Source organism: Thermobia domestica, chromosome 1 (assembly GCF_964235325.1).
Source record: "Thermobia domestica chromosome 1, izTheDome1.hap1.1, whole genome shotgun sequence".
In the NCBI taxonomy this organism is placed as follows: Eukaryota; Metazoa; Arthropoda; class Insecta; order Zygentoma; family Lepismatidae; genus Thermobia; species Thermobia domestica.
Genome location: NC_137454.1, coordinates 313,340,912 through 313,478,050, shown reverse-complemented (window position 1 = coordinate 313,478,050; position 137,139 = coordinate 313,340,912). Strand labels below are relative to the sequence as shown.

At 35.6% G+C, this 137,139-nt stretch overlaps 2 protein-coding genes across 3 annotated transcripts; one reads left to right on the top strand and one right to left on the bottom strand.

Annotated features, from left to right (window-relative positions):
- Positions 1-30,558: 30,558 nt before the first annotated feature.
- LOC145680679 (ionotropic receptor 21a-like) lies at positions 30,559-31,977 on the bottom strand. The gene has a single exon (XM_081751565.1). It carries the CDS (start codon positions 31,975-31,977, stop codon positions 30,559-30,561), a length of 1,419 nt encoding a protein of 472 aa, XP_081607691.1.
- A 29,209-nt stretch (positions 31,978-61,186) lies between these two features.
- LOC145667850 (uncharacterized) lies at positions 61,187-136,896 on the top strand. Of its 2 annotated transcripts, XM_081735284.1 has the most exons (8): positions 61,187-61,234; positions 67,848-67,949; positions 85,520-85,720; positions 88,056-88,199; positions 94,193-94,324; positions 97,948-98,094; positions 133,490-133,636; positions 136,549-136,896. In XM_081735284.1, the coding sequence occupies exons 2-8, from the start codon at positions 67,901-67,903 to the stop codon at positions 136,833-136,835; spliced, it is 1,107 nt and encodes a 368-aa protein (XP_081591410.1). In that variant the 5' UTR covers positions 61,187-61,234; positions 67,848-67,900; the 3' UTR covers positions 136,836-136,896. The 2 variants fall into 2 exon arrangements, with proteins under 2 accessions (XP_081591410.1, XP_081591416.1); XM_081735290.1 differs by lacking the exons at positions 61,187-61,234; positions 67,848-67,949 and adding an exon at positions 76,340-76,631 and having other exon boundaries at positions 136,549-136,893.
- Positions 136,897-137,139: the final 243 nt, after the last annotated feature.

Genomic DNA, 137,139 nt, shown 5'->3' with positions numbered 1-137,139 from the left:
GTTTTCCTATATTTTTAGTTAGTGACTTATTGCTCAAAAACCATTCATTCGATTGATATGGTTAAGGCCTTGTGTTTAGAAAACAGATGTGGCTATTTTTTGGTGTAAGTTGTATTGCAGTGTTGCTAACGGGTGGGAAATTATTGAGGGAAATGTAGGGGGAAAATTTACAAAAAAAATCCCTAACCGAATTTCAAAATTTTTTGTATCTAGTACCACTGATGCTATATGGTTCAAGTCACCTAAAAAAATTTCTGGTGTGTTGACAAGGTACAGTGAAATCCTGGAGTCGCTGGCTTCCATTTAAAGAGGGAAAGAAAAAATTCTCTGTCATCATACACATGAAATGTTGATACTTTTTTCGCCTCAGGAGCAAAAATCAACATATATGCCGGGGCTACAGCTTCTCTAATTATCCTATTGAAACTTTTTATAGTGCGCTGTGTAGGCCAAAGGGAAAGCTTTCAGGTAGCAGTACGTTTGTTTCAAAGTAGCCAGTAAGAGGCTAATTATGGAGGGGGAAACGAAATTTTTCGAATTTTTCACCTAAAATCGGAAATTAATTGTTTTGGCTGGAAACACTGCCATCAGACAGACAAAAACTGTCCGAAAGTAAACCTTAGTACTCCAAGAATATATCCTACAAGTATCATGGCGATATCTAACAAAGTAAGCATAGTATTAAAAAAAATATCTCAATCTACCTCAGAAATTCACCATTTTCTTACCATTTCTAGAACATGGTTTATTGTAAACCTCAACTGTACTTCCCCTAATTACTTTAGTGAAACTTTTTATAGTGCGCTGTGTAGGCTAAGGACGAGGCTTTTAGACACTGGTAGTTTGTTCGAGTGTAGCCAACAAGAGGGAAAAAATAGAAACAAAAAAGGATTTTTTTTTTCAAAATTTGCCCCTACAATCTGGAATTAAAATTTTCTGTACCTCGTAACACTGCTATGAGACACATACAAACTATCTTAAAATAAGCTTCGGTAACCCTCAAATATATCCTACAAGTATTGTGACGATATCTAATAAAGTAAGCATGCCAATAAAAAAAATCTCCTTCTACCTTTACAAAATCACAGTTATCTTTCAAATTAGAGAACAAGGTCTACTGTAAACCTCAACTGTACTTCCCCAAATTATCCTATTGAATCTTTCTATAGTGCGTTGTGTAGGGCAAAGACGATACTTCCAGATACTGGTACGTTTGTTCCGATATAGCCAACAAGAAGGAAATAATAGAGACAAAACATAATTTTCCCAAAATTTTCCCCTAAAACCTGGAATTAAAATTTTGTGTAGCAGGCAACACTGCTACCAGACAGACGCAAACTATCTTAAATTAAACACTAGTACACCACTAATATATCCTACAAGTTTTATGGCAATATTTAAGGAACAAAGCTTCTAATTATCAAAAATATATTACGGTAAATATAAAAGTAGGGAAAACCTAGAAAAATCAAGGGTTAGAGCCTAAATACGAATTTTTCGTGCGCCCCCTAATTACCCCATTGTAATGATCTGTACCTGCGTTTGTTAAGTACGGACAAATGTTCGATTGGTGTAAGTAGACTTGCACTCGGACGTATAGGTACGGATTTATAAACAAAAATTTCGAATTTTTTGCCCAAATTTAGGGAAATTTTAATTTCCCTAATTGGTAACAGTGCATGCAGGCCCGTCCAATTGATGTCAAGAATTATGTATCCATCCGAGATATCTACCAGGCAAGTCTTAAGGAGGTCTTTCTACAACGAAGGAAGCTACAGGGAAAAAAGTAAAGGAAGTTCGAAATTCGAAAAACACTCGAATTTTTGACTGAGGTGAAATTTGAGAAGGAAATTCGACACCAGAAGTAAAAGAAATTAATATGATAAACTATGGACCAACCATATTTGGCAAGAATAATATCCCGATATCTTAAATTAGTGTCCACACAGGAGCGGATTAAAAAAGTGACAGGGCTACGGAGTGTGCATTTGATTACATTTTTTTGACTAGTAACTCGTGTTGTTGTTGTAGTTATGGTCTCGACTAATAATAATATCGTTGTTGTAAACAATAACTTTATAAGGAAAATTTTCTCTCCTTTTTACATCTTAGTTCCAACACTGTTGGTGAGAAATGCAGGGTGTTTCAAAATGAATATCGGGGTTTAAAGTCTTTGTAGTACTTATTACATTTTACGTACAATTATAAGCAATGCATTAAGTAAAAGAGTACTTCAAACAGCATTTGCTACAAGTGTTCGATGTGAGATTCATTCGTCACACGGCACACATCTAGTCGATAGACGAGAAAGGCCCATAAACTTTCCGCCATATGGCACAAAGCACATTTAATTTAGGAGAGTCTCGTTTCAACTGTACCATCTCCTGAGGATTTGCTGACGGCCAGATGCAAACATTATGAGTGTTCACATTAACTCGTAGGTGAAATGTTAATAATCACTGAAGACGACACGATCCAGAAGATCTTCATTGTTATACAGCAATATTTCACTAGCGAAATTGGCACGTAAACCGTAGTTTGTATGCTTTAGACCTGTAGCAACTGCAAACAATAAGGACGTAGTTGCAAGCGTCTCCTTACTATTCTTCACACAGATGGTTGCACTGTACAGATTCAGTTTTTATTAAAACACAAAAAGCTTTCTGCTCTCTAGTCTCCATCTTTGCTACTTGCTCTTTCTAACAGAGACAGAAGAAACAATGCATGCACATGCGTGCATACAAAACTGTTTGCATACTAACTCCTTTAGATGATTCTATGTTTCTTTCATACTTCCCAGGAATCTCAAATCAGTCATGACTTGTTTTTCGACTTATTTTTATTCATTTATTTCAATTTACTTCAACTTATTTCCGCTTACTTCAACTCATTTCAACTTATTTTAAATCATCCCAATATTTAATTTTCACCCAAATAAGATGTGGGTAGTTATATTCAAATTCCATCAAGCGATATATCTTAATTTCGTAATCTTTGAAAGGTCATAGTCAGGACATATCAGCTGATCAACGTAAACTATATGCTTAGCATACGATGTCAAATGAATAGGTATTTTCAAATGCAACATTGTAATTCAACCAGTTTGGTATGATATATATGTAAATTATGAAAGCACTAGAATGTATGAAAGATAAACAATGCAAAATTGCATCTAGCACTGGTTATAAACATCAATTCCATATTTTATGTGTCAGGTTAATGATAACAATTCATTCACTACCTAGGTCAAGAAGGAAAACCAAGATGTAATTTACTTGATTTCTTTTTGTATTAAGGCCTTATGCCTTATTCTTAATATTTGTTGTCATAAAACCCAAAATTCAATGTTAATTTTCGGCCTGCTTATTTTTTTAAGAAAAACATTTTCTTGTTGTTTTTGTTTGCTCATTAAAACTTTTATTACATTGTTAACCCCAAATTCGTAAGCTTTTTCTTTCATAAACAAGTTGTATCCCTAACCTTAAGCATAACATTGGTTTCCAAAGGATCTGTTAGGGAAATTAGGCAATATAAGCATTTCTCGATTCTAGTGGGGATTAGACTGAATTTCAGAATTTTCAACTAAAATTTTAAATTCTAGATATTCGTTTATTTTCTGGTATTATTATTACTACTATTATCATTCAGTCCACTTGGAAAGTGAAAGTCAGTCTAGTTCGTCCACACAAACCAAACATTAGAGCAAAATTCTCTTTCAGCGTTGCAGCATGTGAATACAGGATACGTATGCGAATAATATCAAGTTTCATTTGCTTACACGGTTTTAGGGGGATCTTGTTTCCCTAAAGCCTTTGGACACCGCGGGGAGATAGGATTTCCAAACCGTGAAACTAGTCCTTATCGAGTCACAAACCATTTTAGTTCGGGGAACGAATACTTTAACGGTGGTGCACAGGGGATAAAGAGTAACAGACGGAATATGAACCCAAAACCCGCCATCTCATTATTTTTATTTTTATTATTACAAAATCTGGCGCTACAAACGATCACCACCGGGATCTCTCTCTTTCATTTTTCAAATTTTACAAGTTGAAGACCTCAGTGCGGATCAACATTTCCTGGAACATATTCGCTCAATTCAGGAGGCCATGGGAAATCGAACACCTTGAACCGTCCACCCACGGTCTTTTACGACCTCCATTTTAGGGGTGTGTCTGTTCCATTTTATGAGCACTTTTTAGGGGGTGTACACGTTCTCTTTTATGAGTACATTTTAAGGGGTGGACTCGTTTCCTTTTATGATCACTTTTTCCACCCCTTATTTTACCATAGCAGAGAATACATAGAGACTACGAACTAGAGATGCAAAAAAGCCGGCTTTTTTTGAATCCGTGTTTTTTTCACATAAAAAGCCGTCTTCTTTGGGAAAAAAACGAGAATTTTGGAAATTTTGACTTTTTTCATTTTCATGAATTTTCTATCTTCATGAACCTTTCTTCTAGAACCTTCATTGTTACTGCTAGACATCTGTCTAGACCCATCATTTTCTTCCACTCCTCGATCGTTATTATGATTATTGTTGTTATTGTATCGATTTCCATGGTTTCGATATCGATTTCCTCTTCCTCTAAATCGTCGGTTTCGATTATTTCCTCGCAACGAGTTCTGATTGTAATTATTATAATTATTATTGAAGCTCTGAGAATACTCCGAGTTTCTCTTTTCAGTCTGACAACTGCTATCAACCGTTTTATTTTGATCGAAATTTTGATTCGATTTAATAACCTTCGCCTGTTTAATAAATGATCTCTTCCAAGAAGGAGGTTCAAACTCCGTACGAAGACAAGTTCCCAATCTGAATCATCAGATCAACTAAGTTCTGACTTGGATTGACAGATAATATCTTACATCATCGTAAGGTAAACTTCCCAAAATTAAACCTGAAAGTTCCTGAAAATTAGGATTTTCGGTAATATTATAATACATCTCGACTAAGAACCAAGAAAATTCCAGTAACGAGGAATATTTATTTTTATCATACTTTAAAGATTGGAGATATCTTTTCTGCATCAACTCGGTTTTCTCATTTCAATACTGACTTTTGAATAACCTGATACAATAATCAAATGAACGGATTTCATGTAGGACATACTGAATCTAAACTTCAGCTCCATCCCGCAAACAACTTTGAAAAGCCCTAAACTTTTCAAAATCCGAAACCGAATATTTATCTATACAACGTTAAAATTTCTAAGGAAAGCTCTGGATGCACCAGAACGAATTTCTCCACCAAAAGTAGGGAAATAGCTAAGATCTTTTAATGAAATCTGTTTAGATTCATAATTGTATTGCTGACTAGGAATCCTAGACCATATAGAACCATTGTCAAAAGGACTTAAGTTAGATACATTATAAAAAGGTGTGGAACACTGACTCAAAAGGTTAATCGGATTGCTAATGGAACTACTCCAACTGGGTTGACTGAACGACGAGTATTTCGGAGTCGAATGATGTGAATTCCAATTGGACATAGTATAGACCGTACTATTACCAAAGATGGGCACGGTATTTCTACCAGTACTTGGAAAAGTATCTAAATTAAACGGGGCTTCATCGACGGAACACTAGGAATACTTTTAGAAAACCAAGAAGTATTAGTTGCTGTAGTAGCGCCATTGAATAACATTCCATTCGAATGTGAAGTCGGCTGACCATCATCACCAAACTTAATCTTTTCAGCAGACGTCCTATCTTTTCTGACATCTTTGAAACAAACTCTCTTAGGAGCAACACTATCATCTCCCCCTTCGGTCTCAACATTTATTTCTTTCGAAACCGGAAACTTCGCTCTAGCTTCCTTAATTTCTTTCTGAAGCTGCTCATAACGAAGCTCGAGTTTTTGTTGCAAGACAGAGACTCTTTTAGTTAAGCTTCTCTGTTCATCACAAACCGATTCGAGAATAGTAGCAGTAGTTTCATAGTCTTCTTTAATTGAAGTTGTCTCCTTGCTATTAGTATCAACTAATTCGGGTAAATTTCGCAATTCACTTTGCAATTCTTCCGCTTTTCGATTTACCTTCAAGAGGTCAGTTTCGACAATTTGCAGTCGAGTCTCTTGTTCTAACTGACATGCAGTTATCACATTTATTTGTTCGCGTAGTTTGTTCGATTCCTCAACTATTTCTTTGTGTACCTCTAATTTGACTTTGTTAATTTTCTCAGCTAAAATCAAAATTACATCATGCTGTTGTTAATTTTCTCAGCTAAAATCAAAATTTCATCATGCTGCCTATCAAGCTTTTCGTTTTGTTTGTCCAGTTTCTAATTCTGCATATCAAACCTTTCTTGCAAAAATGCAAACAAACGCGTTTCCATTGAACTCTCTGATCCACCAATAGGGGACGAAGTAACTACAGGGGATTTTAGAACATTTTGTTCATTTTGGTTTGACTTAACCAAGCCACCATTTTCGAAAGATTTTTCGATTTTCCCATTTCCATTTCCAGTTGGCAACCCTGACAAATCCATTGGTACGAATCTCGACTTATTAATTCAAACATGCTATCGGATTCTTTTATCCCGACACAGCGGAAGTGATACCATCGGGTACACTTTTCACACATTACTGAATCTTCCTGTTCAGCAGTTTCTGAAATTACAGATTTAAAACTTTGATTATAGCACGCGTATTCTCTATCAGAGTCGGAGCTAGCAACACTGCTCCCAACTGAAACTCGTTCAGACGTCGACATATTAATAGTTACACAATAACACTATTACAAAATATATTACACTATATATGCATATATATATTCTATATATCAGTAGAATACAGTACTTCCATTGGGAGAAACCAATACCAGCAACCCCACCAGTACACGTCACCGAACAGTTCGTCTAACTCTCATTTTCCTCCTCTCCTCTCTCTCTATTCCTTTTTTTACTCTTCCTCCAGCCATAATTCTATCGTCGGAAAAAATCCTTGGCTGGTTCACCAAAAATTGTAACCACCACTACATTCTATGACCTAGTCCAAGGGAAGGCTCGGCTATTTTGCCAATACGTAACGACCGCTTCCCTTGGACTCACCTTCTTGATCCCTGATCCGACGTCCTGGCAACCTCGAAAGGAACCAAGAAGGGAATTCTTTGCGCAACGGAAAAAGAAAATAAAGAACCAAAAACTTACCTCCGGCGGATGCAGCTTAGGGAAAGGAGTAATAGCTCCAGTTATTTAACCCTTTTTAATAACGCTTTACTTTAAATGTATATATATTCTTAATTTGAATCATCTTAAGCATTTCGAAAAGAAAGAACCATTTTCTAGATATAATTTATTAACAATACTTCAATTCCTTTACTACTCCATCGCTGTAGTTAAACCCAAATACTACAACAAAAGATAAGGTGCCTTGACATATCAGATCACATATGGAAAGAAGAAAAAAATCAAATGAACACAACTAAGATTTTGTCTGTTAGTTTCACATCAATTGCGTTTTACAATACGGACCATTATCAGATTTCCGTCGTCCATTTTTCATAACAGGACTGTCCTCAAACCAATAGTTTGGAGTAGATTGTACTTTAAATGTTTAAAACAGTTACTTGACACTTCGTCACGTCACTTAAGAGGAATACTTGTAATTTAGTCACAGATGGTTGAGTAAACACTAAGAACTTCACATCATAATATTATATGTACAATTCAATAACCAGAACAGAGTAGTTCTCGCCTGAGTGAGCGCCAGCTGAAAGAAGTGCTACCGCTTCCTAGCTCAGTTCAGGTGCCGGAATCAATAACAAACGAAGGAACGGAGGAAATATTTACTAAACATCTCCGCTCGGCAGCTCCAACCATGGGCGCACTTTACTATTAACTTTAATATCATAACTATAACGAAATCAAATATTATACACCTGAAATCTCAATCACCACTTCAGCATGATCGAACTCCTGTTCACACACTTTACACAGTTCGCTACGCCGTAAAAGCTTAGATGATAACGTCTACAGCCGAATATTCAACCGGGCTGACACAGCAACTAGTGACTTGAATATTTGATAATAATATAACCTTCCGGGTGGACAAGTTGGATGGACAGTATAAGCAGTAGATAGTAGATGGACAATCTGAACCTGGTATATAGTGGACAAGACAATATTTAGTACACTTAGTAGACGACGATTGGATGAGATATATGAGTAATAACTGGATAGACGCTGGACGGATGGACGAGAATGTATATATATATATATATATATATATATATATATATATATATATATATATATATATATATATATATATATATATATATATATATATATATATATATATATATATATATATATATATATATATATATACAGTTAACTGACAGAGAATGAGTGGAATTAATTTAGTTTAGAATGTCTTTAAACTCAATAAGAGAAACCACGTTAACCTTATTTACTCTTAACGCAGACTACCCAAAGACGGACAAAACTTCTGGGAAACGTGTATACTCTATTAAAAAGCAACATCTATAACTTGGCACCCTTACTAATCTAACCATATGAATGTTACCAACAGCGATGAGCACTGCTAAATACCATTAATCTGTGAAATACGAAAGTTACTTAACTGGAACTTTCAACAGCACGTAATTAAACTAATAAACTGATAACTTGGTTCAACACAAGGCTTAATATACGCCGCAGTAGAGAGAGAGAAAGAGAGAGATTAACTCGACGTGTGACTTACATAATGAGAGGACTAACTAGGACTGTTTGGGGCCGTGCACAGGCCAGGCACCCCTGGGAGAAGGTTCCTCCCATAGAAACTCTTTACTCGGACATCGTGCAGTGTATAAAATACGGTTGTAAATTATATATTTTAGAACTCAAAAATATTATTATATACATACGGAGAACAACAATACTATATGTCTATTTATCTCAACTCTGATCAACCACTATACTTATCACGACGGAATAAATTGTTTCATTCAACACAATCTTGTTCTTTAATAATTTGGCTGAACTAAATACAACGATTAAGTTCCCACGAGTTCTGGCTTCAAGATTCGGTATTTCCAATAAAGAAATTTAAATTCACTTCACGTTGATGTTTTCCGGTGCAGATCAGTCACCGTAGATAAACTTAAAGTTAATCACATTACCTGGGATAAAGCTTCAAGAGAGAATATTGCCATTACCGCTGCATAAGTCCGAAGTACAAAGAGATTACCACGTGGCCCGCTGGTTCCACTTAGTTAATGTTCGTATTATCTACTTCCCACCAGTAACAATGGGCTATTCACGTTAATTTCAAGAACATGGTTCTTTCAAGAATCAACTTCAATATAATAGAATGGCAGAATAAGTCTTGATACTTCAAAACTACTAATTTCTTCTCCTTGGAAAAGAAAAGCACAAGCAACATGTTCAATCCGGCGTCGGTGAAATACACAGTATACATGAAAACAGTCATCTCACGGCGTCGCTTTTCTCTCATTCTCTCTCTGAAGGAAAATTCGGTGAAGTCTTTACTAGCGCTTGGTTGAGTGAAATAAAGATAGTTTACACGGAATACAGGACATTAATGAATAAAATATAGAAAAGTAAATAATACTACAACATTGATTTGAAATCTAAATCAACGTTATAGTCTGGCCTCATTCCGTACTTCCCTTATGCCTGTATATTCTTCTGCTCTGTCCCAACTCAAAGAGAAGAAGAAGAAGAAAAACGACATTGGCAAAACCGACTCAGGAGCAGTTTACCACGAAGAGCCACCGTCCAAACACAACAAAATCTTGGAAATTATAAAGGTTTGTATTTCCTTTATAATTGCAAATTGTTGTTATCGCTAAGGCGATATTCTGTCTTTATCTCTTGATGACATAATTAAAATCAACGGGAACGCAAAATATGTGATGTACCCGATATATAACAACGCAATGGTTGCAAAAGAATAGTAGCCATATGAAACCTTTGAATTGAACTGTCAGAATACAATAATAATAATAAACAATATGAAGAATATAAATCAAAATTTACATTGAGCCTATTATAACTTATCTGTAACAAACAAGGTATGTTACACCGCCCAGCCATGGTCTTTTAAGACCTCCAGTTTAGGGGGTGTACTCGTTTCCTTTTATGAGCATTTTTTAGGGATGTGTTCGTTCTCTATTTTAACATAACAGAAATAGCAGACAATGAGCACATTATAGCAAATAGTAATGGGTGTACCCAACCGTTTAATTAACATAGCAGAAATTACATAGGACTATGTAACATAGCAGGGGTGTACTCGTTCCAACCCCTATTTTAACATAACAGACATAGCAGACAATGAGCACATTATAGCAAAGATTACAATCGAACACCCTGAACCGTCTACCCACGGTCTTTTACGACCTCTATTTTAGGGGTGAACTTGTTCTTTTTTATTTTTCGACAGGTATTTGAACATAACAGAGATTATTTTCTTTTACTGGGAGACAATATTCATTAGCTTTTTATCAACTGTTTAAAGATTGCAAAGAAATGCAGACTTCCGTGGTTTGTTGTCAGTTACATAATAACTTCAGCCTTATGTGCATAATTCTCATTACGTCATTCATCCGGATTTTAAAACATTGTGCTAGTGAGTACAGCCTAGAGAGACAATCGTGTATTTTTTAATTTTTATTTTCGATGAAAAAGTGCTGACATAATTTCACAATCGTAGTATAGTTATTAGACTCAAAATTATGACGTTTTTTCCTCTTTTTTTCTTCAACAGACAATACTGATTTAATAGTATGTGGTGATCGCTCGCGGTGATTCCCCGTTGATTCCCCGTATGTGGTGATTCCTTGTTGAAATAGCAAACATAAACAAATTTTAAAATATGTATAATTCCGTATTTACTAAGGAACAAATTTCTATTAATATATATGGTATTAATTATGATAATGAAACAATTTTTCCGTTACGTATAAGCGAAAACACATCTGTAGGTAAACATAAAGATTTATTGTATTTAAACTCTCATTATTGTTTAAATACAAATTTAAATGGATTAGTTAGACATCAATTAGGTACTCATCAAGCATTTATTTGTAGACGATGTTTAGTATCTTTTTTATAACATATCAAAATTAGATGAACATGAGAAATTATGCAAAGAACACACTCCAACCAAAATTAACATGCCGAAACAAGGAGATGTTTTAAAATTTCGTAAACTAAAATTATTATTACAAAATGATGTCATAATTGTTGCAGATTTCGAAAGTTTACTGAAACCGACAAATAAACAAATTGGATCCAATACGAAACAAATTCAGGAACATATACCGTGCAGCTTTAGTTATATTGTGTGTTGGAGTAACCAACATATAAAGTCAGACCTAGTTATTTATCGTGGTGAAAATGTATAGATTAATTTTATGTCTGCTATGGAGAAAGAATTAAAAAAATAATAAATATATTAGATCAACAAAACCCAATAATACCATTAACAAACTCTCAGCTACAGGAGTATAATCTATCTAGTAAATGCTCTGTTTGCGATAATAATTATATGAGTGAAAATAGAAAAGTGAAACACCATAATCATTTAACTGGAAAATATATTGCCATGTTGTGTAATAACTGTAATTTGCAAATTAAACGACAGAGTAATTTTATTCCTGTATTCTTTCATGACTTATCTGTATATTATACACATTTATTCGTAAAAGAACTAGGTTGCACACCTGGCAATATATCTGTAATTGCTGAAAGCACTGAGAAGTACATCACATTCTCCAAACATTTTAATTTTAATGATAGACCTATTGAGTTACGTTTTGTGGACTTATATAAATTTCTTCCGTACAGTCTCGAAAATTTGTTGTCAAAATTAAAACCTGAGCAATTCGTATACACAAAACAAAATTTTTCACACGATAAGTTTCCTTTAATTCTTTGTAAGGGAATTTATCCTTATGAACACATAACAAATTTAGATGAATTTAAAGAAACTGAATTACCTATAAAAGAGGCGTTTAATAGCAAATTGAACGGAACAAAAATTTCCGAGACCGACTAAAATGTGCACAAGAGATTTGGCATACGTTTAATTGTCAAAATTTAGGGGACTAATATGATCTGTACTTAAAATGTGATGTATTTCTCACAGCAGATGTATTGGAAAATTTTGGAAGGACGTGTTTAAATGCTTTTAGTATTGACCCAATTAATTGTTTTACTGCGCCTGGTTTGGCATGGCAAGCCATGTTATATAAAACAAAAGTTGAACTTGAACTCTTATCAGATATTAATATGTATATGTTTGTAGAAAAATCGATTCGTGGAGGCATCACACAAGCTGTATTAAGGTATGCCAAAGCTAATAATCCCTACGTACATGATTTTGATGCGGAAAAAGAAAAATCCTATTTACTGTATATTGACATGAACAATCTATACGGACTATCAATGATTGATTATTTACCATATGATGGTTTTCGGTAGGAAGACAAAATTGACGATTGGCAAGACAAGAATAAAATTATTAATTGGTCCACTGATTGTGAATGTTTTTTTCTAGAAGTGGACTTAGAGTATCCAGATTATTTACACGAATACCATTCTGATTTTCAGTGTGCTACCACGAACGAAATTCCACCGAATGGTAAATACTCAAAATTACTATTAGCACTTAAATCGAAGGCGAATTATATCTTGCATTATAGAGTATTACAATTTTATCTAAAGCAAGGTTTAATATTGGTAAAAGTACATAAAATATTATGGTTTCGTCAATCTAAATGGCTTGCATCTTATATAGAAGAAAATACTAAGCGTCGTGCAAATTCTACAATTGAATTTGAAAAAGATTTTTATAAATTACTAAATAATTCTGTATACGGAAAGACAATGGAGAATGTACGAAAACGCATTGTTATAAAATTAATTAATAATGAAAAAAGTGTAAAAAATTAGCAGCGCAAGATCAGTTTCAAAATTGGGTAAAATTAGGAGACAATCTTGCATTATTCCATATGCTAAAAAAATCTGTAACTCAAAATAAACCGACCTACGTAGGAGCCACAGTTTTAGAATTATCAAAATTAGCAATGTATGAATTCCATTATAATTTAATGAAACCTCGATATGGAGATAAGATTAGTATTACTTACATGGATACTGACTCTTTCATTTACTACATTAAAATCGACGATATTTATAAAGATATAAAAGACATGATTGAGTATTTTGATACCTCAAATTTTTCTCAACCTAATCCGTATGATATTCCATGGAAAAATAAAAAAGATTTAGGTAAAATAAAAGATGAATTAGGTGGACTTCGCATTATTGAATATGTTGGTTTACGAGCAAAAAAGTATGCAATAAAAACTGTTGAAAATAAAGAATTGAAAAATGTAAAGGGATCAAGAAAAATGTAGTTAAAGAACAAATTACGTTTGACGATTATAAATTATTATGTCTATTATTATATATGTCTATTTCAAAACGAAAAGATTCATAAAACTCAATTTGAATTTAAAAGTAAACATCACAATTTAACAACAAATAAGGTAACAAAATTAACCTTAGATCCGCATGATGATAAAAGAAAAATTTTAAATTGTAACATACACAGTACACACTGTTCCTTGGGGTATCATTATAAAGATTTAACATGTGGGATTTGTATATTGTAAATATGATATTTTAGTTTTTTGTATATATAGTATTGGTAAACAAAAATAGGTCACAATCAGTTCAAGAGAAAATAGTTGCAGAATTACATAAAGGTGCAAGACCAAACTATCCTCGAATACCCGTTATAACGAAAGGAATTCATGATTTATGGCAAGCTGATTTAGTTGAAATGAATAGTGGAAAATTGAAAGGTCTAGCAAACATTAATCGAAATTTCAAATATTTATTAACTGTGATAGACACATTCTCTAAATATGCTTGGGCTATTCCTGTGAAAAATAAAACTCGGAAAGAAATTACACAAGCATTTATAAGAGTACTGAGAAAAGCAAACAAAAGCCCAAAATTTTTAGAAACTGACAGGGGTCGAGAATTTTATAATTCAGAGTTTCAGAAGGCGATGAACCAAAATATCATTAAACATTATTCCACGTACAGTGATGTGAAAGCAAGTATTATTGAAAGATTTAATAGAACATTACGTAATTTAATGTGGAGACAATTTACACTGCAGGGAAATTATAAATGGATTGGCATTCTGCCGGAATTACTAAATAAATATAATAATACTATTCATTCCACTATTAAAATGAAACCTATAGACGCTATTAAAAAAGAAAATGAAAAACATATATTGACAAACATCTATTGCAAAAAAGTTTTCTGTGATTAAAAGAAAAAGTAAATTTAAGGTAGGTGAGTATGTAAGAATTAGTAAACTTAAGCGTCCTGGTTTTGATAGAGGTTTTACACGCAATTGAAGTACAGAAATTTTTCGAATTGCTAAGGTTTTTTTAACTAATCCTCCAACATATCACTTAGTAGACCCAAATAATAAACCTATTGAAGGAAGAATTTACGGACACGAATTACAATTAACGAAATTTCCAAAAACATATTTAATTGAAAAAGTTTTGCGAAAGAAAAATAATAAGGCCTATGTAAAACGGTTAGGTCTGCCAAAAAGTGAAAATTCTTGGATTGATTTAAAACATATTCTATTGTAAAAAAGAGTATTTTTTTTGTAGATTTTATAATTTCAAAAGGTGAATTTTATATCTTAAATTCTAGCAACACTGTAAATTTTCGTTGCTTAGTTAAATTGTCATCATCATCACGGGGTCTATCAGTATCACAAGTAAAAGGTATATTAAATCAAATTTGTTTTTCAAACGCTGTGTTTTTATGTAAAGGAGAAAATAAAGCAAAATCGTTAAAAACGTTATTTAAAATAAATGTGATATATCTGTAATAGAGAGAAAAAAATATGGAGTGGAAAATTCCTTTTACTTGTATGGTAGCAGGTCCTACAGGCTGTGGAAAATCATATTTTGTTAAAACATTTCTTGACCATTATAGTAAGTTATTTAAAAATATTGTATGGTGTTATGTTGAATAGCAGGCGTTGTATGATACTCTTTCAGGCTACACGTTTAAAGAAGGTTTACCTCAAAATAATGAATTTTAAGCACACGAGGGTCTCCATCTTGTAATTATTTATGGTTTAATGCGTGAGTGTGACCATCGGATTGTATATATTTTTACTAAGGGTAGCCATCATAGAAATATAAGTGTGATATTTATAACACAGAATATTTTTCATCAACAAAAGGGAATAAAAAGGGATGGATATTTCGTTAAATTGTCATTATATTGTTTGTTTTAAAAATCCTAGAGACCAAGTTCAAATTAATTATCTGGCACGACAATTGTATCCAGGTAATACAAAATTTATTCAAGAAGCATATCAAGATGCAACTCGAATTGCACATGGTTATTTACTTTTTGATTTAAAACAAAATACTCCTGATGAGCAGCGAGTTCGAACAAATTCTTTTAAGATTCTTTTAATTATGTTTATGTGCCTGTAAAAAATAATTGCAATATGGTTTATATTCTAGCAACTATTTGTGCTATAATAGCCGTAAAAATGATTAGTAAGGAAAATGCACATTTGTTAAAACTTTTATCATAGTCAAAACCGAAAGCACGTAAGGCAATTTTACAAAATGCAGATCCTGATTTAATTCGCTCTATTTGCGAATATTTCTATAACGTATTACAGGGAAATGTTCCATTAAATAGAACAGAGATAAATAAATTTAAAAAATATAAAAAGAAACTGAGATATTTGGTGAAAAAAGGTCCGTCATTAAAACAAAAGAAATAACGAATAATTATACAAAAAGGTGGTTTTCTTACTGCATTGCTTGCACCTATTTTAGGAAGTATATTATCAAGTTTAATTAAGTAATTATGCAAAACACACAAAAACTTATTTTAATCTCACCGGAAAAATTACATCATTATCAAACAATATCTAATCTTGATGATGAAATGAAAGAAATTTTTAATAATAAAAGTTCAAATGCAGAAGAAAAATGGGTACGATATAGAGAGGTCTTACAAAAATATTTAAATATAATTCAAAAACCGGCAGCAGTTACAAAAGCAACAACAACAACTACTACTATTGATAAAGAGGGGGAGGAAAAAGAAGAAGACGACGAGGAGGAGGATGAAATAATACTTACTCTCCCCGAAATTTGTAAACGTAAAGCAAGACCTTTATTACGTAAATTGAAACAAAATCCTAATATTCAATGGGATGATAATGGAAATGTGAATATTAATAATAAATTAATTCCAGGTGCAAATATAGTGGATTTGGTATCCGATTTTGTTAGATGTCGTAAGAAAAATATTTCAGTTGCCGGTTGGAAACCTTTTGCTACATTATTAGCAAAATCCAATATACCCTTAGAGTACATCGGTAATCCTCAACGAATAGAATATATTAGAAAACTCACACAAGTAGAAGGTGAGGAAGAGGACGATGATGATGATGAGAACGAAGAGGATGGTCCTCCACCACGTAAACGTAAAGTTATCAACAAATGGCTTACTTATGAGCAATAATACTAATATTCTATTGTAATCTATTGATATATTTGAGTATATAGAAATAAATATATGAATGACCCCTATTTTCGTTATTACAGCAATCAAGCAGGAGGTGGTTACAATGTATATAAAGGTAGAGCATATCAAGAAGATTATGGCATTGGTAGTTTTCTAGGAGGTTTATTCCGCTCTGTATTTCCTTTATTAAAACAAGGTGCAAAAACTGTTGGTAAAGAGTTGATACGTACAGGAATTAATGTAGCAGGAGATGTACTAGATAATAATAGACCTATTGAAGAGTCTTTACAAAATCGGTGGCAAAAACCTAAAACAAATTTTAAAAAACAAAGCTCAAAATAAATTAAATCAGGTGTTGGTTGGATCTGGGAGAGAAAGAAAGAAAGTTCATTTTACATCAACAGGTTGTGGTGTGAAGCGAATAAAAAGATTCAAAGATATTTTTGATTTATTGATTATGGAGCAAAGTGATAGTTTTTATCTCACACTTCCTAGCAATAGTTCTATGGAATATTTTTCTCAAAATACTCTTGCTTGTTATACTACTAAATTATATCATCCTATTGTACTGGAGAAGGGAGTGTGGGAAACAGCTGTTGTTGAAGTACATTATACAAGTTCATTTCAGAATGTTCCCAAATATACTAATAATATTTATTACCGTATCATGAATACTAAAATCTGGAACATATCTAAAATCTTACCAGGACACTATTTTCATGTTGATGATATTCTATCTCAAATTAATCATAAAAGCGATATATTAAATTTACAATTAAAAGTTAAAGCATCAGTAAAATGAATTGAGGTTAATATAGTAAGAAAAGATCAAGAGAAGCATATAGAAGTACGCCTATCTCCTGAACTAGCCAGAATACTAGAGTTTGATCATATACAAGAAGATATTGCAGTTGTGCATCATGCTCGTTTTCCACCTGATTTACAAAAAGCGCTACCTACACTTATATATATTTACAGTGATATTGTAGAACCGCAAATGGTAGGTGATACTATAGCTCCATTGTTACGTATTATAAATACAAATATTACAGAGTATGGTATTAATAATGTACATATTTTTGAAAATCCTCATTATGTCACCGTGCAACGTAAACAATTTGATCGAATTATTATTGGTTTAAGTGATAGTACAGGTAATTCACTTCTTTTCCAATATGGCAGTGTATGTGTAAAATTACATTTTTGTAGACGTAATGCGGTATTGTAAATCTTAACTTGTGTGAATATTGATAGTAAAAAAAGACAAAAATGCAGTGTGAGTGTATGAAATCAGAATTAGATTTATTTGCTGGTTTACCCACTCAAATTAGTATTATGGGTAATAAAATAGTTCTATATAAGGCTGTGGCTTCAATATCTGATAATGCACCAATAGAATTTGTTGTCCCCGGTCATGGGGATGACTATGTTGATCTAAATCATACAATGTTATATATTAAAGGTAAAATTATTAAATCAGATGGTTCTAATTTAACTTCTGCCGATAAGAAAATTGGTCCTGTAAATGATTTTCTCAATGCAATGTTCAGTGAAGTGCAATTATATTTGAATAATCAACTTATTTCCTACTCTTCACATACATATTCATATCGATCATATATTAGAAACTACTAAATTATAATGCTAATGCTAAAACAACGCATCTTCGAACATCAATGTGGCTTAAAGATTCTGCAGGTCATATGAACAGTGTGGCCGATGGTAATTTAGGATTTAAACAACGTTTTCTTCTCACTACTTTAAGTCAGTCATTTGGATTATTGGGTTATATTTATGCTGATACATTTAATCAGGAGAAATTTTTACTGAATGGTGTACAACTGCGTATTAAACTAATTCCAGCTAAACCTACATTTTGTCTAATGGGTGACGCAGATACTGATGGAAAGGTTGTAATTACAGATGCAACAATGCTTGTGAAAAAGGTTGATGTATCACCAGCAGTTAAAATAGCACAAAATAAAGTATTACAAAATCCTAAATTTAGAATAAAATATCCTCTAACAAAAGTGCAGGTGAAGACAGAAACTTTACCACAAGGAATTATGGATAGTACACTTCCTGATCTGTTTTCAGGCATAGAGCCTAAACGTATTATTATTGGTATTGTTACTAATGTTGCTTTCAATGGTACTTATCAAACAAATCCATTCCATTTTCAACATTTTAGTATGTCGTTTTTTACACTGTATGTTGATGGAACGCCTGTACCATTCAAATCACTACTACCTGGTTTTGATAATACTCTATATATACAAAGATATTCTACGTTATTTACAGGTTCAGGTATTTATTATTCTAATCAAGGTAATGAAATTTCACTTGCCGAATATCCTAATGGTTATACTCTACTGGTGTTTGATTTAACTCCCGATTCTAGCGCTAGTGCTGCATTTCATACTATCCACAACGGCAAGGAAGTGTACGTTTAGAGGTTCAGTTTAAAGAAACACTGCCATCTCTTGTAACAGCAATTATTTATGGTGAATTCTCTTCAGAATTAGAAATTGATTTCCAGAGAAAAATATATATTAATTAATTTAAAAAATGTTAAATGCAATTGAACTTTATGAGGCACTACAACAAAATTTGCCTAAAGATCATTTTATTGGTGTGTATGCTGCAGATGAGCTACCGCTGTTTATTCATACATTTCCAGCCGCCATAATTATAAACACTGATTCTAGTGATAAGCCTGGTGAACATTGGATTGCTGTTTATATATCTAATATGTGTGTGGGAGAGTATTTCAATAGCTATGGTATACCTCCCTATATACAACATCATATAAAGTTTTTAAAACGAAACTCTGTATTATACATGGAATAATAGAAGTATTCAAGGTGATTTATCTCAATTTTGTGGACATTACTGTTTTTTTATATCTAGCATGTCGTGCATCTGGTTATTCACTACGCGATTTCTTAAACAAATTCTCACTCACCACTATTGATGCTAATGATATTATGCTTTATTCATTTATGAGAGTATGATGATGATGGTCACTGGCCTGAGATTAAGTTCTGCGTAAACCAGACTTGTTAAATGGTGTTGTTATTTTTTTAAACACTGGTTGTAAAAAAACCTTTTAACTCCGCCATTGCCGGTCCCAAGCCCTGGATGAGAAAGAAGGAGGGTTGGGGTTGCTACCCCCGTAAAAGAAAATAATCTCTGTTATGTTCAAATAGGGGTTATAAAATAAAAGAGAACAAGCTAACCTCTAAAATGGAGGTCGTAAAATACCGTGAGTGGACGGTTCGGTGTGTTCGATTGTAATCTTTGCTATAATGTGCTCATTGTCTGCTATTTCTGTTATGTTAAAATAGAGAAAGAATACATCCCTAAAAAATGCTCATAAAAGGAAACGAGTACACCCCCTAAATTGGAGGTCGTAAAAGACCATGGCTGGACGGTACAGGGTATTCGTAGTCTTATGTAATTTCTGCTATGTTAAAATAAGGGTTGGAACGAATACATCCCTGCTATGTTACGTAGTCTTATGTATTATCTGCTATGTTCAAATAGGGGTTGAAAAAGTAAACGAATACATCCCTGCTATGCTACGTAGTCTTATGTATTATCTGCTATGGTAAAATAAGGGTTGGAAAAAATGATCATAAAAGGGAACGAGTCCACCCCTTACATAAAAGATTATCTGCTCTACTATATGTTGTAGTCTCCATGTATTCTCTGCTATGGTAAAATAAGGGGTGGAAAAAGTGATCATAAAAGGGAACGAGTCCACCCCTTAAAATATACTCATAAAAGAGAACGAGTACACCCCTAAAAGTGCTCATAAAAGGGAACAAATACACCCCTAAACTGGAGGTCGTAAAAGACCGTGGGTGGAAGGTTCAAGGTGTTCGATTTCCCATGGGCTCCTGAATTGAGCGAATATGTTCCAGATCGATCATTTTTCTACTACTGTGCAGAAAAATTCTTTTAGGACGCTGTTTTTAAAACTTGGCGAACAAGAAACCCAGTCCAGTGGTCCAGTCACGTTGGATCAACACGACATATCGCTTTCTGCATTAGCACAGCGAGACCTTTGCGAGGCATTGGTGTGTCTTGTACAATACATCGTCAAGGTGTACATTCAGGTCTGATTTGCCATCAAGAAAAAGTCATTGTGAGTTATACGGACAAAATCTCGCGGCCGAAACATCGCCGCCCAGAATCTCGCCGGCCAAAACCTCGCGGGCCAAAACCTCGCGTGGCCAAAACCTCGCCGCCCAAAACCTCGCGGGACAAAATCTCGCCGGGCCAAAGCCTCGCCGCCCAAAACCTCGCGGGACAAAATCTCGCCAGGCCAAAACCTCGCCGCGAATGAAACTTTTCTTTAAAATTAACCCAATGTGTTTCCTAATATTCAATTCCACATTACAAATAATAATAATAATAATAATAATAATAATAATAATAATAATAATAATAATAATAATAATAATAATAATAATAATAATAATAATATACAAAACATCGGGCTTTCTCGGGTTATTCCCGTTTCCTCCCACTTTCTTTATTCGATCATTTCCTTCATCCTTGTCATCTACGTCTCCTTTAACCTATAGGACATAATCAAGGGACGTCGTAAAAACTCATATATTGTTTCATATTTTCATAAATATTATTAGATTTTTGTTAAAATTTTAAGTTTTTGGTTGTTCCAAAGTTCACGAAACTAACCTCGTTAGTTGTCATTACTTTCCTTATGCAGACTTTCTTTCCCTATAACCAGTTTAAAAACATCCTGTCGCCCTACCTTCACATTGTAATCCTCTAATACAGAAATAGAATTTTCATATGGTATCGCGGGACTTGGTCAAATACCCGTGATACTTCTTCTGAAACAGCGTCTTTTATACCGTCATCCTTATCATCTGTTGGAACATTTACAGTTTGGTCAGGCGAGATTTTGGGTATGGCGATATTTTAGGGCGCGAGGTTTTGGCCCGGCGAGATTTTGGCCCGCGAGGTTTTGGGTGGCGAGGTTTTGGCCAGGCGAGGTTTTGGCCCCGCGAGATTTTGTCCCGCGAGGTTTTGGGCGGCGAGGTTTTGGCCAGGCGAGATTTTGGGCCGCGAGGTTTTGGGAGGCGAGGTTTTGGTCCGCGAGGTTCTGGCCGCGAGGTTTTGTACCCAAACCCATTGTACTGTGTAGGACCGCGGCGATTGTGGAATTTTGGACGACTAGCCAAATTTCTTCCCACGGAACCTAAGCAGATAGTATTCTCTATATTGCATACGAATGGTTTCTTCGTTCACCCGGGAAACTTGCTTCTTGGAATTACCACGGACGGTAGTCCAAAAATTAGTACACTTGGCTGGAGGAGGATTAAGAAAAATCAATGCCAGAATTCACAGTTCCAAAAATAGGTTTTTACGCGGACGATTACTACAACATGGTAGAGTGGATGAATTTGTCCACAGCAGAACCTCCACTCACAAAGATGCTCACCGATAACGAGATTCAAGAAAATATGAATTCAGCTGCAATGCCCATAGAAGAAATAACTACGTTTCCATGTCATATCCAACCAGTAGAGCGAATGGTGCGTTTGGTGACGCAAGCTTCTCAATCCGTGTGTGAACCGGCAAGTCGCGGCGGATTCATACGTTGTGTGTTGCTTTCTCGCAAGGAAATGCCAACATTTGAGTCGAAGAAAGACTATGCCATTTAGAAAAGTAAAGCAAGTAAGTGAGGACACAACAAGGCCTTAGCAAAAAATTAAACACAGTGGGAGGGCGGAACTCGAAGTGCAGTCACCTCCTCGTGATGAGTTCTGGGTTATTTTGGCTTAAGAATAAATGATCGAGAATGTTGATAATGAATTGTATTACAGCAAAGAAGAAGCTCTACTCTTAGGTTAAAAAATAAATCCATTTTTTTATACTAAATAAAAAACGGCCATTCTTGCCTTAAGCGTTGACATTTAACCAATTTAAGCTAAGAACTGTACATAAGTGGGCTTTGGGAAGTTTAATACGGCTCCGCGGAACTGATTTTCGAAAAAAAGTTCGAAATTCGACCCACCCTATTACACAATATTCCGTATTTTATGCGAAGGGTTCTGAAACCATGAAACCACCCTCAACTTTTATAATTATATAAACATAGTCCACCTTTGCGCACTATAATGGGCAAAGACTAACTTCATCTGCGCTGCACCGCTTTCATTTTTCAGAAAACTCAGACAGTACTTTTCTCGCTGGTATCTAAAAAATATCGAGAACTGTTTGAATAAATATTTTAAATGACATTTTATATTAATGTTTTAAAGTATTTTTAAATTTAAATCTTAAATTTGTATTTTGTTGGAGATCTTCATTGTTGTTTGTCGCTGGTAGATTATTTGGGAATTAAATAGCAAGTTGTTTCAGAAATGAAGGACTGATGCAAACTGCATGTGGCTACATTTTTCAATAATAAAATATCTGAACTGTTTATAGATGTTGACTAATGTTATTCATTTTGCGAACGAAATTGATTCTTTTAAATACCACAGCCCGCAGAAGTAGACAGTTTCAGCACATTTGACTTAAGTGCGGGATAACTTTGAGTACTGAAGGTGTGACGTATGCTATACATAAACTTAATATCAACTTGTAAGGTTCCGAAATTAGGCACCATACGAATCTCTCTCTTTAAATATAGAACTTTCACGTACTTAGTCCATTGCAGAAAATTAGTGTAATAAATAATAAGATCATCTTTCTCGTACATTCAAAAAACAAAAACTCCATCACTCAATATATTAGGATGGATTCTTACCTTGTATTTATACGACTAGCGATGCAAATTATATCTACTTTATTACTAAATTTGTTTAAATTATGCTAGGTTATAGTTAAGGAGCCGTACGTCCCGTTTAGGGAAGGACGAGAAACGCCATACTTTCAGGAATTATTCATTGACTATCTAGGATGTTAAAAAGTAGGTAATAGACTGAGTTCTTGCCCTTGTACTGAGGGTGTTTTTCTAGGAATATCTGTTTTTTTATATCGTATGGGAAGAATAATAATGTGCCCTTGTACTTAGTGTATGACTATGTGTGTGGGGGTATGCCTGTGGGGGGATTTGAAAACACATATCGAATGTACCGTGCACGTGAATACTTCTTACTGTTGCATTACCTAAAAAAATGATTCTATTTTATGTAGAAGTGGTAATACAACACATAAACGCAGATCACGCTGTATTCTCACTCCGTGTTGGAGTCTGAATACAACATGATCTGGGTTTATTGTGTGTTCTATTACCACTTGTACATGATATAGAATTATTTCTGTAGGTAGTGGAACAGTAAGAAGTATCCTCGTGCATGGGAGATGAGAAGTAGCTGTTCTTAACTATTACCTTATGCTACACTGCACCAAACTTCTTAAATGTATGTTATGCGTATCACGACATCCCACTACCAAAATCGTGTTTTATGGCACATTACTAACAACTTTAAAACATTTATTTAAAACAGGTTACAGCCATCATCAGTTTCACGAATTTATTCAAGCAATTTCATCGGTACACTACTTAGTGTTTGCGTATCATATGTCTGGCACATTAACATTCTCTTTTATATCAATAGACTATTTGATTAGTTTAAAATTTCAAGTCCTTTTTCAGAATTGAGGCTATATACTCGTAAGAGTGGATAACCACATGGCTTACCACCGGGAATCGAACCCAGGTCCCCTGCACGCAGAACGAGTGTGTTTACCATATAGTTACGAGATAGCTATTCATTGCACAATGCTAGTACCACTGCAATCATTATTTCACGGCAAATTTATACTCGTGTTAGCAAGAATGTGGGATTGAGTATAGCCCGCTCCCCCTAGTGATTTTAAATGACTCATAGTGATTCTGACGATTCATATTAGTTCATAATGAATCGGAATCGCTTGTTATAAAGATTTAGGATGTAAATCTTGTGGTAAGGAAGTTTTAATATAAGTAGTAGTAGTAGTAGTAGTAGTAGCGGTAGTATTAGTAGTAGTAGTAGTAGTAGCGGTAGCAGTAGTAGTAGTAGTACTTAGTAGCAACTATTGCTACTAATAGTAGCCTAATAGTAGTACTAGTAGTAGGAACGGGTTAGAAGCCCCGTAGGGGTAGGTTGGGTTCTGTTCTCGATATAAGTAGTAGTAGTAGTAGTAGTAGTAGTAGCAGTAGTAGTAGTAGTAGTAGTAGTACCGGTAGTAGTAGTAGTAGTAGCAGCAGTAGTAGTAGTAGTAGTAGTAGTAGTAGTAGTAGTAGTAGTAGTAGTAGTAGTAGTAGTAGTAGCAGTAGTATCTAGTAGTGACTTCCAGTTCCGGTGACAAAGAACTGGGAGGAGCGGGCTATACACAAGCCAGAATGTGTTTATAGAAACCTGTATCAATGGCAGAAAGATGAACGGAAAGTATAACCACACAATGCCTCAGTTCGTACATATATTCACATATATTTTATATGGTACTCATATTTAAGATAACTTAGAGAAACATATACAAGTTTCGAATTCATAGAACTATATTTTATGATAATAGCTTATTTTACTTCACAATTCAAAATTACACGTTTAATTATAAGACGTTTTACACAATTATATGTTATAAACATGTCCTAGACAAGGAGTATATGCTATAAATATAGCCTTAACAACGAGTATTTATCATCATAGCAACGTATTTATCATCATAGCAAAATATGTTCCTTAATCTCAAGGGTCTATTTTATAAGATCTATTACTTACACTTTTTCTTACGACCCGCTCGGGAGAGTAATACTCCCGGAAGTACGTTTTTCCGCGCGCTACTCTAGCCAGCTCTTTTACGCACTATCCTAGCCAGTTGTTTTAAGTTGGTCTCAAAATTTATATCATGAAGTACAAGCGGAACAAAACGAACCCTATATCATGGAGTACAAGGGCATAAGTACTACAACTACTTATCTGCACAATAGTAAATAAATCCCTTTAATAAGTATTATTTTCATATTATTTTAGGCATTTATTCCGAAGTTGGGCGTCCGCTTTCGCCACGTTTTTTCGCTGTTATCTCCTTTCCACATTTTCTGCAATTTGTTATTAGGTTCATTAATCCGTGCTCTTTACAAACTTTTAAAAGATTTTGCTTGTTATCAACGTATTGCTTCATAAATGTTAAAACTGTTAGTTCATTGCCCTTGTACATTCGCCATGTTGATAACATAAATGTTCGTTACTTTCCCACAATGCAACTGTTTGGTTACCTTGCGCCAAGTAGTTCCCTCCTCTCGCCGTATAGTCCCATGTTTATAACCGCTTATATATAACAAATAAACAGATTTTCCGAGACCCTTATATATTATCAAGCACACAAATGATCAAATTATCCATATCTTTCCTGTAAATTTTAAAAATTTTGCTGGAAACGGACGCCCAACTTTGGTACTTAACCCCTTTAGGCATTTAATAAGTTTTATAAAAATGTAAAAAAAAAAATTCTCGGCTTGGGTTTGGACTCACGCCAAAAGAGACTTTTATTACTAGCATATAGCGCTAGCCCACTCGGCCACCAACGCCGACAACAGCAAGCGTTCGATTTCTGCTATTTTATTGCAACTTGGCAAGAAGTGGATAACGCCAACCAAGCAGAACTGTGTTTCTCGTTTCTACTTCCGGGAAGCATATCCCAAACGTTTCAGTATATCCTCTGATCTGATTGGTCGATACAGATGCGATATCACAAGACATGATCTACATATAGCACAAAGTAAACGACAATCGTTGTTTCTCACAGAGAAGAATTCTACGCTGAAGATGCTGTTTGTTGTATTAGAAGACGCCGTGACACACCGGGAAACCTTGCGGTGTTAACGAAGGTGTGGTCAGCAGCAAGACACCAAAGAAACAGAATAGTCTTTTGAGATAATTCTGTGTTTAAAGAGAAGAGTTCGTGAAATAATAAAATTGATCTCACAACACTTAACACTCACCGCTTCCTGAGGAAATAGGCATTGTTTTCCGTCGGCTTGACCCCCTATTGTGGACCAAGATTCGCACTGGCCATATAGGTTGTACAGCCCTTGGCGACAGTCGGCTGACGGGAACGCAATACTATCTCTTTGGGATAGCATTAGCGAAGCATACACACGAAGTTAAAGTTACCTATCCTTTGTACATCTGGCCCTTGTCAGGACCATTCCCAGCTACCACATTTGCAAGCTCAATTTCCGGCCCTGTTTAGAGCCATGCCACGGGCACAGAAGACGCCTGCCAGGAAGGTTGCAGATGAGGTGGGAGCAGCTAACAAACACAACCAGAGAAAGCAACACGAAACAAGAAGGCAAACCTATGCCGATGAAGAAGACAACAGAGGGGAAGCGAAGGAGTTGCAGGAACAGATCGTGAGCTCAATGCTAGACGCCGATGCACTGCTGGCGCTGTCAGTGCCACCGGTGCTCATCCAAAATGTAAACAGCAGATATTCCGAACAAGACGTGAGTGCCATTATAGAAGACAGGATGGATCCCAGGGAATTCAGCGCAGTTGACGAGAAGGACTACTTTGGAGTATACTTCAAGTCAGCAGCAGCGAGAGAAATCTTTCTCAAGATCTTCAGCGCAGCTGAATTTGGTTCCCGTGCAACTTTCTATGAGAGAGGAAGAAGATGCCAAGAGGACAGGGTGTCGCCGACGCCTTTAACCCCAAACCAGCACCGCAGCAAACAGGGTTCCGGGCCTTATGAGGACCATCATCCCACAGCTCCGGAGCTATCGCAAGATGGACTGAACGCAGACAACCAAGCACCTTCCCAACCAGAAATCTCATGTGAGATAACCAATAAAGAAGACCACTTCCAGGTAGTTCAACGCAGAGGAAGAAAGAAGAAAAACCCAGAAGAGAAGACAACAGAAGCCACGGCAAAAAATCTCACACAGGAAGGAACCAAAGTCTCAGAAGAGAAAACCAAACACACACAGGTGGAAACCAGTAACATACAGGTGAAAACCAAACCAACTAAGGTGGGAAACGTGACACAAGGACAAACCAAAATATCAGCCCCTTCTCAGGACCAGAACAAAATTACCAATCAGCAGCCCAAAACTACCAGTCAGCATCCCAAAACTAGCAGCCTACCAGAAGCCAGCCAAGATAGAGGGAAGAACCAAATACCAAAATCTAACCAGAGGAAGAAGAAAATACACATGTTCACGTGTGTAATTAAAGGCTTTCCCACAACCAAGGATCTGAAAAGCCTGCAAGAAGAACTTCAGAAGCAAAACATACAGTTTAACAGCCTAAACAGGATTCAATCAAAATATGGCCCAACTCCACTAGTGAGAATGTTCACAACAAACCCAGAAGACGTCAACAAGCTCATTACACAAGGCCTACAGACAGAATCAAAGACTTACAGAGTAGAACAATCAAGAAGCCAACCTCGACCATCACCCTGTTGGAATTGTTATGCATAAGGGCACCGGAAGTTTCAATGCACCAGCGACAGAGTGTGCCACAGGTGTGGCCAAACGCACAAAGACCCATGCAACATGGCAGTAAACAGGAACTTCTGTGCCACATGCAAAATAACTGGCCACAGAACAGGAAGTAGCGAATGTCCCATGAGACCGAAGGCTTCAACTCAAATCACGAAGCCAAAACTCATTACAGAAGAAAACTTTACGAAAACAGGCCCTTATCAGGGACAGACGAAAACCACCAATCAAATAGAGAAGGATGTCCTGCAAAAACAAGACGAAACCCACAACTACATAATATCTGAAACAGTAGACGAAGCTATTAATAGAGCAACGCAACAAATAGTAACGTGGGTTACCTCAATATTAACGATGACGACGCCACCAGCAAACAGACCCAGAATCACCGATGCAATAGCTACAGCAACAAAAAAGATCTTCCACTTGACAATAAAAACCATTTCAACAACAACCGGCGAACTGTATGTTACCAAACCTCAGATAGCCACTAGAAGCAGACAGAACGGGGGAAGGAGCGCCAAGTCCAAACCGACAGAGGGAAGAGAGGGACATTGATAAGTTGCAACCACCGAAAACCGATGACGACCAGGCGAGGCCAAGGACCAAGTTGCATGCTTAAAAATAACACAAAGACCCACTAACCAAACTTGACCACCAAACTACAGACAATTAACAAATTAGATTAAATCACACCCAGCTTTTAAGTTAGATTAAATACAGACAGTAAAATAATAATTTTACATGGGTTTTTCCACCCCTTCTTAGTGTGGTTTATCATGTAAATAACTTGAGCATGTGCATGACCGATAAAGGGGGTTTTCCTGGACTCCATGTGTTTCCGGGTTTTTCCTCCTACTACCTAAGCCAATGGTGAGGTGAAAAATTCTTCACGCGCTTTCCTATCTTCTATTTTACTCTTCTTTCTTTCTCTAACACACACCGTCCGGTAAATGTCTAAGGATAAAAACCGCGGCGCGACACCACAGACGACATGCTGCTTTAGATCTCTAACTGCATGTAGGAGGTGCACGTAGATATAGGTTGGTGCATCACTCAAGGGGGCGAGCTTTCTTGCTAAGGGGCCCTCTTTATCTCTAATTTATTTCCGTATTTCCGTAATCGTTGTCGGCTCTGGTAGCCGAGTGGTCTAGCGTAACATGCTAGTAATGAAAATGTTTTTGGCGAGAGTTCGAATCCTGCCTACGGATAGTTTTTTTTACTACTTTTAAAAATGTTTATAACACTTCTTTCGTTAAAATAAGATTAAAAATAATATTCAAAAAGTGATTTAACGATCATTTCTTTAAAAAATTTCATTAAAATAAGTTTGCCCTTGTACTATATAGATCCACAGCAAATGTAGTAGTAGTAGTAGTACGTTTGCCCTTGTACTATATAGATCCACAGCTAATGTAGTAGTAGTAGTAGTAGTAGTAGTAGGAACGGGTTAGAAGCCCCGCAGGGGTTGTTTGGATTATGTTCTCGACATCAAATTGGCAAGAATGCTGAAACGTTTGGGATCGGCAAAAATGCTTCCGGGAGCATTACTCTCCCGAGCTAGTCCTTTTTTCTTATGCTTTCTTCTTCTTCTATTTTGTGGCTGTGCTTGTCAGAATAGCACTTCTGCCCTAATTACTATATTAGATATAAATGAAATATACAACGTACACTTGTTATCGTTGTAAAATTAATTACACATACATTACACTCGACTAGCGTACTAAGTGCATCATGGATTTCGAATACATGCAACAAATTTGTAATGTTTACTATTCTTCACAACCACCTTTAATATTCTTACACAAAACACGATAGCAAGACTATACATATAATTTAAAACACAGTGGGTTTGAACCTTTGGTCAGTGTTTCTTTTGTTAAAACAAAACACGAGAATTCATTATTATTTTGTTGTTCAAACAACATTTATAAAATGTGTAATTGACATCTTTGTTTCTTCATTGTTTTTTCTATTTCTCCTTTCCAAGTGGTGGTTATGAGGACAGGAGACAGAATCTTTTGTGATCTTTAATTTCGACAAAATTTATGGCCAAACCATTTTATTCATCGAAGATTCTACCACACTTCCCCTTGATACTGATCACAACCTGTCTTTCTATGGTAAAATTTAGAACTTACAATTAGAAGGATGAAGAATAATATACGTTTACACTACTGTGTTGACTTGTCCAAATACTTTCAAACTATTTTTTCTTTTACCATGACAATACAAAATAAACTGTGATCCTCATTCTTTGTAGGTCTGCCAATGACTACGAAAAGAATGTTCAGCGTCAGAAGAATGGAGGTAAAGAGTAGACTGGCTATTTGCGGAGCCTCAAAATTGACTTCTTGTTTATGACCTGCCAACACTAGATCTCTCCCATCAGTATTGAGATTCCATAACCTAAAAGTCCTGGTGAAAATCAATTCGAACATTGTCTTTTATCAATCTAATTTAGGAACTGTCAAATTTTAAATTACTTTTATCAGTAATTAAAATCCTACTTAATCTTTCTTCCAAAATAATTCTGCGATGAAACATAAGATGCCCAGGCAAACACCAAAGAACAAAACATAAAATACTGGTGCCACATGAATAACAGAAATTACTACAAGTGAATCTTTAAATGTTAACTTCCAAGCTAGTTCGAGCTGAAACATAATATCATTTTTCCATTTATTTCTCAAACCTGCTTCAAAAATTTTGCCAGTAAGATGGTTAAACTTCGCTAAATATGGCGATTCTTTCCGTAATACATAACCACCTAGATAGATTATTACTGGTTCCCTGATTGTGAAGACTAAAAACTCGCCAGTGGATGAAACATCCATTTTGGAAAAATATTCAATTACTAGAATATCACCAAGAGCAGCAGCTGTAGATTGATGAGCAACTGATATCCATGTTTCTCCGACAGACTTGGTCTCGTGTAATTGTACTATCATTTTTTGCATTACTTTACTGACTGAACCACTGACTAGTTCACATTGTGAGGGAAAGCACATTATTGGTAAATGAGAATCAGCAAGTTTCTCAAATGTATCAATTTGCGAATAATAACTAGGATTTATTAGGAAACCGAACAGTGCACCCTGATAAATAGAAATTATTATCAACGTAAAGCAAATATATAATATGAACAACATGCCTGAAGTGCGTGTTGAATGTTGGCGGGAAACAGATATTTGCAAATACAAAGATAGAACATACATAATTGTATCACAAACCGAATTTTTTGTTGTTGGCTTTTTTGTAAAGTGTGTCTGCATCTTATGCCAAACAGTACCAAACAACAGAGTGGCAGCTATTGTCAATAACCAAGTATCCAATTTGAAAGGTAAAATTAAAGCCATCCATTGTGGTACAGGTTTGGCAACCGGTACAATAAAGTTCATAGTTCCCACGGAGGACGGTTCTGTAAATCCTAATGTATGAATCCTCTCTGGTGACAATCGAACTTCAACTAACGCTAAATCGACGTTGCGGTTAGAAATATATTCAGCACATTTAGTAGCAGAACTCAAGTCAGGGTATATTTCTTGAACTTCCAAAGAGAAATTCATGTATGACGCAATTGTTTTATGATATTCCCAATCTACACCCACAAGTTCATTTGTGTATTTGTTATGGTATAAGTTAGGAGGTATCTGGTATCCAACTGCAGTTATAGGATATTGGTAGAGATTTTTTAATTTATCGGGAAACAATTGAGAATCATTTAGAACTTTGTTCCATACAGACGTTACTTCTATTTCTTCGGAACTAATGTAACTAGTGAAGGGATTGTAAGTGTTTGCTTTTAATAACGCTTCTCCTTCTCTGGTCAAGATTATCACATTTAGTATATCGCTTTCCCAAAGTATCTTAAATATCCTTTCCTTGTTACTATCTGAAATTGAATTTACTTGAAGGATTACTACCATCTTTGCTTTATTATTCCAATAATATGAATTGCGTGCAGCAGACAAGGATCTGTTAATTACCTTTTCATTTTGATCTAGCATAAATATCACTGAAGGACGATTGATATTTCTAATTTGTTCACTTTTGTGATGAAATGAAGAACTTGTTTCTCGAACTAAAGTTAAAGGATACAGACACTTTGTTTCTAATACCTGTAGGAGCATTGATACATGATTCCAGATTTTGTCAATAACTATGAGAATGTTATTAATACCAACTGTGTGCTGTGTGCAACAAATATGTGAAGATAAAGCAAACAGAACTGATTCTTTATAATCATAGTTGGATGAAACAGTTTGATGTAAAGAGGCTGTTACGCAGGTGGATGTCTTTAGAATAATAAGAAGTATTGATGTAATCCAATACAATTTTCCACTTATTCCTTCCATAATGGAGAGCTGTAAAATTAAGAAAATAATACGTATAATAAATGTAAGAAGAAACAAATATATCATTAATATTGTCTAAATGACTAACGATTATCACATCAAATTGTCAGGTGTATTTAAGCAGACTTGATTGCTTAACTATTTTGACTCTCATCTATACTGTACGTATTTCAATCTATGTGAAATGGTGTGGGCACGGAGAAAAGTAAAGGAAATTAACTAAAATAGTACAAAAATACCATTGAGAAGTGCGGAATAAAATAATAATGTTAAGAGATAAGTTTTTAAAAAATGAGAAGGCGTTATCATAATTGGTATTCTGCCACTATTGGGAAGTCATTTGCCGCAACTGAGAAGCTTTCATGTACCACGGTCTTCACCTACTTTTCCTGACTTCATACACAATTTTTCTGTTTTACTATCATCCATCGTAGCCTCCCTTGCCTTCTCTCTCTCTCTGTACAACCACTATACCCTCTAGCACGTCTCTCATGACACAGTTTCTTCTACAGCCAATTTCCTAACCAATTTCTCTTCCTCTTTTCAATGATATATAAAATTGTCCTTTTCTCCCCCACTATTTCTAACACATTTCCCGTTCGATCCTGCTAATTCCCTTCATTCTTCTAAACACTCATACTTCGAAGGCTTTTGATCTTTTCAAATCCTTTTTCTTTGCGTAATGTTCGTGTTTCTGCCCAACATAATGCAGTACTGCACACAAAACATTTTATGCGTCTTTTTCTTAACTCTTTATTCAAGGATACACAAAAGAGGCATTTCATCTTCCTAAATGTTCCCCTCCATTCTTATTTTTGGTTTTGTTTCACTTTCGCATTTCATGTCAACACTAATAATACCATCCAGTTATCGGAAATTATTCACCTGTTCTTTGTTCTCCCTTTCTACTTCTATATTTAGTATCGACCGCTTCGTTTCAATCACCATGGCTTTCGTCTTTCTAACATAAGAAATTACGTGGAATAGTAAAAATAAGCTGTATCTTAGGAACAAGGTAGAACATATATGAAACCAAAACGAGGAAAGGAGGGAACAATACAAATGAAGAACAGTATTATTTTATAAGTGATTACTTATGTCAAAGATTTTCCTTGTACAGAAAGTCCAACGCCTTATATAAGGAGGATCATTCATCTTGGAATATTCTTGTAACTTTTAAAGTAATAAATTAAACATGCTGAAATTGTGCATAATGCAAATATTGAGGACACCATTTGACATTCTCAGCGACACCAGCAGATTAATAGTGTAACAGAAAGTTGTATTTTTTCGAGTGACCTATGTAAGATAATTACATATTTTCAGAGTGTTTCAGGGGAAAAGGGCAATAATTTGGGAGTTGATTACACATGTCGAGCACAACAAAGAGTTCACATAAACATATATGTTTAAACCTTTGTTTCAGAGATAAGCGTCATGTAGATACTCCTCCCTTTGCATTACTTCTGCCTCCGAAGGACGTTAGTTGTAATATGTTTAATATGTTACTAATAATATGATACTAATTACGTTACTGAATGTAGCAACAATAAACTGTCACGTTAAGTAGTCAGAATTTTAATAAAATGACAAGTGTCATATATTTGTGGTATTTATTAAAACCGTCACCATAAATGTAAACGATATAGATACAAACAATATTTACAATATCATGATGTGAAATATAAGTAGTACGATGGTAGGGTTTATCAAGGAGAAATTCCTGATACTCTCGTGTGTTTATAATGTTTTGTAGTCCTCCCCTCACGACATTTATGTCATGTAAAAGTTCATCAACGCAAAGCTCATACTCACAAACACAGGCCTTCCATCACCGCTGTCAGTCCTGGGTGGTTCCTCTGGACGCAGAATAATTGTACCATACCACAGGCTAGGGAGAGAAGGCAAACTGGAAGAATTATTCTGGTGATGAACCGTAAGTAGTGAGTCACATAGGTCGTACAGCGATAGTTAGTATTACTGTAAGTAGAGAAAAAACCGCACCTGATCACTCATGAAGAATTCGCAGACATGATCTTTGTGTATGGTGCATGTAATGGAAGACACATTGCAGCTGTACAAGAATACCGAAGACACTTTCCCGATAGGCTTATGTTTGCCACGGGCATTTCATTCAATGCGAACAACAAGTACTCTCTCCAGTGCTAGAGTCTTAAATCACCCCGGCGAAGACAGGCGCATATTGTCCGTTGTGAACAGAAGCCCAAACACAAACACCTGAAGGTGCTCACGACGTCTGAATTTGGCTTCACGTCTCGATGTGGCGCACATTAAACGACAAGGGTTTTCATTCAAACCACGTTCAACCAGTACAGGCATTCCGTGCTCATGATAATCTTCCACGATGCACGTTTTGTGAATTTATAAGCAATCATTCAGATCCTATGCCTGTCATACTGTTCAGTGATGAGGCAACGTTCACAAGAGATGGCATTAACAAAACGAACCATTTGTCCGTGCCGAACTCACATGCTTCACGTGAACACAGTTACCAAATGCGATTTTTCCTTAATTTATTGTGTGGTGTTTGAATGATCAATTAATTGGGCTGCGTTTTTGGATGATCGTGTTGACGGTGCATCGTATCTTGATTTTTCTTTTCTTTCTTTCTTTTCTTTTCTTTTCTTTTTTTTCTTTTTTTTTTGCAAAATATTACTCGACTTGAACTGACATCCAGTACTTTAACACGCACAGTACCATGGCTGTTGGATTGGAAATTTCGGGCCAGTCCAATGGCCACATAGGTCAGCTGACCTAACGTTCTTGTAACTACTGTGCCTAGTGTTGGTTGAAAGAAAAGTGTAAGCAGTTCTGGTGAATACATCAGATGAACTAAGGGAACGTATCATCAATGCAGCGGGCTACGCATCCGGAAATAGGGAAGCGTTACTAACGCAGACTCGAAGGTGTATAAATATTAAAGGCAGCATTTTAGAGCATTTGCTGCAACAATAACACAGTGCTCTACTCAATCTTTTTGACATTTAGAACCATTTTAATGTCATGTAGTCCCATGGTACGCATTTCAACACAATCACAATGCATGTTTGTCCACATGCACTAAACTTCATGCAGTGATATCTCTGAAACAAAGATTTAAAATTGTACCGTATGTTTATATGCACTTTCTTGTTGTACTCAACATGATCAACTCCCAAAGTATTGCCCTTACCCCCTGAAGTACTCTGTACATGCTAAGAGGTAACTTACAATATAACATTTATTATCCAGTACTACAAACTAAGTGCTCCAGTATTACAATACTACCAACATCAAATTTAGAATTCCTATATAGCAGTTGTGACGAAAATGAGGCAAATAGAGCAATATAGATACAAAGTACCTTAGTGTGATCATGACATGTATTTCGAATGAATAGGAACAGTTAAAGTGAATTGAAAATTTGAAATGAAATGAAATCTTTTAAGTTTTACGTCTCACGTTATGCCGGTTTGGTTCAAGGAGACGGCGATGATGAGAAATGAATGAAATGGTGGAATGGAGAAAGTGGGAGAAAACGGGAGAACCACCATTAAAGCCCACGAGCACGGTGTCTGTCCATAAGAAAATCCACACGGCGGGAGCTGGGATCGAATCGGGGATCCCAAGCACAAACGGTGAACGCTCTACCACTGAGCCACCGCGTCCCCAATTGGAAATTTGATTTGTTTCAAGTTCATTTGTTTGCCAAAATTTGACTTGACCGAAAAATACTAAGACAAATATCACATTCAATTACGTAGATTCTTTTTAATAGGCATAACTATCATCATGCTGTTTACAATAATTTGATATCTCATACCGTTCCTGAGATATGGCATAAATATAGGTAGAGATTCGATAATACTTAAAATGATTTTTTTTTCTGTATGGGAAAAACTTAAAATACTATTGCTTTCCTTTACTTACAGCAACAATTTTTGTAATTGTAGTTACAAGTTCTTGTAATTACACATTGTTAAGGTGGATCACTATGTGTTTTCGGTGCTATGCTAAACGCTGCTTGAATAGTGCGCAATTGTCGAGTGTTTACTGGTACCAAATAATAAAGGAAGTAATAATGGAATTCTGCTTGGATCCGTACTGGAGAAATTAGTTTTCGACCCTTATCGCAATTCACAGCTAAGTTCCGCTTCTTGAACTGCATAGCAAGAATCCAGGAATTAAACATACAAATTTGGCAACAACGCATTATGGCGTTCTTCGCAAGTTTCTTCTCAAAATCTATTTCCTTAAATTAAATTAATATTTAAATAAAATGTAAAACACAACACGAAAAACGGTCAAACAATATATCTATTTCGTAATAAGATCGTTACTTTAAAGTACTCGTGTTACTTTAAAGTTTACACATTCAAATAAACATTTTATAAAACTGAACACTTCTAGTAAGATCTAAGAGCAAGTGCCATCTTGTGCGCTCATTGTATAACGAATCAAACATTTTCTTTTATTTGTTACCTTTTTCGATATCAGAAGACACAACCAAATGAATCAGTGTCTTGTGTTGTAGCTGAAACATACGAGGGCTATCCAGAAAGTAGATTACGTTTTGGAATAAAAAATCAACAAAGTATAGGAAACAAATTTTATTATATACAGATGAAAGCCACACACAAATACTACTTTTCGACATAGTCACCATTCAAATTAAGGCATTTATCGTAGCGATGTACGAGCTTGGAAATTCCTTCGTCGAAAAATTCGGCCGCCTGCGACTTCAACCACTTCGTTACCTCTTCTTGCAGCTGTTCGTCGTCATCAAAACGCTGCATAGCCAGCCACTTCTTCATTGCTGGGAATAGGTGGAAGTCGCTCGGTGCCAGGTCGGGACTGTACGGCGGATGAGGAAACAACTCCCACTGAAAAGATTCAAGAACTTCACGCGTGACATTTGCCGTGTGGGGCCGGGCGTTGTCGTGAATCAACAAGATCTTAGAGCTCAACATTCCTCTGCGCTTGTTTTGAATTTCTCTTCTGAGGTTTTGCAGAGTTTGGCAATACCTTTGAGCGTTTATTGTAGTGCCTCTTTCCAGGAAGTCCACTAAAATCACACCTTTTCTGTCCCAAAAAACAGTCGCCATCATCTTCCTTGCCGACATTGTTTGCATGCATTTCTTGGGTTTTTGGGGAGAACCTGTGTGCCCCCACTGCATTGATTGCAATTTCGTTTCACAGTTCACGTGTTTCACCCATGTTTCGTCACCAGTAACGATGCGATCGAGTAAAGAGTCACCATCCTTATTGTAGGCGTTCAAAAAGTGCAACGCTGCAGCCATTCGCTGATTTTTGTGGTCCTCTGTCAAGAGTTTTGGAATCCATCTTGCACAAAACTTGTGGTAACCAAGCTTTTCGCTGATGATTTCGTGCAACAAACTTCGCGAAATTTGTGGAAAACTCAAAGAAAGTTCCGTTATTGTGAACTTTCGATTTTCACGGACTTTAACATCGACTTTTTCGACAAGTTCGGCAGTCACTTTGCTGGGTCTCCCACTTCGATCTTCGTCGTGAACATTTGTTCGGCCATTTTTAAATCTTATGACCCACTGTCGCACTCCACCTTCAGTGATAATGTTGTCCCCATACACTTCACACAGCTGCCGATAGATTTCTATCGGTTTACAGTTTTTTGCTGTCAGAAACCTTATTACTGCACGCACCTCGCAGCTCGCGGGATTTTCAATTAACGCAGACATTTCAAACCGTCACAGTATCTTAACGGAGCACAGCACGAACCTCTCACTAGCACGGCTAGATGCCGACTGAGCTGCGCAACGCTCTGACTCCAAGATGGCCGCGCTAGCCCCGCCCCTAGCGGACACAGACGAAAACGTAATCTACTTTCTGGATAGCCCTCGTAACTTTATCTTATAATACGATATTTATAATATGTAACGTTTCATTGCGCAGTAGTTGAGGGAATGAGCTATAATATGTACTCACTTCCGGGTGGTGATCCACCGTAAGTAGTGTTACAAATTTTACCAATGTTTTTGAAACGGGAACGCCAAAGCCTTTGTTTTCCCTTACTATGGTAAAGAACTACTGTTGAAATATTTTTTTTACAATTAATCTTGGTATTCAACCACTTTCAACCAAAACTCTTCGATCGATGTTTAAAATTATTAATGAATAAACTTAAAAGTAATCACTTTTATTTCTTAGGAAGACAGAAAAAAATAATTTTATGGTCTTCACTATATTATGGTAAGTTACCACACTTGAAGTAAGTTGATAAATAGTGATTCTTTGTCTGCTACTTACAGATATTTTTTTAGTCTTAAAAACGTGTAAGTAAATAGCTATAATCTAATCTTAACGTCAGCGTAAAATTTATAAATTGAGCCAATTATTTATTTACCTTCATCGTTTTATATTTCTCAATTATTCATTTCAGTTCTTGTTCTACTTCAGATTTACTGTTCGCCTTGGAATAGAAAAATGAATTAATAATGAAGTAAGTTGTATTTGGAAGGCGTGTCTATGAAAATAATTTCAGATAATTTCGCAATATCTGAGTTTTCTGTAATAATTTGCCATAAATTTAAAAAGAAGAAGAAGAAAGAAAAACACAGAGAACGTGTTTACCATGTTGCATGTTATCCATTAATATTTCTCAGAAGGAAGAATAACAGTAAAATTTTTATTACCGTACATTATTTAAAACATTATAGTTACATGCAAATGGGTGAATTTCAACATTCAAACTATTGGGAGTCTTGTAGAACGTTTATGTCCGTCTGTTGAAAGGTATAGAGCAAAAATGGTAAGAGATATTAAGAAGCAGTTTCTCGTAACGTATTCAACGTCCTAAGAACAGATTCCACCTCTTTCGTTAACTTTCTATTCAAACCGGAAGTGATAGAAATCAACCATTTCCGGTTTCAACTCTGATTGCTATAGAACAAGTGGTAATGAATAACGACAAGCAATTTTTGGAATCGATTCAGCGTCTGAAGATACCATCCGTTGTACTCTATCAAAATCGGAAGAGGTTGAAATTTACTAGTACTTCCGGTTTTGACATTAATTTCTATAGAGCATAATCGGTAAGAGATATTGGGAAGCGGTTTTAAAATTGATACAGCGTCCCAAAAAATATTTGATATAAGTATTAACCGTTAGTAGAAGCTGGAAGAGAGAATGAACCATTTCCAGTTTCAATGTTTATTGCCATACAATGACAATTTTTTTTTTTTAAATGATTCAGCATTCCAGGAATAGACTTCATCTCTTCCATTACTGTCTATTCAAACCAGAAGTGACAGAAATCATAATCGGTGCACTTTTGTCGACTTTATGCGTGATCACTCAATTATGGTGGAGTAACACTGTGAGCCATTGAAAAGCTTCATGGTCTAGGTCCAAAGACTATTGATAGGTTCAGATGAAATTTATATGAGATTACCGGGAAAATACGGTCTTTCAAACAAAGAAAGAATAATCAAAATCGGTGCACCTTTCCCGAAGTTATGCTTGAACATAAACACTGTATAACTATAAATATACAGGTCGAATTGAGAACCTTTATTGAGTTGAGTTGATTTTGAGTTTAACGTCCCTTTCAGCAGCAAGCCTATATGAGACGGAACCTACTGATTAACGTGGAATCCGAACCACGTGAGCTCCCTCCGGAAATCGGACCCGAGTTTCCCACGCCAAAGGCGCGTACGCTAACGGATTAGCCACGAAGGAACTCGAGAAGCTCTTTTGAAGTCGGTTAAAATAACGTCTGCCATCTTTTCTTCTTCCAATCATCGAAACTTCAGCCTTAACTTGAGGAACGTCTGAAGGTATTTTCTTCATTGAGTATGGTCTGTTTGATCTGTTTCTGAGTTGAAGAATGAAATGATGAGTAACTCCACTAATGACCGCCCCCTCATACAGACCTTAGTATGTTATGTACTATTCTTACATGAAATGGTTTCAACTAGGTAACAGTTTTCTGGCGGCATGAAGTAAGTGGTTAGCGTGGGTGAATGCTTACCGCATTAGATTACTACCCAGGAGGCCCGAGTTCTAATCCTCGCAGGTCTGAAATTTTTAACGTGCTTTAACTTCAATTTCTATCCATACTCACGAGGAACGGACATGAACGTGTCATCTGGATATAGCAATCTAACCTAATCCACTCGATAAACATAACAAAGATATGTTCATGCACAAAAAATTAGGTGTCATGGACAACGGAGTAAGATCCTGTCGCCCATTAAACCTGTTAGTATAAAGAAAATCGTAGAATCGCAGGAAAATAGCTATTACATCAACACTGTTCATTGGAAAGTCATAGTTTATAGTTCATTCTCTTCAGCACTGTTCATTGGAAGGTCATAGTTTATAGTTCATTCTCTTCAGCACTGTTCATTGGAAAGTCATAGTTTATAGTTCATTCTCTTCAGCATGAAACAAGCTTTCCAGAGGTGGTATATATTGGGGCTTATAAGGTACTTGAACAGGGAAAATTTGGATAATATCGGGAAAGTTCCTTCTAGAAATCTCTTCCATCAACTTTGAACCTCTCTAGAGTGGTCCCCGGTAGAAGCACACAATCCAAATGTATCTCAAAAATACTATAGGGGATAAGAAATACGTGTACCAAGTTTTGTATTGACAGACAAAATAGGCATGAAAGGAAATTGTGTATAGTTATTCAAGCTTTTCCCTTATATCTATTCCATTTATCAAAACAAAACTTGGTACACACATTTCTTATCCCCTATAGTATGTTTCGAGATACATTTCGATTGTGTGCTTTTACCCGGAGCCACTCCAGAGGGGTTCAAATTTGATGAGAAGGATTTCTGGAGGGAATTTTCCCAATATTCACCCAATTTTTCCTGTTCAAGTATCTTATGAGCCCCAATACATAGCACCTCTGGAAAGCTTGTTTTATGCTGAAGAGAATGAACTATAAACCATGACTTTCCAATGAACAGTGTTGATGTAATAGCTATTTCACTGCGAGTCTACGATTTTCTTTATACTAACAGGGTTAATGGGTGACAGGGACTTACTCCGTTGCCCCTGACACCTAAGTTTTTGTGCATGGACTTATCTTTGTTATTTTTATCGAATGGATTAGGTTTGATTTGAGTGTCCGAATGACACATTCATGTCCGTTCCTTGTCAGTGTGATGTGCAGATCTTCTTCTGTGGTAAAGGAAAGAGGTGTTCGAATGACGATGGCTTGGAGTAGGTTCATAAATACAGAAATATTTACAACCTTAATTCCTTTAGTTGTTTTAGATTTCATATTTTTAGTTAATTCCAAGAATTTTTAAACTAATGTGTAATCAGTACTTTTTCTTTCTTCTCATATGCAGAATGTAAAATAATGCATTATGCATACAATGAACTATAATATCATTCATATATAGTACGCGTTGGACAACACGCCCCAAACAATAAAGATTAATCTCAAAATAAAGAAATTTCTTCGTGCATCAAATCCACAGCAAAAGCCTGTTTTTGTGTTTCTCATGCCTACCAACTATCGTCTCATAGTTGGAACGTTAAATGAAAATTGGGTAATCTGTCGAGGCGTTTGTGAAAACAACAAAAGTACTGAACCCGACCTAATAGAATTATAGCCGTCAGAAGGTGAAAGTTTTGATGCTCACTGTACCTATGTAAGTCAATCTCTGAAGAACAAAATGGATTTACGATCAAATCTATGTTTCTTCTTTCAGATTCAGAAGAAGAAATTTGAATTATGAATGACCCGACAACAATTTGACACCTGCTTTGTATATTTTAAGTGATCCAGAAAATGTTAGTTTAAGATTGGAGACCAATCAGTTGATTGCATTTAACACGAGTGAAAATAATAAAACAAACTTTCAATCGCCTGTTGAGAATATTTGAATAACGCAAGATGTTCACTAAAATGTTAAATTACTAATTTTAAGACAATTACATTTTCTTTTACATGGAAGAATGAAAATATTATTTAGCCTTTAAATTTAAAGAAACGCGAAACTACTTTTTCTTTGGAGAGCTATTTGACTGACATGTGAGTTATATAGTAAAAGTAGCCATTTGATTGAGTTATATAGTAAAAGTTGATAATATTGAGTGACTTTTTCTATATATAAAAAGAATGTTACATCCAAAATAAACTTACAGTCGCTTGTAACGTCTATGAGAGACTAAATAATCCTTACATGTGTATGTAAGACTTCAATTGCTGTATGCATATAATATGCAATATGCTATTTCTACTCGGTTGTCGTTGTCAACCATATCAAACTTATCTAATAGCTAAATTATTAAAATAACACATTTCACTCCAACTCCATATTTATTCCGCTCCCATTTATCAAACAACTCTTTTATGCATAAACATCGTAATATCAATTCCGTTTTGGCATTAACTTACTTGACATCAAAATGGTCCAAATGCTACAATGTATTAAAATTAAGATATGAAAGTGTAAGTACGTCAATTTGTTTAGTCCTCTATTAAATAACTTTGTAGTCTTATCAAATCTCAATTGAAATGTTCTATAATGGTGCAAACCATTTGTCAGTTTCAGTAATGATACTTAATAGATATTGTGATTAAAGAATTCTTGTATGTCTATCAAGGTCATTTAGTTGTTCACTTTCCTAATAAATTGATTATCCATTATATTGTAGTTAAGTTAAAGATAATTTACTTGAAATAACACCTTTTAGATACGCATGTACACACACAGTAATAATTGATAGCAATTAATCATACATGTCAGCAGCGCAAATCTGTCTTGGTGGGGGTGGGGACGGGTAAGACCGTTTCCATATATGTATATTGTAATGATACCCACATCATAACAGAAGCACATGTCAATACAACACGTGTTATTGATTATAAATAATGAAGCAGACGAGAAGTCAACACGGAAGACACGAAATCAAGACGGCGGAGCCCGAGGAGGAACGAACCACGAAGAAACCTTCTATAAAAGCGCAACCTGAGGAGGACATGGCATCAGTCTGACCAGTGATCAATTACCCAACACCTGCTCCAAGGTCGCATTGGACTAGGAGTACACCTTTCCTTAACCCGAGGTCGCATTGGACTAGGGATCCTCATCCCAACCAAAACCTTACGAAGCTGCCTTGGACTGAGAGGGTTTCCCTTCAACTCACCAAAAACCCTGCAGGTACCTTGGAGACTGCTTTGAGAGAAGGGGCACCGTGCAAAACACCGATCTCCTTCATTTGGTCAATAAGAAGAAAAGACACTATTTAATCTTTGTAAATCAAAGACAGTATATTTAGGAATTTTTATAATAAATTTGTGAAGGGTAAAAGACTCGCCCGGACCGTTATTTTGTCTCTACCTATAAAATCATTTCAGTATATATATATATATATATATATATATATATATATATATATATATATATATATATGTGTGTGTGTGTGTGTGAGTGTGTGTGTTAGCGATGTTTGTTCAAAATATTTCAGAAGTTGAAAAACAATGCTGTAGAGGATCTGGGGAGCAGAGTTGTCTTTAACATTGGGAGGTGAGCAGATTTAAGGCTTATTCTGGAAGAGGGGGGGATCAGACTCCTATTACGGTAGATGAATCGGACTTCTGAGGCGAACCTGTTGTATATTATATATCAGGCGATGTAGATGAAGTGACAGTCGGACACAAAGCTGTCACACAAAGTTGTCACACACAGTCGGACACAAAGTTGTCACTACACAAAGTTTCGTTCCAGTTCTTCATGTCCTTTAAGCACTTCTAACATACTGTTAGTAGCACTTCTGATATTTCATAGTCAAAGTTTTGGACGGGTCCGTGTCCCACCCAAGCGTTTTTTCAGAAGAATACGAAACAGGAATTCCCTCATTTATGTCTACAATATCTGTGCAGAATTTCATTCACTTCGGTGCACTTCTTGATTTTCGGGCGTCAACTTCCAAAATTTTAGATGAGGGCTTTTGCCCCTAAAACCTTTTTTCCGCAGAAAATATTAAAAAAACAGTAATTGTTTATTTTTTGCCTAGTGTGTCTACGCGAAGCTTCATTGTAATTCCTCATGTTGTTTCCCCACAACTGACATATTGTTATTAGGACTTCTTATATTTTGTGATGAAAGGTTTGGAGGAGTCCGTGTCCCACTTATCCGTTTTTTTAAAATACAAAACCCGTATTGCCTCATTTTACATCTATAATAACTGTGCACAATTTCGTTCAATTCGATCCACTTGTTTTTACCTTTCGGAAGTCAAATTCCAAAATTTTGTGTAGGAAATTTTGCCCTTAAAACCTTTTTTCCGCAGAAACTAAAAAACACACATTCTCGTTTATTTTATGTGTAGTAACTACCTGTCAAATTTTTATCAAAATCGGAGTGTTACTTGTCAGACAAAACTAGTTACCTGTTGTATTTTCACCGCTCCTACTTCTATATTTGACACCGATCACTTCGTTCCAATAATCATGGATTTTAGTCTTTCTAACATTTATTTTCATCCTATATTCTTCACAAACGCTTTTTAAGTTTTCAACATCTTATTGATTTTCTTTTTAGATTCTGCAACAGCAACCATATCGTCCCCAATCCGTATACACCTAATCATTTTACCTCCTAACGAAATTCCATCTCCATTATGTAGACTCCTTTTCGCTATCTCTTATAGATAGTTATTAAATAATGTCGGGCGAAAAATATCATTCCTGTCGAACTCTCCTTCCGATTGCACTCTTTGTCTGCTGTGCATTCACCAGTGAATTTCTATGACCAATCATGAATAATTGTGATTCTTTATATAATATTTATGGACGAATATGTAATAGAACATATATCAATAACATACATCATTGTGATAAAGATACGAGTATTATTATTATTATTATTATTATTATTATTATTATTATTATTATTATTATTATTATTAATGTCTCTATGCCATTACATTTCGTTACGTAAAGAAATGAAAAATATAATATATTTATACTTGAAAATGTTGAAGATAATATGACAAATATTATGAACATCTCTATAATAGAATTAAGCAATGGTTTATAATAAAATAAACTGCAATGAAATGCATTGTATTTGAAGTTAGCAACAATATTTGCCCTTATATGCTCAAATACAAGTTTCTTGAATAGATAGGCACTCTTCACCTTGAAATTTACACCTTGAATTTGGTTATCGATAGAATCGGAAATATGTTAAGAACTTTACACGTTGAATAACGCAAAACAAGTTTGGCGTCTCATGGTTATAATATTGTCGTTACAAACAGACTAAACTAGCGGTAAATCCAGGGAGTGCCTCACTGAGCCAGCTCCTCTTTCCCGATTTTTAAATATATAAATCAACGCATCTAACGCCGGATTTTTGTTCAAAAGATATGTTTTCTTTTGCATATACTGGGAGAACAAGTAACGTCAACATTTCATTAACAAATGTAGCTACTGATCAAATTGAATAATGCCAAAAAAAAAAAAAAAAAAAAGCCTACTTTGCTTGCTAGAACCTATTTTTGGTGGAAGTTCCTACATCCAATTTTTTTTGTTAGATTTTTGAATACTTCGGAGGGTTTTACATAATGCTTGTTATTATACTTTTATGTTTGTCCTGTTTGATACGAAAAAGGTTTATTATGATGAAAATGATTTGCGGAGCTCTTTCTAGAATGTCTGTTATTAGTTGTAGAAGTTGATTTGAGTTTAGCGCCCCGTTCAGGAGTGATGCTATATGAGACATGAACCTACAGGTTAAAGTGGCATCCGCATATGAGCTCCGCTTTTAGAACAAAATATCTGACCGCAGTCAGTTCTTAACCGTTGGGGTTGGATCTAACCTTGTATTATGTTTGATATTGGGAAACAGTAATGAAACTGATTAAGAATTTCATACCCTGGGTGGTCATATGCATTCCCTGGTTCCTGGCCTCTAAGTGATCATAAAACATAATTTCAGTAGTGACGCAATCACGGCCAAACTATCTCTGACCCATTCGCAGTAACGCTATGGTACATGGGCCCCTAAATTGGATAACTAACATTAAGATAGAATGTCGGAATCACTGTTATTAATTATTTTGAAGAAAAAATTGTTTGTTTCGAAAACCATACGGATATATTCACTAAATAAAGTTGGGATAGGCGGGAAGTTGGCCCACCACTTTCAAATTTTGACTCGAAACCGAAGCCAATCATTTGTTTCCATTTGTTATTGATTTTTTCGAGAAACATACAGACATATTCACCAAATAAAGTTGGAGACAATTGTGAAGTTGGCCCCTCCCCACTTTCAAGTTTCGCCTCAAATCAAAGCCAATCGTTTGTTTTCCGTTTCTTATTGATTGTTTTGAAGGAAAAATAGTTTGTTTCGAAACACGTACGGACATATTCACAAAATAAAGTTTGGGGGGTGGGCAACTTCACGCTGGGACCCTTAGTTTGAAATTTCGACTCGAAACCTAAGCCAATAGTTTATTTTTCGTTTGTTATTGTTTGGTTTGAAGAAAACATCGCTTGTTTCGAAAAACTTAAAGATATATTTGCAAGATATATCTGGGGTATGGCCTAATTTACCCTGGTCATTCCTCCTACAAATTTCGAATAGAAACCAAAATGAATGTTTGTTATGCGTTTGTTGTTGATTAGTTTGAAGGAAGATTCGTTTATTTCGAAAAACATGAAGAGTGTTTACAAAACAATATTGATGTTACTTTACACTGATCTCACTTTTAAATTTCGATTCAAAACTGAAGATAATCTGTTGTTATTGGTTGTTCTAAAGAGAAAATCATTTTCTTCTTTAATGGAAAGAGAGATTTACAAACAAATTCAGAATGTGGTCAAATTCACCCTGGTTCTTTTACTCACAATTTTGATCCAAGATCAAAATCAATCGTTTGATATGGTTTTGTTGTTGATTATTTTGAAGAAATGTAATTTGATTCGAAAAACATAAGGATATACTTACGAAATAAAGTTGATAAAGGCGATTTCTTTCTCGTTTATTGTTGATTGTTTTGAAGAAACAAAATAACATATTTCGAAATAGAAAAAAAAAAGATATTTGCAGGATTCGTTTGGTGGTCAACTTCACACTGCTTTACTACTTTTCAATTCAATACTCAATCCAATCGTTTGCTTTTCCTTTCTTATTGATTGGTTTGAAGAGTCAATAGTTTGTCTCGAAAAATATTAAGTCATATTTACAAGATAGAGGTAAGTGGACCAACTTCACACTGGTCATTAAAATTTCAATTTTCGATTTAAAATCAAATTCAATCATTCATTTTTCATTTGTTATTGATTGTTTTGAAGAAAAACCGAAAAACATTAAAGATAGTTTGATAATAAGTTGGTGGTCACTTTCAAGCTGGCCCTGCACTTCCAAATTTCATTCAAAGCAGAAAACGGTTAAAAGTAAGTAGAGAAACAAATCAGTAGCGAACGCAAAAGTTTGTCAAGGGTGGTTCAGCCGGTTTCGGTTCTCAATATTGCTCAACAGCAAAATTGATAGAAGTGGAGTTTCAGCGTTGAACTTCATAGAGTGAAAACTCTACTAAATAGCACGAAGCGGTTTTCTGCAATCAATTAAGCATCATAGAATAAATTCTATTCCCACTATAATCTCTTTACTAGAATCGAAAATGATATAAATCTACTACTACTTATGATTTCAATAATAGTTCGTAAAATATCATGGCATCGAAAGCAAACTCCATCAAGTGTCGTGCATATGACACAGTTACTTGCTTAAAATTTAAAGGGAGTATGAACTACTTTCCTATTCATTCTTTGCTCGTTTCAAATAGTAGTACTATCTTTCTTCTCAATTTGTAATGTATAAAAAAATATAAAGCATTGCACTATTAATCAACTCGTACTAGTTGAAGAGCTTCAATTTTTAATTTCAAAGTTTAAAATAAAAGAATGAGACATGGCTTATTATTGAGTCTGTGTTCGTCTCAGGCATTATTAATATTACTATTAGTCTTTTCCTTTTTCAATTGTTAAAGCAATAAAATGTATTGTACTATCATAAAATAATTGCTCCTTTCAAGTAGTATAATTCTATTCATATATACAAACACTTGAAATTATATGAAGTTCACACCCTGAGCCCCCTGAACTCCCGCTTAAGAATTTCTACATACGCTACTGATTGTGCTTCTCTACTTACTTTTAACCGTTTTCTGCTTTGAATGAAATTTGGAAGTGCAGGCCCAGCATAAAGTTGACCACCAACTTATTATCAAACTCGAGTTTTCTTCAAAACAATCAATAGCAAATGAAAAATGAATGATTGAATTTGATTTTAAATCGAAAATTGAAATTTGAATGACCAGTGTGAAGTTGGCCCACTTACCTCTATTTTACAAATGACTCTTAATATTTTTCGAGACAAACTATTTTCTCTTCAAAACAATCAATAAGAAAGGAAAAGCAAACGACTGGATTGAGTATTGAATTGAAAAGTAGAAAAAGCAGTGTGAAGTTGACCACTAAACGTATCCTGGAAATATATATATATTTTTCTATTTCGAAATAACTAACTTCTTTTCTCTTGAAAACAATTAACTACCGGCAAGAAATAAACCACATTTATCAACTTTATTTCGTAAATATATCCCTATGTTTTTCAAATCAAATTACTTTTCTTCAAAATAATCAACAACAAAATTATATCAAACGATTGATTTTGGTCGTGGATCGAAATTTGTGAGTAAAAGAACCAGGGTGAATTTGACCACATTCTAAATTTATTTTTTAAATCTCTCTTTCTATTTTCGAAACAAACGATTTTTTTCCTTCAAAACAACCAATAACAACGGATTAGCTTGTTTTGAATCGAAATTTGAAAGCAGAGACAGTGCAAAGTAGCATCACCATTTGTTTTGAAAATACTCTTTAGGTGTTTCGAAACAGATGATTGTTTCTTCAAAACAATAAATAACAAACGGTTGGTTTCTGTTTCGAGTCTAAATTTGAAAGTGGTGGTCTAGTATGAAGTTGCTCTAACTTCAGCCGTACGCTTTTCGAAACAAACGATTTTTTTTTTTTCAAAATAATCAATAACAAACGATTGGTTTCTGTTTGGAGTCGAAATTTCAAAGTAGGGTCCCAGCGTGAAGTTGAACAAAATCGAAACTTTATTTTGAGAGAATCTACGTACGTTTTGGAAAACAAACTATTTTTTCTTCAAAACAGTCAATAACAAACGGAAAACAAACGATTGGCCTCGGTTTCCAGTCGAAACTAGAAAGTGGGCGGCCAAGTTGACACCTGCCCCCAATTTTATTTAGTGAATATGTCCGTATGTTTTTCAAAACAAACTATTTTTTCTTCAAAACAATCAATAACAAACAAAAAACAAATGATTGGCTTCGGTTTCGAGTCGAAACTGGAAGGGGGGGGGGGAACTTCATGCCTGCCTCCAACTTCATTTAATGAATATGATTGTACGTTTTTTGAAAAATAAACGATGTTTTTTTTTTCAAAATAATCAATAACAAATGGAAAACAAACGTTTGGCTTCGGTTTCCAGGCGAAACTTGAAAGTGGGGGAGGGCAACTTCACGCCTGCCCCCAACTTTATTTAGTGAATATGTCTATATGTTTTTGGAAACAAACGATTTTTTTCTTCAAAATAATCAATAACAAACGAAAAATAAACGATTGGCCTCGGTTTCGAGTCGAAACTTGAAAGTGGGGACCAACTTTATCCTGCCCCAACTTTATTTAGTGAATATGTCTATGTTTTTCGAAACAAACGATTTTTTTCTTCAAAACAATCAATAACAAACGAAAAGCAAGCGTTGGCTTTGGTCTCGAGTCGAAATTTGAAAGTGGGGGGACTAACGTGAAGTTGACCCCATTCTTTAGTTTGTGAATAGCTCCGTCCGTTTTTCGAAACAAACGATTTTTTTAAAAGAATCAATAGCAAACGAAACACAAACGATTGGCTTTATTTTCGGGTTGAAATTTGAAAGTACGGGGGGCACTGTGAAGTTGGTCCCAAGTTTATTCTGAATATCTCCGTACGTTTTCGAAAGAAACGATTTATTGTTCAAAACAATGAATAACAAACGAAAAGCAAACTTTTGTCTTCGTTTTCGGGTCGAAATTTGAAAGGTGGGGAACCGTGTTAAGTTGGCTCCACCAACTTTATTTTGTAAATATCTCCTTCCGTTTCTCGAAACAAACGATTTTATCTTGAAAAAATGAATAACAAACGATTGACTTTGTTTTCGAAATTTGAAAGTGGGGCCCAGTGTGAAGTTGCCCCCAACTTTGTTTTGTGAATATCTCCGTGCGTTGTATGAAACAAATGATTTTCTCTTCAAAACAATCAATAACAAAGGATTGATTTTGGTTTCAAATCGAAATTTGAAAGTGGGCGGGCCAACTTCACACACGTAACACCGAAGGAACAGTTTGTAATAGTAGACTAATTATTACGTAATCATGCCTTGAAAAATATTATTGTCCTGTAATTAAAGTAGGTTCCAGGACATTAAAAATTCCCACGTTATAAACTTCCCTTTTCCTCCAATGACTAAAATTGTGGTCTGGTTTATACAACCGGTATGAAAACTTTTTCTACCGTTAGCATCTCATTCTTCTTCTTCTTCTTCTTCTTCTTCAAAACTACCAACAGTTAACCCTTTCAGACCTAGGTGGCCAAAGTGGCATACACGGGTGTTTCACTTATTTAATCCACTCGTATTTGGACACTACACTAATTAAGATATCGTTTTTTTTTAGGTTAATATGGTTATACCATAGTTTATCATATTAGTTTCTTCTTTTCTGGGCGTCGAATTTTCTTCTCAAATTTCAGCCCAAAATAAAAAATTCGAGAATTTTCGAATTTCGATTTTCTTTTTTTCTGTAGCTTCCTCAATCATAGAGAGAACTCCTTAAGACTTGTCAGGTAGATGCCTCGAAGGAATACCTAATTGTTGACACCAATTGTACATGCTGCGAGCTGTGTTGCCAACTAGGAAAATTAAAGTTTCCCTAAATTTGGCGAAAAATTCGAAATTTTCGTTTATAAATCTGTACCAATATGTTCGAGTGCAAGTTAACTTTCGCCAGTCGAACATTGGTCCTTACTGAACAAAAGCGGGTACAGATCGTTACAATGGGGTAATTAGGGAGCGCACAAAGAATTCGTATTTAGGTTCTGGCACACAAAAAGTTCGTATTTAGGTTCTAACTCTGGATTTTTCTAGTTCTTCCCTACGTTTCTGCTTACCGTAATCTATTGTTTGTAATTAGAATTTTTGTTTCTTAAATATCGCCATGATACTTGCAGGATATATTAGTGGTATACCAATGTTTATTTTGAGATAGTTTGCGTTTGTCTGGTAGCAGCGATGGCAGATACAAAAAATTTTAATTCCCAATTAAGGGGAAAATTTTGGAAAAGTTCCGTTTTGTCTCTATTATTTCTCACTTGTTGGTTACATTCGAACAAACTCACCATTATTTGATCTCGTCCTTAGCCTACACAACGCATCATAAAAACTTTCAGTAGGATAATTAGGGAAAGTTGAGGTTTATAATAAACCGTGTTCCATAAATGATAAGAAAATGTGAATTTATAAGGTAGAATTAGATTTACAAAAAAAAAAAAAAAAAAAAAAGCTTACTTTGTTAGATATCGCCATGATACTTATAGGATATTAGTATGGTACCAGATTTATTTTCAGATAGTTTGCATCTGTCTAGTGGCAGTGTTTCCAGCCGAAAGAATAGTTCCCGATTTTAGGTGAAAAATGAGGTAAATTTCCTTTTTTCCCTCTATTATTTCATCTTGCTGGCTACATTGGAACAAACGTACCACTACCGTATCTGAAAGCCTCTTTTTTGGCCTACAGAAAGCACTATAAAAGTTTCAATAGGATAATTAGGGAAGCTGTAGATCCACATATCTGTTAAATTTTGCTTCTGAGGCATAAAGAGTGTTTAAAATTTCTTGTGTACGATTTCAGCTAATTTTTCTTTCTCCCTTTGTATGGCAGCCAGCGATTTCAAGTTTTTACTGTAACTTTTCAACACACCAAAGACTTTTTTTTTAGGTCATTTGAACTCATGTGACAACAGTGGTGCCAGCTACAAAAAGTCTTGAAATTCAGTTAGAGATTTTTTTTTTTGTAAATTTTTACTCTTACATTTTCTTCAACAGGGGCCGCGGTGGGTCAGTGGTAGAGCGCTCATCTCTGGTGCATGGAGTCCCTGGTTCGATCCCAGCTCGAGCCAAGTGAACTTTGTGGTGGACAAACACCGTATGCGTGGGTTTCCTCGGGATACCTCCCGTTTCCTCTACTTTCTTCATTTCATCATTTCATTTATTTCTTATCATCACCGTCTCCTTTAGCGTAGTCGGCATACCCGTGGGACGTAAAACTCAAATATTTCATTTAATTTCCATCATAATTTCTCTCCCGTTGGCAACACTGCAATGTAACTTACACCAAAAAATAGCCACATCCCTCTTGAAGAAAACAAGATTTTAACCATATCAATCGGGTAAATAGTTTTTGAGCAATAAGTCACTAACTGAAAATGTAGAAAATGCCAAAAAAGACCTGGGTCCGAAAGGATTAAACAGATTATAAGGCAACAATAATGACGTATGCGAGAGAAAATAACTAATCTAACAATTACTATCGTAGATAATTTGAATCATTTGTGCTGGATTGTGCTGTTCAAGTTTTCATTTGTCCTTTCAACTGACATAAATAATCATAGGACTGCGATGAAAATATACAAGGGAAGTGATAGTTGAACTTAATGTAGTTTGTGGTGCTGATTTAAAACAAAATAATGAAAAATGTCTACGACATCACGTTTTCTTGAAAAATTTAATTTTACTTGGATTTGTATGAACATTTACCGTGAACATTATGTTTGCATTTGATATGACATAACTAGATGAATCCCAATGTTATACGTGCCACCGAGCGGAATATCGTGAGTTACAACATATTTTGTAATGTAAGAACTAAAAAAAAAAAAAAAAAAAAAAAAAAAAAAAAAAAAAGAAACTGGCAGAATAGTTTGAACCGAGTAATTTGTTCGGAAACGGTTGGGTAAGTGGAAAACTCGGCCAACACGTATCCCATCATTTTCAACGACAAAATTTTTGAGGTAAAAAACTTTGTCCCAAGGTCCTCCGCATGGTCCCAGACGGGGTCCAACTCAAAATTTTCAAATGGCAAGGGGGATTAAGTGGCACATCATTTGAAAGCAGTTGTAAAATGAAAGAAAATCAACAAGTTTCGACTCTCTACAACAACCTTGTGCAAAATGGCGGCGGGTCAAAATGTAAACAAAAACTTAATTGAAAAGTCCATGGTCACCCCTATAAATTGGAAACGGTGAGACAAATGTGGAAACAGGAAAGGAATTGTGGCATTATTTTCAAAGTACAACGTGTTAAGTGAAAACGTCTTAGCCCCGGGTTCCCGACATGGTCCCAGGTGAGGTCCAACTAAAAAGTTTCAAATGGCAAGAGAGGTAGGACATCGTTTGAAAGCTCTTGTTAAGTGAAAGAAGATGGAGCACGTCTCGACTTTCTACGACAACCCTGCCCAAAATTGCGGTGGGTCAAAATGTAAACAAAAGCTTAATTGAAAATCTATGTCCACCTTGAATCCAAGATGGCCGCTTAAAATCTATGTCGAAAGGATAAGCATACCAGACTGCTGAAGCTAGGAAAACAAATTTGGCATTCATGTTGATTAGTAAGTGACTGAAAAATGCAAAATGTTCAAAAACGTGACATCTTGAGTTCAAAATGCCGCACTATGTATCGAACGCATATCCAGCTCACACCACTGGTGTTGGAGAAGCGAACGTTTATGGTTAATAGTAGATATCCACAAAATATCAAAGAGTATAATCTGTAATCCAATATGGCTGCCAGCGTGAAAAATGAATTTGTATATAAATATGTTATTTCTTGGAATACAGTGACCAAACCAACAAAGTTTGACGCAGCTCGATATACTGAAATTACTTACACATGTTTGGTACTGCTCGACAGTCTTGCAAATAAATGTTTGTGTGTGTGTGTGTGTGTATTTCGTAAAGTATTGCGATCAAACCAACGAATGATATACAAATGTAACCATCACGAATGCGTTACAATAGAGCCCCCAACCTACTGGTGCAGCAAGTTCTTTCTGTATGAACTACATATGACAAAATTAGAAAAATACTCGAAGGTATTCAACATTTGTTTAGCAGTATGAGTAGGAAGTCAGAGTTGTGTATTCATCGCATGTTCGTTATATTCAAGTAAATGATGTCGAGAGAACCGTGACGAACGCGCATTAAGAACAAAACATATATGTGTTGTTACCGAATGAAATAATAGTTGAAGTGAATCGAAATCCAATTGTTCTTTAGTCTTCAAATTGTTTCTAGAGATTTGGATCTGTACTGTTATGAATGACATAGGTTTTAACCGGCCATCTTGGATTCAAGGTGGCCTTAGTTTTTCAATTAAGCTTTTGTTTACATTTTGACCTGCCGCAAATTTGAACAGGGTTGTCGTAGGAGGTCAAGATTTGCTCCATCTACTTTCATTTAACAAGATCTTGCAAACGATGGGCTTCTTAACCTCTCTTGCCATTTGAAATCTTTTAGTTGGACCTCACCTGGGACCCTGTGGGCACTCTGGGACAAGACACTTTAACTTAAATTGCTGTACTTTGAAAATAATGCCACACTCCCTTTCCTATTTTCATATTTTTCTCACCGTTTCCGATTTATAGGGGTGACCATGGACTTTTCAATTAAGTTTTTGTTTACATTTTGACCCGCCGCCATTTTGCACAGGATTGTCGTAGAGAGTCGAGAATTGCTGCATTTTCTTTCATTTTACAACAGCTTTCAAACGATGTGCTACTTAACCCCCCTTACTTTAAAAAAAATTGAGTTGGACCCCGTCTGGGACCCTGCGAGGACCCTGGGGCAAACGTTTTTATCCGAAAAGGTGTGTCCTTGAAAATGATGGGATACGTATTGTCCGAGTTTTCCATTTACCCAACCGTTTCCGAACAAATGACTCGGCTCAAACTATTCTGCCAGCTTTGTAGCTTTTATATTACAAAATATGTTGTAATTCACGACATTCCGCGCGATGGCATGTATAATTTTGGGATTCGTCTAGTTATAACATATCAAATGCAAACACAATTGTCTCGTTCGGATCTCAGCGGAGTCACTGCGTGACCCTTCCTTGTCAGATGCTGATCTTGGTGCGCAGACTTGGCAGGAACATTCGCGAAGCGAACAGCAGTCACCTTCTATTCGTTCGAGCATTATCTGGATTAATCCTGAACGTGTTATCTTTCGGAAGAGTGAATTTGTCCGGCTAAAAGAGCTGTCCTCATGAGGGACTTAGTTTATCTCTCTTTAATCCAGAGGATACGTACTATGTTAGTACTAAGATAAAAGACGTAGAAAGGTTTCAGTTCGTATCTACAGTATGTTTCATTTATATGTAACGGCGTGCGTGCGCTGATACAGTGACAAATGGAAACTTCATCACGGAAGAAATGTAACGGTTGCTTTTCTCTGTGCGTTTTGTGTAACATGACTTCGAGTTCGAGACGTTGTGGAAATTTGACAGATGACTTTTGTTACTTACGCAGCGAACATAGTGTTATTAAAAATCGCATGAGAATCATTACAGCTCATGTAAGATAAATGAACATTGCATATTTTGGCATGCAACTCGGAAATCAGGACAAATCGTGGACTCCTCATAAAGTTTGTGTGCAGTGTATCAATGATCTACGCTTATGGCGTAAAGGAAAGAAGACTGTTTTACGATTGGAAATTCCAATGATGTTGAGGGAGCCGCAAAACTACTCTGATGATTGTTACTTTTGTTTCTGCCATGTCCGTGGGTATAACCGCAAAAATCAAAAGCTAATCTTTATCCTGAGAACATTCCATCGGCCATATTCCCCGTTTCTCATGGAACTGATGTGCCAGTGCCTTTGCCTTCAACTGAATTGCCAGTCATCTCTTCAGAGTCTCTAAGAAGGCGATTCACCTTAGCCCTTCTCTCAGGTTGAACTTAATTGATCTGACTAGAGATATGGGCCTTTCGAAAGAGGCAGCTGAGTTGTTGGACTCTAAATTGAAAAAAAAAAGTATTGGTCAAAGGAACCTCGTTTCCTTAGTACAGGCATCGAGAAAAGGAATTTAAGTACTTTGAGGAATTGGAGAACCTGGTCTATTGTTCTAGTGTTCCCGGATTGATGAACAAATGTAATATCACCTACGGTAAAGATGAATGGAGGCTGTTTATAGATGCCTCGAAAAGGAGTCTTAAAGCTGTCATTCTTCATCACGGAATCTGATATGCATCTATATCTGTTCGACACCCAGTCATTTAACAGAAGCTATTACAACCTAGCTTTCTTCCTCAACAAAATAAAATATGCCGACTAGCGACTTGTGCGATCTGGCACCAGTGGTTTTTATCCATTTAAACCTATCAAAATAAATCAATTGCTGACAAATCAATTTGCTCACCAAGACTTGATTATTTTACATAGGTTTAAATGGATAAAAACCACTGTTGCCAGATAGTACATGCAACATTGTTCGAGATAATTCCTTTTCAAATAGAATCTTAGCAAAAATATCAATATCGAATTTTACAAAAAATCCTGACGTGATGAAGAAACATGGAGGTCATTTTCGAATTTAGCACTCCAAATCACACACAACTCAGTGGAAACTTGTATTTTTGAAAAACGACAATTCTACAAGCCTGTGAATCAATGATTAATGTTGGTGAATACGATGTCAATGGCATGGAAATAGAAAAGAACAAACATTGTGAAGGATCTGGGAATCACATTTGACAAGCAGTTAGAACTTTGTCATCATACAGATGCTATCATGCAAAGAGCAAGAAAGGGCAATAGGCTTTATTTATTTCAGGATGATGGAATATGTACTTATACAAATTATTTGTAAGACTTACGCAAGAATTTGCTTCTGTAATATGGAACAGTTTATCTAAAACTTTGACTAACAGATTGACAGTACTCTTGGCATGAACGCGATGGTAGCGCCACAAGAGACTTTTAGGTCTAGTGCCGTTTAGGTTTTGTGCCGTTGAGGTGTTCTACTGTTCAGGAGTTGTGCCGTTTAGGCATTGTGTCGCCAAATGACTGACAGGTCTTACGCCGTTTAGGTCTTGTGCTGCGTTACCCCATGCAAATATCGTTAGACAGATATTGTTTGGAATACTCTGTGATACCACAAAGTTAAGAGAGTTATCAACCTTAACATAAAGTTGTAGTCTTTAAATAGCACTACAACATTGTAATGCATGTTTCAGATCTACATGTAAAACGGAAAATAAAATACCACACTTGTCATGCAGCGTTTCAAATTAAAAACGCTACAGTATTACAATCAAATTTTGGATTTTTCTCTAAGAGTAATAACGCTAATGAGACGAACGTGGTAATGTATATCCAAAGTGACTTAACATCTAATACTACTTCAGCATGACATATTTCGAACAAGTGGAAAGAAAGTTACAAAGAATTGAAAATTTTACTTTTTACAAAGAACTTTATGACGAAAAGATGTTTAAGTATCATATCGAATTACATAGCCTAGTGGTTTTCAATGGACATAAATATTATGATGCAGTTTAGAGCAATTTGATATCCCAAAACTATTCGGGAGATATGAAAAAGTGGTACAATATGGTATTTTGGTTAAAATGACACGTTTATCGGAACTTTGTAAAGCAAATTTGATTTATTTTGCTTCTTTGATATTACAGCAATATTTTTTGGTAAGTGTAATTACAATAAGTTCTCAAGAATTACATACTTTTAAGGAATGATGAAAACTTTAATAATATTTACCATATCTCTAGAATGGTTTGAGTCATCAATTTGCTGTAAACAACATTGTTTTCTTTACACGTAAGATAACCATATATATAATTGGATGAAGTACTTTCCTAGACACTTTTCGAAAGAAAAGCTTCTGAAAAAAGTAAAATCTTCAGATTTCTTGTAACATTGTAAATCCATCATATTATGATCATAATATTAGGCACTAAAGATCTTTGGATGCACATTATCCCAACTTTATCATTTGTGTTTTTACTGCCGTAGAGTGAAGCAAAATTTGGATGTACTGTAGGGAACTTAATTCGCTCTCTGAATAGTAAATATAAAATTGTAAGTTTCACTTAACATGTAGATTTGAAATATGTAATAGCCATTTTAAAAATACAATTTTATATTTCGTTGGCAACACTGTTAATCTTATGGTGTCACAGAATAAGCCAAACAATGTCCTGCTTCTGAAATTTGCATAGTACAAATTTTTTGCATTTTTTGTTCATTAGTTTAAAAGTTATAAGAGCGTATCAAGATAAATAGTCCACCCTTTATAAGTCAACACAAAATGTAAAAATTGTTATATGTAAAAAGTTAAATTAAATCTTTAAGTATTACGTCCCATGATTATGTCGGCTAGACTAAAGGAGAAGGTGGTGATGAAATAATGAATGGAATGGTGGAAAAGGAAACGGGAAAACCCCAAGGAAACCCACACACACAGTGTTTGTCCACCACAAAGTCCCCAAATATCTTGGGAGAAATTGCGCATCGTAAGTTATAATTTTCAATTCTCTGCTTTAGTTGCTCATGCGGAGTTCATCATTTCACCCATAAAATACATTAAACAACTATTGATATATAACGTTCATAATTTGGACGTATAAAGTTCAGAGTTTGAATATATAATGTCCTAAACTTTCTTTCTCTCCTCAAGCCCTTGAGAGAGCAGTTTTATACCTTGATAAGGTATCTTCTTCGTAACTGCATCTAGATATTCTATCCTTGGCCTTCCTCTTCCTGCTTTTCCTTCTGCCTTTCCCTCTATCAGCACGGTGATCCAATCGGAGTGCTGAATAAGATGGCCAGGCATGTTGTTTCTTCCTTTTGCTATTATCTTCATGATCTGTCGTCCTTCATTAGCTTCCTTTAGTACAGCTTCATTCCACTTTCTTTTGGTTTATGATATGCTCAGTATTCTGCACCAACACTACATTTCAAATGTTTCCAACTTGGATATTTCAGCTTTTCTCAATGTCCACGTCTCTGAACCGTACAGCGCTATGCTCCATACCAGGGTCTTAATAAACCGTTCTACAACGTCAAACGACACTTTCTTGATATTAGCAGTCCTCTTCCTAATGAATGCTTGTTTATTCAGCGCTATTCTGGAACTTACGTCTTTTTCACTTCTTCCATCCGAGAATATTAGACTTCTAAATAGGGGAACGTCTTAACGTCTTCGATTTTCTCCCCATCTAGTCATACGTGTCTCCCTTCCTGTCCTGCTCTTGTGCGCTTTATCACTTTGTTTTTCTTCTTGTTTATCTTCATTTTGCATATTTTTGCATGTTTATGCATGTCCTAAACCAATAATTCAAAAACTATAGCTGATCAAATCTTTAAATTAGGGTCTAATAGAAAAGAAACTACTCTCTGGAAAATGCTTATAAACAACTTCAAAAACAGCCATATTTTGTCACTGTTTTTACAATCCCATTGTGAACATCATGATGAAGAAACGAATTTTTGGCTTTAAGTGTCAGGTATTAGTTCCTGCAGGTTAAAACTTTGTCGTAAAAGACGTTTTCTATACTAAGGTTTCACTTTACGATTTTCAGAAGAATAGTTCCAAAGGCATGCGAGATAATAGATTTATGAGCAGTCTGCTAGTATCCTGTTAATGGTTAATGCATCTACGTAAAAAGGAAAACTATACACATAAATGTTTGCACCAAAGACCATGTATGTTAGGATACTTGTGTTATAAGATATATTGATACGTTGGTTTGAGATGTAACATCCCTTTTCATCAACAAGATTATACAAGACGTGGCTTACAACTTAACATGGAATTCGAACAATATAAGCTCTTATCGGGCATGGAATCGCGAACCATCAATGAATCGCGAATCGCGAATCATGAGCATGAGGCAGATCTCTTATAACATTACACCTATGAATATTAGTAATGTATAAAACATATTTTTTGGTTTGATATTAACATTACTTTTATTAGCAAGGCTGTATGGGACGCGGACCTATAACTTACAGTGGGATCCGAATCGCATGAGCTTTCGTTGGGAATGAAAACTCACTTTTTCAATAGTTATTTGTTGTAATGTGCTACCGTCCATACCACCAGAAACACATAGATTACATTAGTCTTACGTTTCACTTCCTTAGGCAAAAGAGGCGTTATTAAAGACAGGTCCTATTGCTAACATGGGATACGACCCACGACCGGTCTTTGAGTCCAGTGCAGTTGACGAGTGCGCAGACCATCATGCGATGCTACCCCTTGAAATACAGGTCGTTTCCCGTCACACTATCTCTCCTCCAAGAGTGTTCAATTACGGGACTACGCGCTAGTCTCAGCCTGACCTACACTAGATTTCGGCCTTATGTCCAGGGGCTGCCAGAACCTATGCGCACTTGTTACTTCAACACTCATAGTTTGATAGTATGCTGTTTCTTTCGGTAGAAGTTATTTTTTAACTTAAGGTAAGTAGTTGACAGAAGGTGAATATATTAGAATTAAGCTGACGTAACAAAAATCTTTAATGAAATTTTCATGGGACTTAATTCAAAGTAATTGTTTATTTGTCTAGTTGCCTACCAACCTTAGATAGTTCAATGCTTATCTCAAGGTAAGACACTTATTTTACAATTTCTTTCGTATTCACTTCTCTAACAGATGTATTGGAAGCTTACGTTGGTAAATATAATATAACCAAACATTGATTCTAATAGAACTTCTAATTTTAAAACTTAATAGCTAATGTAGCTTAAGTTTAAATGGCTAATTGTTGCTTCAGTTGGTATTAAAATATGTAACTTACCATTAATAGTGTATGAACGGTAACTTGAATATTAATGTTCTTCATAATATCACGATTTACAAGCACTGTGAATACCCATGTACCTAGGTTTCAAAATCCCTATGAGGGCAAGGTCTCGTGCAAAAACCTGCTTTAGCCTTTGGGTTTTATTACAATTCTTCTTCATCCGTTATGAACTACTATGTTCGACGAAATTGTAGAATTTACTTCATTTAAAAGGCAAGTGAAACTATTTCAGTATGAAACATACGGGGACACAATGCTTCAATAAAGGTCCAGCAAATTTTTTGCATCTAAATTAAAAGGCTCGTCACAGGCAAGAAAACAGCGACCGAGCAAACACGTCTGTCGAGTGACTGACTCAAGTTTAACCATGCTCCAGCTAGCAATTGAGGAGTGAAGTTTAGCAGTGACTAGTAATGTAATTGTGTTTCCAGCATGGAACAGGGAACTGCAATCAAATTCTCTACAAAATTAATACAAAAAAGAGAAAAAGAAACCCATGGCTTGCTTCTGAGCACTTTTGGTCATAAAACATTATCTATGATATGCACATTTAAGTAACATAAACGCTTGTGTGAAAACGGGAAGTCTTTGAAAGACGGAATGCCCAAGCACATGAAGAGATGGCAAACCTGTGACCTCCGAGCCTCCAGGAAATCAGCAGTCCATCTTGGCATCAAGAAGACAAGTAGGCATATCACATACGATGAGTAGGGTAGAACGAAAGTAACCATTTTGTGCCTCACACTTTGAATATTGAATTAGAAAAGGCAGCGAGTATCAAGTTGGAAAGACTTCATCCTGGCAGCCAGATTTTCAAAAAAAAAAAAAAAGTTTTATCAGAAGCGAAACACGATTTTCAGATACGATACTTTTATGGAATGACAGTTACGTTGGGGTGTAAGCCTAAGGAGGCGAAGACGAACCAAAGTTCACATGCAAAATTCACTAGTGAGATTCTTTTCATTATTTTTGTTGACAAGAGTCTCATTCACGTTATTCCAGAAAGCCAGACTTCATAGAAGGGTCAATCAGACATCACAAAGTGACTCCCCAAACAAACGACTCGCGTTAGGCTACAATTAATTACCTCCGGCAATCCGAGTCTTCTGCATGGCAATGCTCCCTCCCACAATTATAACATTCTCAGGTTGTTTTTGGCTGTAAAACAGATTGCTGTAATGAAAAATTGACTACACTTGCAAGATTTGGCTCCAGAAAACTAATTTCTGTTCCTAAAGTTGAAACACCTATCGAAGCTGTACCAAGCTAAAGCCTAGCTGTACCAACGAGCTAAGTTTTATTGAAAGAAAAGATGGCTACGTAGGAAACTGAAGGGACAGCACCACCATTCTCCAGGTCTTTCATTTTGTGAATTCAATCTGGGAACTTATTGCAGCAATATGTATAATCAACAGTGTTCGTATTTTTCTTATACGTGTTTTTTTGTCAATAGAATAAAAAAATGTCAAATTCAATCATATTTGAAAAGGGCCATCATTTGGTCTTGGGTAAATTGAGGAAGATTAGAGCTGTATTATATACAATAAAAGCCAATCAACAGAAGTAACAGACTGAATATTTTGAATATCACAAAGAGCTTCAGTCAATATGTCTTCCTTGGTTTCCCGAAAATTAACTTTCATTGTCCGATGTTCTGTCACATAGAAGTTATGGAATTTCAGAATTATAGCTATTTAATATATCTAGAAGTTAGTTACCGAAAAGTTATGTATATACGACATGCAAATGCCCTACAATCTACTAAAAATTAAAATATAAGCATGTTTAATTAAAATAATTTGCTACGAAATAATTATTTCTACCTTTGGAACTTGTTCTGTATTATAACATAACTTAACAGAAAGTTATTCGAATTAGTAGAACAGACTCTTCGAACGAGAAACCGAAATAAATAACTATAAATTTTCATAAGTAACAAGAGAAAAGAATCTTGATGATGTTAATTGCATATCTGTAAGGAATGCTAACCTCTGTTTAGGTCAAAGTTATGCGAGTAGCCTCGATCATAACATTTTCAGTCGTCGAGCTTTAATAATGTTTTTTTGAGACAAATAGATTGTGATTGTGTTCGTACCTGAACAAATTTTGTGCCAATTTCACTCAATGGCTCTGTGTTACACCGGTTGTGTTACATTTCTAGTGCTACTTCAACTCCACCGTACTTTGGAGTAAAGTATTAAAATTGTAGTCGTTAAATACACAACCTGAGACGATTGTCATTTTAATAACACATCGTTATTGTTTTATATAATTTTGTCAAAAAAGTAGTTTAACAATAACGTTTTCTTTCTTATTAAAAGAATGCGATTCTTGTAGCAATAAAGTGTGATATAAATTGTTTACAAGTTGTTATGATAAACTAAATATAGTCGGTGACGAAGAGGGATATAGTGAACAAAGGAACAGAAGATGGCAGAACTTGTACTTATAGAAATGTTATCAAAAATTTAAAAAAATCAAACCCTACTGTTTTTGTGAAACATTACAGCGAATAAATACATTGCGTAAAGCTTTGATCATAGCAAAAACTAAAAAAATTACAAATTCTGAACGGAAGTTATTAGATATACATGATATACTTGGAAGGCAATGTGCACAATTAATTTATCTTCATATATTCATCATGTGTACCTTAACTACTTATTAACGTAGGCCTTTCCTGCTTCCATCATTTTCTGAATCCCTCCAGGAACAGAACATAACTTCATTTGTCAAAACAACAGCACCCTATGATGTGGCGTTCAGAGCACTGCATTTCATGTTCATCTATTTTTCTGATAACTGCGTCTTTCATACAGTTTCACCTTAACTCTGCATTGTGCATATTGCACTATGTCAAGGGAATACGAGTAAATTGTGATAGTCACCTCAGCTTTAATGTGATACTCTTGGACTTCCATCATATTATGCTTATTCCCAATTGTATGTTGTCTTCCTTCAATCACCTCTCTGTATGTCTTGGAGGCTAATCAATAAATAAATATGAAATAAATGTACACCTCTTAAACTATCCATATTTACATTTACACTACCTTTTAATTATACACCGCGATTTAAATTTGTCTAAGCAGCAATCTGAGCTTTTACCTTCACGATTGAAAGAATGGAAACTTCTTTCTCCCGATGCAAAAGTGGTAGTTTTTCGTAACCGCCGTGCTGTTTTCTCTGAACATTTCTCAAAGGAAGGTGATGTGGTTCCTTATAACATTATTTTATCCGTTATGGAGACTCTTGGCCATGTATACAGTGTAAATAAGTGCCGTCTGTTCATACATTCTAGTAAATTGACTCTCAAAGGAGTTCTTCCGCACAACCAGAACAAATTTTCTTCTGTTCCGATTGCTTACGCAGTTAACCTTAATTAGACATATGAGACTTTTAAACTATTTCTCACTCGTATCCAATGTAGCAAATATAAATGGAATATCTGTGGAGATCTAAAGGTAATTGCTATTTTGCTTGGCATGCAGCCGGGGTACACAAAGTACTGTTGCTTTCTATGCGAGTAGGACAGCAGGGACAGAAAAAAATCACTATTGTGTAAAAAAATAAATGGTCTTCTCGCAACGAACTGCTGCCTGAACATTAAAATGTCTCAAACACTCTTCTTCTTGACCATAGAAATGTGTTTACCTCCACTGCACATTAAATTGGGACTTATCAAAAACTTTGTGAAAGATATGGACAAAATATCACGTGCGTTCATGTACTTGTGACAGAAATTCCCAAAGATCAGTGATGCTAAAATGAAGGAAGGAATATCCCGCAAATTAGGGAATTAATGAATAATGAGAATTTTGTTGACTTGTTGAGTGATGTTCAGCAAATAGCATGGTTTGTCCTTTGTAACTGTATGTAAGAACTTTTTAGGCAACCATAAGGCAGAGAATTATGGCGATGTTGTACACGAACTAGTGAGATCATATCATCGTATATGATGTAACATATCACTTAAATTGCATTTCCTGAAAGACCATTTGGACTTCTTCCCGGATAAGCTCGATGCCATTAGTGACGAACAAGATGAACGCTTTCACCAGGATGTTTCTCAAATGGAAAAGCGTTATCAAGGGAAGTGGAGTGCGACAATGTTGTCTGACTATTACTGGACCTTACGACGATACTTCCCTGAGGCAAAGTTTCGAAGGAAATCCTGTAGGAAACATTTTTAAGTAAGTTTCTTAATATTTACTCACTTCTATGCTGTTCATTCCTTTGATTCCTTTGTGAACTAATAACGATTTTTAAAAACTTTATGTAAGAAACTATTGTTGTTAGATCATGTCTTTATGGCAAATACATATAATACATAAGCTGTTATAGGCATGCACAAAACCCACTTTCACATGAAAACTGAGGCCGATTGAGAAATTCTGCAACTTGATCTGGATTCAGGGCCAAATTATCTTTCAGAAACAGTTTTCGTTGTTGTGACATGAACTTTATTTTATTATTATTATTTTTTTGGTATACCAGTGTAGTTAATAGTATCTCCATGGCTTGAATTCAGAATGCTAGCTGTGGTGTTACTAACAACACAATCTGTACACTTAGAAAAATAACTGTGGTGCTGTTCCTATTTCCGCGTTCCCTCATTCATTACCCTTGGTCATTAACACTGCTGCGATTTTATTTTCACAGAGCTCAACATCGACTCTATATGTAATCGCTAATATCAGTCAGATTTGTTTTACCAGCAACATCAGAGCTTTGGTGTTCAAATAACACGCAAAAATTGTAATTATGGTAGGACCAGTGGCATGTGCTAAAATGTAGTTGTAATAAGAAATGATAACAGTGCAGCGATGAAAGAAATAGTTCTAAGAAACATGCACTGTCTTTTATCTTAATTTGAGCCATTGTTTGTTGAGAATTGGCGTTACTGGCATATTTTGCTATTTAAAAAAATATAGGTAGTTGAGGCATTTTCATAAAAATCCATTTCGTAAAAGTAATGTGCCAAATAAAAAAATCATACAAACGTTCATGAAAAGAAATCTAAGAGATCATAGTTGTCAATGCAATTCCATGTATATGTCTTTGAAATTAAACGACAGTATTTATGCAAGTTTCCCTCGATGTTCGTTGTTGGTGTAGGTAGCATGTTAAATGATAATCATAAAGCAACGTTCTTCAGAAGCAAAAAACAAACTAATCTCCTTTTGTGTACAAATAATTATGTTTGAAACACATTAAATTTTATACAATCCTTATACTTTTGGCTTCCTTCACAAAACCATTTTTTTTAAAATTATAAACAAATTATGATCTTAATTAAGCCCATATAATGTGTCCCTTCAATAAATACTGTTGCCATCCTTCTCCAGAGTAGTGACAGAGGAACGGAGAAACGGCAGCGGGGAAGAGGTGGAACATGGCGTAGGTTCTCAAAAACGAAGACTTAGAAGGTCCCTGGAGGGAGCTGAGATTTATCAATTGTTATGAAGAGAACGTAGAAGGAAAATAGCAACATGAAATTTGGTCTGCAACCTAACATTACAATTTCTTGCAGGGGACGAATAGCCTTGTTGCTGACGTTCCATTTAGCCATAATCATTCATTTATTCAACCTCCAAATTTTTTCTGCATTTCATTTTGCTTTAAAAATTCCCTCTTTCATAATTTGCTAAACGCTAATATTAAAGTTGTCTCAAACTACGAGCATTGATGTAAACTAAAATATAGTTATGGTTATTAGATAAAGTTTTAGGTATTTTCTTTATCTTTGTAATATAGATGAGTGTAAAATACTTATGCATTGTTTTGAACTAAAACTAATATTCTTGTAAACTTAAACAATTCATCCTGCGAGTTTAGCACGCAACTATTAAAATGAAACTAATACCATTATTATATTTTTTTTATTATGACGTTAACAAGATGGCTACGGTATGGTTTAATAAGATAAGGTAATTAGTTCTAATATTTAATTATAATGTTATCCAGAAGAAATACATGATATGAATCGATAGATTGCATCGAGGGCAACAAAATGATATACTTAACAGTATCTTGATGCGTAGTTTTTGAAAAAATAGAATTTTTATGGAACAAAATGTTTGTCGTTAATTGTCAAGCTGATACAATTGATAGTTTTTATTCTAGTGGAGTAGATTTGTATTTATATATATAATGATACATGAAATTATTAAATAATAGATATCATCTATTGTTATTTGATTTCCCGTAATAGTGACGCATATACTCGTATCAGTATGACATGCATTCTTAAATCACGAAGTTCTTGTAATATTCCCTTCCACTTATAGGTTATTTTTATATTACACAACTTATTCTATTGATAAATATATTTACCAAAGACATCTCTCAGCATATTTGATCAACAGAAGGTCGAGGCCCAGTTGTTGTACTTCATTAACTAAAGAGTCGTCATATTTTAATAAAGTCTATAATATTCTTTCTACAAGTAAATCATAGTATCATTTATTTTCTTTCATTTAGACTCAACGTGAAATAAAGGAAGTCTAAACCAAAAAGAAAGCAATTTTCCAAAAATGGATAACGATCGAGAAGATACATGTCTTCATGATGAAATATCTATGGGTAAGTATGAAAATACAAACTTAAGTACTAAACAAGAAAAATAAATATTCATCATCATAATAATAAGTATTTTGCCTTTATTGGCAGGTCACTTGAAGCAATTGAGAAGTTTTCATGCTGCACGGTTTACGCTAACCTCTTTGTTTTCAAATACGATTTTTTTTTGTTTTGATATCGTCCGTTAATAGTCTCCTTCGCCACCTCTCTCTCTTTCCTGTGTACCACGAAGCTGCCCAAAATAAGAATAACCCCACTCTTACCGACCAGGAATGCATAACATTCCCCACATTTAATTCAGTTAAGCGAAATACCGATAGTTAAACCATCTAGAAATAATAGTAATTAATTAAATATGCAAATATTTAGAAACAACATAAAGGCAATCTGGGATAAAGGAAAATATAACTTCCAGAAATTTCCTTTATAAATATATCCAAACTTGATAATAACAATTTTGACAATATCTGAATTGACTGAAATTAATCTCTAATCAGAATCGATTACATATATGTATATTAGCTCTATAAATGACTCACAACGATAGAATACATTCAACTAAGGCCTGTGACAAACATCTTGGCATTTCAGCTAAACGAATAAAACGCAAGCTCTGGCGTGACGTTGCCAAGTGGTAAATGGGTGTGGCTATGGGTAAGCAGACAAACTATAGAACGATCAGGTGACAAGGGATAGACGTGGATGTGTGCAAAATAAACGTGGTAATACCGCTAGCCTCTCATTTGCTAGCAGCATTTAAAGGGACCTTGGAGCGCCGCCTTCAAATGCCAAGATGTTTGTCACGCCGTTTAATCCTGTTACAATTTGCCCGAAAATTTAAGCTCGCCTTACATTTCAATTTCAACCTCCTATATAATGAACATTAATCTCTTTGATATAATAAATATAGTAGTTCTTAACTCACAAGATATTTTACAACAGTTTTGACTACAACATCTAGATATCCAACAATTTTGTAACAGTTATAGGAAGTTTAAGCTGTTTTTCCTTGACCGGTTATATACTAGTTAGCAACTGACACCTTTAAACCAACTTCAAAATCACAATCACAATAATTTCCAAACTCGCCACCAATGACGCAACATGATTTAACAACTCTAGCGGCTAAGATTTAGACTAATAAAAGATTACTGATGAGAATATATTCTTTCAAATTGAAGGATAATTACAAAAAAATAAATATCCCAGAACGCCTGCCACTATACCCTCTAAATCTCATGATGCAGTCCCTTCTTAGCCAATGTCCTAACCAGTTTCTCTTCCTCTTCTTAACAATATCTAAAATTGTTCTTTTCTTCCCTACCATTTCTAATACCCTCTCATTCGTTTTCCGCTCGATCCAGCTAATTTGATCCATTCTACTCCACACCCACATTTGGAAAGCTTCCAGTCGTGTTTAATAATTTTTGCATAATGTCCATGTTTCTGGTCCATACAGCACAATACTCCACACGAAGCATTTTATAAGACTTTTTTTCTCAATTCTTTATTCAAGGTCCCACAAAATAGTATTTTCTTCCTCCTAAAGGCTTCTTTCTCCATTCCTGTCCTTGCTTTTATTTCACGTTACACTTCATATCATAACTAATAATAGTAGTCAGGTATAGGAAACCAGTTACGTGTTCTATTTTCTCCTCTCCTACTTCTATATTTGACACCGACCCCTTCGTTCCAATTACCATGCTTTTTGTCTTTCTAACATTAATTTTCATCCCTTATTCTTCACATTTTAACAAAAATGTTACATAAATATTAGTGTAACAAAAATTAAAAGCACAGGTCACCGCATTGAACTTTCTTTCTCTCAATTCTTAACTTGAATAATCAAGCTGAAGTTATTATGAAAATGTTTATTTACGAAATACGAAAAAGAATCGTAATAGACACTTACGATAAACTGTATCAAAGACCTCCAAGAGCGAACTTTTGTATATATTATGGATTTTTTAAATGAGAAATTGCTTGTTTAAGACATATTGTTTATCGTTCCTGAGAAAATCGTCTACAAAGAACACTCCATAAAGAGTAAACCACCAGTTGTGGACTTTTCGACGCAAAATGATTTATGTTGTATATTAGAACTGTTAATTAAGCAGTGAATCAAGATCAAATTAATATATATATATATATATATATATATATATATATATATATATATATATATATATATATATATATATATATATATATATATATATATATTAAGTCAACATAGTTTTCAGCAAAAAGAACTTAAAAAAGCAAAGAATTCCTTGTGAACTTTTAAATCAAAAAAGATTTATACGAGATTGTAAGTTTCTAAAAAGACAAATTATTTATGAAATATGAAGAAAATTGCCTAAGAAATTTTTTGGGTAAACATTTCGGGAAAACTTGCCTTCAAGAATAAACTACGAATCCTAATTTTTTTAAATGGTAAATTATTTACACCATATTATGATTTATAACGCCCTCAGGGAAAGCATATCACAATAATATTTTTTATATCATAGATAGTGTTCAAATGTATTTGTCATAACTATATGCAAAAGAAATCAGAAGAGAAAATAGAAGTTACCATCTGGTAATATCACATTAAAATTCACATATCATTGCCTGCTGCTCAGATAGCTTCTCATCTGTAAATATAGTAATGTCTTTAATACGATTAATCTACCTATTTCTTTGACTTTAAATTTAACACTTGTTGCACAAATCACAATAAATATAAAACGTAATATAAAGTCCATGATAATGAATGAATAATGATTTCAGATGGAACTGAGGGCAAAGTAACAAATTTAAACACATTTTTAAAAAGTAATATGTAATTGGAGTGCTCTTGAATTCTAGTGGAAGCATAGAAACTAATCTTGTGATATGGTTAGTAGTACATATTAAAATCAAAGTGTGAGTACTCATAGTTTCTGATTCTAACCTCTTGTAAGAGGAAAATTAAGATATTAACCAACTTTCCTTTTTAATAAAAAGTGTTGAGATACATTAAATTACATGAAGATTCACCCTAGACACTGGCGCAAATCCCGGGGGGACGAGGGGGACATGTCCCCCCAATCTTGGACCTGAGGGGGATTGTCCCCCCCCAATAACCTGACTTAAAAATTGCTTTTTAGGATAAGTGTTATGATTTGTGTCCGACTGCTACAAAGGAATGTAAGATGAAATTGATTTCTCCTGGCATTTCCATTTTTTAAGAAGAATCGTATTCTGTAGTATTTCAAACTGAACTGCGTGCTGTAGTGCGTTTAGTAGCCTCATTAATATGTATTAATTCCACTTCCGCTACTTGGGCACAAATTGCAATTAATGCGAGAGGAGGATATGTCTCTCTCCTCATGCTGGAAAGTTGTCTCAGCTGTAGGTACGGGTACAAATTCCGGGGAAATGGGGAGACGTACCCCCCAACATTGGAACTGAAGGCTCTCCCAAAAATCCGATTTAAAAAGTGCTTTTTGCAGATAAGTGTGATGATTTGTATCCGACTGTCACAAAGGAAACTGAGATGAAACTTGTTTCTCTTGGCTTTCACATTTTTAATGAAAATGAAGGCGTGCGACTCTGCGTGACGTAACCTGATATGAAATCTTATCTCCTCCTCTTCCCTAGGCCCTAGCACACGAAGAGTATATAGACTATCCAATGTCAGTAGAACCCATCTTTTCAGTAAATGCGCATTTAATCTATTTGTAGTATCAGCCTAGGCATCTACTCATGCTTCGTAAGATAACTAACTCTATAGCCTATGGAATCCGGAGGTTCAACTCCGCGTTCACAAAAGCTCTCCACTGACTTTTATCCTTAGCCAACTAGATCCAGTTTCTACTTTGTATTCCTATTTTTGCGAGATCCATCTTAATATTGTCTTCCCATCTGCACCTAGGCCTTCCTAATGGTCGTTTCCCGATTGGTCTTACTGCTAATACTTTGAAAGCGTTCTTACTTTCTTCCATCCTGCCCACTTAAGCCTCATAGACTTGATGACCCTAACAATGTTTGGTAAGCCGTATAATTTATCTAGTTCCTGGTTATGAAGTTTCCGCCATTCCCCATTCCCGTTCATCTTGGATCCGAATATTCGTCTGGGCATCTTGTTCTCAAGTACTTTCAGTCTATGTTCTTTCCTCAGAGTAAGCGACCATGTTTCGGAACCATACAGAACAACAGGTATGGTTATTGTTTTATATATTTTAAGCTTCAAATTCCTTGACAGAATTGGCGACGACAAGAGATCTTGAACTGAATAATAACACGAATTCCCTGTTTTTAATCGACATTTAATTTCTTCGTGAATATGATTTTCGTCTGTTAATATTGATCCTAGATATTTGAAACTATCCACTTTATCAAAAGTATTGTTTAATATTTTAACGCATTCATAATTTGCCGTATTACGGTCCAGACGCACTTCCATATACAGTATTAAGTTTTCTCTGCATTTACTTTTAAACCCTTGTCCCTGCAAGCGTTTAATAAGACCTCTGTATTTCTTTCTATTGTTCTCCTATCATCCCCTATTAAATTTACATCATCAGCGTACTCATAACCTGGTGAACACCGTTCAACTCTAGGCCCTGGTCGCTATCTTTGATTTTCCTTATAGCGTATTCCAGGAAAAAGTTGAATAATAATGGCGACAACGCATCTCCTTGTTTCAGGCCATTCTCGGCGTGAAAGCTCATAGACAAAAATTTTCCTACCCGAACTTTACTTTGGGATCCATTTAAAAATGCCTTAATTGATCTAATTAGTTTTTTCGGTATTCCAAATTCTGTAAGAACGTTGTATAATGTTTCTTTCCTAACCGAGTCGTAAAAATTTCTAAAATCAATAAATAGTTGATGTACCGGGTTACTGTATTCCCACTTCTTTTCGAGTATTTGGGTAATGGTAAATATTTGGTCGATAGTTGATCGATTTCGTCTAAATCCACTGATAATCACAATAATTTCATCTGCGTATGGAATCAATCTTGCAAATAGAACGTTTGAATGAATTTTATAGGATGTTGACAATAGAGATGCCTCGATAATTATTACAGTCAGTTTTGTCGCCTTTTTTGTGGATTGGAACAATGATTGAGTCTTTCCACTCTTCTGGCAATTCTTTCTTGTTGTAGATAAGGAGAATAAATTTGTGTATCTTGTTCCACAATTTTCTCGCCTCCAGCTAAAATTAACTCAGCCAGAATTTCGTTTACACCCGGAGATTTGTATTTTTTTGATTTCTTTATAGCGATTTCTACTTCTATTTGGTTGGGTTCTGGAATATACGGTTCTGCGGCGTACAACAAAATACTTTGGCTTGTGTAATATTTACCTGTACCTTGGGCAGAAAGTACTCATACATATGCACTATGCTTAGTAGAATGTTCATTTCATATTAAAAAAAGAAGAATGTTTTTAATATATGTAAGTGATTATTATGGGATAGTTGTTGATATGGACATGTTTTAAGGTTACCTAGTCAGTGAGTTTGTGTACTCAACAGTTTTAAGAAAAGGATATTTAAGTTATATCAAATAATAAACCAGTTTAACATCGTTTATAGACGTTGTCAGTTTTATTAAAAAGGTGAGATTAATGGTATTTAAATATCGAAGCTAATATTTTTATGTCAAAAGAATTACTACCACTTCAAATTTTTATCTTTGCAAAACGAACCAGGTTTGCGAATATCTTTTTGATAATTCGTTGTAAAAATTTGGTTTACCTCACCCGGGACTTTGTAAATTCAGTTCCCGAAGAAGAAGAGTAAGGTTGAATTTACTTTTACTACAGTTAATGAATACGAACTTAACCTTATTGCGAAGTGGTAAAGTAATCATAAGAAAAATGGACAACGAAACAATGCAGCAGGAATCAAATACTAGTGATCAAGGTGAAACTAGTGTAACACCAGGTTTGTCATCAGAGGATCGACTCTTGTTAGCTTTACAGCGACAATTCATGCAGATGTCTACCGAGATAAATAAGCAAAATGAAGAATTAAGTAGACGAATGGAACAGAAGTTTGACGAAGCTAACAAGACCATGGAACAGAAGATAGAACTGAAGTTTGACGAAATGGAACAGAAGTTTGACGAAGCTAACAAGACCATGGAACAGAAGATAGAACTGAAGTTTGACCAAGCTAACAAGCAATATGAAGAATTAAGTAGACGGATAGAACAGAAATCAGATGAAACGAAACAGACAATTGTCCAGGTGGTGAACGACATATCCTCACAGTTCGAGGAAAAGTTAAAAAGGATATCCGATGATTGTCAAGAAAAGCACAATCACCAAAATCAAGAAATCTGTGCTGTAAAAAAAGATTTAGAAGTAATAGAATCTTCCATTAAACAGCAAAAGATCCAGGTCAGCAACAACTCTAATAACATACGTGTAAATACACAGTTGTTAGCTACTATTCAGGAAGAGATTAGAACGTTACAGGCTAAAGACAACATTTACCGTAATAACCTGGGTAGTGATCGCTTTGAGTTTCCCCACTCACCAGAGACGAACTCGCCTTCGCCGGGGTCTGATGAAGATATTATACTAGAAGAAAGTTGTCCGAAGAGTACTGATGAGCGAAACATAGATGGTGTGACGACACAGCATGTCACGGATAGGAACTATCACTCAACAAGAACAAGGAATGAGAAAAAGAAGGTAAAATTAAGTGTCAAGATGAGTGAAATTCGAGCTATGAGCAAATTCAGTGGTAAGTGTAATGAGAATGCTACTTCTTTCTTAGAGAAATTCCAAGACGAATGCAATATAATGTCTATCGATCGATCACAATATATGAAATTAATACCCCATGTATTACTCCCACCTTGTTCCTTATGGTTTAAGGCAATACGTGATCACATTAGTTCATATGAGGAATTCAAAGCGGCATTGATCGCAAATTATGAAAATGACTTTTTGCTGGCAAATAGAGATGCCACCCTTAGAAATCAACACTTCAATCCTCGATTGCACAAATCTCTTGTAGAATTTGTTGTAAATGTCTACAACGAATTAAAGGTCGTTAATCCTTTGCAATCGGAATCGAGAATAATAGCATCGATTCGAAATTTGCTTCCATTTAAATTGCAACAGATCTTATTTTCCACACAGTGTATGAGTTTCAGCCATTTATTGATGCTTGTCCAATGCTACGAAACTCAATACCATGCCATGAATCCACAATCAGGAATGGGTAAAAATAAGAATAATTCAGATCATTTGGTGCCTGTTCGGAATTTAAATATTCGGAGTGTGAATAATACAGAACCTAACCTAAACCGAGTATACTCTAGCAATCAGAATGAGCACAATAGGCAAGGTTATGTAGGGAATCCGCCTAACCTAATTAATAGTAGCAATTCAAATGTTAGACCATATAGTCAAAATAGATTTAAAAATAAACGTAATTTATGGCGAAATTCCAGAAATGCAGCGAACTACGTGGATAGACGTAATTGGAGATCAAGAGAGGGCACTTCATACCCAGATCAAAATCACGATGAAAGACATGTACAATATAATGTAGAACCTAATCATGATAGCGCAGTACAGTGTACGTTATTAGAACCGTATGCAAGTTCGAACGTAACCTGATTACCGTTACTGAAATTAGGTTAAATTCATGTTAGTTATAGATTCTTGTGAATTTTCATTTTAAAGTTTATGTGTTAATATCAATAATGAAAACGATTCTTAAAAATACTTGAATTGCTTAAATAGAGTTTTAGGTAGACTGGAAAATTAATTTTCAAATGATTTTTATTCTTTCTTGTTAATGTGAAGAATCATAATTCGATTTATAATTAATTAAAAGCAAAGATTATTTATATTAGATTGATTTGTGTTGAAAATTTTTTTGTCAAAGATTATGTTAAAAAGAAGCTCTATTCTATAAAATTAATTATTCAACGAATACCTTGTAGGAAATTCTTCTTTATTATAACATCTTAGTGCCACTATGTATACCTTTAAATGCAACATCCGACTTATTTGTTATTTAATGCGCCCGCAAAGATTAATATTATTTGTAACCCACGTTTGTCCTTTACATTTTTTGAAATCGCAACCTTCGACGACTAATTAAATAAGCGACGATATTTTAATAAGAAGATATATTAATAATATAGTAGATAATAATGAAATAAATATAATTAATGTAATTAAAGATAATTATTGATGAAATGAAAGATTTATTATGAATGTATTTATATATATATGTATATGTGAAATATAATGAATAGATATACAAGGTGCGATTAAAATATGATGGACATATGTTATGTAAAAACATTAATGTAAACGGACCAGTGGTTCTTGAAGATAAAAGCCAAGCCTACTCATGACTTTTATATTCAGTCCCTTTGTCGAGCGACATTTTTTATACAACAAAATACTTTGGCTTGTGTAATATTTACCTGTACCTTGGGCAGAAAGTACTCATACATATGCACTATGCTTAGTAGAATGTTCATTTCATATTAAAAAAAGAAGAATGTTTTTAATATATGTAAGTGATTATTATGGGATAGTTGTTGATATGGACATGTTTTAAGGTTACCTAGTCAGTGAGTTTGTGTACTCAACAGTTTTAAGAAAAGGATATTTAAGTTATATCAAATAATAAACCAGTTTAACATCGTTTATAGACGTTGTCAGTTTTATTAAAAAGGTGAGATTAATGGTATTTAAATATCGAAGCTAATATTTTTATGTCAAAAGAATTACTACCACTTCAAATTTTTATCTTTGCAAAACGAACCAGGTTTGCGAATATCTTTTTGATAATTCGTTGTAGGCGTGCATCACCTTTCTCCACGCACATTAGTTTTTGGCTGCGTGTTAAGCAAATCGTCAAAGAAATCTTTCCATCTATTTAAAATGCTATCTGTATCAGTGAGAACTGTTAAATCAGCTTTCTTTAATACAAGCACGAGATTGATAGCCTTTCTTAAATTCCTTGATCCCTTTATACATGTCCCGAATGTTTTTATTTTTACTATTATCTTCAAGTTCCTAAATTTCAGCTTTCAAAAAATCGTATTTCTTTGTTCTAAAAGTTTTGAAAGTTTCCCGCCTGATGTCTACGAAATTTTTTGTAGTTATTCGGATTTTGTAGCCAACGTAATTTTGCCTGGTTTCTCTTCTCTGCTAGTTCGAACCATGGTTTGTTCCTACGTATTTCCGCGTGTCCCAATTTTTCTTTTCAAAGTGGATCCTTCATAAGTAAAGGAAATAATTCAATTGCTGGAATATTTGTCTCCATAATCTTAAGGTTGCATCTGTTAACTAAAGAGTATATGACATGTGTCAGATCTTTGAAACGATTCCTGTAATATTATTGAGATTATCATCATTTTGCTTAAAGAGTATTGTTGCGTCATACATAATTGATATTATTTCTTCATAGTTTTGGGGAAGTCATTATTTACATATATTATATTATTTTAAAACAACTTTAACGTGTATCTTTGTGGATGCCTAATTAGAAACATACCAATTATAAATATGCATGTATTCAGATTTCAAAATGTGTTCACGGCATTGATTTGTAATACTGATATGTACTGCTACTTCATCTACATCGCCTAATATATAATATACTCTACAACTGTTGATCATCTACCATAATATGAGTTTCATCTCCCTTCTCTAGAATAAGCCTCCATTATGTCCACCTCCCAATGTTGAAGACAACCAATGGCGTATTTAGGATTTCGTTTCGAGGGGCTATACCCAACAAAAGGAAGGAAGTGGGCAATTGCCCACCTGAGTTTGAGAATTAAATATATTTTAATTTATGTATAAATTGAAGTTATAAGTACAAGAATTGCAGTCTGATAAATCCTATTTGATATGATACATAAATTTAGGAGTGAATCTAACTGTTTATTTTATTCATACAAGAAAAATGAAGCATCTTCTTGACCTTCCTAATTTCCCGGGCTAATTATTCCCCCGTTTTGATTTTCTTTAATTCAAACATTTCCTTCTTTTAAAAATAACTAAACGATATAATTTTTCCTTTGTTATAATAACTAAAGTCCTGTCATGTTGATATCCGCGCAAGTTGGTGTGGAACACGAGTTTCGGTTATCAACTCCTCTTACTTTTGGTATTATTGATGACGGCCGACTTGAATCACAACTGACAACGGTCGATAAAGTATGATAAGCGAAATGAAAGAAAGTGACGTTAAGAGAAAGAAACAGAAAAGTAGAAAGGACGAAAAAAAGAACAAAAGGACGCAGTTCTTACATGTAATGGAATTTGACAAATACAGTATTATTTCTGAAAAAAGAGCATAGGAAAATGGAAAGTCAATGACATTCTTAGAAATGGTAAGAAGGATTATTGTTGTACGTGGAATGCGAAAAACTAACAAATTTATTTCGGATGTAGCTTGAGCCCGATAGCCTCTTAAATACGCCACTGAAGGCAATTCTGCTCCCCTGATCCTTCACAGCTTTGTGTTTGAACTTCATAAATATTTTGAACATCGCCATCGCTTATATATATATATATATATATATACAGGGTGGGCCATTTTAATTAATCCACGGAAATATCTGAAAAATGATAAAACATAGAAGAAATGTTTCAAGTACACGTTATATATTGCTAAGGGGGAAACCCAATTCCGCCAAAAGTACCCCTCCCCGTCCCCCCTAAATGGGGGTAACGGGGGGTAACTTTGAAATGTCAAATGGGAACATGGGTCGAGTAATACCTCGTTTGAAAGGTCTTGGAAAACTAAGTAACGCTGTACCAAAAGATGTTCCATATTGTGCACCGGTTTCAAAATGGCCGCCATAATATGGTTCGGAAACTCCAGTACCCGTAGTGTGAAAACCATGGAAGGTAAATGAATGGAACAAAATTGAAATACGTAAATATCATAGGGCATATCGAACGGTGTGGTCCCTGTGATCCCAGTGGCCTCCCTAAAGGGATCTTGGGGGCTAATTTCAAAATTTCAAATAGTAACATGAGTCGAGTGGTACCTCGTTCGATAAATCTTGCAAAATCTAACATATTGCAGGAGAAAACGATTGATGTGAAATGGCAGTGTTCTCAAAAGGCCACCGAAACATAGTATCCGTGTCAGAGAAAAGGTTTAGTACCCGTAGTATGAAAGCGATTGGAGATAAATCAACAAAAGAAAAACTGGAGTAGCTAACTGACGTAAGGCACATCGAGAGGTGTTGTCGGGGTGACTCCAAGGGCCAACTGAAAGGTATCCGGGGCCAACTTGAAAATTTCAAATAGCAGCTTGAAGCGAGTAACATCACGTTACATAGACAAATTAATATCAAACAGCTTCTGTAAGAAAATTTTCGACATGAGACACCGTTTTCAAAATGATCGCAAAGACATGGTGACTGCGTCTAAGAAAACGTCTAGTGCCCATAGTATGAATACGGTTAGACATAAATGAAAATAACGAAAATTAAATAGGAAAACCACGGAGGCGTTCCAAGGCTCGAGAATAATACAACAGAGATAAAAATATTAGAGTAAAATTGCCATAATGTATAGAGATAAATCCAAGTCCTGCAAAATAATCTCTCCCTGCGCTCTGTATGTGAGTGGGGTGGAAAGTAAAGTGAAAGTTCAAACGAGAGCTCTACTTTAATTCGTAAATTAAGGCTAACCTTACAAATAGGTATGGTGTGGTTGAAACATTTGTTTGTGAGGATGACGCTGTAGTGACTAAAAAAAAGAGATTCTTTTATGCAATGCGTGCTGGTTATTCAGAAAGCATTTCGGGGATATACGTACACACCGTTTCGTCCTTCAAGCTCACAATATGACATGAATGCTAATAGATAATCAAAATGTAACTGTGGCCATCCGCGTTAACTTAGTGCACCAATTCTCTATGCATGAAGTCTGCCTTCCAAACAGCATTGGGTAGGTCAAGCGTACGCCCGAACCGTTGTCCGGTCAGACATTGAAAATTTGAAGTTAGCCCACAAAACCCCTTCACGGAAACCGCTGGGATCACAGGGACCACATCATTCGATATGCCCTATGATATTTACGTATTTCAATTTTGTTCCATTCATTTATCTTCCATGGTTTTCATACTACGGGTACTGGAGTTTTCGAACCATATCATGGCGGCCATTTTGAAACTGGTGCACAATATGAAACATCTTTTGGTACAGCGTTACTTAGTTTTCCAAGACCTTTCGAACGAGGTATTACTCGACCCATGTTCCCATTTGACATTTCAAAGTTACCCCCCGTTACCCCCATTTAGGGGGGCGGAGAGGGGGTAATTTTGGCGGAATTGGGTTTCCCCCTTAGCAATATATAACGTGTACTTGAAACATTTCTTCTATGTTTTATCATTTTTCAGATATTTCCGTGGATTAATTAAAATGGCCCACCCTGTATATATATATATATATATATATATATATATATATATATATATATATATATATCGGGTGTTGCAAAATAAGTGTTACAACTCTTGGGAGGTGAATCCTGCCACTGAGACAACAAAAAAAGTTCTCTTGAACTTTCGGCTATCGGACATAGTTTCAGATCTACACGGTGCCGAAAGCGTGGGAAAATGACTTTCGGACGCCAATAGTTCGGAAACTATCCAACGTAAAGAGGGCGGGTAAAAAATTCACTGAAGAAATCATACCTGCTCTGTTGAATTTTGCATGTTTCACAATCCTACCATGCACGCGCAAGGGATTCCCCAAAGAACGTAGGGAGTCCCGGATAATCTTCTAAATCAAAGTAGGTCTAAATGGATATGAATTGATGGGGTTTCTACCAGGTAACAATAATTCGTTTGTATTAAGTCGATATCTGGAAAAAATACAAAATGGCGGACACTTTCATGTTCGTTGTGTGTGGTTGCATAATCGCCAGGTACGCATGCTGGCCAACAGTGAAGTTCTGAGTATTAAGTGTAGCGAATTTGTACTCAGATGCTCTAGAAAGACATCTGGAGTGTCGGTAGAGCACAACAGATGGAGCAGGGTGATTCACATGTGTGGAAACACGTAACGAAAAATGCCTAGAAATGCACTCACACTCAGTAAACGTGAGTTCAAAGCGTCGGAAATGTAAGGATTAGCGTCAAGAACATGAAAATCAATTCACCAATAATATTCCCTCAAACCGACGCAATATGATGTGCACGGTTGCATACCAATAAGGATGCAACAACTGAGGCCAAGTTGAAATTGTGCAAAGGGACTCACTAAGAAACTGGGTAAACTAAATGAATGTCTCTAGTTGGATAACATGATCGATATTGAAATGCGGACAATTTGTATGTTGATATCGATAGTGGAGAAATGTCAACATGTGCCACTACTGCTGGGACACCGTCCCACGTGGGAAAAATAGGAAAATAACTACTCGGGTCTTGAATCTGAGGCCGTGGGCTCCCAGTAGGATTGGAAACTGCGACCACGCGAGCGAAAGCGAGCGCTCTAGCCCTGAGGCTCGAGGGAGCCTGATTTTTCTGTATACATTTCTTTGAAGAGTACCCACTTTGTTTCGCAAGCGCTCTTGTACAGCCTCCCGACATGCTTGTGGGTTACATTTTGTTACTCCTACTGCACAGTTGTAAACAATCACAGCTTTAAGACGTTTCTTCCTATTTCTCATGCCGTTTTATTTTCCATATGAATGGTGTTCCAGCTGTAGTGTTACATGTGCCAAATTGGTTCATTTTCATCTTTGTCTTGGGATGTACTGTGTGCAAGATACATATTTCTGGAGGTATTTTGATATCGAGTACGTCATATGTCCCAGAAGACGTGAGACATGATACAAGTTTGTTATTTTCACGCTTTATCACAATTTGAACCATGGATTAAGAGATTTCTTTTTATATGTGTCGACTGTGGGACAATGTCCCAAACAAAGTGGGACATTGATACAATCTTGTTCTAGTTACGTTCTACCAAAAAGTGCACCAGATGTAATAGCAGAATGTACAACGTTGTCTTCCTAGTTTTCGCATGTGAGACGGTGTCCCAGCAGCAGTGGGACATGTTGACATTTGTCCATTAGCTACATGTCGATATCAACACACACATTGGCCACATTTCAATATCGATCATGCGATCCCACTAGAGACATTCATTTAGTTTACCCAGTTTCTTAGTGAGTCCCTTTGCACAATTTCAACTTGGTCTCAGTTGTTGCATCCTTATTGGTATGCAACCGTGCACATCATATTGCGTCGGTTTGAGGGAATATTATTGGTGAATTGACTTTCATGTTCTTGGCGCTAATCCTTACATTTCCGACGCTTTGAACTCATGTTTACTGAGTATGAGTGCATTTCTGGGCATTTTTCGTTACGTGTTTCCCACATGTGAATCACCCTGCTTCATCTGCTGTGCTCTACCGACACTCCAGATATCTTTCTAGAGCATCTGAGTACAAATTCGCTACACTTAATACTCAGAACTTCACTGTTGGCCAGCATGCGTACCTGGCGATTATGCAACCACACACACAACGAACATGAAAGTGTCCGCCATTTTGTATTTGTTCCAGATATCGACTTAATACAAACGAATTATTGTTACCTGGTACAAAACCCCATTAATTCATATCCATTTAGACCTACTTTGATTTAGCAGATTATCCGGGACTCCCTACGTTCTTTGGGGAATCCCTTGCGCGTGCATGGTAGGATTGTGAAACATGCAAAATTCAACAGAGCAGGTATGATTTCTTCAGTGAATTTTTTACCCGCCCTCTTTACGTTGGATAGTTTCCGAACTATTGGCGTCCGAAAGTCATTTTCCCACGCTTTCGGCACCGTGTAGATCTGAAACTATGTCCGATAGCCGAAAGTTCAAGAGAACTTTTTTTCTTGTCTCAGTGGCAGAATTCACCTCCCAAGAGTTGTAACACTTATTTGCAACACCCGATATATGGGATCGGTGTTACCCGCCCCCCCCCCCCCCCCAATGTTGAAGACAGATTTGCGCCAATGACCCTAGATAACATATCTTCCTTTTATTACATCTCGGAGTTACGTAACCAGTTTCGTCAATACATTCACAAATACAACTTGGTCTTTGTTGATTCCTTAAGTGATAATTTTAAGCAGTAGATTGCATAAAGTAGGTTAAAAATTTTCTTAGCTATAAAGTTTGCTTGAATTGCTGGTGAGTAGTGGCGTACACAAAATTTCATGATCTAAGGAGAGGGTTCAAGCTCCCAAATTCATAAGGGCTCAGTAATTTTGTATATATATATATATCTTCATATGATATATTTTACATTTTCCTAATATCATGTTGGAAGGAGGGAATAAAACCAGGATCTCCCTTTGCACACGCCACTGCTAACAAATAATCAAGTAACTGCTTGCGTTCTATTTTCTTCTCTTCACATCTTGGATCTTGTCGTATTCTTTAAGATTGATTTTTAAATGAACATTTATAGTGCTGTTCTATAACTTATAAGTTACTCATTAACACATATTTATAGGTTGCAATTCGTATTTCATGTTCCTTCACCACTTCATATATTTTATTACTTATTCTTTCAGCACTTTCATTACATATGTTTTAATTTTCACACTTTTTGGTTTGTTTCCTTTAATTTGTAAAAATTATATGAGAACTACATTTTTTAGATGTTTCCTTTGGGATTTAGAATATGCAGCATGTGTCAGTTACTAGCTTTATTGGGGTGGCGACAATTATCCTCGCTGCTGGCGTCGTGATTAAACTATTATAATAAATTAATCAGTCAATTATAAATCGAATGCAATCATAACACGTTGTAATAATCATTATACCAATTTTAGAATGCTTTAGCTTTTTTTTTGTTTTTCATAGTCTCTACTATCAGAAGATATAATTAATAGTCCACCTTGCATTATATAACACAAGTATGGATTGTTTCACGGACTGTTCTAAAGCATAGTCCAAAGAGAAGTGCAAAAAATGTTAAATCATATAGGATATGGTTGTAGGTTATAGGAGAAATATAAATGTTAAATCTCTGTATTTATATCGCACATAAATAGACACCACAATACACAGGATAAGAATGAACACCGTGTCATAAATGTAGGAGGTGCTTTCTTATATCAAATAAACGTAAAAAGTTCTAATTAATATGGGTCAGGAAACGTAGCCTTTCAGAGTTATAAAACATCCAAAATGCAAAATCAAGTTCTAAAACACTCAGACTTGAAAACTATTTGACCTATTCCAAGCTATTCAAGGAATTACACAGGAACTAGTGCGTACCCTATAGAAATATTCATGTTCATTATTCTCTGGTACCCACACAATGAGTCTTCAATCAGTACATACAATGTATCCCATTCCCAAACTTACTTTATACAATCTGTTACTCCGGTACCGGGGTATCGCGAAACATGAATATTTAGATAAAGCGCATACTAGTTCTTGAGGTATTCTTTGGATAACTTACGAAAGATCAACAAGGGGATTTTCAAAACGTGATGATCTGCACCTTTGGCTGTTCATAACTCTGAAAGAAGGAGTTTCTGTAATCTGATAGCTTATAACAAATCATATCCTAAACTTGATGACATGGTGTTCAATAACACTCTGTATGTCCATATACACACACAAATTCCTAATGAGAAACTTTTAAAAGTATCACTATTTTTGTTCAATAGTTTAAAGCAACATTATGTCTCTAAGGATAACCTATTCTTGCTTATCGCACCAGCTTTCTTCTTTGTAGTTCGTTGAATACTTGTATAAGACTTTCCGATATTGTGAATTAGTAAATACTCCATGCTTTTGGTTTTCTTATGTTTTCTTGATTCATATTTTAATTTTAAACAGTTCTTCCAACTATCCCTCAAATGTTAACACTATCTAGTTTTATTTCTCAAATATTTTAATAAGATTTTTTTCAGTTAACTCAAAGGAATAATGAAAAGTAATAACTTTTATTTCTTTAAGTAAACAGATAAGGTTTCCAAGAGTTAGTACTCACCTTAATACAAAAGTTGTTCATAGTTCAACAGTTAATTATCTCACCCTAAGGAACCAGGAACAATATAAAATTTAATTGAGGAGCTTATTAACAAAAGGGAAGATATCCACCTCCAATTATTTGAGATATTTACCTTTAACGTTTCTCAATTTTGGAATAAAATATTCCACACTTGCTAATCTTATAATAGAAGTGAATGAACGAGGCGGAAATATTTTTTTTTATAGGCATGACTATTCTTATTGTGATTTCTACTGAAAATCTTCCCATTCGTGTAAACCTTACCGCATAATCCGAGAGAGTTTACTCCATATATTCAGAAAGAGTAAAAGGCAAAACAACTGGAGATAAAACTGTTTTCCTTTGAAATAAAAAGATATTTCATTTATATAGTCTCAAATCATGTTGTAGTCCGTACTTTTGTAATATCTTTTCCTGTGAATTGTTTTTGAAAGAACCATTACATTTAATATATCCTAAGTTCATGCTACTTGAGTGCTTATTTCTTAGTGTTACTCTTGAATTATCTTCCTGTTAAAATTACTTATTACTATTCTGTTGCTTATATTTGACCTTCAGGTGAAGAGGAGGAGGGCAGAAATTTAAATCTTGCTTTGCAGTCGTTAGAACGCCTTCCACACAAACGTGAAGCGCATTGCTACAGACCAGTGCTGAATATTAATCTGAGTACAATTGTAGAACTATCCTCACTATCTTCTCAAAGTATGATCTTCACGTCTCCTAAAAAATCATCATCTTCTTCTTCAACATCAAGAGAAGGTAAGCATTCATATTTTAAAATTTATTACAAATACTGTAAATATCAAAGATGGAGTGGAAGTTAGGACATCCAATTAATAAAACATTAGTACTTTTAATATTTGGCAATTAAACATTTTTAGGTATTACTTTCTAAAAGTGCCATTTTCCATGAGGACTTTTTAAAATTTTGAATGGTTACGCGATGATATCCAACGAATTACGCGTTCGAAGACATTCGAAGATAGAAATTCCTTTAATAGATTAATCTCTTTCTCGAGAGGGCGCTTTGCTTCTGATAAACTCAAGAATAAGGAAATGAACACTGAAATAATATACCAAATAAATATTTATACCGTAAATACGTAGATACTTATTACCCAATAGCACTTTGAAGCAGGAAATACACATTTCATCAGGTTTTGTTTATCTCGCCCTAAATTGGAATGTCTGATATGGTCAATAATGTGATCTAACTACAATTTAAAATAATTCAGGCGCGTACTACTATGACCCCAAAAGACAGAATAACAACTGAAGAGGCCCTCCTTCAAAAATAAATATTAGATAGGAAGAAGCCATAAGCCATAAGGGTATATTTTTCGTATGTCTATACAAAGAATATGAATAAGAGACTCCTCTCTATATAAACCTTTCCCTTATTGAACTGTATCCATTTGATACAAAAACCAAATGCTAGCTAATAGGTACAGATTAACAACTTGTTTATCGATGTTTAGCTTGAAGTAAAATCTTAACCTGTTGAGACATGGGATTAATGAATCCTATGATTTTGACCTAGGAGATTTTTGCCCATTCCTTGAGTAAATGTTGGAAATGTTCTGAGTAAAATAGTACCCTCTGTCAAAGGTAACAACTTCTAAGAGGTAACCAAACCGACTAGGTGGAAAGCGCAGAATTCTGGGCTTACATGTGCCAGTGCTAATCTTATAAGTTGTCTGTGTAATGACGTTTGGTCTAGATGAATTAACGTTATGTTTAGTATCTGTCTCGAAGCTCTCAAATGGCGATACGTGTGTAAAATTGTATTACATAAGTGGGTTCAGGAAGACTTTCTAATGTTGTTTTATGCCACATATAACCCAAAACTTTGATCAAATACAACGAACTTCAAGAAGCGGCCATAAACTAGACATACCGTACTCTCAAAGATAACACTCCTGTCCAGATGTAGAATGTGAGATTGGAATGGTCGACATGTTCTATGTTTCTGGATTCTTTTGATTCACCCAATGTGTATCGCAAGTCATGTTTCTTAAACAATTTATTAGTTGAATAGAACAGTTCTCGGGCTACAATAAAATAAATTCAACGTTGTCCGACGTTTCGAAATTACCTGGTGGTTAGCCTGAGAGCTACTCTATTCATTACGACACCAGAAATGTTTCAGTTCTTATTTCCATTTATTGGTAGGTTGGAGTTTATCGTTCTTACCTGCACGTAGACTAGATGAGAAGTAAACCTACAGTTTAAGGTCGAATACGAATCAACATAATATGGTGAAATTTCAAGATCCTCGCAGTGGGAATTGAATCTGTAATCCTGTGGACCAAGGGCACACGCGTTAGTCACTACACCAGCGGGAAAGGCATAAACACTTTACAAGAATAGTGTAACCATTTCATAAAGTATTATGAAAACAATTTTAATCATCAGAGATAACCTTGACAGATTTTACACGTTAAAAGTTAATTTATAGTTGTATAGAGACCTCACGTATTACGTAATACACACATACATACTTCAATCTATAAATATTTGTCTCCCTACATCAAGACGAAGAGAGTAACTGAGAATCTTTTGCAAAGCTTAGTTCGTTTTCGTCAATGTTTACTTATGTTAGTTACTAGGCGTAGGTATTAGTATGACTTTATTATCTACCATGCTTTGTGAAATGTTTGTATTAGATTGTAATTAGAAAAGCAGGTACCATTTTTGTGAGTGATGATTCTTTCCTTTGGATTTCGTAAAGTGGACAAAAATTGATTAGAAATTATCATGTCTAAATATCTTATATAAGTACTTCAGGCATTTTAATAACTTGAAACTAATGCCAACTCGAGAGATATAGTAGAGAGAGAACGTTCTAAAATTCCCATGTACACTTGTTACCTCACATAATAAAACATTGTGAGAAAAACAATTTTTTCTCTTACTTTTATTACTGAAAGGTATTAGGAAAACCTTTGAAAATTAACAGTACAGTTTTCTTTTCTCTTTTCTTCTTTTCTTACTATTACAAATCACAAAAACATAGTTAAGTAAAATGTAGAAACAGTAAAGAAAATATTGGATAAATTTTTGGGTATTTGCTGCTAGAAATTTCTTGTTTCAGATCTATCTACGACTTCACCAGATAGAAAGAGGAAGAAGAAAACACTGCCTCCAATAAAGCCAAGAAGTGGACCTTTTATCTCAAAGAGAAGCCCAAAACATAAGATTCTCCCTGGAATTAAACCATCCACAGCAATTCCAGATGGTAAGATATTATTGAAGCAAGCGTTAACCAAACTTCTACCATTCGACTCCATTAGCACTTGTGGGTCTGTTCATCCATCGGTTGAAACGTACCTCAAGTAAAGATTAACCGATTTTAACGAAATTTGAGATCTGCCTTTCTTTAACATGTAGAAATATCCCTTATTGTTTGAGATTGGAATCCACAAATAATGATGGTGTCAAATGGTGAAAAAATCAATCCCATCTATGTTGCAAGTTTACATAAGACAATTTTGCAGTGTAATCTACGCAAAAATTATTCGATTTGTTTATTTTTTTTTGTATAGTTGTTTCTAGGGAATTCCAATGATTTGCATGGATTTAAAGTTAAAATCGGCAAGCAACGAAAGGATGAATTCCACCAGTTAAAACATGGTACCCTGAACATTTTAATTAAAAAAAAAGTGTTTGATTTTGGTTCAATGTGCCAAATATGTTCTTTAATTCTTCAAAATCACCCCCAATGCTTGGACTTAAGATTATGGAAGAGCATGAATTAACCTCCACCTCCTCCCCATTTTTTTTTAGAACTCCTCGCTAACTTTCATAAAATTTATTCGATGAAGATTTTCTTTCAGGTTTTCGCACAGGCTCGGTGGTTTTGCTTAACAACTGTCAGGAGTGAGAGCATATAAGGTGAATTAACCCTCTGTTTCCATTAGGATCTGTTACATGATGACTATTGTGAAAATATTTTGATGTAATATGTAATATATTTTTGAGGCTTTACAATAATGTTCACTACTTGGATTTAAAATCAATTGACAACGAGAACGAGCTTTCCTCCTCTACGCTTCCGATGTTAACATATGCTCCAGAATTTCTTGTATAATAGTTATACAAATTGGCAAAATATGATATATGTTTATATTGTGTCTGTCACAATGCCCACTGCTTGGAGTTGAAGTCAGTCAAAGTTAAGCAGTCATCCCACTTACCTCCACGCCACACACATACACACATACTACGATTCCCTCACGCCCCTCCGTTTGTAAATGAAATGTTTCCGTGAGAAATTCACCCCAAGAATTCCGAGAGAATCAGTGGCGGATCTAGAAGTTAAAAACTGGGGGGTCAGCTAGAACCCAGACTATGATAGGTATATCATGAGTTTACTATGAGCTTTCAATAATATATAAATAATAGCTTTAATTATTTTTTCACCCAGAAACCTGGGTGGGCCTAGGCCCCCAACCTCGGCCTAGATCCGCCACTCGAGAGAATTTCCTTTAATATTTGTAAAGCATAATATTTGTTTTGTTTAAAACCCTTTCAGCAGATACCCTCATGATTGTTAGTGCAGAACACACTACTTATAAACGTTGTGATTTCCAATATACTCAACAGATGGCATTTCAGTACCTGAGAACTTATCATTCAAACACTTACAAATGTGCTTGTAGCTAATTTGTGTACTAAAATCCTTTGATTCGCATCTTTTGACAGCTGAAAGTAGCATTCACAATTGTGAAGGTATGTGTTGAAAGGGTTAACATTAGAGACATACTCATTCAATTTGAGATTGAAATTACTGATAGGGGAATACTTGGATAACTCGCTTCAACAATGCACAATACGATATTACTAGTTATTATCATGCATTTATTAGAGTGATTTCAAGTCTCTGTAGTAGTGGTTTCCAACTTGGGGGCCGTGAAGACCGATCAAGGGCGGCGTAAGCAACTGACATAAATACATTCTGAAATTATGAATACTACACCATTGACCAGCTTTTAATGACCATTTCCAATTAAACTTGGGTAAACGTCATAAACGTTTACTAAATGTTCATGTTTCTGACCCATACAATACATATGCTACACGAATCAAAACAATTTTAATTAATGCCATTTTAAAAGTACAAGTATATATATGCTTGAAGCTAAAGATGAAATAAAAACATGAATTTGTTTTTGGCGGAGAAATGAATAGGGTGGTCCATAGAACATTCTGATTATTAAAACTGGTTCTCAGTTAAAAATGCCCAGAAACGCTTATTTAAAATATTATGAACAAGAAACTAAAGATAAGCAACATCCAACAACGTTTATATATTCATATGCCACTATGATTCGTCTAGATTGTGTACAGAAAAGGTAATTAAACATGCACATGCAGAAATATTACATTGTTTCATATTTCTTCTTTTCACAACTAATTTTTCCAATTTTATGCATCATTAAGCTCAAATACTAATGAAAATATTTAATAAATAAAATAGAGTGACAGACAATAAAATCCGTAACAAACCTTCAAGTTATTTTTCTATTTGTAAACTTAAACTACGTTTGTTTGAAAGAAGTAATCCCTAGAAATTGTACTTTAAATATGTTTGTTTAGAAAGCATAAATAAATTAATTACTGTTAATAATCAGGTAACTTATATGAGTATGATTTCTGTTGTCTTACTTCAAGACTAGCAATAAATAATCTAACATGCATCATAAACATCCTGCATCTGGTTGTCGACTAGACTTGAAAAAAAATTCAGACAATTAGTTAAAAATTATCATTACACCTCAATTAACTTTTCTCAACAAACAACAAATAAATCCTTTTTACCCAACATCATCATTATTTGCCGGCTTAATTTTATCTCTCTAACAGGATAACTTAATTTCATCAGCATTCCGATAATTTCTAAATTGATAAAAGTCCAGGAACAACGTTGATTAGAAATCAAATCAGAGCTGAAGGATTAAAATTAGAGAAAGGAACGAGATTAAGAGTAATAACTGCCTTTGGATTAATGGAAGCAAAAGCAAGACTAATGATGTACGTAGACAAAGATCTAGAGCTTAGAGCTGACAATCTAGAGTCCCGGGAGTCGTGTGCCACTTTGAGAGAGACCAACTGTGAATCCAGACGCTCAAAGAACTAGATGTGAAATTCGTTTGAAAACTACACAAATGTGATCTCTGTCCAATGAAAGCCCTCCTATAAACATCACATCCATGGCCAAAAACGTCTTACACCGAAAAGTCATCAAAGAATTGATATGTGATGCGAAGTACTGTGCTTGAGTTCCCTCTCGATTCTCGAGTCTGTATCTCTCCCCTTTTTCCTTTAACCAATATCTATTACTTACTTTCTAAGTCCTTTGTTATTTAAAAATCAAACCAAGCAATCGATTCCTACCTTAGTTTCTAAGTCCTAGTATAAGAGAATGTCAGTTCTCTTCCTCATGGAGATAACATCCGTTAGCAGCATAGTATTAGGAGATTTTATTTAATTTGAGGACTATTTCCGATTTTTTTTTAAAAACGAGACAAATAGTTATTAAATTTCATGTTCTGCAGTTCCTTCCAGATTCTATATGTTCAATCAGAAGAAGACAGTCCAATCACACATTTCCGAACTTCTTAAGATCCCAAGCAATACAAGAGCGATCATTGCTTCATATACCTGTGAATGCAAGTGAGAAATGTTTGAACAATATCTGGGCTGAAGATGGTAGATTGATTCCTCATATTTTAGTTAGATTAGGGCGACCAGATTTAGAAAATGCAAAAACGGGACACAGGAAAAACTGGCATAAGATGACAATCCACTTATACTAGAGTAAGTTTGTTTAATCTTGACACGCTTCCCGCCTAAAGGATGGATCTGTCTGCAATGCGTTGTTGCCACGCGTTAAGAGTTAGTACAATAGAGATAAAATCTCGAGTCCTATTTGTAATATGAAATAGGAACAAAATTTTCCGGGATGCCATCGTTCCATTGTCACATTCTTATTCCACGAATCATAGAATCATCATTTATTGTACCAACAATCGAGTCTAAATATTAGATGTAAGACTACACTAAATCAATAAACAAATGCAGAAAATCAGTACTGTTGTTGAATTAAATTAAAACTCATGCAAGATTTTCATTTTAGGGTATACAATTCAGCCTCATAAACATTTGAGAACATGCTGGTACTGGAAATTGGTTCGGGAAGGCAGTAAGTTAGAGTTTGTTTTCACTTAACTTTAGGGAGGAAATGGTCGAATTTCAAGATTATCCCCCCCGAAGAGCTTGCTTTCCCTTCGCCGTCATGTTGGTTATCTTGTGAATGAGATGGCAAGTTAATCACTAAAGATCAGCGAGTTCATCCAGTAGTTTCTCTTTTTTCCAATAAAATTCTTCTGAGCGTTCCACATGTTATACCGCCTTGCTTCAGTGTTCAGGGACACTGAACTTACAGCCTCGCACAGAAGTATTTTAAAAGCAGAAATTTTAAATGTTTTATTCCGCTTAGGCACATAATCCTTAACTTGAGCTTATACCAACTCTACTCTATTGGATTAAAATTACAATGGTAAGGTGATAAATTTAACAACAGCGTGTACTTTAGGTTTTGCTATAGTATCTATTTCGTATCGTCTTTGCTCCCGGTTTTCAATAATCAACTTATGTATAAAGTGTTTCTCTGAGCATCCTATTATCGAAATTATTATTATTTTCTTCTAGCCACATTTGCGTCTCAGATTTCTAACTTTCCGAAGTCGATACTTTGTTTATTTGCCGTGTATGAATAGACGCATTATCCATTACTATGACCGGACGCTAGAGAATATTTGGCCATAATTGTTCTTCAAACCACTTTTTAAATTTGTCACTGTCCATTTCCTCATTACAATGTTTCGTCGCTCTTACCATTAGTTGGCAAAAATTAATTAGTTGAAATAACGAGCAGTCCATGTCCAGATAATAGTCCAATGTAATAAATGTAAATTAAGTCAATAATTATAATATATTTGCTCTGCTAAAAAACATGCACCGTTTCCTTAAAGAATCCATTTCACTATTTACATTATACTGTTATATAACTAAGAACTGTCACTCGAAGCACTTTAACTAGGATTCTTTGTTTTTCGTATCTGATAATATTGGTAGAATATTGTGGTATAACGCTTTTAAATTAACTTGAAATCCACTTTTTGTTTATATATCTGTCAATTGAAAGCTGGCTTCAGTACAAAGTACCATCTGAACTGTCTGAATTATGTCGGTTGGTATTTTGTACTCAAGCCAGCCTTGAATTACGTGAATTACATGAATTTACAGATTTTAAATACGAGCTCGTATTTCCAATAATATCGTTCCTTTTCCCTAAATTTGATTATACTACAATAAGATTCCTGAGGTATATCATGGCTTTGGGGAGGGGGTTCTCTCATGTTACCCTCTGAAATAAGGTTTCTGCTAATACCTTTGCCTTATCAGGCGCATGTTACACATAATCTATGAGTGTGATTAACATAGTAAACAATCATCAATTTCTTGACACTAAATTAGATCAAACGCACATAACTTTAAGAGAAAAGAAAACCCACGGACTAAGAAAATTAAATGCTTAATTTTAGCTGAAGATAGCGCATCACGTAGCATTAGTCCAAAGAATTTTGAACATACATAATTCAAAATATTAACAATAGGAAACCATACTTCCTGTTATAACATTAAAATTACAATGTTCTATCACACTGGCGTTCCAAAACATCACAATAGCATACGCTTTACAATATTATTATACTATAATTACTTAAAGAAAATAGTGAGGACACACCTTTGAATAATCTGAAACAGTGCACGTGCTAGTCACTGGAGCAGCAACCAGAATATTTTGAGTTAGCGTCGGTTAATGATATTTAGTGAACATTTCGAGGAGTTTTTAAACACGCCCCCACTTAATTTGTTATAAGTTGATTTAATACTAATAACTTTGTTTAACATACACTGTATTACGTTTGATCATGCAGCGTAAGTTAGCAAATAGCTTAAAAGAAAATGAACCGGGAAATATACAATAACTGTTGTAATAAATTGTACAAATTGAAAACAGAAGTGTAACTTTATGTTAATAGATATATTACATCATACTGAGTCATCGTTTTAGTAGAAAATGCTAGAGACACCTAGTCAATAGTTTCTAATAAATCTGGCACTTCTTAATTTCAAGAAGAGAAAAAATAATATTTTCTGCAGAATGTATCCCTGAATTGTGGCAACCCCCTGGAGGATCAAAGTTAAAAGAAAACACGTTTGTGTTGCTTGAACAAAAATCTAGGGAAGATACCCTTGCAGTTGATGAGCTGGAATCTTCAGGAAATAAGCCAGGTAATATGTTCACATATATTTGTAAGACCTTACATAAAATAACTTTCATTTAATATTGGCTTGCGTCAGGCTCTGGCTAATGTCAGTACCTACTTTATTAATAGTACAGTGCAATTAGGTCTGTGCCCAGACATTCAAAAAAACAAACCGAAATCTTTTCTAAAATGATCATGAAACTCTATACAGTAAATCAGAGAAAGTCCCAAAAAATCCCTCTTCGGGTTTGGTCACTATGGCCGCCATATTGGATAGTCTATTTCCAACAACAAAAGTTTACGTGAAAGCTCAGGGGTGGAACATCAGCTTAAGATTCGGAAGATGGTGTGATTGATCCCTCGTGGATAAATATTTCAACTGAAGAGATTACCAAGATTCTTCCTCGGTGGCCCTATTGACTAATTTCCCTTATTTCTATCCTCTGAGTCTCGGATGTTTCAAAGCCTTAAAATGAATTCAAATGTAGTTGAAATAACGCTACTGTGCTGTAGTCAATGCTAAATTAATATTAGATTTGAATATTAATTAGTATATCCTCTTAAAAATCAATGTCACCACTGATTTACTGTTCTGCATAATTTCTACAATGTAATTTTCTCAGAAATGCATATTTTGACGCAGAATTAATATAAATCTGTAATAAAAATTGATATTCACTGACTGAACTTATTGAATGGAATATCTGTAGACCAGTCCCACAAACATCAGATAATAGGATGATACAACCTGGTCATGGGAGTAACTACACTTTTCCACAAAACAGCATTACTGCCGCGACCAAGTTGTATCATCTCGGTATCTTACCTGATGGTTAGTAATCAGGAGATTGTAGCACTGGCTCTGTAATAAATTTCGGAATTTCTCTAGTAGTAGCAGTTTTGGGATTAAGCTACAGTTAAAATAGTTTAAAAGAAGATACTTCTTGAAGATTTATTTATAAAGAATCACCGACTTTGTTAGCCTCATTTCCCCAAACTTTAGTTAGTAGAATAGGTCCACCAAGCGCTGACTCCATTTTCCTTGGAGATCGCTAGTATCGCTTATTAACATCGCAGCAGAAGGTTTCTACTTAGTTGCCACGGCCAAGAGCATAGGAAATTAGACGTCCTAGAGACAAGACCAGAAGGTAGACGAGAAGGAGAACCAGTACCAGTAGCAAATAGTAGGTGTTGGTAGTATTCAGTATCTTAAATTTTCTCGAACTATTGGGATACGAACAGCAGAGAGAATGACAGAAATAATAAAAACTTCTGCTCTCTTCTTTTACTGTATATTAAACAAGACCTCTCGATATTATTTGATAATAATAATAATAATAATAATAATAATAATAATAATAATAATAATAATAATAATAATAATAATAATACCATATTATTTAATGGACGCTATGCATTTGTTCTATGTCGCCATAATCGATTGAAATTAATTACTTAGTGTACGAAAACTTCTTTCGTCCAACACAAGTGTAATGTTTCACTGCAGTACATGCTATTTGTAAGGAAGCATCTCTTATCTTAGTATGACTTTCAACATTGAAGCAAATCAGAATGCAGACCGATTTTGCTTTTTTTTTTTTTTTTTTTTTTGTTCTTTGTCGATCTTTGTCGAAAACAAAGAAGACAACCAGATAAGGGACAGAAGTTAAAAGGAACGTTCAGATGCTGAGGTCAATGCATACACCTTACAGATTTCGATAAAGTAGATCTTGCTGTACTACAAACAAAAAGGAGCCTGAAGATTTTTGCTCGGAACGCAGACTATTGCAACATACGATATTCTGCAGTTGATAACTTTGTTGTTGAGATATGTTTCGGTAGTAGTTTCACTTGCGGCCACTATTAACTCACCGTTTGTCGACCTATAGCAGTATCACTCTGTGTGGGGGGCCGCTAGGGGGGCCAAGATTTTGAGCAAGGGGGCCTGCCCCCCCAGGCCCACCCTTGGCTCCGCCACTGTATTGCGAAGACAAAGAAACATGGGGCTGCCGGTTCCTAACACCTCCTCCTTCCCTCCGAAACATTGGATGCCCATTGTCGTCAAGGTTTACCTTCTGCCTACTTGGACCCTCCTTGAAATCAGGGTATATCTGAAAACTCGATTGAAGACATATATGAGAACTACAACCTGTACACCTATTGACAATTGATGAAATATGCACTTTTGGATTGTGAATGCCTACTTTCCTTTACGTTGATAAGAACCACCATCCACAGTTTCTGGAATTCGAAATAGGGCTTATTGAAATTTAGCTTTTTCGTGATTTTGGACAGCCCTAACTCTGAAATATGCAATTTTCGCCTAGGTCCATGTGAACTTTTTCTCTTATTTCGATGAGAGGAATCACCTCTTACAGTTTGTCGGTATAGTTCATTAACACCCTGTATATATATATATATATATATATATATATATATATATATATATATATATATATATATATATATATATATATATATATACGTATATATATATATTCTATACACAGTTTGTCCGTAAAGTTGCGCAACCCAAAGTTCGATTGCATATATCTTTTGATCTAAGAATGTAAAAATGTGAGAGTTGAAACAAATGTAAGCATGTTCTATGTAGATATTTTCGAGATCATGACCAATGCTGGAACATGTAACATTTTTGTATAGTAACGAAAGATATTACCGTAAGTGTGAAATAAAAATGTGCAAAATGAAGAAAATCAATATTCAGTTACAGAAAATTGATTTCCTGCGGGTGAATTCCTGTCTATATGTACAGTATGCATCAACATTTATGCATTTGTGTCTAAATGTGACAAGGTTGATGCAGTATTGTCATATAAAGATCTATTTAAATCTAATCCGTATATATATATATATATATATATATATATATATATATATATATATATATATATATATATATATATATAAAAGAGAACGCACAAATCCTTTGTGAACTCATCACGCTAATACGGCTGAACCAATTTCTTTCATTTTTGGGGGGTTATTAGGATTTGGACCCTAGATGGTTTTTATCATATCACTTTAATTTTTAATTACCAGTGTCTTGAGATAATTGACCATTCAAGTGTCCATACGTACAAATCCTTTGTTATTAGTTCATCATAGGTAAAAATAAACGTATTTATATGCAACCCGCATGAGCATGTGACTCGGCGGGTTAACATAAATGACAGGCGATATCACTTGAAAGCGAAAAAGTAAAAATTATCTAAGTAACAACGTTTATTGCGTTCCGGGGTGACCGCAGCGAAGCGGGGTGAACGCTGCTAGTATATATATATATATATTTTTTTTTTTTGCAGAAACGCGGCCCCTGGCAACACTGTTGTTGTAAATTACTCCAACAGGGTGTTTTAGGTTAATTATTGATAAGCAATGAGAATTTGCACATAATTGATAACATGAAAATTTATGTAAAGATTTGCAATAAATTTGCGATGTATTTTTTTCGATATTGTTAGGGGTCTATTACCTAAGAATGTATGTTAGGGGTCTATGCTTTTACACTTATATACAAATAAATAAATACTTGAATATGGTGTCTTTGAAATTTTCTATCTCAGTATTTAGTTTAATCACACAATCGATTCCCTGTTATTGATTTAATATCTTTTTGCTTCGCAGATAGCGTCATTCATCTTGATTTTCAACAAGAAGTATATAAAAAAGTGACCGAAGTTACGAGAAACGAGGCGGCGAGGGAAAGACGCCGCAACAAATTTCTAGTTACACCTGCTCTTGTAGATGCCTCTTCACCTTCTGCTACGAATGGTAATAAATCTTAATCTACTATACCTCGTTATTCAAATTATTTCAACATTGAAACTCCTACATAATATGGTTATTTTGTAAGCAAATACGTATGAATTGGGTATCCCGAAATGTGGAGAGTGCAACACCAAAAATTGTGTATAGATTAGCTATTAATCTCTTATTAAATAGGCTTCTTACCATTTTCAGGATAGTGACGTCCTAAGGAAATAAAAATACTAAGGTCATGCTTTCATTTCATCAATCGTCTTTTCGTTTCTAGTACAATCATATACAAAAGTTAAGATTAATATGGTTTGCAGGATTCACCTGGAGATTATATATATATATATATATAGTGTGTAACAAAAAGGTCGAGACAGTGGACTATCTCAAGAAATACACTTGAGATTCAAAAACGAAACACGTGACCAATATTGTAAAAAGATCTATTCAACTAACATGAAAATGAAGTTACCCCCCTCCCTAACGGAGGGAGGAGGGGGAAACTTTAAAATTTTAAATAAACTCCTCTATGTTTGTTGCAGATTCGAATTCTGCAACTAAAAGTATGTAATTTTTACTTTAAGTACTTTTTCGTTATGTTTCTTTATGACACTACATTCGCGAAAAAAAGTGAATATTATCGTACGTGACAGGTTGATATTAAACTTAATATCTCGAGAAACATACTGGAAATTCGAAAATCAGGAAATACGTGTCAAATTTTTTAAAAAGATTTGTTCAACTAACATAAAATGAAATTGCTCTCTTGCTTTTTAAGGGGGAGGAGGGCAACTTAAAAATTTCAAATGGAAACCCCCTATTTTTATTGTAGATTCGGATTTTGCGACCAAAGTATGTAACTTTTACTAGATGGTACTGTAATCGCAATAATAATAATAATAATAATAATAATAATAATAATAATAATAATAATAATAATAATAATAATAATAATGACGTTGATGATAAACTAAATTTATCGAGAAATGCATTTAAGATTATAATATCACGAAACGCATATCCAATAGTTTTAAAAGGTCTAGCACAAAATTAAATTGCTTTCATTTATACTTTAATACAATCGAGGTAAACCTTTGCCATGCGAAAAGCAAAGTTATTATGTTATAGTATCTTGAAGATCAAATATACAAATATGCTGGTTAAATTTCAGGTGACACGTAAACATCTGTAAGTACAATCATTATTTGAGACGAAGACGTAAAAGAAATATGTTACAGAACAAAACTTTTACAAAACGTGGATAAAGCATAAAGAAATTTATTTGATATACAGGAATATTGTAAGTGAGCTTCCCGGTCTGAAACGTTAATAAGTCACATTTATTTAGTAGTAATGATTTGCAGTTTATGTTGTATGAGAGAAAAAAAGTTTCTAAATACATGTTCCATATCAAAGATGCATAATATGAGTGCCTTTTGTAATTCTACACACACCAATCTGATAGTCTAATTCTTGGCGCACTCTTTCCATCATCTCAAAGACAGTAGATGCTTTACCTAACTCAAAGTTTAGGTAAATTACACTGGTATACAAAATGACGTTCCTGTCAGAAGAACAAAACAAACTGTTTCTTGAAGATAATTTGCCCCTGAATCCAGATCAAATTGCAGAATTTCTCCATCGGCCTCAGTTTTCATGTGAAAGTGGGTTTTGTGCATGCTTATGGAAGCTTACGTATTACGTTTGCCATAAATACATGGTATCGCAACAATAGATTCTTACATAAAGTTTTTTTTTAAAATCGGTATTAGTACACAAGGGAGCCAAAGAATGAACAGTATGCAAGTAGGTAAAAATTAAGAAACTTACCCAAAAAAGTTTTCTGCCTGATTTCCTGCAAAACTTTGCTTCAGGAAAATCCCTCGTAAAGTCCAGCAATAGTCAGACAATATTGCTGCACTCCACTGCTTTGATAACGTTTTTCCATTTGAGAAATATCCTGGTGAAAGCGTTCACCATGTTCGTCATTAATACCAAAAGGGTTTTCCTGGAAGTACAAATGGTCGTTCAGGAAATAGTCATTCAGCAGTTTAAGTGACATATTACATCCCATGGGTGATAAGATCTCACTAGTTCGTGTACAATATCGCCATAATTCTCTGCCTTATATGGTTGCCTAAAAAGTTCTTGCACACACAAAGGGCTGCCATGCCTTTTTCTCAACATCACTCAGCAAGTCAACAAAGTTCTTATCATTCATTAATTCCCTAATTTGAGGTCCTACAAATATTCCTTCCTTTATTTTTAGCATCATTGATCTTTGGGAACTTCTGTCGCAAGTACATGAATGCACGTGATGTTTGGTTCATAGCTTTCACAAAATTTTTCGTAAGTTCCAACTTAATGTGCAGTGGAGGTAAATACACATTTTTAGGGTCAACAAGAGGAATGTGTGCCACACTTTTATGTAAAGGTAGCAGTTCATTGCGAACAGGCCATTGTTTCCACAATAATGATTTCTCTGTCCTTGCTGTCCTACTCGCATAGAAAGGAGCAGTATTTTGTATACCCCGGCTGCATGCCAAACCGAGGCAATTTCCTTTAGATCTCCATAGCAGAGATGGAGTGGGCACAGCGGGTCGGTGGGTCAATTTTTCTGAGTGGGTCAGTGAGTCGTGGGTCAACAGCATGTGACTCACCACCGTGGGACATCATCACTGTCTCCTTTTTCCCAGCCGGTATAACCGTGGGACATAAAACTCACAGATTTAATTCATTTGTGATCCGGAGAAGTGTAGAAAATCAACTTACATTCGTCTTCACGGAGGATTGTAATTAGTTCTGGAGAAGGTAGGAAATGGTGGAAACTTCGAAAGAACGTTAGTTATCTCCGAAAACTGAAATAATGAGCAACGAATTGTACAGAATGTATAGACGATGTACAGAAATATGAAGGTTCCACCTTAATGACGTGCTATTTGCTTGAAAAATAACAGGATAACAAGGTTCTTCTTAGAATCGCCTTCGAGTATGGAGCTAATGGTGTGTGTTTTACGAATTACAACGTTTTCCTATGCTCTAGAGCGGGCATATTTTTAAACTTCCTGACTGAATTCTCTGTTGTGTCGCTTATTTTATTCTTTATTTATTTAATTTGTAATTTTTCTATCTTCTGTTCCTAATTATTTTGTTTCTGATTATCCCTTTTTCTGTTCTTATTTATTTTCAATTGCTATTCTTTTTTCTTTTTATCTATGAAGGTAACCAAGAAAGTTTTATCGTTTTTTCACCCACAACCTTCGAATATCGATATGTCACCTAAGACGTACCTGGAAGATCAAAAATAGTCTCCATCAGCATCGACAACCTTCTGCCAACGTTCTGGAAGGCCATGGATTCCATCGTGTTAGAACTTGGTGGGCCGTGAAGCGAAGAAAATATCAAGTGTATTTTGCACCTCTACTAAGAATTTGAACTGGTTCCTCTAAGGTGATTGCCAAGGAATAGAACATGTGATAATCGGATTGTGCGATATCCGGAGAGTATGGCGGATGCAATAGTGTTTTCCATCCAAGGCGTAGAATGGTGTCCCGGGTCATCCTAACCACGTGCGGCTTAGCATTGTCCTGTAACAGGAGGATCCCTTTGCGATGAAAAGGTGCTCGCTCCAGAGTTTTGAGTTTTTCTTGAACACGGCTCAACTGCTGACAATGCATAATTGCATTGATACTCTGACCAGCTGGTAGCAGTTCCCGATGCACGATGCCGCGAGCAGTCCACCAAACACACACTAAGACATTCTTCTGGTGCAGTGCTGGTTTCGACTGTTTTGGAACCGTTTCATGGGATGCTAGTCAATGAGCACGGCGCCGTAGAGTTTCGTACAGGACCCACTTCTCATCACATGTCGACACACTACCCAGAAATTTCTCCTTCCTCAGACAAGGCAGGAAAGAAACACAGGTGTCTGCCCGCGTTGTCTTCTGGCCCGGAGCCAAATCATGTGGAACCAATCGACCCAACTAGTAGTGCTTCCGAATGGCTTCCCCACTCATACTGAATAGTCCCAGTCCCTCATACGTGTCGCCATTGTTACTGTTTGAAGATCTTCATTTTGTAGATGTGTTGGTCTTCCGGCACGTTTTGCGTCTTCGAGTGTTTCGTCACCGTTCTTAAACTTGTTAAACCACCGCTGCATTGTCCGTGTGTTCACGACACCCTCACCAATGCCTTGGTATATCTTCCGCCCCGCTGCAGCGGCGCTCGACCCCAGTTTGAACTCTTACATCATTCACGCCCTTATGACGCTCTGTGGAGGCCCCATGTTCACTGTGTTCTTACACAAGTTCACTATGTAACTGAACTGAGACAACCAGGTAGTATATTGGATAAACCCGAACCAACAACTGACCTTCACCTTACTTCCATTTTCATTCAACTGACGTGTGAAGGCCAGTTGAAGACAGACCTTCACAAAAAGCAACAGAACTTTCTTGGTTACCTTTATATTTCAATTTGCGATAGTTTTCGATATTATTTTTCACTTATTGACTTATATTTTTTATTGATTATGTTATTATTTTCCTCTTCTTTACTATAACTTTTGTAAACTATTTTTTTGTTTTTAGTTATCACAATTTCCCGTTATTTTCTTTGTTATACTTTTTTTTGGAAAGTGAAGCATTTTTTAAGCTCTCCTTCTCTAGTATTCATTGCAATTGTTCATATGTATTTTAACTTGTGTTTGCTCTTTTTCTGTTCTTACATAGTTCATATTTGCTCTGTTTCCTCCCTCTCCTATAGTGAAAGTAGTATCAGAATGAATTACATGATTGATAGATAGGAGAAAGTTGTACAAAATGGGGACCCTTATATATTTAAGTATATGAAACCAAAACTATCAATGATAAAATTGCTAGATGTAAATCAAAACATTCAGTGAAATGTTAGTTACCATGAAACAGGCCTTTTAGTATCACAAGAACGTTTATATTAACAAAAAATAAGGGAAACTGAAAAAGAGCAAAAGTCCCCGTTTTATACTATTACTCGGGTAAAATGGGGTTGCATTTAAAAACTTACTAAATACTTTCAAAAGTTACAAATATCTTGCTTAAAACTTTTTACGTCTTGTTTACAATTGTTTATATCTTATACACATATCTGGTTTGGAAATATCTCGTTTATAATTAATGAAAAAATAAATAAAAATGAGATTTTGTACTAAATATAACTAATTAGAAATAAAATACTTTTGTCTAGTAAGCAACATTTTAAACTTTACGTGCTACAAAAGTCACAAACAAATATAACATCCTCTTCGTCCATGTTAGAGCAGGCATCGTGTGCCCACCCATTGCAGCCTGAACACCTAATCCACCCTTCTTTTGCTTTCGAATGATTATAGAGACGTTGCAGAAAACACAAGCCACATCAGAATTCTCTTCTTCCGATGTTGAAGATAGTAGTTTCCGTCTTGAGTTAAAACCTTTATCAGACAAGATCTCACTTTTCATTCCAATACGTTTACTCACTTTTCGTTTTTTACTAATAGATCCTTTAATGTTTGTTTCTCGAGGAGTAGCCTTATTTAGCAACCTGTCTGTAGGTTTTTCTCATTTTCTTCCCTTCGTTTTTCTTCTGCTTCTAATTTAACTTTGTATGGTGAGGAAGTGAGAATTACCGCCTTACCCCTTCTTTTATTATTTCTATGTTTCTTAACCCTGGTCAGCTCTTTAGGTGGAGATATGAACAATTTTGATGAAATGCGAAAACTTGAAAAGCTTTCCGCCAGATCCCAATTAATCCCAGATATTGAAGGTTGGGAAGGCTTAACATATGATATCGGAGAATGGCAGCCGCGTATGTGGAGTGTTGAGATAATTCTATAACTGGTGACAGGACACAAGTTGGCAAAGATGTTGAAGGTTGAGAAACCTCAGCAGCAGATGTTGGAGAACTGGTAGCCTAGATGCTGAGTGTTGAGATGGTTCAGGAACTGGTGGCGGGACACAAACGGGCACAGAGGTAAAGAAAAGTTGAGAAAGCTCAGCAGTTGTTGTCGATTCGCATGGTCTTTCGGTTTTCTCAGGTAGAGTGAAAAGTTATAAGTAAATACATCTCTGTTTAAGGGATATATTCCTGTTTTCCTAAAGCCCTTTACTGCCGTTTGCACTGAAGCTCCTTTACAAAAGCTGCATTGAAGAGTTTTCCCTACTTGCTAAATGGTTACTTTCCGACCAGGATGGTTTATCAACCATTTCCTTACTTCTCGAGAATAGTAGTTACTTAGAGCAGGGAATAAAATTCCAAAGTCAGACGCACTCGCCAATCCAAAAATCATGGTCGCCGTATCTCTCACGAACAAATTATGAGAGGTTTCCTCCACAGTTTTGGTTTGACAAAGAGATTACATCGGGGCATAAAATATTAAAACCAGACAATTAGATTCAGGATAACCAATTTTGAATCGGACAATTTATATACTTGTTAAGAAATATCTTACATTAAGACTTCACGTTTGTATAACACTTTCTCTGCACTGAAATACCAGTTGTCGATTGCAATTTTCGGATCAAAGTCTTTAAGTGAAGGTCCATTGATTGAAATTCTCAGCAAATCATCCAGTGTGTCAGTCTTCACTGAATTTCTATAGGTAGTCTTAACTCTGTTGAGACTCCTGAAGCCACTCTCACATGAAGCAGTACTCACAAGTAAAACTGCACAAGATGTAACAGTTGGAAGCAAATTTGGGAATCTCGTAATAAAATATTCAGTGTAAATATTTTTCAGGGTCTGATTCAAAGTCAATGAAGAAAGCAACCATTGGAGGAAAACCATTTTGACTGAGGGTGGGAAAGGAGGACAGAATTACAACGTTGTGAAGATTTCACATTCTGTGTTTTCTCTCACCCAGTTACAACTATTTTCGTGCGAAACAAACTCCACAGCCCTGTGAGTTTAGGCAGAAACCATTCCTACTGAAAAATGATCGCCAGCTCTAAATTTCTAGTCGCCAGTGGTGACCGGAAATTTTGTGCCCTGACTTAGAGGTGCCATGAAACTAACATCCAGAGGTTGTAATCTGTGGGATGTGTAGTGGAAAGCAGAGCAAAATTACATTCCTTTTCTGGTGCCATGAAACTGACATCCAGAGGTTGTAATCTGTGGGATGTGTAGTGGAAAGCAGAGCAAAATTACATTCCTTTTCTTTGCTAGATTTGATCAGTTATAAGCTCTTGGCATGTTAATTGTGATCGTCTAATAGTAGTAGTACAGGTTTCTCAGAAGTAGGATTTGCGAACTCAAAATATTTACGTATTAAACCAAACCAAAAACTTTCCTTATTTATCCAGCCACTCTCGTGATACACAACAAATAAACCAAGAGGTGCATCATCCATCAATATAAGATTTTCCGTTTTCCTGGCTAAAACAAATATGGCAGGCACAACAACAACGGGCAAACCGGACCAGTCGCGTTTATACATATTTTTAGTCACTAAAACCCCCTTTTCCTATGATGTCAAAGCACCTACTTGTATTTTTTTTTTCACAGAGCGCAAGCACTTTAGACGGCTTGTTGGGTACCATCATGATGCCTGTCTCCTTAACATTATAAATATCATTTGAAGACAAACGATATTGTTTATAAAAATACTCCAATAGATCAAAAACTTTTTTACAGTATCGCGATTAAATCCATTTGCCCTAGCCATTGATGTCTTCTCAGGATAACGCGAAGAAAGGTTAGGATGCCTAGAGAGAAAACTGTACAGCCAGTATTTTCCAACAATCTTATTGTCTCTGTTAAACGAGTAGGAAATACGGTTCACTTCAGTTAACTCAAACGCAAGAGAACGTAAATCGATTAGTGTCAGGCCAAAAAATCTTTCTTCTAGTATGTGCTGGACTGTAATACGCAGCCTTACGCGGACTGTAATACTCGAGCTACAAGTAAATTATAATGATGTTAAATGTCGTCTAAAATGGGGACGTCCCCAATTTGTACTACCTTCTATGTCCCCGTTTTGGCAGAATGTGACATACATGGAAAACATGGCTTCCCTATGTTCATAAGTTACATAACCTAATGAATACATTTACCAAATTTATTTATCAAATACATTAATACAAATAAATTACCAATACCAAATACTGGTAAATGTATTTGGTAAATACATTTACCAGTATTTAACAAATTTATTTCTACATGTAATCAGGAAATAAGTCAAATAGTAGAAAGGCGACACGTCGAAACCTACACCCTCCATTCCAAAAGAAACCGAACGTTTTAAAAAAACAAAAAAGCAATGTACATTTTGGAACAAATCATTTTTATTAATCAATGTATTCCCCTTCTGCATCGATACACATATTTGCACGCTCCAACAAGTTGTCAAACGACTTCTCCATGTCCTTTATTGGAATGGTCTTTAGGACGGCGGTCGTCGCCTTCTCAATGGCATCAATCGATGCGTGCCACTTTCCTTTCATCGCCAAATGCAGTTTCGGGAACAGATAGAAATCGCACGGAGCGATATCTGGTGAATAGGGCGGATGATGCAACCCAATATGTGATTTTTGACCAAAAATTCAGTTACAAGTCGCGAACGATGTGATGGTGCATTATCGTCTAAAAGAGTCCAACTGCCGATTTCGCGATATTCGGGCCGAATACGACGAATTCTTGCCAGCAAACGCTTCATGACGCCTAAGTAAAACTCTCCAGTGACTGCCTGGCCGGGCTGAACAAATTCTTTGTGGATAATTCCTTTTGAATCGTAAAAACAAATCAGCATCACCTTAACTTTTCACTTCACCAAGCGACTTTTTTTGGGTGTTCCTTCATCCGGCGCTCTCCATTCAGCACTTTGCCGCTTTGTTTCGGGCTCATATTCAAAACACCACGTCTCGTCACCAGTTACAATCGATTTCAAGAAGTTTCGATCCTGCCGAGCACTTTTAACGATGTCTTTGCAATGCGCAATTCGATCAACTTTTTGGTCTTCGGTGAGTTTGTGTGGTACAAACCGCGAATTAACCTTCTTAAGGCCCAAAACTTCGGTCAAAATGCGGTATGCGGTTGTTTGAGGAATGCCTAATTCCATTTCAATAACTTTCACCGGCGATTTTTTGTTATGTTTGATGAATTCACGCACTTTTTCGATGTTTTCTTCCGATAATCCGGTTCTGGGACGGCCTGATCTTTCGTCATCATCCAGCGTCTCTCTACCCGATTTGAATCGCCTGAACCACTCGTAAACTTGCGTACGGGATAGACACTCATCACCATATGCATTTTGTAGCATTTGGTGCGTTTCACTAAAAGTTTTACCCAGTTTAACACAAAACTCAATTGCAGCTCGTTGTTTGAAACTCATTTTCCGACCGATGTACACAACACACTGACAGTTGAAACGCAATAACTTTGTTGCCGTGCATCCAAATGTCATGACATTTATACCAGTTGTCAATGAGGGACTACGCCATCTACCGGTAAAATATTACAACAGATGGCACTAGTGGTACTATTTGTTTTCAAAAGTTCGGTTTCTTTTGGAATGGAGGGTGTATTTCGCAAAAAACTTCAAAGCAATACACATCCACCCAAACTGTACAGTGATGTTTATATTCCTGCCAAAATGGTGTAATTGTTCTCTTGAACAATGATGCATAGCCTTGCCGTTGTAACCAACGCCAATCATGTAGAAACAGCATGTCCCCGTTTGAACTACCGTCCCCGTTTTATACAACTCTCTCCTACACCCTGAGAAAATGCACGACACCTGCAGAATGATTAGTCCGATAAATAGGACCGTTCGAAATTTCTCGATAATGTGCACCGTGTGAAATTGCACCGTGAGAAACTGCACGTCATCTTTGGAAAAGGCAATATAACTTATCATAACTCTGTCTTAATCTAGAAGATATATTCCACATTTTTTGAATAGATGAAACTACTATTGTTTTTTGTTTTTTGATTTAATAAAAAAACATAATTTCCCATAATTTAAAATACGCAGAATTCTTATGAAATAACTTTTAAAGTACAAAAAATTACAATTCTAATATTATGGAATCCAAAATGTTTATGCATCACTTCCCTGAAGAAAAAGTCAAAACCCTTGAACCGGGTAAACGGCACAAAAAATAGAAATAAATTATATACCTAAATAATGAAACAAAATGGTGCATTGATTATATTATTTTTTATTGACAACAATTTATATAGGAACATTTTAAACAGGAAAGAAAAAATATGTAATGAACATGCAGTAACAGCTGATTTGAATTAATTCACTACTAAATTTGTAATAAAATAAATTTCACATGTTCTTACAATATTGTGCTTAGGTGTTCACAGTATAAATTATGAAATACGAAATCGTTGTTTTCTGCACATATAGTGTCAAGATACATGTTAACATTTTATAACATGCATTACTACCTTACTCTAATATTGGCACTTAAATAAGTGGAAATTACACATTATTTATATTTTATAATTCATATTCCATTTCTTATAATTAAACACCTATATTATCAAAACATAACAAACTTGGTCGTCTACACATGCATCTATACCAGGATCAAAATAAGAAGGTAATTCAATTTAGGCATTTGTAGGAATTTGTAAACACCAGTAAAGAACCGTTTTAAATAAAAGTATCCATGGAATTGTATATGTTCCATTAATATTAATTTGCTGTGATTATATAGGCAACAATAAATAGTATTTCACAGAACAAAACTGGTTAAATGATTTTGTCGTTATTTTGATTTTAGTCATTGATTTAAAAATGATAATGCATTTTTACTCACCAAGATTCTTTCATTCTAACAAAATATTAATGATTTAAATACGTAATTAATTATTGTGCAGCCTTCGAAAATGCAGTCATTTTACTCTGGAAGCAGGGACTAAAACAAAACTAGTCACAAATCATGTTACTTGCCTTTTCCATTCTTTCAAAATTTAACTTCTGCCAGTAAAAGTAATTTGAACTGTAATATGAAAACTTCTAAAACATTATTTATAGTTCTAACTTGATTTTGGAGAATTCTCTAAGCCAAAATAAAGGTTCAATTTAAGTTAATGATCAAGATTTAATTATCAGTAAGCAGATTAAACACGTTAAGTCACTAAGGAAATAAAAGGCATTTATTTTCTAAATTGTTTTATTTAATATATTTTCTTCCACAGATTCAGTTCAATAATTCTTTTTGAGCTTCATTAATTATATTTGAGGTGTTTGACATGCTTTATTTCCACTAAATCAGCAAAATTGCTAAATGTCTTCCGAAACAAAAATTAAATGCGACTGTTGTTCATTTGACTTTCTATCAACTGCTCTAATCTCAAACCCAGATGTTCTTCCAATCAGAGGTTCACACATCTGTTTCTGTGGCATTGTTACATTGAAACATAGGAATATAAACATATGCAAGAGTACAAATAAGTATAATCCTCCTATTTTCAATAATCGTCGGAATTACTTATTGAATAATTTTGAAATTATTTGTCCCAAGTAAAGAAATCGATTATTTAAAATACGATAATATGAAAATGACAATAAATTTACCAAATTAAGAAGAGTTTTCCTAAATGCGTGTATTTCAATGGATAACAACACTGATCACTAGTATCATTAAACTTATATAGAAGTTAGTCATATCAAGACATGGCTAACTATCAACATAAAATAAAATTTGGACAGATTCAAATAATATTAATCGAAATTTGTAACAAATTATACTAATAATAATATAAAAATAAACCTGTAGGAAGAATTAAATATGGAATTCCTACATTCTAAAGGATTTAAGTCTGATGATTGATTAAATTACTCGAATCGTCTAATGTCTTGAAGCGCACTGTACTTATTCACTGTCAGCTTGAGGGGGATGTAAATTATTATCCGATATAATGGAATCAGGTCCCACTGTACTCCTAAAGAGACGAACATACTGATCGAGAATGGCATCTCTATAACTCACACTTGTGATGGTACCCGATTAGAAGTCATGTAAAGGCGTTCGGGATTCCAGGATGTCTACACTCCACGGCCTAATTCCTCTATCTCTGTGATAGTCCACTTCAGCAATGCTAGTAACCATGTTCCAGGTTCTCTCTAAATGAATATAAGAATAAATTGTGATTCGTCTGTGAACACGATATAACTTCATTTGTCCTTGCTCCTAGGTCTATGCGTGTTGTTCTGTGCACCTATTGAAACCGGAACTTGTTTTCGCAGTGAAATTCGTGGAACGTATTTTCTGGTCGTTTGCTATACTGTTGTCCCTCAGCTAACCTTCTGTATATGTACTGTAAATCTTAAAATTATGGTTTCTGTAGTAGCACAAAGATCTTCGACAAGACTATACCAATGTGCATAACTGGTTGTTAGGCGTAGCTAATAAACGGTTCTCTTAGTCTGTTGTCTTTTGTTTTGACGGTCACCGTCAAATATCCGAGAAACGCTTACACCCTGTTAGAATCAAGTTCTTGAGATGACACATTATTGGAAATTGAACTCACATGATACTTCTAACTAACTCTGCATTGTTTCTTTGCGCCATCCTTCTACACCAGCGCTGCTCTTTCAAAAACGAAAGTAATAATGCATCTTATCGGAATAAGGATGAAATATTGGAATTATTCATTATACCTATTGTGAATGTTATTCGTAAGACTTAATACCTATTCATTCATACCTGCCAGACAATGGCAGTAAATAGATATTTGTAGATTCGTAATTCTGAAATGTTCCCAATAATACCAATAATAGTTGTAGTGATGGAAGCAGGAGGAAACTCAGCCACTGTTGGGGAGACAATTCAATCCAAATTGTTGCCAGTCCGAAGTCAGTGAAAGAGAGGAAGGTTAACGCCAGTTCTATCTAATCGTAAATGCTACGCCAAAACCATCACAATGGATCCTCTAAATAAAGCCCCAGAAAATTCTAGAATGTATCTCGCAAACGACGCGCAAGGGCTTCATCCGAGTTCTGTGAGAATTGGGCAGAGCTACCGAGTCCAGGAGAAACTCGATTGAAGAAGGAGAGATGTACTTGAGGGTGAGAGGGAGAACAGTGAATGGACGAGGAAGAGAGAGATTGTAGATCTGAAGAAAAAAGAAAGCTTGGAATCCTGTGTGTGCAGGAAACAATACAGAAAGGTAAGAAAACAGGTTAACAAAAGTGTGATTGAAAGTTCCTGTAAAGTGGAGCAAATAGACAAGTAAAAAGCAACGTGAGGATTTCTCTGTCTTGTGATCTAAAAAATAGTGCGATAAGTGTAAACAGAAAGAGTGTTAAACTTAGGAGTATCAAGATATGCAGTGACGATATGATCAACGTAGTGTACCCATATGCTCCGCAAGTAGGCTGCAAGGTGGAAGAGAGAGTTCTGTGAGGATTCCAACCACGAACTATTAACCCGAAGAGCGAAGCAAAGAAAAAGTGGAATGCGGTCGAGTAGCAAAAAGAAAATATTAAAAAGTAACATAGAATATCACTTATACTAGGCAAATGAAAAATGTCCAAGGATTGGCGTTTACCGAACACTGGGCGAAACAGTGATAAACTTGTTATTTCAAAATGCTTTTACATGAAGAAAATCCAAGAAAAGTTTACAGGGATGGGATTCTAAACATCATCAAGAATAACCCAGGAGGACGTAGAGAAAGCGTTAAAGAAAATGAAGACTCGAAAAATTATTAGTCCAGAAGAAATACCAGTTGAAGCATGGAAGAGCTTGGACCAAGAGATATAAATACTGTATGTGATGTGATGTAGAAAGTCCATGAACAGAAAGAAATGCCAAGTTAATGGAGAAATAGTGTCATTGTATCTGTTTTTAAGGAGAAAGGAGATGTATAGGATTGTGGAAAGTAGTTTCACAAATTAATGTCAAACTTGTGTAATGTATACACGACTCCAAAAGTGCATTACCACCTGTAATTCTCCTTTTCCTGCAATAGCAGGCAACCCAAAAAACTCGGCGCTTCGGTTGGTTGCGAATTCGAAAGGCGTTGGACCAAACCTCAATTTTGTAACAAATATATCAGTTTGGCAAACTGCAAATAACAGAATAAAACAAATTATTGAAAATGACTATTTTATTATCGTGGCGAAGTTGGATGACATCAAAAGTTACAACATGATCTTACTTAAGCAGTTCAAACAAGATGAATGGCAAGAAACACATATCACAGGAAAGCATTCCTCTCCTCCTCTGCAGAAAAAATTATCTCATGAAAAGAAAAAAGTTACATAATGTGAAGGTTTAATATAAAAGCCTCACCAAATATTTTGAAAGTTGACAACGGAAAATTCAAGAACAACTGAACCGAAGTGCATACGAATGAATTGTGCACAGATATTGCAGACGTAAAATGAGGATACGGGTTTCGTATTTTCCTAAAAGAAAAGGTTGGGTGGGGCACGAGCCCTCCAAACCTTTGATCACGAAATATGAAACGTGCTAGTAACACTATATCAAATGTGTGTAAAGGACATGAAGAATTGCAACGAAACTTTGTGTATGGACAATACGAAAAAAATAAACGAATAAGGGTTTCTATGTTCTGTGGAAAAATGATTTTAGGGGGCAAGAGTCCCCACGCAAAATGTTTAAAGCTGACGCCTGAAAGGCAAGGAGAAGTGAACGAAAGTGAATGAAATTGTGAACAGAGATTGCAGACGTAAAATGAGGATACGGGTATCGAATTTTCTTGAAAAAAAAATTTTGGGTGGGGCACGGACCCCTGCAAACCTGTGATTACGGAATATGAAATGTGCTAGTAATACTATGTGAAATGTGTGTAAAAAACATGAAGAATTGCCAGCAAACTGTACGTATAGACAACACGCAAAAAAAAAACAAAGGAATCGGTTTTTGATTTTCTGCGGAAAAACGGTTTCAGGGGCAAAATAACCCACCCCGAAATTTTGAAAATTAACGCCCGAAAGATTAAAGAAATGAACCGAAGGGAATGAAATTTTGCACACATATTGCAGACATAAAATGTGGGTATACGGGTTTCGTATTTACCTGAAAAAGACGGTTAGGTGGGACACGGGCCCCTCCAAACCTCTGATCACGAAATATCGAAAGCGATAGTAACAGTATGTCAAATGTGTGTAAAGGGCATGAAGAATTGCAACTAAACTTTGTCTATGGACAATAGGCCAAAAATAAACGAATACAGGTTTTTATGTTCTGTGGAAAAACGATTTTAGGGGGCAAAAGTCCCCACGCAAAATTTTTAAAGCTGACGCCCGAAAGGCAAGAAGAAGTGAACCGAAGTGAATGAAATTGTGAACAGAGATTTCACAGGTAAAATGAGGATACGGGTTTCGTATTTTCTTTAAAAAAATGTTGGGTGAGGGACGGACCACTCCAAACCTTTGATCACGGAATATGAAATGTGCTAGTAACACTGTCAAATGTGTGTAAAGAACATGAAAAATCGCAACGAAACTTTACATATAGACAATACGCGAATAACAGGATTACGGCTTTTTCTATTTTCTGTGGCAAAAGCTCCCACCCAAAATGTTGAAATTTTATGCCTGAAAGGCAAGTTGAAGTGGACCGAAGTGAATGAAATTGGGAAGATATTGCAGACATCTAATTAAGGAATACGGGTTTCGTATTTTCCTGGAACAAACGGTTGGGTGGGGCACGGAACCATCCAAACATTTGATCAAGAAATATCAAAAGAGCTAGTATCAGTATGTCAGATGTGCGTAAAGGACATGACGGATTGCAAGGAAAGTTTGTGTATGGACAATATGCGAAAAATAGACGAATATGAGTTTTTTATTTAGTGCGGAAATACGGTTGTAGGGGGCAAAAGCTCGCACCGAAAATTTTAAAATTTGACGCCCGAAAGGCAAATAGAAGTTAACCGAACTGAATGGAATTGTGAACAGATATTGCAGACGTAAAATGAGGGTACGGGTTTCGTATTTTCATTAAAAAAAACGGTTGGGTGGTGCACGGACCCCACGAAATATGAAAAGTGTTAGTAACACTAGGTCATATGTGTAAAGGACATGAAGAATTGCAGTGAAACTTTACGTGTTGACAATACGCAAGAAATAAATGAATACGGGTTTTTATATCCTGCGGAAAGACGGTTTTTGAGGGCAAAACTATCACCCAAAATTTTGAAAGTTTACGCCCGAAAGGCAAGAAGAAGTGAACCGAAGTGAATGAAATTATGCACAGACATTTTACACACAAACTAAGGGAATACGAATTTCGTATTTTCCTGGAAAAAAAGATGGTTGGGTGGGGCACGGATCCCTCCAAACATTTGATCACGAAAACATTGTAAGCGTTAAAGGTGCCTCCCGAAATATTATAAAATATTATATATACTGTTTGTGCTTACTGTTGATATTCCAAATTTGAAAAATCGGATGGATACGCTTGTGAAACACGAAAGGTCTTATTTTACATATCCAATATCTACACACAATTTATTTCGCTTCTGTCCACTCCTTCCGCCACCAGAAGCCTCGGTCCACCAAAAACTTTTTCTTTGCAGGAAAATACGAAACACGTATTCCTTCATCTTACCTCTACAATATTTGAGCACAGTTTCATTCACTTCGGTCCACTTGTTATTACCTTTCGGGCGTCAACTCTCAAAAGTTTGGGCCTGGTTTATCGCCCCCTGAAACAACCTTACCGCAGAAAATAAAAATACACGTATTAGTTTATTTTATGTGTAGTATCTACCTACCAAATTTTATCAAAATCGGAGTGTTACACTTTGGAAGTGTTACTTGTCAGTCATTGTAGAACTATTTTCCTTGTTTTTCCATCAATAAGAAATTGCCTGACAAGTAAAGGGTCCAAATGGATGAATCGAGTTGCGGGATGAGACTTAGTGCGACTGATAGAGGATATCGAGATATGTATATGTGCAAAGTTATAAGGGCTGAACGCCATAAGAAACGGAGGGGGGTCAAAATTGATGGGAGGAGGGCTATGCTATGTTATTGAAATACATCAAATAAACTATTGAATCATGAAAATAGTGAAAGATAGACAATGCAAACGGTGATAGTTTCTCATATTGACAGAAGAAGAATGGGCAGAGTAGATCGCGAACCTCTGGCGGCACCTTCAAGTCCGCCATTTTGAAATCTGTGATAATTTTGGAAATGAAAAGGTAGTGATGTGATATACCAGTTGTGGTCGGCATGTTCTCAAAAGTCAATTATGAACTTTAGTGATCGGTATCTGTACTTAGTTGTTAGATTTAGGATAATCTTCATAGTTATTTACGAAAATCTAGGAGACTGATACTCGTATGTTGAAAGTTTGGACTATCACGAAAACACATGTAAGTTGAACATGTCCAAAGCCAAGAAAACTAACCTCGAAATTTGATATCGAAGTTGTATATTATTATATTTCTCTGTCGAATATCAAATTTCACTGTTAGTTTTCTAGGTTTGTAGATATGAGTTATTTTTTGTCCATAATACGACTAATAATGCTAAAAGACTCACAAATCAAATTTAGTTCGTACCTTTAGCATTTATTACAATCAACGTTCAATTGTAGTTCTTAGCCTTTCAAAATTATGAGCCTCATAGACTCCTTCTTTCTTACAAATATTAGTATCAATAATATAACCTATTGAAAATTTATCTTAACGGTAACCCACCGACAAACTGTAAGCAACCCCTGTAAAATGAAATGAAGTATTTCATTTTAACGAATCACGATTATGCTCGTTATGCTAAGGGAGACAATGATTAAGGCAAGTGAATGTTGATGGAAGATATGATTTAATGAGAATGTGTAAGGAAATTGAAGTATCCCGAGAAAACCCACACACGATACGATGGTGTCCACCACAAAGTTTCTTGGCTGAGGATCAAACCAGAGGCCAAACGTACCAGAAACAAGTGTTTACCACTGAGTCACCGTGTCCTCCCCCAATCCCTAAGAGACGCGGGCATCCAGTTAAGAATAACTGACATAAAAAAACGTACTTACCATTTTCTCACAAAGGAAACTCCACGAATCCCACATTCTGACCGTTTGTACTTCTTGTATGTTGGTTTATCACAAACATTATTTAGTATATCGATACATCTGTCAGAATAATAGTATTTCCTCCAAAGTAGAGGCAGGTGACTTAGTGATAGAGAGCTTACTTCTGGTGCGGGATGGACCTCGTTCGATCAAAGACTTAAAGTTTGTAGTGGATACCATCGTACATGTGAGATTTCTCGGAATTATCCTGTTTTCTCCTACATTCTCATTTCACGAATTATTTCCCAAAAACTAGCTTCCATCTATTACCTCTCTTTATTATTGGATCGGATTTCAGTTTAGCATCCCTTGGGTAGCAAAATTACATGAGATATGGAGCTACGGATTAACGTGAAATCCGAAATGCTTGCGCTCCCACCGCGAATCGGAGCCGGGTCTCCTATGCGAAAGTCGCAGACGCTACCCAATATCCATGCGTGATCTCTCTGTCTTCATTAGCCTAGAAGGCATAACATTTAAACTTTATGGACTTAATATAATTTCAGTTCTTCCTCGATAGCCAATTCTATACTGAGACAAAGTAGATCAATCAAATGTCCATCTTTCCTTTTTTATAATTTTAATGATGTTCTTATAACTTTGACCGTGTCCTAAGATTCCTGTTTGTTGAAATATCGTATTTAATTGTAGTTAACTGGTCTCGGTCAACGTTTCATAAAATATCTCCATAATTCTTCAATTTCTTTGAGGTGACCTTTGTGCTGCTCCTGTACCATATCGAGTTGTGCATTAATGGAAGCCATGGCTAAAAATAATATACATTTCCTTTCCCCCTATTTCGATCCGACATTTTGTTCTCGAGTTATTGCGGTTTTGGGCATTTTTCCGACTGGTTTTTGGCGGTCATAGCGCCAAAAAGGAAGCATTTGTGCACTCAGGTTGTCTTATCATGGTGTCAGGAATCAGTTCCCAAACGTTGTCAGTGTTGTTTTGAAACACGCTCTATATTTCTATCCTGTTTCTGATTAGCTTCTCTTTGCCAATCAATTTCCAGTATTCCCAAAACAAACCAAAAGTGAACTAAATTCACTAAATCGCCTACCCCCTACGCTTTCTTCTTGTATAGTACTTATTATATATTTATATTGTAGTTGACAGCGATTCCCAATATTGATTGAAATATCTAGTTAGAATGCTAGTAGAGGAGTTCCCTCTTCAGTACAGAAATTCCCTCCTTGCATCAACCGCAATTGTAGGCGAGATGGGATTAAGTAAGATGGGAATTCCCATCTCGCCTAAAATGATAGGCATTCTTATCTTGGAGATATGAGTGGCATATAAATCGTTAGGCTAAGTGGGATTAGGCTAGATGGGATGGAATCATCTGAAAATGTAGGGGGACGGTAGGTAGAGGCTTGACGTCACGCCTTACCCCATGCCTATCTTTGTCCATTGTAAATGCTTAGGAAGTGGGGGTCGCCGTACCCAATTTTTTGGAGATGGGGATAGGGTCCCCCGCGTTCCCACGCACTTTTACCCCTGCTGCTAAGTATTAATTGCTGTGAGGACTAACGAAAAATATTATGTGATAATAATAATAATAATAATAATAATAATAATAATAATAATAATAATAATAATAATAATAATAATAATAATAATAATAAAGGATCTGAATGATAAATATATTTTTTCAACTTTTATTACAATTGCTGTCTCTTCCCGTGAATCTGGTTATATTGGTTTTGTAAGGAATAAAGAGGCTTCAAACAATATGATTTCTATAAAAGAAAAAAAGCCTTATCAAACAAACTGACAACTGATCTCTGTTTTTTTTTAAACACAATATTACGAGACACAGAAGCCACCACGCCTGCGGTGTGCTTGTTTTTTTGCCTCAGGCAGCTTCTGTACTAAAATTAAGACTTTCATTCTGTCAATTTATGTGTAGCTATCAGCCACTCACACAGGTTCTTTGCAACGCTGAATTTTACAAGAAAGGTTTTGTTCATCGGATAGGAAGCGAAGCCCATCGTACGTTGTAATCCCTTCCCCTCTTTTGCACAGTGTGTGAAATTTAACTTGTATACTGTAGTAAGTTACAGAAAAGAGAATGCTATTTTTTTCTCAAATGACATTATCGAATAAGATTGACCATTATTACAATATATTCAAGATGAAAAATATCCTTTTAACAGTCGTCGTACTTAGTTGTCTGCACTGAAATTCCCATAATGCTCCGAGCTTTTTCGTGACTAAGTGGTAAGCGTACGTGCCTTTGGCGTGAGAGACCCGGGTTCGATTCCGGTGAGAGCTCATGTAGTACGAATTTCACGATTAATCAGTAGGTCCCATCTCATATAGCCTCGCTGCTGAAAGGCACGACAAAATCAACTCAACTCATATTCAGCAACATAGGAGATCTAACTCCGAGGGGAATTTTGTCCCTGGAAAACCTCCCAAAATCATCAACGGTACGAAATATGTCTGCAATGCAAGATGTCAATCATTTCCAACTCTATGCTCTTTGACCTAGTTTGCTTTTCATGTTTTCAGTAAACTAGACAGACAAAAGGAAGAATAAAGGCTTTCTTCCAGAAAATTGTGTTCGACGGTGGGGGGTCACACAGGCCCGTATCCATGGGGAGTCTAGGGGGAAGGGCTCACCCTAAATTTTTACATGAGAATGATTTATGAGCATTAAGGTAGTCATCCATTAGGATTTTTTTTGTTTTAGGATGATACTAGATTCGACTCCTGTTGTAAGCTCAACTTTCAGTCCTGTGTCATTTGCAGGTCTCGTTTCATACAGATTCGTTAAACATGTGCTATGACTAGTATGCGAACTAAAGTTTTTTTTAGCAAAAAAGAGAAATTTCTTGCTTTAGACTCTGCCCTGTAATCCAGTTTTTTGGAGGCGAGATGGTATGGTTGGGAACGGCCAACCAGATTCAAGTTCCGAACCCACATTAAAAAGACCTTCCTTTATAACCTTAGTGTTGTATAAGGACGAAAAACTAAAATATACTGATAGCTCCAGTAATAGAGATCATGGGAAAGAGATTTAAAAAATAGGTGGTTTTGAAATAGAGAAAGGACAATACCTGAGCTTTATTAGTATTACTAGCATATATTACCCGCTTTGCTAAATTGAAATGAAAATTTAAAAGCACAACTCCGTATTTCATGTGTTTAGTACCCGTGATATATGCTGTTTTCGTTTTTAATGGCATCGATTTAAACAGCATCGGAAAGATCATTGATCATCTCGGCGATCCCAAAAATCATGGATTCGACACCAATAATGGTCATTTTCGTTCATTTATATGTATATTTCCTCCTCCCCCATGTTACGGGGCATGGCACACGTTGCCCCCATAGGAAAATATCTAGATTCGACACTACTAATATATATATAATTGAGAAACAATATGTTTGTGACTCTAAATCTCCCGAACCGCCCCACCGATCTTGATCAAATTTGTAACATGGAAGAGTTTCACGGCTGGGCTGGTTAAAGGCTATTCACTTTGATGGTAGAACTTAGGGGGAGGGGATGTAAAAATAAATAAAACTTAATAACTCCTGAACTACTCGATCGATCTTGATCAAATTTTCAACATACATGAGGCTCAGGCCTCAATCGTTTTTGTAATTTTAATTTAACGGAGCAAAGTGGGGGCGGAGAAGCAGGGGAGATATATATAAAAATCAATTTATATAAAACTGAAAGTGACTATCTTTGTAACTTAATAACTCTTGAACTATATCTTGAATATCCGACCGATCGCAATCAACTTGTCAAGATATATGAAGTTTGGATCTGGAAACATTTTTTGTAATTTCACTTTAACGGTACATCCTAGGTGGTGGGGAGGGAGACATATAAATAGAAATTAATAAAACATAATAACTTTTGAACCACCCAACCAATCTCCATCTAATTTTCAACAAATATGAGGGTCGGGCCTTGGGTGTTTTTTTTTATTGTTTCACTTTGACGAGCCAATGTAGGGAAGGGAAGGGGGAGATATATGTAAAAAAATAAAATAAATATGACTGCCTTTGTGATTTCATCACTCTTGAACCACCAGACCGATCTAAATCAAATTTTCAACATACATGAGCTTAGGGGCAGGGATTACTTTAGGCTATTCACTTTGATAAAGCAACGTAGGGGAGGGCGAGAGGGAGAGAAATTTGAAAATGATCAAAAATGACCGATATTAGTATTGAATCCATAGTTTTCGGGCCCGATGAGAGAAACAGTGACACTTCTGATGCTGTTTCAATCCAAGTTCAGCCCTAATATTTGGGAAGGGGGGTACAATGGAGAAGAGGGGTATAAACATTTAAAAATGATCGAACTGAGTAATATTAGTGTCGAGTCAATAGTTTTAGGAGTAGCTGAGATTAACAGTGACAATTCTGATTCCGTGTGCCGCAGCACGGGGGAGGGTGAGTTGTATATAATAATAATCAAAAATGACCAATATTAGTGCCTAATCCGTAGTTTTCGGGATCATTCTGATGAACTGTGACATTTTCGATCCGGTTTAAATGCAAAATCAGCTCCGAAACTTGCGCGAAGGGGAGAAAGTGATATATAAAATGATCGATAATGGCCACTATCAGTGTCAAATTTATAGCTTTCTGGGTCGCTTAGATGAACAGTGGTACTTTCGATCCCGTTTAAATTCAAATTCAACCCCACAACTTGGGGGAGAGGAGGAAGATATATTTAAAAATAATAGAAAATGACCGATAATTAGTGCTGAATCCACATTTGTGGGGGGTCGCTGAGATGAACAGAGACATTTTCGATGCCATGGCCCGCAACATGGGGGAGGAGGAAATATACATATAAATGACCGAAAATGACCATTATTGGTGTCGAATCCATGATTTTTGGGGCGTCGAGATGATCAATGATCTTTTCCATGCTGTTTAATCGATGCCATTAAAAACGAAAACAGCATATTTCACGGGTACTAAACACATGAAATACGAAGTTGTGCTTTTAAATTTTCATTTCAACTTAGCAAAGCGGGTAATAAATGCTAGTAATACTAATAAAGCTCAGGTATTGTCCTTTCTCTATTTCAAAACCACCTATTTTTTAAATCTCTTTCCCATAATCTATGACTGGAGCTATCAGTATATTTTAGTTTTTCGTCCTTATACAACACTAAGGTTATAAAGGAAGGTCTTTTTAATGTGGGTTCGGAACTTGAATCTGGTTGGCCGTTCCCAATCATACTATCTGGCCTCCGAAAAACTGGATTACAGGGCAGAGTCTAAAGCAAGAAATTTATCTTTTTTTGCTAAAAAAAAAACTTTACTTCGCATACTAGTCATAGCACATGTTTAGAGGTTTTTCAACGAATCTGTATGAAACGAGACCTGCAAATGACACAGGACTGAGAGTTGAGCTTACAACAGAAGTCGAATCTAGTATCATCCTAAAACAAAAAAAATCCTAATGGCTGACTACCTTAATGCTCATAAATCATTCTCATGTAAAAATTTAGGGTGAGCCCTTCCCCCTAGACTCCCCATGGATACGGGCCTGTGTGACCCCCCACCGTCGAACACAATTTTCTGGAAGAAAGCCTTTATTCTTCCTTTTGTCTGTCTAGTTTACTGAAAACATGAAAAGCAAACTAGGTCACAGAGCATAGAGTTGGAAATGATTGACATCTTGCATTGCAGACATATTTCGTACCGTTGATGATTTTGGGAGGTTTTCCAGGGACAAAATTCCCGTCGGAGTTAGATCTCCTATGTTGCTGAATATGAGTTGAGTTGATTTTGTCGTGCCTTTCAGCAGCGAGGCTATATGAGATGGGACCTACTGATTAATCGTGAAATCCGTACTACAAAGGCTCTCACCGGAATCGAACCCGGGTCTCTCACGCCAAAGGCACGTACGCTTACCACTTAGCCACGAAGAAGCTCAGAGCTCATATTAGAAAAGAAGAAAGCACATTATGGGAATTTCAGTGCAGACAACTAGGTACGACGACTGTTAAATGAATATTTTTCATCTTGAATATATTGTAATAATGGTCAATCTTATTCGATAATGTCATTAAAAAAAAATAGCATTCTCTTTTCTGTAACTTACTACAGTATACAAGTTAAATTTCACAAACTGTGCAAAAGAGGGGAAGGGATTACAACGCACGATGGGCTTCGCTTCCTATCCGATGAACAAAACCTTTCTTGTAAAATTCAGCGTTGCAAAGAACCTGTGTGAGTGACTGATAGCTACACATAAATTGACAGAATGAAAGTCTTAATTTTAGTACAGAAGCTGCCTGAGGCAAAAAAGCAAGCACACCGCAGGCGTGGTGGCTTCTGTGCCTCCTAACATTGTGTTTAAAAAAAACAGAGAGAAGGTCAGTTGTCAGTTTGTTTGATAAGGCTTTTTTCTTTTATACAAATCATGTTGTTTGAAGCCTCTTTATTCCTTACAAAACCAATATAACCAGATTTACGGGAAGAGACAGCAATTGTAATAAAAGTTGAAAAAATATATTTATCATTCAGATCCTTTATAATGATAATAATAATAATAATAATAATAATAATAATAATAATTATTATTATTATTATTATTATTATTATTATCACATAATATTTTTCGTTAGTCCTCACAGCAATTAATACTTAGCAGCAGGCGTAAAAGTGCGTGGGAACGCGGTGGACCCTATCCCCATCTCCAAAAAACTAGGTACGGCGACCCCCCACTTCCTAAGCATTTACAATGGACAAAGATAGGTATGGGGTACGGCGTGACGTCATGCCGCTACCTACCGTCCCCCTACCTTTTCAGATGATTCCATCCCATCTAGCCTAATCCCACTTAGCCTAACGATTTATATGCCACTCATATCTCCAAGATAAGAATGCCTATCACTTTAGGCGAGATGGGAATTCCCATCTTACTTAATCCCATCTCGCCTAAAATTGCGGTAGGATGCAAGGAGGGAATTTCTGTACTGAAGTGGGAACTCCTCTACTAGCATTTTAAGCAGATATTTCAATCAATATTTGCAATCGCTGTCAACTACAATATAAATATATAATAAGTACTATACAAGAAGAAAGCGTAGGGGGTAGGCGATTTAGTGAATTTAGTTCACTTTTGGTTTGTTTTGGGAATACTGGAAATTGATTGGCAAAGAGAAGCTAATCAGAAACAGGATAGAAATATAGAGCGTGTTTCAAAACAACACTGACAACGTTTGGGAACTGATTCCTGACACCATGATAAGACAACCTGGGTGCACAAATGCTTCCTTTTGGCGCTATGACCAGCAAAAACCAATCGGAAAAATGCCCAAAACAGCAATAACTCGAGAACAAAATGTCGGATCGAAATAGGGGGAAAGGAAATGTATATTATTTTTAGCCATGGCTTCCATTAATGCACAACTCGATATGGTACAGGAGCAGCACAAAGGTCACCTCAAAGAAATTGAAGAATTATGAAGATATTTTATGAAACGTAGACCGAGACCAGTTAACTACAATTAAATACGATATTTCAACAAACAGGAATCTTAGAACACGGTCAAAGTTACAAGAACATCATTAGAATTATAAAAAAAGGAAGATGGACACATTTGATTGATCTACTTTGTCTCAGTATAGAATTGGCTACCGAGGAAGAAATGAAATTATATTAAGTCCATAAAGTTTAAATGTTATGCCTTCTAGGCTAATGAAGACAGAGAGATCACGCATGGATATTGGGTAGCGTCTGCGACTTTCGCATAGGAGACCCGGCTCCGATTCGCGGCGGGAGCGCAAGCATTTCGGATCACACGTTAATCCGTAGCTCATTATCTCATGTAATTTTGCTACCCAAGGGATGCTAAACTGAAATTCGATCCAATAATAAAGAGAGGTAATAGATGGAAGCTAGTTTTTGGGAAATAATTCGTGAAATGAGAATGTAGGAGAAAACAGGATAATTCCGAGAAATCTCACATGTACGATGATATCCACTACAAACTTTAAGTCTTTGATCGAACGAGGTCCATCCCGCACCAGAAGTAAGCGCTCTATCACTAAGTCACCTGCCCCTACTTTGGAGGAAATACTATTATTCTGACAGATGTATCGATATACTAAATAATGTTTGTGATAAACCAACATACAAGAAGTACAAACGGTCAGAATGTGGGATTCGTGGAGTTTCCTTTGTGAGAAAATGGTAAGTACGTTTTTTTGTCAGTTATTCTTAACTGGATGCCCGCGTCCCTTAGGGATTGGGGGAGGACACGGTGACTCAGTGGTAAACACTTGTTTCTGGTACGTTTGGCCTCTGGTTCGATCCTCAGCCAAGAAACTTTGTGGTGGACACCATCGTATCGTGTGTGGGTTTTCTCGGGATACTTCAATTTCCTTACACATTCTCATTCCATCACATCTTCCATCAACATTCACTTGCCTTAATCATTGTCTCCCTTAGCATAACGAGCATAATCGTGGTTCGTTAAAATGAAATACTTCATTTCATTTTACAGGGGTTGCTTACAGTTTGTCGGTGGGTTACCGTTAAGATAATTTTTCAATAGGTTATATTATTGATACTAATATTTGTAAGAAAGAAGGAGTCTATGAGGCTCATAATTTTGAAAGGCTAAGAACTACAATTGAACGTTGATTGTAATAAATGCTAAAGGTACGAACTAAATTTGATTTGTGAGTCTTTTAGCATTATTAGTCGTATTATGGACAAAAAATAACTCATATCTACAAACCTAGAAAACTAACAGTGAAATTTGATATTCGACAGAGAAATATAATAATATACAACTTCGATATCAAATTTCGAGGTTAGTTTTCTTGGCTTTGGACATGTTCAACTTACATGTGTTTTCGTGATAGTCCAAACTTTCAACATACGAGTATCAGTCTCCTAGATTTTCGTAAATAACTATGAAGATTATCCTAAATCTAACAACTAAGTACAGATACCGATCACTAAAGTTCATAATTGACTTTTGAGAACATGCCGACCACAACTGGTATATCACATCACTACCTTTTCATTTCCAAAATTATCACAGATTTCAAAATGGCGGACTTGAAGGTGCCGCCAGAGGTTCGCGATCTACTCTGCCCATTCTTCTTCTGTCAATATGAGAAACTATCACCGTTTGCATTGTCTATCTTTCACTATTTTCATGATTCAATAGTTTATTTGATGTATTTCAATAACATAGCATAGCCCTCCTCCCATCAATTTTAACTCCCCTCCGTTTCTTATGGTGTTCAGCCCTTATAACTTTGCACATATACATATTTCGATATCCTCTATCAGTCGCACTAAGTCTCATCCCGCAACTCGATTTATCCATTTGGACCCTTTACTTGTCAGGCAATTTCTTATTGATGGAAAAACAAGGAAAATAGTTCTACAATGACTGACAAGTAACACTTCCAAAGTGTAACACTCCGATTTTGATAAAATTTGGTAGGTAGACACTACACATAAAATAAACTAATACGTGTATTTTTATTTTCTGCGGTAAGGTTGTTTCAGGGGGCGATAAACCAGACCCAAACTTTTGAGAGTTGACGCCCGAAAGGTAATAACAAGTGGACCGAAGTGAATGAAATTGTGCACAGATATTGTAGACATAAAATGAGGAAATACGGGTTTCGTATTTTCCTGGAAAAAACGGTTAGGTGGGCCACAGACCCCTCCAAATCTTTGATCACAAAATTTCAAAAGTGCTAATAACACTATGCCAAAGTGCCTACAGAACATGAAGAATTGCAACGAAATTTTTGTAGTGACAATATGCGAAAAATAACTAACGCGTTTTTTTATTTTCTGTGGAGAAACGGTAAAGGGAAAAAGGCCCCCACACAAAATTTGGAAAATTGACGCCCAAAAGGCAAAAACAACTGGACCGAAGTGAATAAAACTGTGCTCAAATATTGTAGACGTAAGATGAAGGAATACGTGTTTCGTATTTTTCTGCAAAGAAAAAACTTTTGGGTGGACCGAGGGGTCTGGTGGCGGAAGAGTGAAAAGAAGCGAAAGAAATTCTGTGTAGATATTGGATATGTAAAATAAGACCTTTCGTGTTTCACAAGTGTATCCATCCGATTTTTCAAATTTGGAAGATCAACAGTAAGCACAAACAATATATAGAGCTCCTCCGTGGCTAAGCGGTTAGCGTACGCGCCTTTGGCGTGGGAGGCCCGGGTTCGATTCCCGGCGGGAGCTCATGTGGTTCGGATTCCACGTTAATCAATAGGTCCACGTCTCATATAGCCTCGCTGCTGAACGGGAGGTTAAACTCAAAATCAACTCAACTCAACAAACAGTATATATAGTATTTTATAATATTTCGGGAGGCACCTTTAACGCTTACAATGTTTTCGTGATCAAATGTTTGGAGGGATCCGTGCCCCACCCAACCATCTTTTTTTCCAGGAAAATACGAAATTCGTATTCCCTTAGTTTGTGTGTAAAATATCTGTGCATAATTTCATTCACTTCGGTTCACTTCTTCTTGCCTTTCAGGCTTAAACTTTCAAAATTTTGGGTGATAGTTTTGCCCGCAAAAACCGTTTTTCCGCAGGATATAAAAACCCGTATTCATTTATTTCTTCCGTAATGTCAACACGTAAAGTTTCACTGCAATTCTTCATGTCCTTTACACATTTGACCTAGTGTTACTAACACTTTTCATATTTCGTGGGGTTCGTGCACCACCCAACCGTTTTTTTTAATGAAAATACGAAACCCGTACCCTCATTTTACGTCTGCAATACCTGTTCACAATTCCATTCAGTTCGGTTAACTTCTATTTGCCTTTCGGGCGTAAACTTTTAAAATTTTCGGTGCGAGCTTTTGCTCCCTAAAACCGTATTTTCGCAGTAAATAAACATAGTGTTACTAGCACTTCTCAAATTTCGTGATCAAAGGTTTGGAAGGGTCCGTGCTTCCCCCAACATTTTTATCAGGAAAATACGAAACCCGTATCCTCATATTACGTCTGAATCTCTGTTCGCAATTTAATTCACTTCGGTTCACTTCTTCTTGCTTTCCGTGCGTCAGCTTTAAAAATTTTGCGTAGGTAATTTTGCCCCCTAAAATCGTTCTTCCACAGAACATAAAAACCCGTATTCGTTTATTTTTTGCGTATTGTCCATACAGAAATCTATGTTGCAATTCTTCATGTCGTTACACACATCTCATATACTTTTACCAGAACTCTTGATATTTTGTGATCAAATGATTGGAGGGACCCGTGCCGCACCTAACCGTCTTTTTCAGGTAAATACAAAACTCGTATACCAACATTTTATGTCTACAGTATGTGTGCAAAATTTCATTCACTTCGGTTCACTTGTTTTTATCTTTAGAGCGTCAACTTTCAAAAGTTTGGTGTGGGTTCTTTTGCCCCCTGAAACCGTTTTTCCGCAGAAAATTAAAAACCGTATTCCTTTGTTTTTTGCGTATTGTCTATACATAAAGTTTCGTTGCAATTCTTCATGTCCTTTACATACATTTCACATAGTATTACTAGCACATTTCATATTCCGTGATCAAAGGTTTGGAGTGGTCCGTGCCTCACCCAACATTTTTGTAAGAAAATACGAAACCCGTATCCCCATTTTACGTCTGCAATCTCTGTTTACAATTTCATTCACTTCGGTTCACTTCTTCTTGCCTTTCGGGCGTCAGCTTTAAAAAATTTTGCATGGGAACTTTTGCCCCCTAAAATCGTTTTTCCACAGAACATAAAAACCCGTATTTGTTTATTTTTTGCGTATTGTCCATACACAAAGTTTCGTTGCAATTCTTCATCTTTTTTACACACATTTGACATAGTGTTACTAGCACGTTTCATATTTCGTGATCAAAGGTTTGGAGGGGCTCGTGCCCCACCCAACCTTTTTTTTTTTAGGAAAATACGAAACTCGTATCCTCATTCTACGTCTGCAATATCTGTGCACAATTCATTCGCATGCACTTCGGTTCAGTTGTTCTTGAATTTTCCGTTGTCAACTTTCAAAATATTTGGTGAGGCTTTTATATTAAACCTTCACATTATGTACCTTTTTTCTTTTTATGGGATTTTTTTGTTGCGGAGGAGGAGAGAAATGCTTTCCTGTGATATGTGTTTCTTGCCATTCATCTTGTTTGAACTGCTTAAGTAAGATCATGTTGTAACTTTTGATGTCATCCAACTCCGGCACGATAATAAAATTGTCATTTTCAATAATTCGTTTTATTCTGTTATTTGCAGTTTGCCACACTGATATATTTGTTACAAAACTGAGGTTTGGTCCATCGCCTTTTGAATTCGCAACCAACCGAAGCGCCGAGTTTTTTGGGTTGCCTGCTATTGCAGGAAAAGGAGAATTGCAGGTGGTAATGCACTTTTGGAGTCGTGTATACAATGAAGATTGAGGAAAAAATTGTAAAATGGAAATTAACAGGAGAAAACATCAATAGGAGAAGAACAATTTTATGTTTTACCTTAAAAGGTACAAGGGACTCAATTTTTATACTAAGACAAACTATGGAAATGCATCAGAGAAAAGGGTTGCGCATAATGTTTATTAATTTAGAAAATATCTATGACGGAGTAATATGTTAGAAAGTATTGAGATACTTGAGTGAAAAATTATTGCTACAGAAACATGAGAGGGAAATGTGTATATATACGGGAGTTACACCCAAGTAAGAAATAGTATGGTGTTAAAACGTCAAATCCTCGTTAGAGTTGAATTACATCAAATATTAGCTTTAAAACGGCACATCTCCAACGTGGTATTGATATTATAACTCGAGTTGTGAGGAGTGAAGCACTATAGCTATGTTGTTTTCCGATGATATTGTACTATGCAGTAGACATACGGAAGAAGTTGAAATAAGACTTGGAGAAAGTCTTTGAAAGGAAGGTCTTAAGAATTAGAAGAAAGAAAACAATATCTCAAGCTCAACGGAGAAAGAAATGGGGAAGTAAGGCTACAAGGAGAACGATTGAATGTTGCAGAAAATTTTAAATTTTTAGCCTCAGCTGCTCAAGTGGTAGAGCGTTGGCTTCGCATTCGGGAGGTCGTGGGTTCGAATCCCGCTGCCGACCATCCTGACTGAGGTTTTCCAGGGTTTCCCTCAGTCCTACCAGGCAAATGCCGGGATGGTACCTAGTAAACAGGCCCTGGCCAATACCTTCCCAAATCCTTTCCATCGTTGTTGTTGTTGTTGTTGTTGTTATCCAGTGTAAAATGGCCTCTGAGCTGTATCTGGTGATTGTTAAATAAATAAATAAATAAATAAATAAATTTGGAAGTAACATACAGAATACAAGAGGGATGGTGAAATTGGAAGAAAGCACGTGGCATTCTATGTGACCGCAGATTTAAGAGATGATTTACAAAACAGCGGTGAGGCTAGCAGTGATATACGAAGGAGAAACATCGCTAATGGAGAAAGTATAAGAGAAAAATGGAATATTATCGAAATGACAATACTGCACTGAATGTGTGGTATAACAAGAAGATACATGCTATGAATGAGAGAGTAAGAATAACTAAGGTTGTAGAGATATCTAAAAAGATCCAAAAAAGACTGGTGGTATGGCCATCTAGTGGGCAGAGCAAATGATCCAGTGCTCAGAAAAGTGATTACAATGGAAATTAATGGGTAAACAGGTAGAGAAAAAACGAGAAATAAAAGGGTGGATAAGGTTAAAAGGGCTTCAGGGAGGTAGCTGTAACAAGGGAAGAATTCAGTTACAGAACTTTATGGAGAAAACTTATCAGAAACGTAACCCCTCATACGTGGGAAAAGACGGAGAGAAAGAAGAAGGAAAGAAAAAAGTGGAGACTGGAAGGGAAATAGTTATTTTTGTATTTATGAACATTTAATGTTTTGCCGTGGCCTAACCATTCCAAAGCGGCATTAAAGGAAGCACTACACCTTTGATATGATCCTTATATTTTCCTGCCGCATGAGGTGAGTATTGCACTGTCTCGTGATGACAACAACGTATGGCAAGAAAATCACATGTATGCCGGTTACGGTTTGTTAGAAGAGCTGGAGTTATAGGAGTGTGTCTTACTTGAATAACCCGATACTCAACAAAGAAACAGCAATATTTTCCTGTTTTCTTTGCTCAACATCCAGTCTAGCAATTCACTAGATTAGTTTGAATTTAATAGGCAAACAAAATGTAATAAAGAGCAGTAATACCTTTACCACAGAATGACAACCAAAATATATTTACTCCTTTCAGCATACTTAACATTCTACTTTTCTCCTTTTCCCCACCTCTATTTTTCCATGCCAAAAAATCAAACTCCAAACAAAGCACTACCTTAGAAATGAGAGACGTCACATCACAATGACAGCAACAGAAAAGTCATTTAAATAGTGAGGTCTTGAAGGTGAAAGAATGATTCCTGGACTACGGGATTGTTGAACGGGATAGGCGAGAGAGGAGTTCAGAGTAGTCGTATTCATGTTTCAGAAGAAACAGCTCATCGTCAGGATAAAATGAGGTTCTGCTCTGGTGCGAAGAAGAACCAGAGCTCTGGTGTGAAGCAGAAGCAGAAACAGAGAATGGTGTGAAGATCCTTGTAAACCTGAGTTCAATTACCAGCTAAGCAACTTGTAGTGTCTGACTTGAGTGTTAATACCTTAGTGAAGCTTTTAAACAAGCATAGGATTTCCAATGGGGTAAAACAGTGTAATGTCTGATAGACAAAGCATTCAACCTCTTTCTCCTATTACTCTTTCCTATTGTTCTCTGGATATCGTAAGTTGAATTAGTTTTTACTTTAACTTAAAATTATTTTTCACTCTTTTTATACAAGTTTGCATGGTTATTAACAATTTTGAAATATTAGAAATAAACGTAAAACGATCAGAGACGTTCGGAATATAGTTAGGAAGAAGAACATAAGTAAATATCTTGCACAATGGGAGGACCAATGAGTAAGTGTAACGAGCAGTAGGGAAAAAGGGCATATTATATATTATTAAAAAGAATAATCTTGTTTCGATGTCATTTGAGAAAAAATTCTGTTGTGAATGACATAATGGAAATTGTGCTGGAAAGATTACATAGGAAGGGAAGAGACAGCTATAATTGAAACTTGGTTTTCTGCCATTAAAATTAAGGGAATCTAATTCAATATCTGATTCAAAAATAGATACATTGATTATAACTTCAAATTTTAGAGCAATTGTATAAATTTTATGAGTTCAAGAATATTTAGCTTCATATAGTTTGTAACTTATGAATGTGAAAATGAATATTAACCACCAAGCTTCACATTGTCTTGTATATAAAACACTGAATGCTTGTTTGTACAAATTCACAACGTTTAACCACTTGAAATGAATTTTTGAACATAGTATAATTGTCTACTTGAACTGGATCTTTATTATGCCATTTTAATTAAGGTTCATTTACTAAGGTCAGAGGGGTAGCATAGAGTATTTCAGAACCTTTCGAGTTAGGGAGAAGAAAATTGATATATAAACTTCTAAAAAACTTCACTTCTTAGGCAGACGAGAAGGGAAGGATTTCTATAATACAGTAATTTCACATTTTATATACATAAAACAACAAAAATAATGAAATGGTTGAAGCATTAGAAATGAACTTTTGAAATACAGAGTTTGTTCAGTCTACATTTGGCCAATTTCAACTTACCTGAAAATTTAGAAGAATAAATGGCGCCAGGTTCGTAAATGCTCGATGTGTTTCCCTTGGTTCCTAACAATAGCCCGATAGCGTAATTTCCACTGTAATAGGCTTCTCCGAAGAACTGGGAGGGGGAATGTTGTCTCATTCCCTTTGCACAGGTTTCCAAAGTCCTTCCACAGTTGTCACACGCCATTTTCTCAAAGCCCACTTCAGCAATTCAAATCCACAATAATCCATAGGACTTGCATCTGGAGATTTAACAGGTACCTCATTGAAATGTATCACCTGTATACCACTTGCCTCCTCCATCTCCCTGTAGAATGCGAGGGACGATCGTGAAGTATGAGATGAGGCCCTGTCCATGTGATTACGCACAGACACGGACCCACCTTCTGAAGTTCTTGGCGCCTTTCTCTCTGTACATGATGGCTTTCGGTTTGCCGCAGTCGAAAAGGTAAATCCATGCTTCATCGAGCGCTACGACGTACATCCATCTTTGTTTTGCCAGATGCCGTTCGTACAGCTTCCGGGTGTTACACTTTCGTTCCTTTTGGTGGGCATCCGTGAGAAGATGGCCGCGAGCTTTCATGACTTTTTCCAGCTTGAGTTGATGGTGTAACGTCCGGCTCACAGTCTCCAAAGACACGTCAAGACGATTACCCATACACCTTTGTGTTTGCGGATTTTCTTGCATTGCCTTTTTGCGAAGTTTTCTCTGCATGGTGGAGGTGACCTTGGTGCATTCCCGTTTCCTAGGCAACTGCGATCGTGATCCAAATGGTGGGGCTTCGTTACCCTTGTACTTTTTAATAACATTTTTTATTCCACTTAAACTGATGTTACAACCATTTTTCTTGCACTGTTTTCTAATGACAGAAACACTAAAGTGGGCGTGATAAAGAGCCGCAACATAGCCTTCCAAAAACCGGTTTAGCTTGGGCGACATTTTGGTCACAGAGAGGATACCCACACACTTGGAAACAAATTTAACACAACACTCACAACAATGGTCCTGTTTTGTGCGTTATTGTCGTCCGCACGAAAAAACAACTCCGTTCCCAGAAAGTCACTGCACAACACTGCAGGACGCCACGAGCCAGATCGGGTGAGTCCATTCTGCCCGGGAGGGGGAAGGAACGAAATCAGCCAAACGTAGGCTGAACAACCTCTGTACTTAACTCTCAGAACAACCCAGGTCTTTGTCATTATGCTTTGATTAATGTGAGTATTCTGTGGAGAAATGAGCTTAAATTTTTATAAAGAATAACGGTTGAAACGTTTGAATTGAAATTTTTAAATATATTTTGTACTTGACAGGGACTGAGCTTTTATAATTTCATTTCTATTTAAACACACATCTTGATGGGAAAATGACAATCCTAATACATCTTCCAAATATTTTCTATAAATCTATCCTTGCTGTGCAAAGAAGAGACCTTTCAGCTTGTATATCATAAGTTGATTCAGTATTACGTTGATTCGCTGTACGTGCTAGATTATACTGTATGAACGAATATTAGTAGCTTAAAAGGAAACAAAACAAGAAAAAATATTTTAAAAATGTACTAATTCGAGAAAAATAACTTCATATTGCTTCATACTGATAGGCATAAGTTATTCTGTACTGATTAGCTATTCAAGTTAAGAAAAAAGTAAACGTACAGTATGTAATCCATCTAATCTTATTAATATCTTAACAATTGCACTGTTTAATCGTTTTTATAGGGAAACTATCACCTCAAAGGGAATACATTTCTCATTTGGACAATCCTCCTGAAATATTGCATTTAGAAACGAATCATTTCCTTGGTAAATCATTCAGTGAGAAAATACTTTCTGTTCAGGAACTGGAGTCTTCGGAAAGTGAGAAAGGTAATCAGTTTTACTAATGTTTGTAAGAAGTTACAGAGAATAGCCATGGTTTCACGTCGGCTTGCTATATTAAACTTTGACTGGTATTAGTACATAATTTATTAAAGATCCCTTTGATCATTGTCCTCTGATTGTAGATATATTTTTTTTATTGGTTCGTGTTCATTTGATCATGGTCTCCGCTCTTTATTCTTTATCACTCCTCGTCTCGGAAGTTTAAAGTTCCTGTAGGCACAATCCCGACCTAAATAGGACAAGCACTTTTGTACGTCGTGAATTACCTTTAAACTAAATCATTCCACAGTTAGCAAGCGATTTTGAAAACTATTTTTTTTTACGTTGATTTCTGTGTTAGGTAATTTAGTGCCAAATTTCCTTTCACCAATCCTATCCAAATTTGATTTGTAGAGATGCGCTAAAAACGACATTTACGGCTATTTTGTCTCGTCCCGCCTTGTTTCGAATTTTGAGAGAAGTAATAATATGCTGTAAAGTAATTAACAATTTAAAGACTGAGAAATTTGAAACATTCTGATCAATATGCACCCAACCTTACAAGCTATTACAAAAGCAACTGACAATCGGAGAGATCATAACGAGAAACAGATACTTCATGAGACAATAATTTTATATCTTTCAGTAAAACTTTCTCATGGTTTATGAAATTTCGATATTTTAACACTCATCAGTCGTACCTCACTTTTCCACAATATTAAGAAAATCTTGTATTTTAACTGCATATTTATTTAATACCAAAAGAAATTAAATTATTATGTTATCGATATATTCCCCATTCCGAAAGAATAAATCTTCAGTTACGATTCTATTGCCTTAGACGACGAACTAGCAAGAAAACTACTTTTGGAGGTAATTAGTGGCAGTTCAGATGCTCTTTAAGTCCAAGTTATGCCCTCCCCCCACAATGAGAGTAAGACCTCCTAGCACGCATAGTGGGAGAAGGTGGGGTGATATATAAAAATGATCGAAATTAGCCGATATTAGTGTCAAATCCGTAGTTTTTGGAGTTGCTTAGACGAACAGTGACACTTCCGATGCCGTTTAAATTCAAATTCAGTCTCCATTAGTACTTGTGAGGAGGGAGATGGAATGGCAACACTTAAAAATAATTGACAATGACCGATACTAGTGTCGAAACCATAGTTTTCGGGGTCGCTTACATAAAGAGTGACATTCCAGGTGCCATTTAAGTTCAAGTTCAGCGCTCATGATCAGCTACAAGGGGTTGTGAAATTGTGACATATAAAGAGGATTGAAAATGAATGTTATTAGTGTCGAATTTGTAGTTTTCAGGGTCTCTAAGTTAATTGGCAGTACTTGTATTATCTTTAAGTTCAAGTTCAGCGTTCAGTAGGGGTAAGGTCCTCTAGCACATTAGGGAGAGTGGAAACGGGTGTGTATAACATGATCGAAAACAATCGCTACTAATGCAGAGTCCATAATTTTCTGGGTAACTAAATCCAAGTTCAGCGTTTAAATCCGAGTTCAACCCCAGGGGAGGAATATTAACATAAAAAAGACTCTCAATCTGGAAGAAAGAACTGTGGGAGTAATATACTCCAAGGAATGGGAGTTGGAAAGACTGACATGCAAAAATAATGCAAAATGATATATTGGTATGTAATCCATAGTTTTTGGGATCGTTGAAATGAATATTGTCGTTTAAATCCAAGGGGACAGGTGAGATTTGTGTCGAATACAAAGTTTACGTCTGACCTATTCGAAGTGACTTTCAGAAGGTAGTTAATACGCACTCCAAGCTGTTTTATTCAATGATACTAATTTGATTAAAACTGTTTTCTATCAGGCACATAGCCGGGATTTCGTAAAGGGGGGGTCTGTGGCATGAAATACTGTGATCATCACACTAGGGGTTCGATCATTCTAAACTATTTTAGTGGAACATATATTGGTTCGTTTAGCCAGGATATCGCAATGGGGGGGGGGGGGGGAGCGTGGCATGAAATACTGAGGGCTCAGGAGTTCGAGGATATGTTAATAAGTATTTTAATAGCAAACTATGAAGAAATCTCGAGTAAAAGAATATGAAAAATGTATTTAAAAATATTTTACAGTATCCGTATCATCTTCTGTTCATTCAAATATAACAATTTTCCTTTCATTATGATCTCAATTATTATATATAAAAAAGTACATATCCAATAATGTCTTGTAAAATATTTTACAATATCTTCATTCGTTTCTCCGTTGAAGCAAATGTTAACAGAACTCTCTTTCCACATAACGTTTTTGTTTTCATTATCCCTGTCTGTTCCAAATGACAGGTAAAAGGAGCAGTTGAAAACTGTTTCTGAAATAACAAGTTTGATATTGTAGAAAAGCGATGACGAAAAATTAAGATGAAAAATGTCCACACTGTTACAGAACGGCATTGTGCTTTCGAAAGCTTGAAATTTGCCTGACTAGTAGCAGAAACTCTGAGAATTTCGTAACTGTTCTAGAAATTTCAAATTCCATAACTTTTCCAGGATATCCCATCCATTCGCCACTATGTATTGCAAGTAATACAAATCTCTTCATAAGAAAGAGTAACCAAAATCTTGCTCTAGCATTTTTATTTTTAACGCTGATTCTTCTTTTTTCCGTTTCTTTGTTTCATCCTTCCTTAATTTTTTCATTTATGGTTTCGAAGGGGGGGGGGCGGTTCCGGCCTCCTTCCCCCCTTGGCTACGTGCTTGAATCTATGGAGTAAAGTGTTTCAATGTTTATTCTAAAAATCTATTTTGCTTTGTATTTTTAACATTACAGTTTCATTAAAATAAATATTATAAGGGAGAGGGCGAGTCAAATATCTATTCTCCGCGTGCAAAGGACGACCATTTTAGCTAGTAATATTTATAGTAAATATATTTAAAATGTTTTCTACTTTGCAGATCTCTCCTGTGAGTCTCTACCCCGTTTACCAGCTACAAGGAGCAAATTCATGCTGCGAAATGCGGAATCATTTAAATTCAATCCACCTATGAAAAAGTTGATTCCGAAAGACTCTCTAAAATTAGATAGAACAAAAAATTTAAAAAGATGGCAGTTGTCATCATTTGATGAACATAATTCCGTAATTAAACACAATTGTCCGCAAGCAGGAGACAGTTCTTTACCATCTACACGTAGAAACTTGCTTTCTAAGATGTGTTGTTGCTGTTGTGCTGTTTATAGATAATGTAGGTTGTTAAGTGGTGTATATATAAATATAATATGTAGCTAATTAACAGTAATAATAAACATTAGATTCGAACAATACAAGTCACTTTCATTTTGCATTTGTCAGAGATTTACTACTCCAATGTTATTTTATTTATTTACTTTTAAGGCTTTTGAATAACAACATTATCTTTATTGTTTAGCCTATCAATTTACTTGATTTTGTTTGTATTATTGGAAAGAAACTGGAATTCTAATCACGTGATTTTACTGATTTTACCTTCAAGTCTAGTTACACGTCCATAGTTTTTTTTTTCAAGATT

Bases quoted from the DNA above. Each gene is read 5' to 3' on its own strand.
- LOC145680679 (XM_081751565.1), bottom strand. From the start codon at position 31,977: ATGGTAGTAATCCTTCAAGTAAATTCAATTTCAGATAGTAACAAGGAA.
- LOC145667850 (XM_081735284.1), top strand. From the start codon at position 67,901: ATGGATAACGATCGAGAAGATACATGTCTTCATGATGAAATATCTATG. The intron at 88,200-94,192 runs GTAAGATATTAT...TATTTTCTGCAG, and splicing joins ATCCACAGCAATTCCAGATG to AATGTATCCCTGAATTGTGG. The intron at 133,637-136,548 runs GTAATCAGTTTT...TCTACTTTGCAG, and splicing joins GTCTTCGGAAAGTGAGAAAG to ATCTCTCCTGTGAGTCTCTA.